Raw genomic sequence first — 144,179 nt, forward strand, 5'->3', positions numbered from 1 at the left:
CATTCACCCAATGGGGCAACAGAAGCCACACCATGTGACTTATCTGAGCAATCACAGCTAATGAAGACAACTCAGCTAGTGAATATCGAACACTAAATATTTACAGGGAACTGATCACCATCAATCCACATAGTTAAAAAGACTGACCCAACATTTTCCAATAATGAATAAATGCAGTGGGTATTCACCCATGAAAGCTTATGCTCCAATACATCTCTTAGTCTATAAGGTGCCACAGGACTCTCTGTCACTTTTTACAGATCCAGACTAACACAGCTACCTCTCTGATATTTGCCAGATTGTACGCTGTGTATTTTTCACTTAGCTTTACCAGTAATAAAGATTCTGCATGAGAACTTGGCAAAGGAGTCTATTGATAATGTGTGAATTTTGCTCGCTATCCTGTAGCTGTGCTGGCATTTCTGTGCTAACTGGATTCACAACTTGTTTTGGTCAGGATAATCAGCTAAATGGAAGTCACACATGCATGTGTAACTGGTTTATAAGAAAGTGTCACTCTTACATAATTATTCATCTGAACATAAACACCCTTTAAAATAACACAGGTGACCTTAGCTCCTGAATACTGTCCCAGCTGGTCTACTGCTTTTAAGTAGAGTTTGTGTCAGACACAAGCCGTAGATCTAGGTACATGTTTGGTTAGGATTTGCAGCACAGATCTGCCTTCACGCCCCAAGCTCAGATCTCAAGTCTGGAAGAGCCTGGAACCTGGGTTTTGAGTCATCCTCATCTTTTCATTCTGCTCTGCAATTTGTGGTATAGTAAGGGATCTGGAGAACATGAAAAATACACTGTGGAGCAACGTTCAGGATCTTTCACTGCCATCCTGGGCCCCCAGCTCTTACCTTTACATTTTGCTGTTTAAAAAAGCAGTGATTTTATTCAGGAACCCACCCTGGACTTTTTGGTTCTAGCCAGTTCCTGAGCAAGCTTTTGGACTAGCCAAAGCCAACTTCAAGCTCATCTAATTGAAACTAATATCCTAGACCCAGCAAAATGTGGATTCAGGCCAGGACATGGGGCTTAAAACTTTTTAGAGGATATTTTCAAATGAAAAAGAGTCCTATTCAATTACATCATGTAGTGGCAGACAGCTAAAAAGTGACCATTTTAAAGTGCTTATAAATCAATGCTATAAGCCTTGTAGCGAGGCTCCCTGGCTCCCAGCTCCACCTGAGAGGGCCAAGCCACTGCAGCTGCCAATGTGGGTGGAGCCACCGCCACCTGTTCCCGCCCCCCGGAAGTCAAGGGGTGGGACAGGAAGTATAAAAGGCCAGGCCTGGCGCTCACTTGGAGGCCGGTCGCCGAAGAGAACAGATGCCGGTGGCCAAGCTCCCCGTGCCCGGTATCCTGAGAAGCTGCCCGAGCTTCCCCATGCCCAGTATCCTGAGGAGTTGCCTGAGCTTCCCCGTGCCCGGTATCCTCAGGAGCTGCCTGAGCTTCCCCATGCCTGGTATCCTGAGGAACCCATGGTCTGGGACCCACTGGAAGACGCCAGTGAGACACAGGTACCCAGAGAGGGGGAGGTCGGATGTGGCCCGGGGGTAGCCAACCCTGGTTTGGCTCCAGAAGAGCCTGAACCAATGTCAGTGTGTTGCGGCCAGGATTCCCACTGACAGCACCGAGTCTTGGCCACTGCTAGGGCCCCGGGCTGGAAAGCAGTGGAGTGAGAGGGTCTGCGTTCCCCCTGCCACCCTTCCAAGGGTGGCAGACTCCCCCTCTCGCTGGCTTGAGGAGGCCTTTCTCCTGGGCTTATAGACTATTTGTTTGTTCAACCCCTGCTGAAGGGTCTGAACCCTGACCTATTTGCCATCGGTAGCAAGGCGCCCTGGCTCCCAGCTACACCTGAGAGGGCCGCGCCCCAACGCCAAACGTCTACAGTCTAAACAATAAGATGTGTGAACTAGAGTGCCTCGTATTAAATGGGGATATTGATATGACAGGCATCACAGAAACTTGGTGGAATGAGGCTAATCAGTGGGACACAGTAATACACAGGTACAAAATAAATCAGAAGGACAGAACAGGTGATGCTGGTGGGGGAGTGGCACTATATGTGAAAGAAAGCGTAGAGTCAAATTAATTAAAAATATTAAATGAACCAAACTGTACCATAGAACCTCTATGGATAGTAATTCCATGCTCTAATAATAAGAATATAGCGGTAGGGATATACTACCAACCACCTGACAGGATGGTGATGGTGACTGTGAAATTCTCAGGGAGATTGGAGAGGCTATAAAAATAAAAAAACTCAGTAATAATGGAGAATTTCAGATATCCCCATATTGACTGGGTACCAGTCACCTCGGGACAGGATGCAAAGATAAAGTTTCTTTGCACCTTAAATGACCGCTTTTTGGAGCAGTTAGTCTGGAACCCATAAGAGGAGAAGCAACTATTGATTTATTTCTAAGGGGAGCACAGGATCTGATCCAAGAGGTGAATATAGCTGGATTGTTTGGTAATAGTGACCATAATATAATTAAATTTAACATCCCTGTGGCAGGGAAAACACCACAACAGCCCAACGTGGTGGCATTTAATTTCAGAAAGGGGAACTACACAAAAATGAGGAAATTAGTTAAGCAGAAATTAAAAGGTACAGCACCAAAAGTGAAATCCCTGCAAGCTTCATGGAAACTTTCTAAAGACACCATAATAGTGCCTCAACTTAAATGCATCCCCCAAATTAAAAAACATAGAAAGAAAACCAAAAAAGTACCACTAAGCAACAAAGTAAAAGAAGCTGTGAGAGGCAAAAAGGCATCTTTTAAAAAGTGGAAGTTAAATTCTACCGAGGAAAATAGAAAGGAGCATAAACTCCGGCAAGTGAAATGCAAAAATATAATTAGGAGGGGCAAAAAAGAACTAGAAGAACTGCTAGCCAAAGACTCAAAAAGTAACAGCAAAAAAAAAAATGTTTTAAGTACGTGAGAAGCAGGAAGCCTGCTAAACAACCAGTGAGGCCACTGGACGATCGAGATGCTAAAGGAGCACTCATGGACAACAAGGCCGTTGTGAAGAAGCTAAATTAATTTTTTGCATCAGTCTTCACGGCTGAGCCATTCTTTTTAAGGGACAAATCTGAGGAATTGTCCCAGACTGAGGAGTCATTAGAAGAGGTTTTGGAACAAATTGATAAATTAAACAGTAATTTATTCACCCAAAAGTTCTGAAGGAACTCAGATGTGAAATTGCAGAACTATTAACTGTGGTTTGTAACCTATCATTTAAATCAGCTTCTGTACCAGATGACTGGAGGATAGCTAATATAACACCAATTTTTAAAAAGGGTTCCAGAGGTGATCCTGGCAATTACAAGTGAGTAAGCCTGATTTCAGTATGGGGGAAACTGGTTGAAACTATAGTAAAGAACAGAATTGTCAGAAACATAGATGAACATAATTTGTTCGAGAAGAATCAACATGGTTTTTGTAAAGGGAAATCATGCTTCACCAATCTACTAGAGTTCTTTGAAGGGGGAGTCAACAAGCATGTGGACAAGGGGGATCCAGTGGATATAGTGTACTTAGATTTTAAAAAAACCTTTGACAAGGTCCCTCACCAAAGGCTCTTAAGCAAAGGAAGCTGTCATGGGATAAGAGCGAAGGTCCTCTCCCGGAGTGGCAACTGGTTAAAAGATAGGAAACAAAGGGAAGGAATAAATGGTCAGTTTTCAGAACAGAGAGAGGTAAATAGTGGTGTCCCCCTGGGGTCAGTACTGGGACCAGTCCTATTCAACATATTCATAAATTATCTGGAAAAAGGGGTAAACTGTGAGGGGCAAAATTTGCAGATGATACAAAACTAATCAAATATCAGAGGGGTAGCTGTTAGTCTGGATCTGTAAAAAACAACAAAGAGTCCTGTGGCACCTTATAGACTAACAGATGTATTGGAGCATAAGCTTTCGTGGGTGAACACCCACTTAGTCAGATGCATGTAATGGAAATTTCCAGAGGCAGGTATATTCTTGCCTTCATATTTATACCTGCCTCTGGAAATGTCCATTACATGCATCTGATGAAGTGGGTATTCACCCGCAAAAGCTTATGCTCCGATACATCTGTTAAGTCTATAAGGTGCCACAAAACTAATTAAGATAGTTAAGTCCCAGGCAGACTGCAAAGAGCTACAAAGGGATCTCACAAAACTGAGTGACTGGGCAACAAAATGGCAGATGAAATTCAGTGTTGCTAAATGCAAAGTAATGCACATTGAAAACATAATCCCAACTGTTTATATAAAAGGCTGGGGTCTAAATTAGCTGTTCCCACTCAAGAAAGAGACCTTGGAGTCATTGTGAATAGTTCTCCATGAATGAAAACATCCACTCAATGTGCAGCGGCAGTCAAAAAAGCAAACAGAATGTTGGGAACATTAAGTAAGGGATAGATAATAAGACGGAAAATATATTGCTTCTATATAAATCCATGGTATGGCCACGTCTAGAATACTGTGTGCAGATGTGCTCACCCCATCTCAAAAAAGATATATTGGAATTGGAAAAGGTTCAGAAAAGGGCAACAAAAATGATTTAGAGGTATGGAACAGCTTCCGTATGAGGAGAGATTTAAAAAATTAGGACTTTTCAGCTTAGAAGAGAGATGACTAAGGGGGGATATGATAGAGGTCTATAAAATCATGACTGATGTTGAGAAAGTAAATAAGGAAGTGTTATTTACTCCTTCTCATAACATAAGATCTAGAGGTCATCAAATGAAATTAATAGGCACCAGATTTCAGACAAATAGAAAGAAGTATTTCTTCACACAATGCACGGTTAATCTGTGGAACTCCTTGCCAGAGGATGTTGTGAAGGCCAAAACTATGACAGGGTTCAAAAAAGAACTAGATAAGTTCATGGAGGATGGGTCCATTAATGGCTATTAGCCAAGATGGACAGGGATGGTGTCCCTAGCCTTTGTTTGCCAGAAGTTGGGAATGGGTGACGGGATGGATCAATCACTTGATGATTCCCTGTTCGGTTCATTCCTTTTGGGGCACCTGGCACTGGCCACTGTTGGTAGACAGGATACTGGGCTAGATGGACCTTTGGTCTGACCCAGTATGGCCATTCTTATGACCTGATGGGTGCTCTCTTGTGGTCAATGTGCAGAGGGCAGAAATTCATTCTTCTTTTCCTGGATCTTTCTGCAGTATTCAACGTCAGCCATGACATACTGCTGTCTTGCTTAAGAGAGGTAGCAGGGGTCCCAAAAATGCATTAAAAAGGTTTGAGTCCTCCTTGGATGGATGCACTCAAACAGTAGTGATGGGAAACTGTACCGCCATTGCTAAACCCCTCACTTGCGGAGTCCCACAAGAATGAACTCTCTTTCCAGTTCTATTCAACATCTACACACAGCCCTTAGGTGACATCGTCAGACAACTCAGACTCAAGTGCCAGCAATAAGTAGATAACACACAACTCTACCTATCCTTCACCACATAAAACCACACCACTAAAAACAGGATGGCTCTGTGCTTGGAGGAGATCAGGTCATGGATGAAAAACAGTTGGTTGAAGCTGAACCCAAGCAAGACGATGGTGGTGATGGCAGGCAGAGGAAAGCACTTTGAAGAGTCTGAAGCCATGGTGCTTTCTCCTTTGGTTGAAGTTTCACACACACAGTTGGTTAATTCAATCCATAACTAAGGAGTGTGCTTAGATTCTTCATCATCACTAAGTTCTCACATAGCAACATCCATGAGTAACACTTTCTATCATCTTTGCTTAGCTAAGAAACGATCTCATCCTGACAAATGATGGTCTCAGTAATCCATGCCCTCGTGGATGGACTAGAGCAATGCAAAATTCCTAGGCATGACATGTTCAGCACTTAGGAAACTTCAAGTGATATATAACGCTGCAGCACAGGCTACCATGAGTAAATCACACCTGTCCTCTACTCTGCACTCTATGGCTTCCCATAGAACTTTGAATCAAGTTCAAGGTGTTGATCCTTATCTTCAAAGGTCTGGGCCAAGGGTATCTATAGGGGATGAAGACCATGGTTGACAGGTTCCCTCCTCTGGGATTATGGAACACCATACTAAGGGAAAAGCTCATCTCTGCAGGTGACTGGGCTTGCTCGAAGGCCAGTCCAAGGCTGTGGAATGAAGTCCCCCAGTAACTAAAGACCACTGCACAGCTAACTTCCTTCCACTCCAAGTGCAAGGTGCATTTCAATGCTTCCCACACACACTTCTCCCTCGGGGATAGGGTGAAGGAACAAACACATGACAGACAAACAGGTAATCACATTACTTAAGGCACTACTAGATGGCAGTCAGATACTATGAGGTTAAGCATAGTCCAAGAATCTACATAGAATAGAACAGAATGGAATGAGATGAACAAGATAATTATTGCAAAACATCTAATGCTTGGTACAGCAAAATAAATGCCATGAAAAGCCACCATATCCTATGTGCACTCAGCCCAGAACATCAAAGAAACGAGACAAGGGCAAACTAAGTAATGATCAGAAAAACAACATCCGCAAACAAAAGAACCAAGCCCCTACAGCAGTGAACCAAAGGAAGAACTGATGCAAAATGTAAGGGTGGAAAAAGTAGATCCTTAGAAGTCATCAAATGGTCTTTGCTCAGTGGCATTTGGTGCAGGAAGGGGGAACCTCGGAAGCAAAGGGGGACTGAGGAGCTAGTGTTCGCATCTGGTTTTGGGGTCTAGAGGTTGGGTTTGAGGTGCTAAGACTGAGAGTTTCAGATCTGGGTTCAATGGCTAGAGATGGCCAGAAAAAAGATTTTTCTTCCCACAAAAAAATTCAAGATTTTGAAAAAAAAAGCATCACAAATCAGCCTGAAAAGCCAAAAATTAGAATGTTTTTGCAAAATGGAATTCAGAAAAAAATCATTTCCAGTCAAATCAAAACATTCCATTCAGATACATTCAAAATATTTTGTTTAAATTTTGACACTAATTTACATTTTTAAATTAAAAATTATATATTTATATATATAGCAGGGGTTCTCAAAACTAGGGATCGGGACCCATGAGGGGATCACAAGGTTATTACATAGGGGGTCACAAGCTGTCAGCATCCACCCCAAACCCCATTTTGCCTCCAGCATTTTTAATGGTGTTAAATATATTTGAGTGTTTCTAATTTATAAGGGAGGGGTCACACTCAGTGGCTTGCAATGTGAAAGGGGTCACCAGAACAAAAGTTTTGAGAACCACCGATATATAGGAAATCAAAAACCAACCTTGAAATGAAAAATGAAAACTTTTCATTCTGAAAATGTCAAAATGGGTCACTTTTACATTTTCAGATTTCCTCCCCTTCCCAATATTTTTCTAAACAAAATATCATTGAAATTGACACAATTTTGGTGAAAATGTTTTGGTTTCCTCAAAAGAGCATTTTTGGACACAAAAGCTATTTCAGCAAAAATTGTCCAACTAATTTTATTTATGACCCAGGTTTATGAGAGGCTCCTAAAACCATTTATTCTTGTGAGATTTCAACTACACATAAAGGCCCTGATCCAACAGGTTATTGGGCCTGGTCCCTCTTCACAAATGTCCTGTGAATAGACTGTGATTTTTACAGATATGTTCTCCGTTCAGGATTGAGGCACAGGCATTTTGTATGAATACATTTCAGTTCATGGCACACTTGCAACCTGCTTGCTGTGAGTATTGCCAGGGCCAGCGCTTCCATTTAGGTGGCCTAGGCAATCGCCTAGGGCACCAGGATTATTGGTGGGCGGCATTTTGCCGGAGGCGGTGGCAGGCGGCTCCGGTGGAGCTGCCGCAGTCGTGCCTGCAGATGGTCGGCTGCTCGCGCGGCTCCAGTGGACCTTCCGCAGGCACGACTGCAGCAGCTCCACCGGAGCTATGGGACCAGCGCGCGTGGCGGCAAAATTGCTGTGTGCCTAAGGCGCTAAAACCCCTAGAGCCTGTTCTGAGTATTGCATATTCATGATTTGATGTTCAAACGGTAAGATTAGTCCCTGAAGTTGAATGTTTGTGGTTCCCTTCTGTGAGAGCCTGTCCAGTGTGAATCTTTCTACAAATACTCAAAGGGGATTTGTGAAATTTTGCTTGTCGTAAAGATTTCAGATTACAGGGGAAAACCCATTGCTCCTGCGACAACTAGCACTGATTCTTCAGGGTTCTGAGGTTACCACTCTAGGTTCTCCTTCCCTAACTGAAAAATGCACCTCCACCTCTACTGCAGTCTTCTCATTCTCACCAAGGAGCACAGGAGGTTTAGCACTGGTGGACCTGCCCCCATTCACATCACTACACCAGTGCAAACTTCCCTAGCTCACCAAGGAACTTGGCCAGTGTAGTGGTTTGTTGTTTCAGCCCAACATCAGCGTGCACCGCACCTGAACACAGGGCAAGGCAGATTGGCAGGGCCAGCTAGGATCTCAGTAGCTGCAGTTCCTCTATGAGGCTGGGAAGCATGGCCCTGTGGGAATTGGCTGATACAAGCCGGAGAGCACTGAGCGACTGTGCATTTGAGAAAGAACAGGCTGTGTCTGATCCTGAAATGGGAAGTTCAACCAGATCAGATCTTGCAGTTTCAGATTGCCAGCTGGTGGCTCCAGGCGCGTACATAACCTGCAGCCTCCTGAAATAGCACCAGCGGCATGCCTGCGCTGAGCAGGCCTGGGTGGCATTTAGCAGCAGGGTTGCAGCGGAGCTGCCTCTAAGTGCCAAAAAGGGAAGAAAAAGGAGATGCCGCCAGATAAAGACATCGCAGTGCAGTCTGTCCCGCTTCTGCAGAGCTGAGCACCCCCTCCAAGCAGCTGCAGAGCGTATGTGAGAAGACGGAGAATCAATGACGAGGTTCAGTGCATCATGAGCCGAGTCAATTCCTGTGGTTAGCAGACTCTGCCCCCCCACGCGCACGACTGAACCTAAAGCCCTTATGCCATGAAGGAGCTTAAATACTTTGTCACCACCCTGATCGCTTACAAGAACACGATTATTGGCCTAATACTTTAATCTTCCCATTGTCTTTAAAAGCTTTTGTAGTTGCAAAAGATTGTCTGTCTCAAGGGCTTGTCTTCATTTGTGGCAGTGGGTGGGGATGGGTGTAGTGGAGGGGAGGGATGGCAAGCTGCTAGGTTTTCAAAGGCGGCAGAAGCTGTTTTACTGTGGCAGGGAGGCCATGAGTCAGCAAAGTCTCCCGAAGCCACAGAATGCGCCCCTGCTTGTCTAGAATTACAAAGGCAACATAATTAAAGCATAAGCTTAGCCCTCCGGACACTGCCCTTTTGTCTCTGTGGAATAACGATACATTGTTGAACTCTGTCCAGTTCTTATCTCTGTAATGTGCTTTTTAGTTCTGGCAGCGAGCTGACACTTGAGTAAGCTTCCCCCTGCCCCCACGTCCTTACCCGCAACATCCCCAACCCGTCACATCCTGGGCAACACTCACTCAATGTACCTATGTCTGACCTGCTGCACGTCCCCTGCTATTTCTGTCCTGGTCTCCAAACTCCCCTGTCTTGATCCGTAGCAGCCACCTGCTATTCCAGTCCTGGGCTGGTGTATGGCAAGGCACCCTAATCCTGACATGCAGCACTTTCTCCTGTTCCACTGCTCAGCCTCCAGCTCAGTGCTCCTAATCCACAGTACCATTGCTCTTCTGACACCGGGCCCTATAGGCGCTGACTCCATGGGTGCTTCGGGGCTCAAGCACCCACCAAAAAAAAAAAGAAGTTGCTCAGCACCCACAAGCCACCAGTAGGTGGCAGGAGCACATACATGGAGGACAGTGAAACTGGAAGGTGGAGAGCACCCACTGGGAAAAACAACGTCAGCAGCCAAGCTATTTCACAGTCCTGAGCTGCTAGAAGATTCTGCCAATACTGAGATAACTGACTCTGTGGATATGGGGAAAGCAGTGGACGTGATATATCTTGACTTTAGCAAAGCTTTGGATACTGTCTCCCACAGTATTGCCAGCAAGTTAAAGAAGTATGGGCTGGATGAATGGACTATAAGGTGGATAGAAAGCTGGCTAGATCATCGGGCTCAACGGGTAGTGATCAACGGCTTGATGTATAGTTGGCAGCTGGTATCAAGCGGAGTGCCCCAAGGGTTGGTCCTGGGGCTGGTTTTGTTCAACATATTCATTAATGATCTGGATGAAGGCATGGATACACCCTCACTAAGCTGGGGGAGAGGTAGATAAACTGAAGTGTAGGAATAGGGTCCAGAGTGACCCAGACAAATTGGAAGATTGGGCCAAAATAAATATGATGAGGTTCAACAAGGACAGGTGCAGAGTCCTGCACTTAGGACAGAAGAATCCCATGCACCACTACAGGCTGGGGACCGACTGACTAAGCAGCGGTTCTATAGAAAAGGATCTTTGGATTATAGTGGACAAGAAGCTGGATATGAGTCAACAATGTGCTCTTGTTGCCAAGAAGGCTAATGGCATATTGGGCTGCATTAGTAGGAGTGTTGCTGCAGATCGAGGGAAGTGATTATCCCTCTCTATTTGGCATTGGTGAGGCCACATCTGGAGTTTTATGTCCAGTTTTGGGGCCCTCCCACTACAGAAAGGATGTGGACAAATTGGAGAGTCCAGAGGAGGGCAACGAAGATGATTAGAGGGCTGGGGCACATGGCTTATGAGGAGAGGCTGAGGGAACTGGGATTATTTATTCTGCAGAAGAGAAGAGTGATGGGGCGGATTTGATAGCAGCCTTCAGCTACCTGAAGGGGGGGTTCCAAAGAGCATGGAGCTCGGCTGTTCTCAGTGGTGACAGATGACAGAACAAGGAGTAATGATCTCAAGTTGCAGTGGGGGAGGTCTCGCTTGGATATTACGAAATACTATTTCAGTATGGGGGTAGTGAAGCACTGGAATGGGTTTCCTTGGGATAGTGGTCCCCAACCTTTCTGTGGCCAGTAGCACATTCATGTTTTCAGTAGAATGTGGTGGGCGCCAACAATTTTTCAAGGCTTATATTGTATTTGTACATTAAATAATACAAAAAAATCATATTTACTATTACATAATATATGAATCCATAAGACAAAAAGGGTAATTTTACATGTAAAAAGATATTAATTAAATTATTTGGCAATTACTTTCACCTTACCATATGAATTTGCTTTTTTTTTTATCTACCTGTAAGAAAAATTAAGGAATTTTTACAAAATAAATATCATAAACAGTTTTCATCTTATTTATTTTGAAAAAGTAAAACATTGTTGAACTGCTGGTCCAAATATATTTATTATTCTTACTTTAACATAGAATGAAGCTGCAGCCCTGGAGTTCTCTGTCCCTGGCAGGCGCGGGGCCATGGCTTCTCTCCGGCTTAAGCTGTGGCCCCGCACCTGCCGGGGACTGAGAACACGGGCGCCTGCAGCCCTGGAGTTTGCTGTCCCCAGCAGGGGCGGAGCCACGGCTTTGCGCCGGAGAGAAGCCGTGGCCCAGCGCCTGCCAGAGACACGGACAGAGAATGCCGGTGCTCACAGCGTGCAGCCTCGGAGAAGCCAGAGAGAAACTGCAACCCTGCCCCTGCCAGGGACAGAGAACACCGGTGCCCGCAGTCTCCAGCCCCAGAGCTCTCTGTCCCCGGCAGGCGTGAGGCCACGGCTTCTCTCCCCTGCTGGGCACTAGACGGGTGCACATAAATGCCCCGGTGGGTGCCATGATGCCCGTGGGCACTGTGTTGGGGACAACTGCCTTGGGAGGTGGTGGAATCTCCATCCTTAGAGGTTTTTAAGGTCAGGCTTGACAAAGCCCTGGCTGGGATGATTTAGTTGGGGTTGGTCCTGCTTTGAGCAGGGTATTGGACTAATGACCTCCTAAAGTCTCTTCCAACCCTAATCTTCTGTGGTTCTATGGTTCTGACCAGGGCTGGCTCCAGGCCACAGTGCGCCAAGCGCGTGCTTGGGGTGGCATGCCGTGGGGGGCGCTTTGCCGGTTGCCAGAAGGGCGGCACGCAGCTCCGGTGGACCTCCCGCAGGCGTCTCTGCGGAGGGTCCGCTGGTCCAGCGGCTCTGGTGGAGCACGCCTGCGGATGCTCCACCGGAGCCGTGGGACCAGCGGACCCTCCGCAGAGACGCCTGCGGGAGGTCCACCGGAGCCATGGGACCGGCGAGCGGCAGAGCACCCGTCGTGCCACTGTGCTTGGGACGGCGAAATTGCTAGAGCCAGCCCTGGTTCTGATCTGTCACCCATCACCACCCTTCTGTTCGTCTTGTTCTCTATCATATCAGAGACCTGAAGGAGAGCCTTTTGTGGCACTGAAGCTTGTCTCTTTCTTGGTCCAGTAAAAGACCTCACCTCACCCATCTTGTCTTTCTCCTGTCAGATACTGTCCTACTGGATCTTAGTGTGGTTTTTTTTTCCTGAAAACAGAAAGTGGACTGCTGTATGATCCTAAACAATTTTCAGTTGCAAATGAGGACTGAGCACAGACAAAAGAAGGATCTGGAATTTCAGGAGATCAAGGTGGAGTTGCTTTGGCATAGCTCTGTAGCTGAAACTAGTACATCATATTGGTCGGTTTTGCTGGTATGGTCACTTCCCCATTTTCAGGCACTCTGAATTTACTTGCCAGGTTGTAGAAGAGAAAATAAAATCCGTTTTTGAATTGCTCCAGGGTGGGCCAGCAATAGACTCAAGGGGCTTATCTACACAGCAAAAAGAATAGCAGTGAAGCTGTTTGGGCTTGGGCTGGATTCTAGGCTTGGAGACCCTCCCCAGGTTTCAGAGCCAGGTCTGCAGTGCAAGCCTGAATGTCTACATTGCTGTATTTAGCCCTGCAGGGTGAACCCCACAAGCCCCAGGCAATTGACTGAGGTTCTGAGACTTGCTGTCACAAGTGTTTTTTTGCTGTGTGGACGTACCCTCAGGGGCTCACTTGAAGAGACAGCTCCCTTCAGACCAAAACAGAAAGTCATCAAAGCTTTAGAAAAGGTGAAAGAATAATAATAGGAGATGTACCTATCTCCTAGAGCTGGAAGGGACCTTGAAAGGTCATTGAGTCTAGCTCCCTGCCTTCACTAGCAGGACCAAGTACTGATTTTTGCCCCAGATCCCTAAGTGACCCCCTTGAGAATTGGGCTCACAACCCTGGATTGAGCAGCCCAATGCACAAACCACTGAGCTATCCCTCCCCCCATTAAGGAAGCCCTAGTATAGATGACAAGGAGGAAACTTGCCACATGGTTAAAGCAGAGAAGTGGAAATCAAGATTTCTGGGTTCTGTTCCTAATCTTGCCACTGACTTGGGCAAATCACAGCTGGGCTCATCTTCCTGATCTACCCAAATGAATAAGTGCTGCGCAATATAACAGAGGCAGAATCGGATCCTCTTTATCCCTGTGCTTCAGCTCCACACCTCTAAAGAAGGGACAATGGATCAAACTGTCAGCTGGTGTAAATGGACACAGAGACACTGACTTTGCTGGGATTTTGCCCATTCACCCTGGCCCAAATCTACTTGCCTATCAGTGCTGTGAGGCATCATCTTCGGCGAATGCAAAGCAGGGCTGCTCTCCTCATGGCAGGGTTGTCCTTTTTCCTGCTTCTGCCTTCCCAGCAACTCTGGTTATTCTTTACCTCTGTCTTTTCTGTTGTTGTACAAAGGGGCCTATAGGCAGCTCAGTGGCGGGGGGCTGGGATTGAGGCCTTGATTGTTAGCGCTGTCATAAGAACATAAGAATGGCCGTACCGGGTCAGACCTAAGGTCCATCTAGCCCAGTATCTGTCTACTGACAGTGGCCAATGCCACGTGCCCCAGAGGGAATGAACCTAACAGGCATAATGTATCAAAGTGAACTCTTTCCTGGCATCCATTCGCCATCTTCTGACAAACAGAGGCTAGGGACACCATTCCTTCCCATCTGGCTAATAGCATTTATGGACTTAACCCATGAATTAATTCCAGTTCTCTTTTAAACGCTATTATAGTCCTAGCCTTCACGACCTTCTCAGGCAAGGAGTTCACATAGTTGACAGTGCACTGTGTTGAGGAAAAACTTCGCTTTTGATTTGTTTTAAACCTGCTGCCATTTTTCATTTGGTGACCCCTAGTTCTTGTATTATGGGAATAAGTAAATAACTTTTCCTTACCCATTCTTCTCACATCACTCGTGATTTTATATACACTCTATATACTCCCCTTTGATCTCCTCTTTTCCAAAGCTGAAGAGGCCTAGCCTCTTTAATCTTTCCTCATATGGGACTATCATAAGCATTCCAATCTGGACCTTAGCGTCCAGAAATTCTGGGTGCCTGCATGAACCCCTCTAAGCTTAATTACCAGCTAGATTTGATCTCGCTGCCACCAGCCAAAAATTCCAGGGTTTTGGCTCCTCTGGTCTCCCCAAACCCTTCCCTGGGGAACCCCAAGACTCAGAATCCTGAGTCTTTACCACAAAGGGAAATAACCCACTTCCTTCCCCCTCTCTCTCTCTCTCACCCAGAATTTCCTGGTGCTGCAGAGCTTACCCTCTGTAGATCTAACACAAAGAGAATTCTCCTCCCTTCGTCCCTTAGCCTACCCAGAGAGCAAAAAACTCAAACAAGTCTTAAAAAGAAACTTTATATAAAAGAAAGGAAAAGAATAAGAGATATGATCTCTGCATTAAGTGGCAATACACAGGGCTATTTCTTAAAAGAAAAAATATTGCATAACAGCCTTATTCAAAAGAGAATACATTTAAACATTCCAGCACTACACCATGTAAATACAAAAACCAATAACATCAACGCCTATCGTTTTTTCTACCTTTGTACGGACCCTCTCCAAACCCTGATCATTTTTAGGTTGCCTCTTTTCTGAACTTTTTCTCAGTGCCAGTATATCTTTTTGAGATGAGGAGACCACATCTGTACACAGTATTCGAGATGTGGGCGTATCATGGATTTATATAAGGCCAATAATATATTCTCAGTCTTATTCTCTAACCCCTTTTAATGATTCCTAAACATTCTGTTTGCTTTTTGACTGCCATGCACACTGCGTGGATGTCTTCAGAGAACTGTCTACAATGACTCCAAGATCTTTTTCCTGATTAGTTGTAGCTAAATTAGCCCCAATCATATTGTATGTATAGTTGGGGTTATTTTTTCCAATGTGCATTACTTTACATTTATCCACATTAAATTTCATTTGCCATTTTGTTGCCCAATCACTTAGTCATCTGGCATGGAGTTTTGCTGCTCCTTGCCTTCTTTCAACATACATCCAAAGGAGAGGAAAAGGGACAAGGTGGCACTTATTTTAAAGGTGTATGAGACCGGAGAACAAGGGTATTTGCTTCAGCCTGGGTTTTAACTCACCACAGTAACACACTCCCAAGTGAGGAAGTAAAAGAATTTGTTGAACGATGAAAAGGAGAAATTCAATCAGCCTTGGCCAAAGGAATTTGGCCCACTGAGCACTTTCCTGGGGCTGCTCACTGCTCTTTCTGTAGTCGCTGAACACCATTGGCAGGGATCTCCTGACAGGCTCTCTCTTCCTCTTCCAGGAATTATTACCCCTTTCCTGATTTCATTAGAAATTATGGTGTTTATTTTGTCCAGACTGGGGCAGAGGAGGAGGGGAAGGAAAAGAATAAATGGTCTGATTTTACACACTAAGCAAAAGAGAAATATTTTCCCTTGCTCTCCTTTCCAAAGCTTTCTCTTAGCTTTAAGTTAACCCTTTGGGTTCCCCGCCCCCCAGCCTCCTCCAGTGAGGACAGGGGATGGGTGGTGGAACTCGGAGCTGTCACACTGATTGGACACGTACCCAGCTCACACTGCTGTGGGCCTATGTCAGAGCCCCCTCCGGCCAGCTGGTGTTTCGCAGATGATTAGACGGGTCTACCCTCGAGCTATATGATGGTTATATCGTGCAGTCTACACTCTTTTCTTTTTAGAAGGACATTGTTGTTGCTCGGGTCCATTTGGCCTCTGTCTGATGTCAGAAGAAAAACCTTAGAAAACTGCAGCATTTTGTCAACAGGCCAAAGTTTCATGTGCCCAGAGAGCTTCAGCTTAGACAGACCATCAGACCAGCCTGATTGGAAGGAGCGGTTTGCACATTTTCACATCGCAGCTAAATTCTACGAGGTGAGTAGAGAAGTGCAGATAAGTTCCCTAGTCTACACCTTGGGCAGGGAAGCTGAATATATCTTTAAAGCCTTTGCCTTTGGAGAGGACAGCCACAAAAATATTTACCCTGTGGTGCTGGCTAGTTTGGATGAGCGCCCTCCACCTCAGAGGAATATGGTTTAGGAGCAAGTGTGTTTCCACCAGCAGGTTCAAAAACCTGGGGGGTGTGTGGAATCTTTTATAAGAGGCTGATATGACATGGCAGAGAACTGTGATTTGGAGGACAAAAACGAAGAGCACATTACAGACAGAGACCGACTGGCAATTTGGACATGAGACCATCACACAAACTGCAAAATAAAGAGAGATTTAACCTTTCACACGGGGACAGAAATGGCAAGTCAATTGGAGACGATAAAAAAATCAAAATAGAAACCAGAAAGAAACCTACGGGAAGTGACTTCCAAACATAGTCACGATCGGAGATATGGCACAGCTTCTAAAAGCAATTGTAATAAATCACCAAAGCTGTTGCGGGATAAGCCCCAGGCAAAATCTAACACTTTTCAGACTAGATACATAAGACGTGGGAGGGATCACAGTCCAAGAGGTGATTGTTGAGCTAAAGGAACCAAATGCCGTAAATGCACAAAAACTGGACATTTTGCCACCGTCTGACACACAAAGGTAGTCTGGGAAGAGACCACGGAGAGTTAAGAGCCATTTTGGGGGGGGGGATCAATCACATGTAATGACGCAGAGTGGTGGGTGGAACTGAATATTTGTGGAAAGACTGTTAATTTAAAATAGATGCATGTGCAGACATTACAGTCATATCAGAAAAGAATTATCTCCATCAACCCCTCCTAGAGCTGAAACCAGCAGATTTTGTCCTAAATAGCCCTGGAGGTATTTTGAACTGCATCAGACAATTTTTCACAGAAACAACATACAAAGACGAAGGCTTTAATTTTAGTGTGCATGGGATCAAAGGATTGGAAACTGCCAATCTCCTCGATCGCAAATATGATGGCGTGATGGGTCTAGTGAGAAAGGTGGAAGACGTTGATTGAATATTTGGTGATATTGCACTTTTAAAAGGAAATCCAGTAGAAATAATATCAAGAGACAATTGTGAAGCATATAGTGTACATATGTCTCACAGAATTTCTATCCTGCACTTTCATAAAGTAGAAACTGAGTTCAAGAGAATGGAAAAAAATGCCATAATTAAAAAAAATCTCTGAGCCAACTTCACACCAGTGGTGTCTGTTATAAAGAAAAGATGGGAAAAAACAAATCTAAGTGTATCTTAAAGACTTAATGAAGCAGTAGTAATTAAATAAAATGCTCCCAACACCAGAAGACTTCCTCCTTCATGTGGAAGGAGCTACTGTATTCTTCATGCTCAATGTCTCAAGTACTTTCCAACAAATTCCTTTAGCCAAGGAGCGTACTAAACTGACTACACTCGTTGAACGGTTTGGGAGATTTTTCTGTCAAACACTACCTTTGGGATTGCCAACACCCCCAATTCTTTTCAAAGAAAGATGGCTGAGCTGCTAAAGAAGATAAAAGGGGGTTGTGTCATTTTATGGACAACATTTTAGTATACAGGTCATCAATGGAAAAAGATGACAAAACCCTCAGTAAAGCTGAATGCAGGGCTGCCCGGGGCGGGGGGGGGCCAAGTGGGGCAATTTTCCCCAGGCCCTGGGCTCCGCAGGGGCCTCCAAGAGAATGGGTGAGGCTCCTGCCCCAGCCCCGGCCCGACCCCACCTCCGCCCCTCTCCTGGAGCCTCAGTGCATCCAGCAACGTCCCTGCACAGCGGCGCAGTGTGACTCCGGTGGGGCCTCAGATCCGCGTGGGAAAGGGGCAAGCCTGCGAGCTCCAGGCCGAGCAGAGGGAGCTCAGGCCCCGCTGGAGGTCCCAGCCCTGCCCCATGATCACGCAGCTCTGAGCGGGGCGGAGCTCAGGCCCCGCCAAAGTCACGCTGCAGCTGTCGAGGGAAGGTTCTGGATACGAGGCACTGAGGCTTCGGGTGAGGGGGGAGCCGGGTATAAGGGGCTGGGGCCGGGGGGGGGTTGGATAAGGGGCAGGGAGTCCCAGGGACAGTCAGGGGACAGGGAGAGGGCAGAGGTTGGGGGGGGCGGTCAGGAGACAGGGAATGTGGGGGGTTGGCTTGTGAGCGTTCCAGGGGTCTGTCAGGAATTCAGTTCCAGGGGGTGGATGGGGTCGGGGCAGTCAGGGGACAGGGAGCAGGGATGGGGCCGGGGGTGGTGTGGGAGGGTCTCATGGGGGACGGTGGAGGGACAAGAGCAGGATGAGGTTGGGGATTCTGAGGGGGGCAGTCGGGGGGCAGGAAGTGGGGGGGTCAGATAGGGGGCAGGGCTGTTTGGGAGGCACAGGCCTTCCCCACCTACAGCTCATTCAGCGTTTGAGGCTTGCAGAAGTGCCAAGCTATAAGCTTTTCATTAGGGCTAACCATACTTTCACTCTCAATGCCAAATTATAGTCTTTATTAATTTCCAGTGCCACAGGGAGATTCATGTCAGGGAGGGTAGCTTCATTAACATTAGCCCTGGGGGAGGGATCTATCATGAGCAAGAGCATATCCTCCAACCTACAAGGAGACCCCATCCGATTCTTGAGACTTCAGAGGGGTTATTTAAGTAGTTCCTCAAACTTTGTCCTTTCACATAAGCAAACCCCTGAGTGCGATCCCCTCCCCGATATGAATTGAAAACACATTTTAATATTTAAAACTATTATAATGCTAGGGGCATGTGGGGTTTGAGGTGGAGGGCTGACAGCTCCGCGACCCCCAGTAATACTTGTGACCCTGAGGGGTCCACCCCAGTTTTTGAGAACCCCTGGGTTAATTTAATGTTAACACTCTGTGTCAATTCCATGCATGTGCTATATATTGCGCATTTTAGTTTTTCACCACATAGGCACATCCCAGATTCTGGGAACAAGCTGAATCTCAGTTCGTGGAGTATGTACATAGTCTTGACTAAAGACATCGAACCCACAGTAAACGTCTCCAGTCTGTGAAGGGATCTGGGAGCCAGTCTCTAGGCAAGCAGACACATGCTGAGGTTAAGTCATTAATGGCTGTAGCAGGATAGGTAATGAATGGTGTCCATAGCTCTGTTATGTCAGAGGTGGAGACGGATAGCAGGGAGAGAATCACTATGTCGTTTCTGTGTAGGAAACTTTCAGGCTTCTGGGGCACTTGGCATTGGCCATAATCTCGTCGGTAGACAAGGATACTTGGCTGGATGGACTTCATGGCTTCTAGACCACAGTTATCGGCTCGCTCTCTTAGTTATGATACTTACCCTACCATGCTGACTGGCTTCACTTGCCACAAACGTTTAGAGACAGCTGTGTCAAGGAAGCAGCAGAGTATCAGAAACCTGGAAAAATCTCTGAACTGATGGGGTCAGGCGTTTGTCAAAGCTGAGGTGGTTCAAAAGTTTTGGATTGTTTTTAAGCAGAATTGTTTTTGTTTCTTTAACAATCAAACACAGCAAGCAGCAAATATTTGTCCACACACTTCTGAAACCCCAAACCATATTCAGGTTTTGGCAGACTAATTTCAGTTTTTCAATTAAAAAAACCACAACAAATTTTGAAGGAAAGCAGACGTTGTCCATGATTTTTTTTCTGCTTTTTAAAAACCCCTCGTTTTTGATCCAAAAAAAGTTTTGACAGAAAATATTTGTCCAATCCTTTTAACCCTTATTAACAGAAAAGACCTGGAGCAAGACTCTGCTGTCTTTTGATTAGGCTAATGTGATTTAACCCAACCACTGAATATATTCCTAACAAAAAATTTCTAGCAGAAATCTGGGAATAGCATATATGCTGCCACAGAGTCCATTATCACTGCCAAGCACCTCTGGGCTAGAGGAAGTTGTAAAGACTTATGTTGATACTTACAGACCAGTGACAGGTAGGATATTACACCTGCTACAAAGAAGCAACTTTGGCAGATAAGTAACTTTGAGAAGTTTGATAGTTCCATTTGAGCAGGAAGGCCTAAAGATCTAAAGAACATGATGGCCGTGGCAAGAGACTGCTTTAGTGTATGCGAACAGTTAAGCAAGTCCAATGGACTAATGATTAAAGGTGGATTGCATTGTCAACACAACTGCTTTGAGAGGAGAAATTCTAGGCTTCATCTATGATGGACATCAAGGACTAATAACATGCCATGAATGGGCCAGTCAGTGTGTGTGTGGTGGCCTGGAATGAAGAAGGACATAAAGAATAAAGTATCCTCATGTGAACATTGTGGAACTAACTGATGGACACAAAGCAAAGAGGCTCTGATAACAACGCCTCCAACAAACAGACCCTGGAAAAGGCTAGCGGCAGTTTTATGTGAATTTAGAGGATGTCATTATCTAGTTGCAATGGATTATTTTTCTAGACATTTTGAAACCATATATTTGAAAGATACAACATGTTGCAGTGTTATTGAGAACTTAAAGAGCACATTTGCCCATTTTGGTATTCCAGAACAACTATTGATGGAAAATGGACCACAGTTCACTGCAGTTGAATCTAAGTCCTTCCAAACAAAATAGGATTTGGAACACATCACCAGCAACCCGCATTACCCACAAGGAAGTAGAGAAACCAAGAGGGCTGGACAGACAGCCAAGAAAATATTGAAGCAGAAAGATCTGTTTCATGCTCTTCCGAGCTACAGATCAACACTGTTCGCAGCTACCGGCTATAGCCAGGCCCACCTCCTGATGGGAAGGCAACTCACTACTGTTCCAAACCTGGAAAAGAATGGATCCTCAAAATGGCTAGACCTGAGAAGAGTAGCCAAATCTGATAAAAAGACAAAAGATGCTTATGAACGTGTTTATAACCAATGTCACTCAGTTAGAGGATTGCCTGATCTGGAACCTGGTGACTGTGTTTGTATCAAACTAGATGGAGAAAAAGGAGGGAGCATTCTAGCTGTTGTAAAGAAAAGCAATGCATTGCCCAGATCAGATGCCATTGGGCCTGATAGCGGGGAGTTCAACAGAAACCATCCACATCTTCTGAAGGTTCCACAGAATGAGCAATCAAACTGGGAAAACTGCAAACCAGCAGACGCTGAACAAGGAGAAGAAAATCCACCTGTTCCAAACCTGCCTGATGCAGCAGTTGCAAACCAAAGACAGCCTAGCCACCAAGTTGTTACGTGTTCTGGCCATATAGTTAAAAAAATTATGATTTAGGGATGAGTAACAGTTGGGTGCATATAAAGATTTAAAGTTAGTTTGAAAAAATAGTTTTAAAAGTGTTAAAATGGAGAAAAAGAACACATAAAAGGGGGAGATGTGATGGGAAGCTGAAACTGCATTAGAATCATAGAAGATTAGGGTTGGAAGAGACCTCAGGAGGTCATCTAGTCCGACCCCCTGCTGAAAGAAGGACCAACACCAACTAAATCATCCTAGCCAGGTTGTCAAGGTGGGTCTTAAAAACCGCTAAGGACTGAGATTCCGCCACCTCCCTAGGTAACCCATTCTGGTGTTTCATCACCCTCCTAGTAAAACAGTGTTTATGCTCACCAGGAGGTGTTGTGTGAAGATACTGCAGCACATCTTCACCCTGTTCTGGAGACAGGCTACATGATCTTTGGGTTTTTTCGAGTGTCCATCTTGCCTCTGTCTCTGCATGACTAACCTGGCTGTGCTCACAACAACCCCACCCACCCCTCCTCATACCAAGACAGTGGCTAGAGAGTCTGGCCAAACCTGGAACATTCTGGGAAGGAGGAGAAGACAGCCGAGTCCTCCAAGGGAGGCCTTGGTGTTAAAGGAAGCCTCTGCTGAGCATTTCCTCCCCCTTCACCATCAAGATGGAGGAACAGCACCCAGAAAGACAGTACAAAAACCAGCCAAGTGGCAGCTCTAGTCATGGATCAAGGTGCATTGTGCTAGGTGAACATACGTCTATCCAATATCCATAAAACTCAGATACCGAGCAATTCTGCCCTCCGCCAGTAATATTACCTCAAAATACTTCACCAAGGTTTATATGGTTAGCCTCTCATTCCGATAGTTGGGCCAACTGAGGCATAGAAAAGCCGAGTGACTTATCCAAAGTTTCACAGCAAAATCAGTAGCTCATTGGGATTAGCACCTGGAAGGGCCTGACTCACAGGCTGTTTCAGCTTAGAAGGATCAGATTTTTACAGGTAAATGTTGGTAAACATTGATTTCACCACACACACACTAACAGACAAAAAATATTTCTCTTAATAATAATCTACTTTTACAGATAGGCCAAGGAAGAAAAATGCTGCTTGAGAATTTAGAGATTGATTTAATGGTAAAATCTTGACATATGACGTTGGCTGTTTTTTAAAGGTTAGAAAGCGTTAACATTTTGAATCACCGTGTCTACAGTCATTAAATAATTATTGTCCAACGCCCCCACGTCATTTCCCATAAATGTGAAAATTTAAATTGATAAAAATAGAAGTGCTAAAACCCCATATTTTTGCCCAACTGTGACATTTTAAACAGATAAAAATAATTAAAAAAACCCACAAATAAACATGGATACTATCTGTCAAAATTATTACAAAATAAAGAGAGAATTCTGCCCAGCCTTCTGTTGTTCCTTCCTCTATAACATGCCATATGTGTCTCCAGCACAAACTTTGCATGATCAAACGTATTTCCTGTGATGAGTTTGCACTCATGAAACTCCCATAAGCTTCCTGCTCCTCCAATCTTAGATGTGTGCCCCCCATAAACCTTTCTCCCAACCCTCACTTTCCAGTTTCATGCATACCAAAGCTATTTAGCAATTGAGGGGTTAACAATCGTGCGGTTTCCCTGCTGGATTCACTGATTTACAGTTGTTATTATTTAATCCAAATACTGAAAGGGAGGGTAAAGAACAAAAAGTGTGTCAGCAAAGAAAGTCTAATCTCTAAGTGCAAGACGTGCTTTCTGTGCCTGGGTGACAGATACCACATTGAAGATCAGATGGTCTAAATATTTACCTAGCCGTTTACAATGTTCAACACAAGGTAGGTGACTCAGCCACAAACACCATTTGTGTGCGCAGGGAGAGTGATGAAATATACACAAAGTGCAATGTGGAAAGAGGCTGACATCATCTGTGTTTGTACAAGCCAGAAAGAAACAAAGGCTGAGCTTTGCCACCAGGAGGGACACCAGTGTCAGATGCACACAGAGCTATTGCACGGAGCTGCTCATCTAGTAATCCCAATGATTACTGTCTGCATTTGTTAGTAGCCTGCTTGGACAATAAGGGACAGATCCTCAGCTGGTATAAATAGGCATCGCTCTGTTAATGGAGGGTTACTGATTTGCATCAGATGAGGATCTGGCCCTCTGTAGCCAGTGAATGTGATCAGAATCCCAAAGGGAGTGTTCTGCACAGGGCATTTTGGTTGCAAATCATACACCTTGTAGCAGCTCGGATTTTGGTTGGTGACCGGTGCAGCTTTTGCCAACAATTCTCTCTTCCTTCCATTTTTTCACCCACTCCAAAATGAACGGAGTAGCGAATTTCAGTGTTTGTGAAATGGAAGGGGAACTGAAGTTAGAACAGGAGCCGGACAAATAGTTCCAAGTGAATCATTAACTGGACTAACCACACCTCTCTGCTCACCAAAGGCTGAATTTTAACCTTGCAATCTGCCCTGATTCATGGTTACCATGTAGTTGCATTTCCCTATGAGCAGATAATAATTGCCCCATGGGGGTAGTAAACTGCACCCAGCTTTTTCCTGCTTCTGCTGGCTTCCCTCCTCCTTACCAAGACAGTTTTAAATGCAATTTAAAGTGCCAATGCAATACAAGTGACATCAGTCCTTTATGTCCCAATGAAGATTCAACAACCTGAGCGCAAGGCTTCGGCCCATTTACAGTCAGACAATAGAACTGATTTAATTAATCTGCAACCTCTCTTAGTGCCATGGATGAATCTCAAACGAGGGTCTTCACGGTCAGTAAGGGACAATTCTACCAGCGTTGCCAAAAGGGAAGTCTCCATTTGTCTGGCTGAACTAGTAGGAATTTTGCCAACTTGGTTTCCACCTGAAACTGGTCTTTGCCAATCAGAATCCAAGTTCCGGGATGGCCAAAATGGATGGTATGGTGTAGTTACCTACGTAACTATTAGAACTTTGTTTTTTCTGTCTTGCACCTTTACATTTCTAAGTAGTCTACTTCTGTTGCTGGGAGAACTGGCATGTTTGTGAGTTAGAAATGCTGTAGCATGCTCCAGAGGAGATACACACACTGTGCTCTCTCCCATGGAGCCTTTACTTCTGTTTGTTCTTTTTGTTGTGGTGGTGGTAGTAATGTTACCCGTAGTGACTCAAGAGTGAGAGTATCAACATCAGGGCTGACTGTAAGGAACCAGGGCACAAACCTCCAATTGGTTGTGAGTTCTATACTTAGATTTCACCAACCAATTATTAAGTGTAAACTCCTCAGGCACCAAAACAGCCATAACACAGAGTCACAGACAATCCCCTTAGGTAATCTGATCTACCTCAGCACACAAGTGAGCCTGCCTTTGTGATAGATGGTCCCTTACACCAAGAAGGGTCTCCCAGACCCAAAGAATCAGTCACTTATCTAAGGGGATCTCACACCAAAGACAATGTTTGTAGACAATCCTATAATAACCTATATAAAGATTTAGTAAATAGGAAAAGGAACTATGTGTGTGTGTATATATATAAATATATATACTCACACATGCACACACAAATAAGTTACAATCTTGAGTTTCTGAAAGTAATAGAAGTTTTTCTCTAATAAGCAAGCTTTATATGTCCTTTAAGATGAACCCAGACAAAGCAACTGGGGATCTCTTGCTTATACCTAGAAACCTTCCCCTTACCCCGAGTCCAAATAGCATAGAGATAACCAGTTCCTGCTTGCTAGGGGTTCCTATGCTCTGAGGTGAAAACTCAGCTGATGGCTTTTGTCCTCTTTAATATCCCACAATTGCCCATCTGGTGCTAATGGACCTTCCCTGTTGGGAAGGTGTGACTAACTGGGAATGTTCTTAATGTTTGCTCTAAATACTGTGTTGGTGCCTCAGTGTCCCCTATGCAGTTCTTAATATCTAGATGGTGGAATAAGGGTGTGTGATTGCTACAGAGCAAAGGGCCAGTGCACCTAAATGCCTGACACTCTGTCTCCTAGCAACTGATGGCCTGGGCCCCTCCCCTGCAAAGGTGCCAGCTGAAGGTGTTGGAGACAAAGAGATCAGGTGACCTCCTGGCCCGGGAAAGGGGCTGAGCAGAGAGGAGGGGCTGGAGGGGGTTGTTAGTCTGGAGCTGGCTGGGGACGAGGAGTGAAGTGCAGACCTGGGGGTCTGGCTCACTGCCCCCCAGAATGGACCCGGCCGAGGGGTCTGGTTCGCTGTATCTACAAGCTCTGTTTTAGACCCTGTTCCTGTCATCGAATAAACCTCTGTTTTGCTGGCTGAGAGTCACGTCTGACTGCAAAGTGGGGGTGCAGGACCCTGTGGCTTCCCCAGGACCCCGCCTGGGTGGGCTCGCTGTGGCAAGCGCACGGAGGGGCAGAGGATGCTGAATGCTCCAAGGAGAGACCCAGGAGGTGAAGCCCTGTGAGCTTCTTGCCCTGAACAAGTCTGCTCCAAGGGAGAGGAGGCTCCCCAAAGTCCTGCCTGGCTTTGTGGGGAGCAGTTCCAGAGCATCGCCCAAGGGACTCCATGACAGAAGGACGTAACACTTTCTGTTGCAGATGAGTAGTTCACACTAATTAATGTCTCTCTCCTGTCTGGTGATTTACACAGTTTTTACAGATCCAGACTAACACGGCTACCCCTCTGATACAGACACAGAGGTTCCAATACAATCGCTCAAATATCACCTTACAATATGGGATACGTATGAGACTTATGCAGGCAGCCACTCACAAACATTCAGCAAAGTCTAAACACTAAACCCATTCTTATAATTCTTAATACCTATTTTAACAACGCTCAAACACAGGGGAGTCAAACTGATTCCAGCTACATATTTGTCAGCGACCAACTGAGACATGGGAACTTTGGCATAAGCTGACGTTCTAGCCTGCCAATGTCACAGTTTCTTCCTATAGTATAAAATAAAAGTCAATCAGACGTCCAGGGCATGGAAGGAACCAGGGGTGGCTCTAGGGATTTTGCCACCCCAAGCACGGCAGGCAGGCTGCTTTTTGTGGCTTGCCTGCGGAGGGTCCGCTTGCCTGCGGGAGGTCCAAAGCCGCAGGACCAGCAGACCCTCCGCAAGCAAGCCACTGAAGGTAGCCTGCCTGCCGCCCTCGCGGTGACTGGCAGAGCACCCCCCGTGGCTTGCCGCCCCAAGCACGCACTTGGCATGTTGGGGCCTGGAGCCGCCCCTGGGAGGACCACACTGGTCAGCGCGTGAGGGTACAGAAGAAGGAAGGAGATTTTGACCGATAAATAACTGTGAATGTTTGGAAGACGAGGCATCATTGGAGTAAAGCACCCTATACAAAGCATGCTGCTAAGTATTCTCAGACTCCTGTTATTAACACAATAATTGGACCGTACCATGTAAGGTTTGTCATGGTGTTGCTGACCACGCTGACCCAGACATAGGGATGAACACGTCAGGGACCAGGCCACATCTGATTATATTTGACCATATCTCCAGCACATTTTTGTTCTTCTAATCTCAAGTTATGTGACAGATGTGGCAGAAAGCCTTGTGTCGTTACACACAGTGTTGGTGTTATCGATACTCCCCGGGACACACAGGGTGGGAAATACAAACACGAAACAGACTTGTTTTCAGCAGTTGTTCCCAGAAGCTGAGGAAAGAGCAGAGGCAGGATTCTGCCTGAAGTTGGCACTCTTCCATTCTGGGGTAAGTGCAATGGTTTTTAGAGGGGTACTTTATGTATCAGAGAAAAGGGTAGGAGGGCATTGTGGATAAACTGACAAGGAGATGAAGAGACTGTTGCAACTAGGGTGCAGTTAGAGTAGCTCCTTCAATGAGGTTCACAAACTACAGCAAGTGGTTTATAGGTCTTGTACTGCCTGGGTATTGATTAGCACTGGGTAATCTCCCAAAGCTCTGTCCCAGCATGCATGAGACCCTGTGGAAGTCTTGAGATGGGTCTTCCAGGTGCTGGTCTCTACTCTGCTTGTTCTGATGTCCTATTGGGAGTTTGGAGGGGATGTCCCCAGGATATGGGTTAAATATTCTATGAGGGAGAGAGTAAGAGAGTTTTCCTTGTGAACTTGGGAGAGCTCAAATGCCAGACTCATTGAGGATACAGCGTGGCCTAGTGGATGGAGAACAACACAGGGACTCAGGAGACCTGGGTTATATTCCTGGCACTGCCACCAACCTCCTAGCAAGTCATTTCATCACTCAGTTTCCCTATCTGTAATATGAGGATAATGATACTGACCTCCTTCATAAAACATTTTGAGATCTGTTGATGAAAAGCAGTGGGTAGTATCATTATTGTGGACAAGGATCAGTTTAAATAAATAACCATCTATCTCAGCGGTTCTCAAACTGTGGGTCAGGACCCCATTTTAATGGGGTCACCAGGGCTGGTTTAGACTTGCTGGGACCTGGGGGCCGACGCCTGAGCCCCATCGCCTGGGGCTGAAGCCAAAGCCTGAGGGCTTCCGCCCTGGGCAGCAGAGCTCAGGTTACAGGCCCCCTGCCTGTGGCTGAAGCCCTTGGGCTTTAGCTTTGGCCTCCCTGCCCAGGACGGTCAGCTCGCGCTTCAGCTTTGGCCCTTCCACCAGGGGCAGAGGAGCTTGGGCAGGCTCAGGCTTCAGTCCCCCCTCCTGGGGTCATGTAGTAATATCGGTTGTCAGAAGGGGGTCACGGTGCAATGAAATTTGAGAACCCCTGAACTATCTGATCCAAGGCATGTTCTAACCAATCAGACCCTTTCTACACTCACTAATGCCCTACAGATTCCACCATCACATATGGAGCTAACTGTTTTTTTTATTGGTTTAGGAATGAAAAAAACATGGAGACTGAACTCCCCTGTCACCTTTAGAAGTGGCCTCTTCAAAGCCAAGTTGGAATCAACCTGTGAGGTGGAGAACCCTGGGCTGCCTTCAGTCTGAGAGCTTTCACTTGAGCACTGGGATCATTTTAGGAAACGCTTCCTTTGTGGTGCAACCAGTTGGTACCAATTTGGTTTTCTTTTTATTTGCATGGTAGACATAGCCACGTTTTCAGAGGGGGAGTGTGGATCCTGTGTGTAAATCCTCTGGGAAATAGTGCAAAGACTTCTTTCCAACGTCCTTCCAAAGGATGGTATACAGGGGAGGGAAATTGAAAACAAATGGCATGAAATGTGTCCCTGAGGAGCAGTGAATATTTCTGCGGTGTCCAACCAGGGAAAGACTTAGAAATGTTGACATTTTTATTGCCTTCTCTTTTATAGTATGGCACTTTTTGTTTCTCATTAGCTATTTCTTAAGGGTGGAAGACACACTCACTGAATGCCCAGGCATGGAGACTGTGTCCAACCGGGGCACTGTTGACTGGCAGGGCCTAAGGAATGTAGGGCCTGACCAGAACCTCTCTCAACAGAGGGCCAAGTTGCTTGGAAAATGGCCTCCACCAGAGACCAGGACCAAGACTGAAAATTTTCATGGTGCTTTCCATGAGTTATTTCTTTGTGCATGATTTTATAATGGATGAGCAGAACCCCACACGCTGCTTAGAGTCTCGTACTTCTAATATGAGGATATGAAGGAAAGGGTGGGCACGTATGTCCCCACTGAGAGAAAATAATGCCTCTTTCCATTGTCAGATGTGGCTATGCCTCAGTTTTCCTCTTGCTTTTGGGTAAACCCTCCAACTCACCACCTGCCTCCAACCTACTACTTTCTGGGGTACTTTACCCAGCAGTTTGACTCTCCCCTGAGGCCTAAAGGTGGTTTTGGGTCCTTTCCTTGAGGAGTTTCAACACTTGGTCCTATTCTCTTCAGGATTTTCCACACCTTGAGCAAAAAGGAACTCTTATATACAGCCTCTGTTCCCAGAATTCCTTGATGTCAAGGCTACAGATCCCATATTTGTTCTGGGCTGAACATGGAACAAGGCAGTGGTAGGCCTGTAGACTGTTTTAAAAGGACAAAGTGGGCTGATTCCAAAGCAGTGTTCATTGACTTTGGAGATGCCTAGAGATCTGTACAGAGAGAGGCAGGCAGACAGATAGGAAAGCTGTGTGTTAGAGCGCAAGGTATTTCGGTAATGGGCGCCTGGGGAATACATGTCACAATAATAATAATGCTGAGGTTTGGTAGGAGGCTGATACCTTTGCATACGCCAACAAAAATGCCAATTTAGTATTAAAGAAACTTTTGTCTCTGACCTGAAGAAGGGCTCTGTGGTGCTTGAAAGCTTCCCTCTCTCCCCAAAGGAAGTTGGTCCAGTGAAAGTTATTACCTCCCTTACCTTGTCTCCCTATGTCTCAGAAAGTGGGATGAAATCAGAGACCAGTATCAGAAAAGCTGAAATAATATTTACAGCCATAAAAGCGATTCAAGCTTTGTCCTTTACAAAAAAGATAACGTGACTCATTTATTTTGGTGTTCCTGATATTTTTCTGTACTTTGTACAAAGGGCAGCCAGGCAGTTTCCCAAAGTCTGGGACACACGGGACTAGTTGTGGGGGAAAGGGACAGACAGGCCTCTGAATTTTTCTCCAGCATCTCAGCCCCCAGGACACATTGGCCACTGATCGTCCATGAAACACCATCACAGGTTACACGGGGATACTCCCATTCCTGCTCATATTGTGGTCACCATCTATTCAACTACAGGTGTATGGAAGAGTGAGACACACGCCCCGCGCTGTGTGTGTATAATGAAGAGGACAGGTCATTGATACAAAGCGATGAGGATGGCTTGCTAAGCTGGGCCCAAGCAAACAATATGTGTTTCAATACCGCTAAATGGAAATGTATCCGTCTGGGAACAAAGAATGCAGGACACACTGACAGGATGGGCAACTACCTGGGATGCAGTGACTCTGAAAAAGATTTGGAGGTTGTGGTGGATAATCGGCTGAACATGAGCTCCCAGTGTACAGCTGTGATGAAAAGGTCTAATGCTGTCCTTGGCTGCATAAACAGGGGAATCTCAGGTAAGAGTTGAGAGGTTATATCACCTCTGCATTTGGCACTGGCGCGACCACTGCTGGAATCCTGTGTCCTGTTCTGTTGTCCACACCTTAAAAAGGATGTTGATAAATTGGAGGGAGTTCAGAGAAGAGTCACAGGAATGGTTATGGGATTAGAAAACATTCCTTATAGTGATAAAGTCAAGGTGTGCAACCTATTTAGTTTGACAAAGAGAAAGTCAGGGGATAATTTGATTACAGGCTATAAGTATCCAACTGGGGAACAAATATTTGATAATGGGTTCTTCAGTCTAGCACGATCCAATGGTTGAAAGATGAAGCTAGGAAACTTCAGACTGGAAATAAGATGTACATTTTTAACAGTGAGGGTAATCCACAGTTGGAACAATTTACCAACGGATGTGGTGGGCTCTCCATCACTGACATTTTTAAGTGGAGTTTGGATGCTTGTCTCTAACATATGCTCTAGTTCAAACACATTATTTCAGGGACGTTCTCTGGTCTATGTTAGACAGGAGGTTAGACTAGATGATCGCAATGGTCCCTTAAGGCCTTGGAATATATGAATCTATGTGAAAGGTGGCCTGGGTCGGGTGACATGAAGGAGCTCACTGCTGTGACAGGGCTCACCCGGGTGAGCATCTGCCTGCCATCAGTCACCCTGAAAGTCACTCCCAGGGCAGTCCTGTTCTGAAAGTTCATCGTGTCCTCTGAGTGCGAGCACATGTATAGTCGGGATATGAGCCAAGAACATCAGGATACATGTCTGGAAAACCTACTGAACCAGCTGCTTTCCCCAGCAGCCATGTGATGAGCCAGGGCCCCATAACCTCTCAGCGGATGCAGCGCCTGTATCTTGTCACAGGCTGGTTGGAGCATTTTGGAAATGTCAAAAAAAAAACTAAGGAGAAACAATTGTTAAAATATATGTTTCCGACCAGCTGTAAGCCTTAGGGGATGTTGCTTTGTTACCAAAGCAACTGAAAAGCTTCTGGGTCTCTCCACCAAGAGCTAGGAGCCTGCATTGATTCTATTTTATTGATATCATTTTCTATGTCTAAATGTGCATTTGTCTGTCATGGTCTTGACTGATCAAGAACATAAGAATGGCATTATTGGGTCAGACCAATGGTCCATCTAGCGCAATATCCTGTCTTCCAACAGTTCCAGTTGCTTCAGAGGGAATGAACAGAACAGGGCATTTATTAAATTATGCATCATCCCCTGTTGTCAAGTCCTAGTTTCTTCTTCTTAGAAGTTTAGGGACACTCAGAACATGGGGTTGCATCCCTGACCATCTTGCCTAATAGTCAGTGATGGATCTATTCTCCAGGAATTTATCTCATTCTTTTTTGAACCCAGTTATGCTTTTGGCCTTCACAACATCCCCTGGCAAGGAGTTCCACAGGTTGACTGGGCCTTGTGTGAAGAAATACTTCTTATGTTCGTTTTAAATCTGCTGCCTGTTAATTTCCTCGGGTGAGCCCTGGTTCTTGTATTATGTGAAGAGGTAAAAAACAATGCCCTGTCCTTACTATGCTTATGTTTTCTAACCCTTTCCCCACCCTGCATCTATCTTGTCTATCGAGATGGTAAGCTGTTCAAGGCAAGAACTCTCTCTCATTCTAGATGTGTCGTCCAGTGCTTAGCACAATGGCTGTCCATTGTCAGCTGTCCCTGAGACCCTGCTGTAATAAACATGACTAATAAAGAAATAATCATGAGTGTTGGGCTGTGCACACTGGTTGGTCATGGTAGGGCTCGGTCAGAAGCATGGGGAATGTACACTGTTTATCATGATAGGGTTGCTCAGAAGTTCAGATGATGCACACTGGTTTGTTACAGGAAGATCAGTCAGCAGCACCGGACTGCACAGTTTTCATTTATTTTTGCTGTCAGCACATTGGCTTTCTTACAGCCACTAACAAAGAACAACGTGAACTTTGCAAACAGAGACAGTCGTATTAAAACATACCCACAGGTCACAGTTTGCAGCTTTTCCATCTCAACAGCGTTCCCTTGCAAAGAAGCAACATGCCTGCCTGGTCTGAATGCAAGAGCCAGCCCCAGGCACCTAAATGAGCAGACCAAACCCTGACATTGCCCAACGTTTAACACTGAATTAGATAGCAATCAAAATGTTAAAAACACAGTGACAGAGGATATGTACCCTTAGTCCATTGAAAATAGCTTATTTGAAAATATTTTGTATTTTATTAAAGTAGGGCAGACAGGATATAAGTGCTATAAACTTTCCACTGGAAGCAAACATTGCTGGCATTCCATTAGCTTACATTATTGCTCTTTCAAGGGCTGACTAATTTTTGCCCCTTTTAGTTTACAGAGGAAAGGCATGTTAGTTGTTTCACTTGCACAGCCAGTGCAGAGGTGCATGCTTTAAAAAGTAGCCCACTCTTCCACAGTGTTTTCTAGGTTGGTAGCAGGGTTACCCCCACACATTGTAATGTTTCTTTGAGATGTCAGCATCTCTTGCTCCTTGAAGTCTCTTCTTCTGAAACCAGAGTGAAAGTTCTGTGAGACACATGTCAGAAGAGAGACCCATTGTGACCAAGTCCAGCAGAGAAAAGGGCTTTGATAGAACTGGGCAGAGACCTGATTTTTTAATGTGGTGGCAGTTTCAGAAACAAAACAAATTAAGGTCAGGTCAAACCAATCTGAAGCTGAACAAAATCTGAGCATTTTTTGGATTTGTCTGTGAATTGAAAAAGTCTATTTTGGATTGGTTCAAAAGCAGAGATTTGAACATAGGGGTCTCCTATCCCCAGGCACTATTCTACCCCTTAGGTTAAAGGCAGGGTATAACTAACCCACTACCACCACCACCTCTTTCTCCTTCTTCAGCTGTTTTTCAGCCTGGCCAAAACTATTTGTGTTAAATTTGCTGACTGAAACAGTGTTTTTCAGTGAATAAATTATGCATCTGAAAAGTGTCACCCAACTCTAGTCTTCAGTACAACAGACTGGAAGTGGCAGAATGGAATGGCATCTCAAAAGACAATGATGTAAGCACCAAAGTAGTTCAATTCCTGCGTGTCATGCTGCAGCATCACAAGTGGTTAAAAGGTCTCGTTTTCAAACAACGGTCCTTGTCAATCAACAGTCCAAGATAATGCCGGCATAAGACTCAGGGCCGAAGACAAAGCTGATGCGCTACTTCCAGAATTTAGCTTCCCCAATAAAATTATATTGCAAGTTTCTACAGCTAAAGATCCAGAACACGAGTTTACTGCTTATGAGGCACTGAAAGAAGGGATATTTAGATCCAAATCCTCTTCTATTATTTTGATTCTGGATTGGATCACTAAGCTGGAAAAGGCTTAGTTCCCAGTTTTGGTTCAGATGTGGCTGCAATCTCAGGACAGCTACAGGATTTTGATGCCAGTGAACAGAACTGGTTGAAATTTTTTCAACAGAACACTTTTCCATTGGAAAACACTGCTTCATTGAAATCAAAATGCTTCACTGTGACATTTCACTTTCAATTAGATTTCAATTAGAAATCGGACTGGAGTAATTTGACCTTTTAATTTCCTTTTATTCCAACATTCTCATTTCATTATGACTTTTAATGCTTTTAAACATCTTTGAACTGATGTTCATTTTATATATTATATTTAATATTACTTTATGTTTTGTTTTGATAATTTTGAAATATTTCACTACGGTCGTTTTGATGTTTCCAAATCAAAACGTTTTGGAATTTCTGTTATGCCAGATATTTTAAGATTTTTGACTTTTCATTCCAATTTGGGACAATTCCTTTTTTCCCCCCAAAAACATCAGAATTTCACTCAGGATGGAAATTCCATTTTCCAAACTACTCTTCCAGTATATCTGAACCCCAGCTCTGATCCTGATGCCAGCTCAAACCCAAGCCTGACTTGGATCCAGATTCAAAGTTGGCCAATCTCTTTGATCCACCAACATGTACAAAGAATTGCTTCAGGTACTTCTTTTACTGGCTCCAATAAATGCAAACTGAACTGGACCATTGCTCAATTAAAATCAACTTGTACTGAACTTTCCTCTGCTGCTTTGTGCTTTCAACTTTCATTCAAGCAGGGTTTTTCCTAGGTTTTTAATAAAAATTCTGCAGTTCTCATTCTACCCTTCAATACCTCTGTGCAACTCCATTGTTTTCAAATCCTACCCTTGATGACACCTGTGTTGCCCTCATACCTTCAAATCCTCCCCTCACGTACACCATTGACTGCCCCATGGACCCCAATGTGGTTGTACAGATGTAACTGAAGGCAGAATTTTGGCTCTAAAATTAAAAGTTACTGAATCTGCTTCTGATGCATGAGCCAGATGAGAATTGAGATCCCTTTCACAGAGCTGTGATGGGTCCGCAGGGCTAACAGAAATAAATAATAATAAATAATAATAATAATGATAATAAAGGCATGAGGACTTATTTTTTGTCACTCAAGTCAGCGGATATTACTTAAAATACATACAAGAAACAGATCAGTTTTAGGTACTTACATGGTCCCAATTACCGCAGTATCTGAGCTTTTCACAATATTTTAATGCACTTAGCTTCACAACCCCTCTGTGAGGCAGAGCAGTGCTGTTATCCCCATTGTACAGCAGGGGAACTAAGGCAGAGAGAGAGAGATCAAGTGACTTTCCCAGGGTCAGACAGGACACCTGTGGCGGAGTAGAGAACTGAATTCAGATTTCCCATGTCAAAGGCCAGCATCTTCTCTGCTAGGCCACCCTACTCACATCATTCAGATAGGAGAGCACCTCTTCGGGGCCCTGAATATTTTGGTGCCTCTTCCAGATTATGGCACAGCTCTCTATAGTACTTCTCAAGAAGAGCTGGGATAACACTGCACTCAGTTCTAACCCAAGGCTGTGTACACATGACTGTTGCATACGTAGTGGCTACCATATTTCTCAACACAGTTATCATAGCTTCAACCTTGGAGACTTAAAACATCCCACTGCCTTACAGGGTGAATTCCACTGCAATGCACTGTGTTCCTGAGTTCGAAAAGGCCCTTTTCCCTTCCTTTGGGACAGGTAGACACAGAAGGCTCTAAGGATGCAAATTACTGCTTGAGCAAGAATAGCATCACCTACAAACCCAAACACTCTTCTCTTCTGCTCGAGTAGTGCAGGACCTGATAGCCATCTTGTAAAAATAACTTGGAGCTTTCTTGATCGCTTGTTTATAAATTCAAGTGCACACGAAACAGACCTCAGTGAAGTGGGGCAGGAAGGGAAATGTCTATTGAAACGGGAGCCTGAGGGAGACTTCTGGAGACACTGGGGAGATTCAGGGAGTTAACATTCCTTTATTTTGTTAAACTGGAAACCCAGTTAAGGGAAATAAGGAATCCAGAACTCAGAAAGAGACTGAGAACTAAGGAAAGGCTTTGAGAGCCAAAAGAGAAGAGCAGTGCCAGTGGAAAAGAAGCTACCCAGAGCAGAGTTTACAGGCCACAGGGCTGCAGCTGCAGACTTCCTGACAGCACAATTACACTGTGTGCTGCTCAGTTATGTAGGAGTTCAGCAGTTCAGTCTTTCATGGGTCACTCAAGGATAATGTCCCAAGATATCTGACTCGATTTCCAACAAAAACGCTGCAGTGTTTCCCCCCTGGTAGCAAACACCTTCAGCATGTTCACAAAAGTGCCCCAAGTTTCATAGGGCTGCGTGTCACAGAGGCACCAGTCCCCCTTGCCCAGTTAACATACCAGAAGCTTTGACACAAATGGTTTCCTTTCTAGCAACTCCCCAATGTTATGTGTTTAACTGAGTTAACAAGGGATGCAAATAAGATGCTCAAAGCTTGGGAACATCCTGCAGCTTTTTTGCTGCTGTTTATATCTCACACACTGGAGAGAGAAAAAATACATGATGGAGCTACATAATGGTTTTATTGCCAAAGCATTGGGACGACCGCATTACTCATGCACGACAAAGCCACAAGTGAACTAAGCAGGTCTTTCCAAACAAGTGGCACTAAAACCTTACTCCACCCCATCCCCAGAGTCTGTTTATGCCACATCTTTGTTTTATTTTGTTAAGAGGTTCTGTGGGTTCTCTTCCCTTTCTTCCCCTTCTTTGATGTCGAACTTGGAGACAGTGATGTCACCAGGGTGGTCGGAAGTGAGTAACATCTGCTAGTGCAACATCAATTGAATGTTACTGTCATTTGGCCAACGCCAGTCGTGTGTTTGGCTGTGTGAATCTGAGCTGCAGCACCATGAGCCGTAGTGAATGTGCTGTTGAAGAAGAGAAACCTAATAATGATTTAGACATCTGCCAAAAGTTTATCGATTTCCTAGGCAGAAGGGACTGTTATGATCATCTGGTGATTCGCTCCATAACAAAGGCCAGAAACTTATTTACCTATGCCAGGGGTCGGCAACCTTTCAGAAGTGGTGTGCTGAGTCTTCATTTATTCACTTTGATTTAGGGTTTTGAGTGCCAGTAATACATTTTAATGTTTTTAGGTCTCTTTCTATAAGTCTATAATATATAACTAAACTATTGTTGTATGTAAAGTAAATAAAGTTTTTAAAATGCTTATGAAGCTTCATTTAAAATTAAATTAAAATGCAGACTCCCCCCAGAGTGGTGGCCAGGACCCACGCAGTGTGAATGCCACTGAAAATCAGCTCATGTGCTTCCTTCGGCACATGTGCTATAGGTTGCCTACCCCTGACCTATGCTGACTCTGCTGTACACAATATGTTGCAATTTGAAATAGAATACCAGGGTTGGAAGGGACCTCAGAAGGTATCTAGTCCAGCCCCCCTTCTCAAAGAAGGGCCAATCTCCAGATTCCTAAATGGCCCCTTCAAAGATTGAACTCATAACCTGTGGTTTAGAAGCTAATGCACACACCACTAAGCTATCCCTCTATAACAACTAGGTTAGTGTATCCAATATCATTCCATTGGGAAGCTAGATGTGTCTTCTTACCAATGGTTCAATACTCCCAATTCTAACCCCAGTGAGCTGAGAGATACAGGGAACTGAAACATGCCCTTAGTAACAGACCAGCTATTGACTGTCCAGGACATCTTATGTATATTTTTTGGGGGAAAACTCTGCTTTTGAGGGTAAAAGAAGAAAACATTTCTGCAGCAGAGCTGTTGGTGGTTGGATTTTAATGGCACTTATTAGAACCTGCTCTGAGGTTTGGTATATTGAAAGGCATCCCAGTGGAGATGGATTAGTGGGCGGAGTGTAGGTGAAGTACCCAAAGGAGTGTGATAAGCATAGTTTAGCAATGGTTTTGAAGTTTATCCTATTGGTGTCACCCCACTCTGCCTCACTGGAATAACCACTTTAGTCCTGGAATATGGTTCGAGTCACTACTCCAGTACCCGAGTATGGCTCTAGTACTGCAGTATGATTCAAGTCACCATTTCAGTACAAGAGTATGGGTCAGTACCAGAGTATGGTTTGAGTCACCACTCCAGTTCCAGAGTATGACTTCAGTACCTGAGGATGACTTTCTTAGATGCCATTTAAGGCCAATCATCAACTGAGCACCCAAATCAAAGTTGTTCCAGCTGTACCATGCTTGCAAGATTGGCACCTAAAGTTCATGGAGCCATAACTTTGCATCTGAGAATGTCATTTCTTCCGTTGACCAAGTTTATCCCAAACTTCTAGGTATATGTCTTGTGATTTAAGAAAATAAACACTGAAAACGCACAGAAGCTGGAGAAGATTGACACCGGGGAGTGTGATCTCTGGGGGCACTCTGAGAATGAAGTGAGTTTTCATCACATATGCAGGGCAGGACAATAGCTCAAATTCATTTCTTTTTCTCATTCCAATGCTTACCATTCCAATGGGATTCTGGAACATCCTTTTCAGTGGCTTGATCCCAAAGTTTGTCTGCCTCTTTTCCACCCCCTCATATTGCTGGGTCCCCCAAATGTTTATTCTGCTGTAGAGAATTGCAATGTTTTTTTTCATTGAGGATCTCCAACGCTAAATCTGGCCAGTGGTGAGAGTTAAAAAGAGTTAAACAGTCCGGCCTTGTTTACAAAGAGAAGGATCAGCTGTCACACTTAGAGTTTGTTTAAAAATACTTTTTTTTAACCATCCCACTTTGTGTTTGAGTTTGTTTCTTTTGTTAAATAAATAACCAGTAGTGTCTCCACTGATCACCGTGTGTGTGTGTGCGNAGAGAGAGAGAGAGAGAGAGAGAGAGAGAGAGAGAGAGAGAGAGAGAGAGAGAGAGAGAGAGAGAGAGAGAGAGAGAGAGAGAGTTCACTTTCTAGCCAAAGCCAGAGAATTTCTAGGAGTATATTACAAAGTGCATGAGGGTAGGAATGTTAAATGCCATCTAAAACCAGCTCACAGCCCAGCTCTGGGCAGGCCTCAAAAGTGATTGCCAAGACACAAAGCCCAGTATTTGGAAAGGATGAGTAAGAAACTTGTCAACATGACCAATATGGTTGGAAACCAAATGTACAGTGGGAATGGACAACCGGAACCAATGTCGGGTCCTATGTCCAATACCCTGTACAGGGAAATAATTTCTGCCCCTCCAGCCCCAGGATGGTTTGGGAGTCTGGGAATCTGTGGGGCCTGTTGGAGCAAATGCAATGGTGCAGAAGGGGCGTTAAAGTCACACTACATGGACTTCCCTTCCACATAGGCTCTTAACTGACTTGTGAGAGGCAGCAGGTGATGCCTGCAAGGGGTACAAAGGAGCAGCAGATTGGCTGGGAAGGTTGGCAACATCCCACCCTCCTCACAAAGTGACCCTGGGGAGGAGGGAGGCAGAGAAGTGGCCAGATTCTCCCACAAAGCTGCTCTCCTGCTCTGGGTTTTGCATGCTCCCATATTGTGGCTGATCGCAGGAGCAACACATAAGGGGATGCAGCTGCTTGCCATCCCACTTTGGCCTACACTTCACTACCACCATAAAGGAATGTTCTTAGCTTGAGTTACCTAACTCCAGTTAAAATCCTAATGAAGACAAGGCAGTCTGCAGTTTCCACATAAGTGAGTAGGTCAGGTTAAATCCAATAGGTTTTAACTCTACTTAATAACATGCTTTTTGTTCGTAGTGAAGACAAGGCCATGGGTGCGACTAGGTCTTTCTCAGGTCCGTCACCCCAGGATCCTCTTCTGTTTCCTGCTAGAACAGGAGAGGGGGTGAACCAAGGGAGGGGAGAAAGGGATTTAGAGGAACGGATGAGCCCCAGTCAGGGATGGAAATGTGGAAAGGCAAAGCCATAAGGCGAAGAGAGAGAGCTGTCATCAACAGATCTTATTAGCGATGGGAGCCATTGGCATGAGGGGAAAGGCTGGCATGGATTAGAATCAGACATGCCAAACCCGTGAGGGGAAAAATGCAGATATTGGGGTTGTTTTGGCTCAACTGGCTTGTGAGTTGCTTGTTGGCTAGTTTTTGGTTTGTAGCTTGTAGCTTTGTTGCTTATTGCTTCTTTTTGTTTTGATCGGCTCCCGGCAAGCAGGGGCAAGCGGGGGAGAGAGTCAGGGGTGCACAGTGGGCCCACTATAATCCCAGACTGCACACCGGGGGGATCTAGTCACATAGAGTGTTGGGGTTCTTGTTTTGAAATGGGACTAGCTTGATTTTGGGCTTATTGTGAAAGTCGAGGTGCTTATTTACCATGTGAATGTTGGCAGCTGTGATTAGGATAGGTATTTTGAATGGGTCAGGAGGGAGAGGCCCTGGAAAAGAGACTCTTCCAAATGACTATGTCCTGTGTAAAACTCAAAGTGGATAATTTGCCTATGGAAAATTTTTCTTAGGCCTTGTCTAGATGGGACATTTCTGCGCAGCAAGCTGTAGAGTCACACCCTGGCTTGTTACCATGCCATAACATCCCATGCAGACAAGTCCTTAGGCTTGGAAAAGGTGTGGTTAAAGCAATCACCGGCTGTTCTGGTACAACAACAAGGATAATGTATGGGCAGGGTAGCAATTAAAGGAAAGCCTTCATACAGTTTAATTTGGCAGAGTGCAGCTTGAAGTACAACATATGAAAATAATGAGCAATTTGTCCAAGACAAAGGAGAATATGTACTTAGCAACATAAGTGTCTGCAAACACACCAGCTGCCCTTATTAGAGTGGGTTCTGGATGAGCACAGAACCAGATTTCTAGGGCTCCGTCCAGATATTCTGAACCAGATTAGGGGTTGGCCCATAGCCCCGTGAGAGGACTGCATTTCCCTCCACAGCCATGGAAAAATGATATTTCTCCAAAACCAGCCGCCAGGGTGAGATACATGAGTGCAGATGACCGAATCTTCTCAGGAAAGGTGGAATTGGGTTCTGTAAGAGATTAGAATGACCAGACACCTCTCTACTTTCAGGGCTCAACTGTTTTGTAGCCATGTCGGTCCCAGAATATTAGAGAGAGAAGGTGGGTGAGGCATGATCTTTTATTGGACCAATTCCTGTTGGTGAGCGAGACAAACTTTCAAGCTACACAGAGCTCTTCTTCAAGTCTGGGAAAGGTACTAAGAGGGTCACAGCTAAAACAGGTTTCAGAGTAGCAGCTGTGTTAGTCTGTATCAGCAAAAAGAACAGGAGTACTTGTGGCACCTTAGAGACTAACAAATGTATCTGAGCATAAGCTTTCATGGGCTAAAGCCCACTTTATCGGATGCATGCTGTGGATTTTAGCTCATGAAAGCTTATGCTCAAAGTCTCTGAGGGTTTGGCTACACTTGCAGGTGTGCAGCGCTGAGAATTAAAGCTGTCTTTGTACAGCTGTCTAGGGAAAGTGCTGCAGTGTGGCCACATTTGCAGCATTTGCAGCGATGTTGGGAGTGGTGCATTATGGGCAGCTATCCCAGCGTTCAAGTGACTGCAACGTGCTTTTCAAAAGAAGGGGGTGGGGTGGAGTGTGACAGGGAGCGTGGGGGAGACAGAGAGAGTGGATTTTGGAAGCTGACACGTGTGTCATCTCCTCTTGCAAGTTCTAGACTGAAGATACACAGCACAACCTTCAATCCATTTTAAAAAGTTTTGACCCTCCCTACCCCTCTCTCATTCATTAAATGCAATAGCCTTCAGTTCAGATAGCAGCTGCTCCAAAAACTGGACCTCCCTCCCCCCGAACTTCCGGGCTGTTCTCTCCTCAGCAAGCACTAGCTGTCGACATTCATCCCTGCGGCTCATTCATGCAAACAGGAGCGTGTTTGTGTATAAGCAGCTCCTGGAGCCCTGAAGTTCACAACAAAACAAAGAGTGTTATCTATTACTTAAAAGCATTATGGGAAGGTTCCAGAGGTCAGTTACAGCGCAGTAAGATTAATCACTGTTTACTCTGGCACCCCAGCGCTGCAAGAGCAGTGCTATGGTCGTTATTCCCCAGGCCGTGGTGTAGTACAACCAGCACTGTAGCCAAGGAGATACAGCGCTGTATGTGCCTTGCCAGTGTGGACGAGGAGTAAGTTACAGCGCTGTAAAGCCACCACCAGTGCTGTAACTCTCAAGTGTAGCCAAGCTCTCAGGTGCCAAAAGTACTCCTGTTCTTATAGCTAAAACACAAGATCAAACAGATAATTTAGCATAAGTAGTTAGCACATATTCTAAGGGACCATTCAAGGCAAAGTGGCCCATTAACACTGTGCAGTCATAGGACAAAAATCGGGTTAGTGGATTACAGATTGTTGTAATATGCCATAAATCCAATGTCCTTTTTAAGACCATGAGTTTTAATGTCTAACGTTATAAATTTAAGCTCCCAGACTTGTCTTTTGAAACTGTTGTGAAGGTTTCTTTTGAGGATGAGGACAGGCCAGACGTAGAGTGATCACTTTGTGAAAAATGTTCACCCACAACACTTTTGGGAATTTCAAACTCCGATACTCAATTCCTAGGGATCCACCATGCTCCAAGAATTGGAGAATTTAAGGGAGAAAGCAAACCCTCCTATTTACAACAACACATCCCAAAGAAACTGCCTCACAAACCTCATGACAATGCAACATTCCTTCAACAATGCTGTACACTACTAACATGCTAAAGACAAGATCTTGTGGGAACACCCTCTGGGGCATCTTGCCATAACAATGGAATAGAATAGAACAGTACAGAACAGATTTAGGTTTTGTTACAAGATTGAACCTTCAGTGTGAATGCTTTGAAGAAAGGCTTTCTTAATTCTGAATAAATATTTTCTTCAATTCACAAATCATTAGATTATTAAACTGACAGTAACAAATTATATTTGTACCTGTAGTGTACATTTACACACAAGAAACAAATAAAATATTCACACTGAAAAGATCTTGCTATCTAGGTTCTGTGACAAAGTACCTCTACCTTGGTGTGTCCTGTGTTTACTGGCAGATTTGCTCACCTCAGTGATCTTCCCCTCTGGTGGAACCCACAGTCTGGGTCAATTCGTCCTGTGTCTGATCAGGACTTGGGAGGTTTGGATGGAACCCAGGCCCACACTCTACTCCGGGTTCCAGCCCAGGGCCCTGTGGATCGCAGTTGTCTATGGTGCCTCCTGTAACAGTTGCAGGACAACTACAACTCCCTGGGCTACTTCCCCATGTCCTCCTCCAAACACCTTCTTTATCCTCACCACAGGACCTTCCTCCTGGTGTCTGATAATGCTTGTACTCCTCAGCCCTCCAGCAGCACAGCCTCACCCACACCCACACCCACACCCTCTTCCTCTTCCTCTTCCTCTTCCTCTTCTTTGCGTCTCTTGCTCCCAGCTCCACATACATGCAGCTCACTGACTAACTGGGAGGCTTTTAACTAGTTCCAGCCAACCCTTGATTGGCTTCAGGTGTCCCAATCAATGTAGTTATCTCCACTGCCTCCTAGAACGACCTTAATTGGCCCCAGGTGTCTTGATTAACCTGGAGCAACTGCCATTTGGTTACCATGGTACCAGGGACTTGTTTAGCCTGGGCTAACATACCTGTTCCTCACTAAAAGCAGCAAAGAGTCCTACGGCACCCTACAGACTAACAGATATATTGGAGCAATACGTTTGTTAGTCTATAAGGTGCCACAGGACTCTTTGCTGCTTTTACAGATCCAGACTAACACGGCTCCCCTCTGATACCTGTTCCTCACTTTTTTACTGTAGCCATCTGGCCTTGCCCCATCACAGATCTTTGTAAACACTGAGGCCCAGCAGTACCAAAACACTGCTGGAAGGGCTGCTCTCAGATATATTGTATACACACATCCATGGTGCTATATAAATAATAATTCCTTTTTCCAAGAAAGACAGAGATCTTGAAATCTGCTGCTAACTATCCACCATGCTTTGGGAATTTCTTTTTCACTTTCCAAACTTCCTGCTCAGTATTGTGGGAAGTGTACCCTCGAAGCAATTTCTTGTATTAAGAATTACTGATATTAGAATTATCGCTGGAGAACATTCAAAACTCCATGTGTACATATTGCTACTTTGTGCTCATTCTATTTCAGGACCTTTCCAGTACTGAGCTACCCAGCACATTTTGCCAGGAACCCTATTCTCAAAGGACTGAAGTCCAGTTTCTTTCCCAGTCGCTTACATTGGTCTCCATGCTGGCAGGACCAATTTTTCCCTCTCAAGGCTTTAATGGAACTTAAGTTGTCTATTTCCCATGCACATATCCTCTAGACAAGGTGAATTTTCCAGATTTCTTTATTCACTGCCAGCATTGGCTCAATTAATGCTAAACATTCACTCATCATTAGGGACGCTGCATATTTTGCAGTGATCCTTTTGAGTACAATTAGAAACATGGTTTGCATGCCTCTTTTCTCCCCAGTCCTTTAGAATGAAATCAGGAGGAGGCAAGACTGATTGGAACATTTTCCAGTTTTTCCAGGCTGGAGAGCTCTAGGCATCCCCAGTGACACTGTAATGAAGCTGACAGACCTTTTAGGATTAATTCAGTGGTGGAATTAAGCATCTGGACGAAAATTGGATATGATGGATTTTCCCCATTAGGGGTTTTGGTCTAATCCCAAGATAAATGTCTATCAGGGTAATTGCAGAGCAATTATGCTGTCTTTATTAAATATGTGGAGCTTTATTTACAACATATTCTCTCCTCCAAAGATACGTAAAGCTTATTTTTCCCCATTAGCAACATATTTGCCTAACAGCCACAGGGGATATCGGATGCCAGTTACTCTCAAAGTGTTAAAATGATAAAGACTGATGTACTGGGATGAATATGTTGTCTCAGAAGCATGTAAAATGCCTTTACATTAATAGCTCAGGGCCAAATCTTCAGCTGGCGCAAATGGGCATCCTGACTTCAAGATCCATGTCAATCACCCTAGACTGCGACGAAGCTCCACTGACTGATACCGACTTTAACATACTTAAAAAGGAACCGCAACAAAAAAACAGAAGTAAAAACCTGGCATCTAGATATTTTGGCCAGAAATCATGTGCAAAGTAAATTAAAAGATGTCAGGGGGAGGGGAGGGAGAAAGATAATTGCTTGAGGATTGCAGGAATCACAAAAAAATTGCACAACAGAGCGATCTAATACAAGTAGGGCTGCATTTTTGTAGCTGAAAAGACAATAGATGGGGACTTCATTTCACATCTTCAGACTGCGTAGGGGTCTGAGAAAAGCATCCGGAATGTCAATGCTATTGTGACTTCAAGTGCTCAAAGACACACTGGCTTTTCTATGGCATGCAGGAATAACTTTGCCAATGTTACAGCTAGTTTCTGGATGGACATTTACAACTAGCCACAAAAGGTGGGATGAGATTGGAGGCTGGGATGGTGGAGATTCCACTATTCTTGTGCAGCATTGGTGCATGGGGCAGTGGGGTTTGGGCTTTGGCTTTGGCCCCATTCAGCCCCGCCCCCATCCTGAGCCATGGGGCTCGGGTGGGCTCAGGCTTCGGTCCCCACTCCTGGGGTCATGCAGTAATTGTTGTTGTCAGAAGGCGGTCACAGTGCAAGGACATTTGAGAATCCTTGGGATAGAAAAAGGAACTTGTCTCGGGATATCATTCCTTTCTGCTAATAACATAAGCGCCACTTGAACACAGCAATTTCCATCCCTGCTACCAAAAAGAAAAAGAAAAGAAACAAACCCAAAACATCTCATGCAATGGAGAACCTCAGTCCATAATATAAAAACAGTTAAATCCAAATCAGTACATTTTCTTAGCAGTGCCCAGGATTTGTCTGGATACATACTACTAATTAAACTCATTGTCTCTTCATGCTGCTACTCTGGTATCACAATGGTTCATAACTTCACCAACACATTAAGGGCAGTATCTCAGAGGCCTCTCATTTTCTCTGCAGTGAAATTAAGTGTGTTTATAAATGGTATAATTTAGACATCAACCTTATCTATAGGTCGAAATCAGCTAGAGCTGTCTATCTGCATTTCTTACTTACACTTCACAGCACTGTGTATTAACTTTTGTTGTAGTTCGGGATCTGGCGACCTGGTCCTTCCACTCAAGTGGAACTATATCCAATTAACTTTGGCATTTTCCTTTCCTCTTATTTATAGAAATGTAGGGCTGGAGGGGACCTCAAGATGTCATTGAGTCCAGCCTTCTGAACTGAGGCAGGACCAAGTAAACGTAGACCATCCCTGACAGGTGTTTGTCCCACTTGTTCTTAAAAACCTCTTTTAGAAGCCTGTTCCAGAGCTTCGCTATCCTTAAAGCTTTTCCTAATTGTAATGGGGTTGCACTCACCTCTCGTGAGCCCCCCATGGCCAAGTGCACATGCCTGCACTGTGTCTCACCAGGGCCGAGCAGAACGGGACAATGATCTCCCATGTCTTACATACGACACTCCTGTTAATACACCCCAGAATGGTATTAGCCTTTTTCGCAGCTGCATGACATTATTGACTCAGATTCAATTTGAGATACTCTAGAAACCCGAGATCCTTTTCAGCAGCACTCGCACCTCCCCAGTGATTCCACATTTTGTAGTTGGGCATTTGATTTTTAACTTGCTAAGTGAAGTACTTTGCATTTGTGCTGGCTCAAAGTGAGTCAACATCTGGCAGCAAGACGTGACAGTGGTAACGTGTCATGGAAGGCGTCACTTTCTTCTAACACTTGTAACCGCTTTGGGGTTTAGAGACCATGGCCCCTTTAAATCTTTGTCCAGAGGGGAAGAAGTGTTGATTGTTCCAGGAAAAGGAAGTGCTGTTTTTTTTATGGGGGGGGGGAAGAGCATGGAGAAGGGAGAGCACCAGGGTGTGTGTCTGGAGTTCCAGACAAGAGGGCTACAGCGAGCAGGTCCTCACAGAGTGAAGCAGCGGAGAACCAGCCCAAAGCCTGTGAGGGGACAGAGTGGCTGATTGGGGACACCCTAGGACAGGAGCCAGGAGGAGCCCTGTGCCAGGGAGGAATCACCTGAGGACAGAGCAGAGCTGGACCTCGTATCACGGCTGCCCAGAGCTGCATGGAGCTGTGAGTACTGGGCCTTGTGACTTTGCATTAGTAGGAAGGCTGTTAGCTAGTTAAGTGGGGATGTGGTTGCTTTGTGTGGCTTTGCAGAGAAAGGCAGAAGTGGGATCTGTTGGGAAAAGGTTACTGGCACTGAAAATGACCAGGAGCACCCAAGACTGACTGCCGAACTGGAACCTTGCCCAGGACCAGGGCCGGCTCCAGGGTTTTTGCCGCCCCAAGCGGCAGAAAAAAATAAAACACGATCGGCGGCAGCTCCACTGTGTCACTTTCTTCTTCGACGGCAATTCGGCAGCAGGTCCTTCCCTGCGAGAGGGACTGAGGGACCTGCTGCCAAATTGCTGCCGAAGAGCCCGACGTGCCACCTTTTCCCCTTGGCCGCCCCAAGCACCTGCTTGCTGAGCTGGTGCCTGGAGCCAGCCCTGCCCAGGACTCCTGAACTCTGTCTGCAGACACATTGCTCGGTGTCTGCCCTTTCAGACTGTGCGACCACTGGGCCTGTGGGGCCTTGTGTTGGATGCAATTCTGTTTTACCACTCTCCCTGTTTTTACCCCTGTTGTTTTCCTCCTTTCATCACACTGTGAATAAATCTTTTTCTTGTATTCACTGTGCTATTCTGGTATATGTGTGTTCACTCGGGGAGGGGGAACAGGTGCCTCTGGGATGCAAGGGACTTTCCCTGCTGTGTTTCTGTGTGCGCCTTTTCTTGGCCGGAGCCACCTGCAGAGCAGACTCCAGCTTGGCCACGAGGGCGCTAAAGTTACTCACCGAACAAGGAATTTATTAGAGACAGAGAAAGAGTTTAATCAGCCGCTCTGTCTCTAACTCTGCTTCACGCTGGAGAGCTTCTGCCTACAAAGTTTCCTGTTGTCAGGCTTCCTATGGGAGATTTAAAGGAATAATTGAGGCTCTTTGTTTTTCACAAATACAAAATGAGATAAAGTAGTACCAACCCCCTCCCATATAAAATGAAAAAATCCCCCTCTCCCCTTCTCTCTCTGGAGTAGTGTGTCCCCGTGATGGGGTGTCTACCCCAGACAGGACTGGAAAAGCTTAAGGTGGCCAGGTCAGCCTATTAACTCCACAGACTGCACCCGGGGGAAGAGCCAGGGAAAAGGGAGTTGATTGCAAGCAGGTTCAGCTGGGAAGGAACAGGCAGAGCCTAAAGAGCCAGGAAGCTGGCAACAGACAAGATCTGCTGCTGGCAAAGGGCAGTCACTTCTTGGGATGAGAGAGGCGGGTTTGCAGCTGGTACATCCAGAGAAAGGAGGGGAACTAAGGTGGTAGGTAGCAGTCCGGGGAAGGAGCAGTGAGGGCTGGAAGGTTAAAAGCCCAGAACTGCTGGGTTGAAGGTCCCTAGACTGGAATCCAGAGTAGAGGATGGGCCAGGTTTCCCCTACCAGCCGCTGCAGGAGTGGTGCCTGAGGCGGTGAATGGGAAGACGGCCAAGCACTGTGAAGGAAGAGGGAAAACACCGAGTGATCTAGCCAGAGGGCTGAGTCACCAAGAGGACGCTGCAGTTCCTGAGGCAAGACAGGAGCAGCAGACCTGAGAGCTAGACGGGGTGATGGCGTGTGACCACAGGAAGGAGCATCGCCCTCGAGAGCTAAGCCCCGAGAGTGACCAGGAGGAGGCGCCCGACCAGCGGTGTGTGGAGCGCCCCGTCCTGGTCCCCTCCAGGCCCTCGTTGGTAGGGACACATCCCGCGTGTGCAGTGGTGCGTCTGCAGGTCGGGCACGTGTGAGTGGTGGTGGTGACTCTGGTTCCAGTGGCTGGCTGGAGGAGGGGGAAGCAGGAGAACGAGCGAGCCAAGTAGACAGATGGGCGCAGACTCTATGGGGCTAATGGTGGAGATGCAAGAGGGGTCCCTGGGATTAATGGAGCGGCTGGGGCTCAAAGGCAGGGGTAGGGCAGGGGTCCCTGGAGAAAGCAAGAAAAGAACGTTTTTAATGGATAAAACAAAATAGCATACAATTCCTGAAAAAGAAAATTTCACGGGTCTCTAGGAACAATACCCATTGGCTTACACTCTGGCATCTTTTCCGAGGTGAGTGCTCAATGAATCATTGTTAATTAAACACCAGTATTGCCGACCCCGAGTGTTTAAATATCTCAAAAAAAGCAGGAGACTAACTTAAAAACTCTGAGCTGTTTTTATAAAGAATAATATATTTGGGCTTCATTTGATTTGCCTTCCTGTTCCAGAGCCTTTAGGTTGTAGATCTGTCTATCTTAGGTACTTATATGGCTCCTCTCATGACACCGCATGAGCGCCTCACAACCTCTAATGTATTTCTCCTCAGGACACCCCGATGTGTCCTGTTACATCCATTTTAGAGATGGGAAAACTGAGGCACAGAGAAGCTAAGTGACTTGTCCAAGGTGATACAGGATGTCTGTGGTAGAGCAGGGATTTAAAGCCTGCCAGTGCCCGAACCATTGGCCTGTCCTTCATCTCACTTGTGTCACCTTTTCAAACTTTTCTGCAACTGTGAGGTCTAGAAACGTATTACTTACTTTTTTTTTTTTAATAATAACAAAAGCTAACCTTTCTTCTATGACTTCAGGAGCTGGGGATTTTAAAAAAGTGCCAAATACTGTGAGACATAGGATAAAACTGGGAACACCAATGTTCTAATTTCCTGTGTCCACAGTGGAAAGCGTTTACCTTTCTATGGAGAGCCTTGGATACAGCAGGAATGGTGAATTTCTTCTGGCTGTAGTGGGGGATGGAGACAGGATTAATGGAGTCACATAGCGCTGGAGGGGCTTTCCCTCTTATATGCATGACAAAACAGCACCATCGAGGCTGCTGCATCTAAGCCATCAAGTGTTTGTAGGCAGGACTGATAGATATAGGACGCTGATCATCCACGAGACATCCATGGTAGCATGGACCCCATATAGGAAGCTGAGCCTAGAGTATCAGTGGAGTCTTCCCCTAGAACCAGTGGGAAGCTTCTGTCTATCTTGATTCTTATCAGGCACCCATCACTGCAGTATCTGAGTTCCTCCTAATCAGGCATTTATCTTCACAACACCTCTGGCAGACAGTGGAGTTCTATCATCTGCATTTTCCGGATGGGAAAGCGAAGCACAGAGGGACAAAGTAATAATTCCAAGGAAATCTGTCCCAAAACTGGGAACTGGAACCAAATCCCAGGCCAGTGTCTTAAGCACATGACTCTCCTTTCAACCTGCCCTCTTGTGGACTCTGTACCTATGCTGTAGTTCAAATAGGAAGTAACTCAGGGAAGTGCGATGGTCTATGATATACAGGTCAGATGGTTCCTGTAGTCTCATGATCTTTGAATATCTGGCTCACAATAACGGTGGATATAGTGCAACCAAAGTAGAAAATCCCATGTTTTTTTTCCCCAGTGTGTCCTAACATACCTATTGCAATTCTACTTAGGGTGAAACCTCCACTCACCCCGAAAACGTGCCACATTAATAGCAATTTGACCATAAGAGGGTTCCTCTGTTTCCATTTTTTTTCTTTCCTTGTTGCTGCAAGGAATCCAGAGCAACAGTAAAAAAACAGCACTAAGAAAGGAATCTTTGTGGCCAACTATTAAAAGAAGGTCCAGATTTTTTATGTTTTTTTCCTCGAAAAAAGAAGAGCATTTGGAGTGTAAAAGTTCACAGCTAACATGTCATTTCCCCCCTCCCCACCAAGACATTCCCAAACGCACAAGGACTCTTTTCAAAGTCATCTGGCCCATAAATCGCAATTTATGTTAATTTATGAAAACAAAATGACCAACTCCCACCTTCCACAATATTTTGAAAGGGGAGAATTAAGCAGCGCAATTAAAAAAAGAGGCCCATCCTTGCTCGGCAGGTGGGATCTCCTCCAAGCCGGCCTTCTAGCTTCACTGCTTCAGTGTGGAAAGTCTTCACAAAGTTAACTTTGTACAATTGCGGGATTTGAAATTAGCCCTTGCCAAACATTGGACAGCAGCCTCTGTGTTGGTGACGGCGGGGGAACGGATATTAAATATATCCTGGGGTTTCTGCATTTCTCACGTCTCTGCACCGACCCATGGGACCCTCTATATATAGCTGGAGATATATATAGACGTATAGATAGGTTTTTGGACTGGGAATGTTTGCCATTTTAAGGCTAAATTAACTTGTTTTCACCTCTGTACTGTACACTTCTTTCTTCATAGTGCCTTGAGCTCTGGACAGAGCAGTGGGGTATTTGGGGACTCAGCACTTGCTGTGTGAGGATATTGCTTGGGTTGTTAATTACAGGTGCATGTGTTCCCAGCTGGGAATATGGTTGACAAGCAATTTCATAGGGATCAGTCTGGTAGTTTAAGCCAAATATTTAGGTTGTGTGTGACAGTAGTGGAAACAACAGCAGGAAGGGTATATACTGTTTGCAATGTAATACTCACTCCTTGTGTGTATCTCAAGGTCCGATGCTCCTTTGCCATGGAAAGGGATAATGTGGTCTAGTGGGTGGCACCCAGAACTGCAACTCAAGTGACTGGGTTCCAGTCTGGTAATAAATCTGTTATTCAAAGGATAATAACAGTCCTGACCTTACCTTTGGCTCTTTGCTGTACAAAGCAAATACGATTGCTGTAGAAGGATGTGGTTGGAGAGAACAAAGGCCATTGTCCATCTTGGGAGGCTGGGCTCTGGGCTATACGTAGGCTTGAAATGGTGAGACTTTTAACAGTCAATGTTAGTAAAAGGCAGTTTCACTGTACACACACAAACCGATGAAAAAATATTTCCATTGATAATAATTGAAATGCACAGTAAGACAAATGCTGCTTGAGAAATTATTAGAGTTTGATTTAAGGATATTTCCTTTGTATATTTTGACATGCAAGGTAGACAATTTGTGTGCTAATGGTGATAAAGCTTTGACTTTCTGAATCTGAACATCTGTCATTAAGCAATTATTGCCTGACCCTCCCTATTATCTGACACCCCCCTCATAATTTCCCACATCTGTGGAAATGTACATGATTCAGACTGAAGAATAAATGCTTAAACCCCATAATTTTGCTAATTGTGAACAATGAAATTGATAAAAATGGGAGGGGGAGCTCACAAATTAACATATTATTTTTATTTTTTTGTCATTTCAACCAATACCAAGTTCTGCTAAACCTAGTTATAGGGAGCTACAGTTAACTAGGCTCTGGATTCTGCTGTTTTACAATTATATGATGGTTGAATAAACACAACTTGTGTTAATTCCAAGCTCTGTTCACCTTAATAAGGAGAACACCACAATTAGGTCACCCTGAACAAGGTGCCTTAAAAATCCTGAGAGTACTTTAAGATGTTTGGATGAGAGGCCTTATAAATGTTAGATAAGTTGACCTTAGGACTGGTTGAAAATTTCCCATCAAAACTTCCCTTGACAGAAAATTGGGTTTTCGACTAAACAAATTTTTTCAGTGAAAGTTTTTGCTTTTTGTGAAAAAATTTCAGCTTTTCTTCAGAAAACCAAATACTGAAAACCCTAAATGCCATTCTGGTGCCTCATAAAAGCTGTAGTTCAGGTACCACATGAACCCACTTTCCTCTATGGACTGGGCTTGCACCATGCACCATGGAAATGGGACTCCCATAAGGCACTGCAGCAGTTCAGAAAGAAGGGAGACCATGGAGCATCATGAGAAAAGTAGTCCAGCCAGGGTGTCTGGACCCGGGTACATAAGGCATACAACTACAACTCCCATGAGGCAACACAGGAGACATTCCAAACAGAAATGTTCTGTTTTCACCCAAAAGTTTTCATTTTCCAGTTTTCAGCTGAAAAAGTTGCCTTTCTTTTTTTCACCAAAAAGTGGAAACTTTCCATGCAGGAAAAAACATGCATTTTCTAACTAGCTCCAGTTTGCCTCCATTTTCTACACTGAGTATTGAGATTGGGTCCCTACAGTTTTGGATGCCCAACTCAGGACACCTTAATGGAGCTCAAGGACAGGTGTCCAAAACTTTTTGAAAATCAGGCCCTCCTTCTCAAGTTATCCTAACGTAGCTGGGCACTCAAATGACTAGTCACTTCGTTATATATTGAAGAAAGACAACAACCTATGCTTAGCCATGCCAATCCCAGGCTATTAGAGAGATAAAGTGGGTGAGGTAATACACCTCTACTCTTATATAATGTGACCCGATATAACATGAATACGGATATAACACAGTAAAGCAGCGCTCTGGGGGGGCATTGCTGCACACTTTGGTGGATCAAAGCACGTTTGATATAACGCAGTGTCCTCTAACGCAGGAATATTTTTTGGCTCCCGAGGACAGCTCTGTCTCGGGGTAGAGGTGTATCTTCCATTGGACCTCTCACCCGCCCCGCCTCCCCCCCCGTCTCTCTCAAAAAACGAGTCTCTCTTTAGAGAAAAGCATTCTGGGAGATGCCAGAATTCATGTTTGTTTCTTTGAAACTTTGGCTTTTCAGTAAGCAGCCCAGGGAGTGAACTTTCTAGTATTACATCAGTGAACAGATGGCATGCAGAGCCGTTGGCTGGGGGTTGGGAGAGCTGGCTATTTATAATGGAAAATGTCCTGATGAAAAGGAATGCATTTATTTTATTCTAGGCTAATGTTTATAAAATTCCTTTCCCGAGGCTTCTTCAAAGATTTTTTTTATTATTACAATTAAAAATAGAAAGCACATTGCAAATGGCATTCTGAATGCTTGATAGAAAAGTGGAAACGTTTTTAGCACTGGGACGGTTGACTGTTTCTCACCCTTCCTTGTATTGTGGTGACTTGCTGCAGGATTTACACTTACCGTAGATGCTTGTTTGGGTTCCCCCCCCCCCCCACAGAGGGTTTATTATATAATAATATCCAACAGCTTTCAGGCCTCAGACTTTCAAGGAAGGGCGTTGCAGAGCTAGAGCATGCTCTGATGCCGTGGGATTTCCGGACCTTGAAAAAAATTAATGCTGTTGTCTTTAAACTTTCAGAGCCTGATCCTCAGCTGGGGTAAATCATTGGGTTGCCACTGACTTAAACGGAGCTATGGTGTTTAACACCATCGGTGGACTTGGCCTGAAAGGTTGAAAATCGTCTTTTTCAGGAGTGCTGTCTTGGGGCAGTAATGAATAATAATACCTCACTTTTATACAGTAGGTTTTTAAACCCATCGATCTTAAAGCACTTTACAAAGGTGGGTATCAATAGCCTGCTTGCGCAGATGGGGGAAAGTGAAGCACAGAGGTGCCGTGATTTGCCTAAGGTCACCCAGCAGCAAAATGGGATAGAACCCAGGCATCCTGATTCTCAGTTTAGTGCTCTGTTCACTAGTCTTTGTATCTGGCATTAATGGTGGGCTGTAGCTTTGATTTGCAACCTTTTCCATTCTGGTATTTCCCCTCACCCAAAACCAGCAAAAATCTCGCCAGCAACGCTCCCCTTCCCATTTAGCAGCACAGTATGACTGTGACCCCACACAACCTCCATTCGGAGAACCCCTGGCCTCCATTAATATGACTAAATCAGTGTCTCATTCCAGTATCCACTGGGTCAGATTCGTTGGCTGGCCCAGCCTCTGATTTTGGCATTTCAATATGCTAGTCAGGAAAAGAGAATTCATTGTATTTGCCTGTTCATACAGCGGCTCATCATGATAGTACTTTGGATCCACAATACTGTGAGAAAGCAAATTCTCCTAAGAGTTCCAGCCTAGTTTTGTAGACCCAAAGGGCTCAGCAAATCTCTGCATTTGGGTGCTTAGTTCAGGACCTTTGAGGTTTGCATATGCCCAGAATGAACCCAGGCGCCATCCCTCCCTGGTTCCCCCTTCTCCCTATGTTTGAACTATTCTGGGTTTGCCAGCAGGAAGATACCTTATGGGAACTATTATCTTTTGGCTGAACCCCTAATTGGAAAAGCCTCAGCGCTATAAACTGCAATGAACGTCGGCAAATTCTCTTAAGCTCTCCAGGTAGCTGTGGTTTGACGCTGGGCCGGGCGTTCCAAAGTCTGCCTTCCAATTAATCTTCTGAAGGTTTTCCTCTGCAGCACCTTCTGTTCAGTCTCTGCTCTATGGCTCAGCTGCCTGCCTCATGACAATAATAATGGTGACAACAAAGATTAAAAGCAACAAGAGTTTGTTTAATTTCAGACGCCAGGACAGCCACATCCCTGCTGAGACAGCAGTAATACTTGGACACTGGACTGTGTATCTCTTATGCCTGAGACACAATATCCTGTCCTCAGCTCATGCCCTTCTCATCTGCCACTTCTTGCTGCCAAAACAGCATCATTTTAGAGGAGGGAGGGAGGAACAAAGGAGAGAGAGAAGAAGATTTGTAAATGGCAGCCAAGATCATTCTGCCCGAATGTTTTGATCCCCCTAAATAATTACTTCATGAAGAAACAGTGTTTTGGTGGCCCTCTATAGGAGACAGCCTATTGGAAAGAATTATTTCACAACAGGAAGGAAGTCGGTGCAAGAGAATATTGTTCTTCTCCGACTTCAGAGAGAGAAAGACTTTGTGGAGAAGAAAAAGCTACTTTACCAAGAAATTTGTCTTTTTTGATGTTTGTTTCAGTGTCGCACCCCCCACCTCTCTCTCTCACCCTCCTCCCCCCGCCACACTTTTCCTCTCACTTACATAAGCATACATGAGAGGCAATCGCACTGAAATTCACCTCCCTGCAAATGGGATTCAAACCACGCCTGCAAAGTTTAGTCGAACGACAGACTGCAACTCAGAGAAATTTACGGTTTCATCCTTCCCCTTATTTTATGCCAGTTTTATGCTGCTGTAACGCCACTGTGTTCAAAGGAGCTATTCCTGATTGATGCCATTCTGAGATCACCCTTGGCTGTGTCAAGCCTGGCTCAGAATTCATTCGCACCTGTTTGATGCCAGCATGACGTCACTGGTTCTGGTGGAGTTAATCCTGATTTACACCTACGTTAATGAGGTTTTTTTGTGTATTCCTGGTCACAGAGTTCAACACAGCTGCTGTCATACCAAAGCACAAACCCAAGGCTTCCTGTTTATGCTCACTCAATAAGCTGTGGACCTGCAGGGCCTTTAGGCTCAGACCTCTGCATTATGATGGTTTTTCCCCCCTTTCACAGAGTACATTACCAGGCAGTTATATCTGAGTTAACTAGTTACACTTTGTTTTCTAGTTTTTTACAGTCCTCTCTAGTTCTTGACAGAGAGGGGCCTACCACAACGTTCAGATTCAGTTTTGGAGCCAGACTTTCAACAAGCCCTCTCCAAAGGTTAGGTGTGTCTGGAACTGGGACTTTGGTTGAGCTCGGTAGACAGCCAGACCCTAATTGTAAAATTCAGACCTAGGATTTTTACTCCCTGCGGCGGTGGGGGAGGGAGCTTCAGACATGGAGTTCTGACTTTTAACCTCATCATCATCAAGAAGAGTTTGGCATGGTTCAATGTTAATGTCCCTCCCAACTTCACAACTGTGAACACTTCAAGCCAGTCACATCTCTTCTTCCCTCAAAAGTGATCAACTTCATTAATAGGGCTGGCCTGGGGCTCATTAGTAAAGAAAGACTGCAGTGGATCATGGGATTTGTAGTCCAGCAGTGGAGCAGAGTTCATACGGGAGAATGGGGGCATGAGGGACTCAAAACTATGGTTCTCATGAGGCACTGCACAAGCTCAAGCAGACACAGAGATTAATGTTGCTCTTCTCCAAATGAATATATTGTTTAGGGTCAATAGACTGAAGTGTCTTGATTTGGGAATGTACAAATATTTAATTTAGATGTAAACTATTAAAGCAACATGCTTTAGAATATCTGAAACAAATTTTTCTGAGCTTTTCATTGTGTGAAAAGTTTTGGCACTTTCACTTTTTGTCCTGATTCTGGATGAAAAATATTGGAAGGAAGCCGTGGTCAGGAAAACCATTTTTTGATCAGCTCTACTCATAGATTCATAGACTCTAGGACTGGAAGGCACTTCAAGAGGTCATCGAGTCCAGTCCCCTGCCCTCATGGCAGGACCAAATACTGTCTAGACCATCCCTGATAGACATTTATCTAACCTACTCTTAAATATCTCCAGAGATGGAGATTCCACAACCTCCCTAGGCAATTTATTCCAGTGTTTAACTACCCTGACAGTTAGGAACTTTTTCCTAATGTCCAACCTAAATCTCCCTTGCTGCAGTTTAAGCCCATTGCTTCTTGTTCTATCATTAGAGGCTAAGGTGAACAAGTTTTCTCCCTCCTTCTGATGACACCCTTTTAGATACCTGAAAACTGCTATCATGTCCCCTCTCAGTCTTCTCTTTTCCAAACTAAACAAACCCAATTCTTTCAGCCTTCCTTCATAGGTCATGTTCTCAAGACCTTTAATCATTCTTGTTGCTCTTCTCTGGACCCTCTCCAATTTCTCCACATCTTTCTTGAAATGCGGTGCCCAGAACTGGACACAATACTCCAGTTGAGGCCTAACCAGCGCAGAGTAGAGCGGAAGAATGACTTCTCGTGTCTTGTTTACAACACACCTGTTAATGCATCCCAGAATCACGTTTGCTTTTTTTGCAACAGTATCACACTGTTGACTCATATTTAGCTTGTGGTCCACTATGACCCCTAGATCTCTTTCTGCCATACTCCTTCCTAGACAGTCTCTTCCCATTCTGTATGTGTGAAACTGATTGTTCCTTCCTAAGTGGAGCACTTTGCATTTGTCTTTATTGAACTTCATCCAGTTTACCTCAGACCATTTCTCCAATTTGTCCAGATCATTTTGAATTTTGACCCTTTCCTCCAAAGCAGCTGCTATCCCGCCCAGTGTGGTATCGTCCGCAAACTTAAAAACAGTTTTATCATGAAAATTATGCTCCTTCTCTCTCTCTATAAGCCTTGTTAATTATTTATAGGAATGCACTGTACAAAGTGCTATAGTGCAACATATCAGTGGGCAGTCTAGTCTCGCCAACTGTATTCAGTTATGGCCAATGTTGGATATTTTACAGGAAGGCACAAACCCTCCATAATAAGCCCCTGTTAGGTGCTTAGACATCACAGTGATGAGCACAGTATAGAAACCTAGAACAACAGATAGATAATACACCTAAATGGACAGTAGAAATTCTTCCTTGCTCACAGCTTGATAATGTTATATGTTCTGGAGAACGAGGTCCCACAGCTCTTATCATTTTAATCCTGTCTAGTGTAACTGTAGATGTTCATATGCCTGCATAAGTCCTTTATCAAATCTTATACTATTTGCTTCAATAATATCATGTGGCAGTGAGTTCCACCAGTTGATTGTATGTTGCACAAAGAAGTATGTCATTTAGGACTCATGCCTTAAGTCAATTTCCCCCACAGCACTCACTCCAAACTTTAAGGTCCTGACACACAGCCATGTCTGAGCTTCACAACTCAGGTTTCCCTTTAAAACAGGCTAGAGTACAGGTCCAAATCCAAACACCCCAAATTTTGACTCCTCTGCTGAAGTCACAACTGTGGTAGCTAGGGCTCTGCTCTTTCTCTGCTGTAAGCATGTCACCTTAATTTCCTAATGGTGGTGATACCATATGACAGCATTATATGAATATTGAACACACAGGCACCAAGTGAAGTTGAACTTGCCAGATATGTTCCTGTGCCTAGGAACCACAGAACTGTATGGGCAGCTCAGGTGAGTTCATTCCAAATTAATAGTTTGCACGCGCTGTTATGTGATTTGCAATGCCACCCAAATATACTTTTTGGACACACAAGGAAGTGGGGGCAGGAGCATATTACGGGCACTTTCCCAAAATGATTCCTAGGACAGATCTTTTATTTTGAAATGAGGATGAAAAATGATTTGCAAATCTATAAAAATGTGACGTTAACCTCCCACCTTTGCCCATTTCCCTCCCACTGCTTTTCCCCAGAGGTAGTAATTTTTTGCTCCGCTCTAGTGATGAGATGACTTCATTAGACCTACGTTCTAGCCTTTGTATGATTCATCCAGGTGTTCTTCATATGTTTGCACCCAGCCGCACCCAGAGAGCAATCATATTACATTAAACAGTGAAATTTTGGTTTTCCCTGTTCTCCATTATTTGCTGTCTTAAAATTGGCTGTCACCTGCAAACTTGTGATACCTTAACCTTTAAAATGAGCAGCCGGTGCTGGGATTTTCAAAGGAGCCTATGGGAGTTCAATTTAGCACCTAACTCCCATAGCTCTGAAAATCCCAAGCCAAATGACTTAGGTATCCCAGGTCCAGCTCTGTGCTCACCTACCCCAGTGCAACTCAGAAGTAACTTCATCAAAGTCAATGTCATTGCACCATTGTGACAGGAAAATTACACTCGTAAACAAGATAGATCTCTCAGTTTTCCCTGGTGACCCTTTTCCAGATAAAGAATTCCATATTAGGTAAGTATCGATCTGTTACACTGATATGGCCATCATCACCCTAGAATCCGAGCACCTCATACATTTGTGGCACAGCAAGAATTGAACCCAGGATACCCAGAGCCCAAGCACTGGACAAACCTTCCTCTCTGTGGCAGATGGGAAAAAAACAGTTTTAATGTCTTTCAGTCCATTGTCTCATTCCCATACATTCCTATCAATACAAGAAGGTTCCCTACTGTATATTCAGGGCTTCCACCACTTCCTTATTTTCCTTTGCTCACCATCCTTCTCTCCCCCCCACCCCAACTTGCCATTGTGGCCAAAACCAGTCAGAACCCTGTGTAGTCAGCTCTCTCTCAGGCTTAGACGTGGGCTCTTTGTCAGAGGCTTGGTGTGCCTGAAACATAAATCCCTACATTTTTCCCCTGCTGAAGACAGAAACATCCTTGAAGGATCTGGCAAGGTAGCGGAAAGAAGATTCTTAGTGCGCCATGCTGGTTGTCTCCAACCAGACAGTGCTTTTCCAAATGATGATGACTCAACATGCATCACAAGGATTTGTTCTGAACAGCCCTTTTGCAACCAATGTCAAACGAACGCAGCTACCATTCACTTCTTGCGGAGTCTTGGTCTTGACATTAAGGTCCAACTTAAAAGAATCCACCTCACTCTTCTTGTTGAACATCAGCAAAACATTCTCTAAGACATCAATGATTTTCTAACCTCATTTCCTTTCAACTTCATTGATGTACATTATGTTGACCCAATTCTTGGCCAGCTTCAAAGTATCTAGACTTTTCATAATCACTTCTATAGTTATCTACACACTATCTGCCTCCTCTCCCTGCTACCTCGCCAGGAATATATTTCTTAAAGCAGTTGTGCGTTAACCTTTCCTACTTCTCTTTACAAGCAAAGAATGATCCCAGTTTCTAACCTTTTGTCCCTGATTCTTCCCTATTATTTTAATACTATGCCCTAACCAACTGGCAGAGACCATCACCTAGTACCTGGTCTGGCCGAGTCCAACCTCTGCATACTGCAGCTGAAATTCAGTTAGGACTTTTGTAGTCTGTAGGCAGCAGTTTGGCCAGCAAGGTGCATTAAAGCAGGAGGCTGATGAATCTGTGGATACAGGCTCTCAGGCTTGGTCCATGAGATTTACAAGGTTTAAAACCAAAGAAAGCTGAGTCTGCCACTGGGACTGTGCAGCAGTAAGGAGCAGAAAGCCAGGAGGACAGCTGGATCCTAAATTTGCACCTCATGAGCCAAAAGGAGATGCTTTGTTGTCTTAACATGTCCTTAATTTAGCACGCTGCATTCCACTAAGTACTGAGACGTCTGCCCCAAGCAAATGTATTTCATTTTCTTGAACAATGGTTTCAGGTCATATTCAACTGTGTCCTGAAGCCTGATTCTCTTCTCACACGCATTTTAATTTAAAAGGTGTTATTCCTGATTTGCATCAGCATAAATGAGAGACGAGTAAGACACCATTGTCTCAAAGGCCGTCTCAGTCGGAGAGCTTCCTGCTAGCTCTAAGCAGCATTTCATGGTCTCATTGGTTTAGGATCCTCATGCCTCTAGTCCACAGTATTTGTTCAATGTATCAAAAATGGGTGATTTAGAACCTCTGTATGAATGACATGTCCATTTATAGAAAGCAAAATAGCCTTCATGACCTCTAAGCCTTGCCCATTATTAGTTTTTTGAGGTAAATCCTGACTCAAGGCAACTTTTTTCCAACTGAATTATAATGAAATGGATATTCTGCTCCATTGTTCTTGTTAATATTTGAAATGTTCCCTCATCTCTCAGCTGGCATTTGGCACCATCTATCTTGGGTTGAAAGGAGAAGAGAAAGAATAGGGGTGGAAAATATTAAACTAAAGATGACTTAGCTGGAACGTCCCTAACAGTGCTGTTAAATTACTCACTACAATCAGCTTCTGGAGAACCTGGGAAACGTCTGGGCACAATTATATTGTCATGCATTCTAGACTGAGAAGATCTGGTTCAATTCCTGGCTCAGACAGATTTCTTGGATAACCTTGGGCAAGTCACTTAGTCTTTCTGTGCCTTGGTTCCCCCAGATCCTTCCTTTCCCTCACCATTGCCTGTGTTATCTATTTTGATTGTTAGCTCTTTGGGCCAGAAACTGCCTCTTACTCTAATACACAGGGGCTCTGATTTTGGTTGGTATGACTTTAATACAAATAATTAATGCTCAATATTAAATTTGCATATATTTTAAATACTCCATTACCTGTATTCCTAACATGGATTTAAATTACTGCCAGAAGTTGGGTGTGGATGAAAGGGGATGGATCACTTGATGATTACCTGTCCTGTTCATTCCCTCTGAAGCACCTGGCACTGGCCGCTGTTGGAAGACAGGATGCTGGGCTAGATGGACCATTGGTGTGACCCAGTTTGGCTGTTCTTATATAGGGCAAGCATCGCTCTTCTGAGGATGGGTAGTAAGAAAGCCACCTTCTGACAAGGACTGTCTGACCGACAACAATCAAGACAGCCTAGGTGTGGCTCTTCCTTCTGCTGATAAGGTGACAAAGCAAAAATAAAACCGTCCCTGTTACCACTGTAGCAATAATGATAGCTAGCTCTTCTATAACTAGGTTAAACTCAGAGTTTGGGGTCTTCCTGGTCATAGATAGGACCAGTACGTGTTGTATGGCCAAGTAGTAGATGGCTTAAGTGATAATGGGGGGAAGAGACCTTTTTACCTTTAATGATAACAATGATTATAAAGTACATTTACCCAGGCATTTCAAAGCACTTTACCTGTATTTTACCTGTCAGCCCTATGAATGGGCTGGATAATATCTCCATGGTGCAGAGGCACAGGCAGGGGGAGAAGCCAGGAATTGTCACCCCCAGGCTCCTGCTCTAATTACTGGACAGCACTTAATGTTTTCAATCGCTGTTTGAGGACCTAGAAAGGTCAAACCCATAGGAAGTTAGTATTCCTTTCTAGAGAGTAGTCTCACCATGCTATTTGCAAAATAAGTTGGTCTAAAAGGAATTAGGCTGCTCTGTAGCAAGAGCCTATGACAGATACATTGCTTCAGAAAGCAGATTTACAGACAAGGACACAAAACAGACCCAGACCTCTAAAGAGCCAACAAGCCTCACTCAAGCAGCAAGAGCTGGGCTTTTAAGCCCATGGGCCAGATTTCCCACAATCCCTAGTCCTTTTAAAAGACCACCAGCTTGCCCTAGCAGTCTGACTTCCATTGCTGGGCTTCCCCTGGCTCAGGAATCAAGACTGCAAGTGGTAGCATGTGTGGCTCATTAGCATTACCTTCTTATAAATCCTGATCACAAACCAGTTTGCTGCCTAATGCACATTTTATTGGGGCTGCTGCTTGTGCTAGGGGGCTCTTCTTGCTAGGGCAGGGAAAAGGTTTGGTATTCTTTTTCTGTAGCAGAGGAATCTATAGGGGATTTGTTAAAGGGAAGGGAAAATGGCTTGTCCTCTGCAGAAAAGGACCTAGGAGTTACAGTGGATGAGAAGCTAGATATGAGTCAACAGTATGCCCTTGTTGCCAAGAAGGCTAACAGCATTTTGGGCTATATAAGTAGGAGCATTGCTAGCAGCTTGAAGGGAGGGATAGCTTAGTGGTTTTAGGATTGGCCTGCTAAACCCAGGGTTGTGAGTTCAGTCTTTGAGGGGGCCATTTCAGGATCTGTAGCAAAAATCTGTCTGGAGATTAGTCCTGCTTTGAGCAGGGAGGTAGACTAGATGATGCCGGAGGTCCCTTCCAACCCTGATGTTCTATGATTCCACTCTAGTTGGCATTAGTGAGGCCTCATCTGGAGTACTGTGTCCAGTTTTGGGCCCCACACTACATGAAGGATGTGGAAAAATTGGAAAGAGCCCAGCAGAGGGCTACAAAAATAATTAGGGGGCTGGAGCACATGACTTATGAGGAGAAGCTGAGGGAGCTGGGATTTAGTCTGCAGAAGAGAAGAATGAGGGGGGATTTGATAGCTGCTTTCAACTACCTGATAGGGGTTTCCAAAGAGGATAGATCTAGACTGTTCTCAGTGGTAGCAAATGAGACCATTTGTCTTTGTTCTGTCAAGTTGCAGGTGGAGAGGTTTAAGATGGATATTAGGAAAATCTTTTTCACTAGGAGGGTGGTGAAATGCTGGAATGGGTTACCTAGGGAGAAGGTGGAATCTCTTTCCTTAGAGATTTTGAAAGCCTGGCTTGACAAAGCCCTGGCTGGGATGATTTAGTTTAGCATTGGTCCTGTGCTGAGCAGGAGGTTGGACTAGATGACCTCCTGAGGTTCCTTCCAACCCTATGATCCTATTATTCAATGAAAATAAGAGTAAATGCAATCCAGAGGAATAGTTAGAAAAAAATTCCTATGCATGTAAGTCACACTAGCTATTCTACTAAGTCAGTCTTTATTTTTGTATTAATCCAGAAGAGCTACCAGACATCCCATGTCAAGCAAGGGTGTAGTTAGAGCAAATTGATAGTTATATGCACAGTTGCTGATTTCTTTCTCCAACCAGCTGTGTTCCTGCACTCTTCTGGGGTAGAGCTGTCATTGAACAGAGCAGATCCAGTGAAGGGTCAGCTAAAGATGTTAGGCCATAAATACATAAAAAGGCTTCTGGAGGAGTGATGCTTTGTTGTCCCAGAAAATTAAAAATTGCACCAGAAAGCATACGTGGTAACCTTTTGGCTACATCTATGGTCTCTAGGGATGATCTTCCCCTCACATCACAAAAGCTATATTCACAATTGATGCTACTTAGCCCCCTCTCCTTGTGAGGAAGCCATGGAGACTGAACGCTCTTCTCATTGCTAGATGAGGTCTCTCCAGGAAAGCATTTTATCATGCTGGGAAATGCTTGCATTGTGGCTACCTCTGTTATGCTTTTTCTGTTGATAAATAGAGGACTTCAGTAACTTCCAAAAGCACTGATTCACAGCCTGTGACCTTGTGGTCCTCCTTGGATGCTACAGCTAAAGGCTCCACCCTTAACCACATCCTCCTCATGTTTCATGCTCTGGGTGTTTGTAGTTTTTCCCCTTTGGAGGTGGGGCAAGAAAAGGTGGATGTGGTGGGGGGGGGATAGAAAATGGGTCAGCCCATCCAGATGTCACACTGTTATAAAACTCTGAAATTGTAATAACACAAATTTGGGAGGATAGTGCTGGGAGTGTGGGGGTGAGAAGGTTGGAATGTAAGAAATTCAATCAAATGCGTAGGGAGATAATTCTGAGGGCAAAACATTGGATGGAATCTGAAAGCCTGGGGCGGCAGACATTGCAGAGGGAGATATAAACATCACTTTCTAAACCTCAGATGAGTTCTGATGACCTGATCTGAACTCTGGATACAAGCTGATGGGAGCAGCACATGGTGTGTGTTAGTTACCCATACACACACAAACACACCACTGCCTGTCCTTGTTTCCATTGTCCTCTCTCTCTTTCTATTTAGATTTCTTCTTTGAACTTTAGTTGTGATTATTTTTGGACCTATCACTTTGTTTGGAAGAATTTATTTCCCAGGTTCCTTCTGCTCTTTCCTTGCCTCTTCTCCTCTCTGGACACATTTGGCTGAGTACATCTTTTAAAAATGGTAAGCCTTTCCACGTGCTGTTTTGAAACAGTGGAATCTTTCTGAAGCAATATGATCCTGAATCTCTATGTGAGTAAGCTCCTTCCACCTCTGCTCTATTATAAAGGCCTTATTTATTTCTCATTTATTAAAAAAATGATTGTGCAAGGCTAAAAGGCCAGTCCATTGTCCCATTCTGATGTCGACGACAGTGAAGTGTTTGCACATGAAAGTTCAGACAAGTCCAATTTTAGAGGATAGAAAACCAGGTCAATATATAAAAATATTTTGATGATCTGAGACTTGACTGGCTGAAATAGCTTGTCCATTAATGATGCTGGGGTGAGCTTTTGTCACCTTATTGTACTCTGTGTAATGACTGCTCCAGGGTAGAGCTTGCCAAATAAAGAACATTTTTACTTGAAGAACTTAGCCTTCTCTTCTGTTTACAAATTGCCTACAAGTGGGCTGTGTTTCTTACATTTATACAATATACCCAATTATTTCACTGAGCAATTCTTGGCCTTTACATTTGTTTTGAGCAGTTCTTTGTGGATATTTGAAATCTGACATTCAAGCTGTGTTGGTTAGTTTTGATGGGGGACAAAGCCTAGATGATGTATTTCTGTTCTTTGCTCGGATGCTACAGGGTCAACTGGAAGACTCAGGTTTCTGTAGCAGAAACTTGTATTTCTGACTTCAAAATATTCACTAAAATTCAACTAAAACTCACTGTTTCCAACAACTTTTTTGCCAACAAACTTGTTTGCTGGAACAGTCTCTCCTGGGGCCCTCAGATAATTTGGTGTGGGGAAGCCATAGAAGTACCTAGAGATAGGCGCACAGTGACACAAACCCAGTCTGACTTCAGTTGTCTAAATAACTGATTAAACATTCATGGAACATTTCCTGCTGCACCAACCCAGCACTAAATAGAGGCAGATGAGGCATTAGACTTCTAATCATGATTCTGACACTGACTTGCTGTGTGACCTTGGCTAAGTCACTTAAGGCTGAATAGTCAAAAGAAGTTTGACACCCAAGTCCTTGTTTTATGTGGTTAAGTCTCAGTTTTGGGACCAATGCAATGCACAGAACTCTCATTTAAACCCTGTAGGCACCTAAACTCACTTGGTACCTAAGGTTTTGCAGTTAAAGGTCCTTCAGTGCCTGCATTTCTGCCTCTGGACATGCTCAGAGGTGGTCTACATGATCAGGCCACTGTAAGGGAGCTTACCAAAACAGGGGAAAGAAGAAGGAACTCCCTTATAACTAGTATTCCAGTGGTGAGGGTATTCACCTGAGAGGCAGGAGGCCACCAGTTGAATTCTTCCCTCCACCTAAGAGGGAGAAGGCTTTGCTACCTCTCACGTGAATGCTTGAGCTGTTGGGTAATGGGCTATTCTGATGTAGGGAACCCTTCAGTCTCTCCTATTGAAGTGTGGATAAATAATAAGACTCAGAAGAGAAGGGGGGGACTAGATCCTACATTTCCCACATCTGAGGGAGCATGCTAATCACTGAGCTATAGAGTCATCCTTGTGCATGTATGTTTTCTCTTTCTCTTGCTCCTAGAGCAGGGGTAGGCAACCTATGGCACTCTCACTGTCTGGGTCCTGGCCACCGGTCCGGGGGATGATCTGCATTTTAATTTAATTTTCAATGAAACTTCTTAAACATTTTAAAACCTTATTTACTTTACACACAACAATAGTTTAGTTATATATTATAGACATAGAAAGAGACCTTCTAAAAACGTTAAAATGTATTACTGGCATGCGAAAACTTAAATCAGAGTGACTAAATGAAGACTCGGCACAGCACTTCTGAAAGGTTGCCGACCCCTGTAGAGTCATTTGGGCTAGTGACCAAGCACAAGCATGAGAGTCACTGTATAGTTTAGTTTACCTGGGCTGTCATTTCTGCTAGGCAAGGACATTGTATTTTTTGTCGGTTAGCACTATGTGCATTTCCCTTGCTAGGTTATTATGAATATTACTAACTCCATGCAGTACGATGTAGAGGGATTTTAGAAACTGGAGAGAGGTGGTTTAGAATGCTGGGTGGGCCAGCGGACACTGTGAGCAGCAGAGAGTGCTCCTAGTCCCTTAGGAGAGTTACTTAATTTTTCTGTGCCTTGGTTTCCCCATCTGTAAAATGTTACTTAACCCTCTTTGTAAAGTGCTTTGAGTTCCATGGATGATACTCCTGCAAATCCGATTGCTCACTTGGTTCTCATGAGCAGTGAGGAGAGCACCCTTCCTTTGGTACATTGGCCCAGCTAATTCCATACCCACACTATTTCTTCCTGTTCTCATAAAGAACTTCCACATGGGTATGAGTTCATTGCTTGCTTCCCATGAGCACACTGCCACTCACAGCAAGCCAGCACCCAAGAGCAAAGGCAAAAAGTCTGAGCCATCAGAAGACTGCTCCCTGCGTGAGTATCACACATCATACCCAGACGAGTGTGGGGAAAGAAGCCAACGTAATTTCTGCTGAAATTCAGGGCAAAAGCTCCTGTATTTCCCCTCACTATCCAGCCATGGTACCCACTCTCATGCTTTTGGCTCTCCAGCCCCTGCCTTTGCGGGTGCAGACCCATGGTGTTCTCCCTTCCTACTAGCATATTTCCAGACTGCACAGTTCCCCACCTTCATTGTGTTCTTCCCAGCGGAGACCAGCTGCCCAGGGATGCCTGCTTGTTTTCTCTTCAGAGACTGTGGACAGGTGTAATTGCGAGAGTGACCACACACCACTTCCTATTTTATTCTGGAGGTAAAAGGATTACAGAGAAAACATATTAAAACAATAAAAGAATCTACACACTTACTAATAAACTTACCAGAATTCAACCCAACCCTACCACGGATTCTGGCAGGAGCAGTCCTTCAAATCCCAAACCAGGGAGGGAGATTCCTTGTGGTTATAAATTCACCACAGCGTCAGCTTGTAGCCAGTCCCCAGACTTATGAAGGCTTGGCAGGTCCAGTCCTCCAACCCTACTCAAGGATTGAGGCCTTCCATCGATCAAGGCTCCAGTCTGATTACTGGATCAGAAAGGAGGCCCTGAGCCAGTTTAAAACCAAACTATTTGTCCAAAAGCCCTTTCTTTGTCAGTCCCTGGAGGATCCACTTTGAATTAGTGTGTGTACCCCTCTCCAGGGGCTTGGGTTCAAAGGGCTGATAATGGAGGAAGTCCATTAGCATCCCCCCTTCCTACTAGAGACGGTACATACAAGGCCACAATAATGTATCCATTCGCATTCTAATACAATGCATCCCCGAAGTATTGACCCTAATCCAATGAGGTTTAGCTTAATTCATTCAAGTTGATCTTCATTCCATAAAGTTTGTCCTGGATATTGTTGGTCTGTCACAATTTCTTTGAAGGAAAAAGTCTTGTCAGAGAGGCACAGGTTTTGTTCACATATGATTTCAGGTACAGAATTCAGGTGCCATCCTCCAGCTGTTTACAGGGCTATACGTAGACTACATCTTTTCAAAAAAATTAGAACACAAGTTGCAAAGTCAAAAATTCAAAAGAGAATGATGCAGTCTTAGGATGCAGTCTTCAATTACATGATAATATACTGGTTTTCTGCATTTAAATACCTCATTATTGTTTTTATTATGTTTCATAAAATTATGACTGGTGTGGAGAAAGTAAATAAGGAAGTGTTATTTAATCCTTCTCATACCACAAAAACTAGGGGTTCACCAAATGAAATTAATAGACAGCAGGTTTAAAACAAACAAAAAGAAGTATTTCTTCACCCAATGCACAGTCAGCCTGTGGAAATCCTTACCAGTGGATGTTGTGAAGGCCAAGACTATAACAGGGTTCAAAAAAGAACTGGATAAATTCATGGAGGATAGATCCACCAATGGCTCTTAGCCAGGATGGGCAGAAGCCAGGAATGGTTGACAGGGGATGGATCACTTGATGATTCCCTGTTCTGTTCATTCCCTCTAGGGCACCTGGCATTGGCCACTGTGAGAAGACAGGATACTGGCCTAGATGGATCTTTGGTCTGACCCAGTACGGCTGTTCTTATTCTTTGTATTACCATAGAACTCCTTCCACCCTAGGCTGCCTGAGCACCAACAATGGGAACACTGAGCCTATAAAAGCAGACAGCTTCTCTGCTCTCAGTTCCTGTGTCCCATACCATAGCAGCCAGGAGATGCAATTGCAGGGAAAAATCCTGCTCCGCCCCTATAACCATGAGCTGGCACATGTTCAGTGGGCACCGGATCCTATGCGAATTTAGCTGCTAAACTCTAAATGAGTCTGTGCAGTACATAAAATGCTATATAGGCACAAAGTAACATAGACCCAAGTCAACAAAACCTCATGGTTCAACAGCTGCCCAAATATTTCTGTGGGGGTTTCTGCTGGAGCTGGAATGGGGAACTTCCACCAGAAAGTATGAAGTAACCAAGGGTTAGAGGAAAATGGAGATGAAGAATTTGGGTTTTTACTGCTTGTGACTGTTTGACTCAAACTCCTGGCCTGTCCCGCCCAGTATATTTATGTGAGTGCCAGTGCCACGACTCATTTATGACACAGGAAGCTTGGGAAGGTCACATGAACACAGCCCTACACTGATTGGGTCTCTGCAGTCAGAATCAAAGACCAGGCTGATAGCCATGATGTTCTTTGTCTTCATTCTCATGGAAACAGAAAGTGGATTTGAGGTGAAACATCTGTTTTGATTTGGGCAAATGTTATGTGTCTGTCTTTTTTCTTTTCCCTTGGCTTTTAACTATTTCCTGTAGCTCTTCTCCTTTCTGGAGGAAAGGCCATTGAATTGTTCCATTGACTTAATGAGCTTTGGAACAGGCCCTAAATGTGGATTGGAACTGTTCTCTACACACACTCTTCTCTCTCCTCATGAGTTCCCTCGAGTAGTTTACACCATGTGCACTGACATTGGCTAGACTGTAAGATCTTTGTTTAGTATGTGTAGGGAGAAACCAGAAAATCTTTCAGTCCCACCTCACTCAAAATGTGTTAAAACCCAAAATGTGCTGGGTGCCGTACAAATATATGGGAAAAGAAAGTCCCTTCTGGAATGACTTATAGTATAAAAAAGACAAGACCCTAGTGGATTGGGAGAAAAGGAAGACAACATGCAAGCAAAGATACCACTGCAATAACAAGGACACGTCAGCTCCATATATATAATACCTGTTTAAAGGATTCACTTTGTCAATAAAAGCTATACCCGGCCACCACCGCTTCAGAGTTCAGGCAGCTATATATTTCTATATATAAGCTATATAACTCTTGCCATTATGTCTGAGCTGGAGAACAAGAATAATTGGGCAACATTTTGGCCTTGGTTACCCACTGAAGTCAAGAGGACATCGGGGTGTAACAGAATTTGGCCTACAATGCATGACTCTTGTGTTTAGTTGGTGTACATTTTTCAGAAAGAGGAAGGGCAAGTTGACTTTAGTGGAAGTTGAGAGCATTCTGCACTTTAGAAGATTGGACCCCTGGAATATAGTTCATGCCTTTGAATGTTGTGTTTTTAATAGTCACTTCTTGTGGTGTATAAAGCTATGTAATTTCAAAGCTGCTGTCTAGGTACTCTCTCTTTATCTAAACAGTAAGACCCATGCCCATCTTCAGAGCACTCCATGAGAATTAGTTCAAGATGGATGATGATATAGAGTGACAAATGCAAATTCTGGACAATGAGGGTGATTAACCACTGGAACAGATTTCCAATGATGTGGTGGAGGTTTCATCACTTAGAACCTTTAAATCAAGACTGGAGTTTTTTCTAAATAATATGGTCTAGTTTGGACATGATGCAGGAATCCCTGGGTGGAATTCTCTGGGCCGTGTTCTGCGGGAGCTCAGACTAGGTGTTACCTCATAGCCTTAAAATCTATGAGTCTGAATTATTCCTTGCTTATTAACCTGATCCTACAAACATGAATGCACACATGAAGTCAATAAGATTATTCAGTGTTACTATTCCTTCCTGCCCCAACTCAAAAAGGATACAAAAGAAGGATGAGCTTGCCCAAAGCGAATTTAAAATTTTGAACATATATTTACACAATATTTTATCATCTTTTTGTGTGCCTGTCAGCATTTCTAAAGCACCCATGCCCAGAACAGTCACATCTATGCAGTACGATCAGTCCATTTTCCCACACTAAGCTTTCAATTAGTCACTGGCTTTTGTCCCAGGTAGTTTCCGTTGTCCCAGGTTTCTTGCAGAATGTTTTGGAGAAGGGACTGACCTGAAGATGAAAAGCGGTAAGGTTCCAGCTGATCTTGTTTGAGATGGGGTTGAGCTTCACCCTCAAGTTTATATGTGGCCCCTAAGTTCATGCCAGCTGATCATAGGTGCAGAAGGGGGCTGCTGAAGGAGAGAGGTGATCTTTGAGTTTTAGAGACAGATCTTCCCATTGTTTTGCCAGAACTATGAAGTGTTTCCAGCAAAGAACATGGGAAACCAGTATAAACTGGAGAAAATCAGCCTCATTATGCTCTTTTTCGATTGATCAGCTCAGGAGACAGGCTACTGCATTATACACTAGTTGCAATTTCCTTGTTTGTATAGACCCAGCTAGAGTGGATTTCAATAGTCCAGCCTGATGGTGAGGAAACATCCACATTTCTGAGGGCAAGTCCTTGTCTGAGAGCAATGGATGGAGTCATCTTGCTAGCTTTCAAGGTCCTTTATGAGATAGGTATATCTCCATATATTATTATACAAACAGCCTTTTTCCAGCATGTCCAGAGTCAGGAATGAGCCCAGCAATGACCCACAACGCTGCACATGCTCTAATAGCAATAAGCAAATAGTTTCAGTTGAAGGCACGGTGGTGGAAATTGCCTGGTCCCCAGAGTTTGATTAGCATCATTTCACAGTTTCTTGGGTTCAGCATGAGTCAGCTTTCTTCATTCTGGCCTGACTTTCCTCTAGGCCCAGAGATCTCTGGGAGACAGGCAAGTCATCCTCATACAGTTGGAAATCTCACCATGTCATCTCACCAGCTTGGTGCTTGTCCTTGAGACGCTCCAAAAGAAGCAGGAGGGGTTGGACATCTCCCAAAAGTGAGACTGAAATATACTTGTGCTGCCAAGGTTCAAGGGTGCAGATAATACCATGATCTGGAGTCGCACCAGAGCTTAGGATCTGTTGTCAAGTGGACGTTCCTCCACTGTTCCCCTGCAGAACCTGGATAGAGCATCTGGACAAGCATTTCTGCATCAAATGACTTCAAATCCATTATCTTGAAGTAAACATGATGACATTTGACTTTGGGTGACACATTTTGACGCCCTTTCAACACCAAGTGTCTCCAATGAGAATTTAATGTAGATTTAATATAATAGTTTTGGTATATTACTTAAGTCACTCACTCACTCATGCCCGTCACCCCAATCGGGGTATGGGCCGCCAACCACAGATCTCCAGAGTCCTCTATCCTGGGCCATTCGCTCTAGCTGGTTCCAGGTATAGCCCATTTTTTTGCTATCAGCCTGAAGGTCGCGTCGCCAGGTGTTTCTTGGACGGCCTCTTTTCCGCTTGCCTTGGGGGTTCCACCGCAGTGCCTGTCTGGTGATGTTAGTTGGCTGCTTGCGTAGTGTATGTCCTATCCAACCCCACCTTCTCCTTCTGATTTCTTCCTCTGCTGGGAGTTGACGGGTCCTCTCCAAGAGGTGGATGTTACTGATGGTGTCTGGCCAGCGGATCTGGAGAATCCTTCTGAGGCAGCTATTAATGAAGGTCTGGATCTTCCTGGTGGTTGTTTTGGTTGTCCTCCAGGTTTCAGCTCCATACAGTAGGACTGATTTCACATTGGAGTTGAACAGTCGAATTTTTATTGCCAAAGACAGCTCTCTGGAGCTCCAGATGTTCTTGAGCTGTAAGAAGGCTGCTCTTGCCTTACCAATCCTTACTTTGATGTCTGCGTCTGTGCCACCCTGCTGGTCGATGATGCTACCTAGGTAGGTGAAGGACTGCACTTCTTCCAAGGGGCTTCCATTCAGTGTGACTGGGTCGTTGCTGATGGAATTAATCCTAAGGATCTTGGTCTTGTCCTTGTGAATGTTGAGGCCAACCTGTGATGACGTGGCTGCCACAGTGTTGGTCTTCTCTTGCATCTGCTCTTTACTGTGCGAAAGGAGTGCAAGATCGTCAGCAAAGTCCAGGTCATCAAGCTGGGTCCACAACGTCCACTGGATTCCGTTCCTACGCTCGTAAGTGGATGTCTTCATAATCCAATCGATGACGAGGAGAAAGAGAAGTGGTGACAACAAGCATCCTTGTCTGACTCCAGTTCGCACCTGGAAGCTGTTAGTGAGCTGCCCTCCATGGATCACTCTACAGTGTATACCATCATATGAGTTCTTGATCAGGTTGACCACCTTTGCTGGAATGCCGTAGTGCCGAAGGAGCTTCCAGAGGGTCTCTCGATCCACGCTATCGAACGCTTTCTCATAGTCAACAAAGTTGATGTACAACGAGGAGTTCCACTCCACAGACTGCTCGACTATGATGCGAAGCGTTGCTATCTGGTCCGTGCATGATCTGTTCAGCCGGAAACCTGCCTGTTCATCTCGTAGCTGTGGATCGACGGCATCCTTCATTCTCTCTAAGAGAACTCGGTTGAAGACCTTCCCTGGCACCGACAGGAGTGTGATTCCTCTATAATTGGCACAGTTGCTAAGGTCTCCTTTCTTGGGGATTTTGATGAGACATCCCTCTTTCCAGTCTGCCAGAATCACTTCTTCTTCCCATATCTTCTCAAAGAGGGGGTACAGCATTTCCACTGAAGCATCCAGGTCTGCTTTCAGGGCCTCTGCTGGGATGTCATCAGGTCCAGCCGCCTTCCTGTTCTTCATCATGGTGATGGCTTTTCTGATCTCATCTCTGGTTGGTTTATCGCAATTAATTGGGAGGTCTTCGTTGGCTGGGTTAATGTCTGGTGGATTTGGTGGTGCTGGTCTGTTCAGGAGTTCCTCAAAGTGCTCCGCCCATCTGTTCATCTGTTGTTCTATTCCTGTTATAGACTTTCCCTGCTTGTCTTTAACGGGACGTTCTGGCTTGCTGAACTTTCCAGACAGTCGCTTGGTAGTATCATACAGCTGTTTCATGTTACCGCTGTATGCTGCCTGCTCCGCTTCTGCTGCCAGTTCATCCACATACTCTCTCTTGTCCTTCCTAATATTCCTCTTCACTGCTCTGTGGGCTTCAGCATACTCTTTTTGAGCTTTGGCCTTTGCAGCTCTAGTCCTGCTGTTGTTGACTGCTGCCTTCTTCTTCTTTCTGTCTTCTATCTTGGTCAAGGTCTCTGCTGTGATCCACTCTTTCTGCTGGTGTTTCTTAATTCCAAGCACTTCCTGGCATACTAACCTAAGTGTGTCTCTCACTTTCTGCCATCTGTTTAGTACACTGTCTTCCTCTTCCTCAGACCGATCCTGTAATACTGAAAACTTATTCTTCAGCATCAGTCCAAAATCTTCCTTGGTCTTACGGTCCTTCAGAAGGCTGACGTTGTACTTCACTCTTCTGTCTGACGTATCTATCCAGCTCTGCTTCAGCTTCAGCTTCAATCTAGCCACCACTAAGTGATGGTCGGACGCCGCGTCTGCTCCTCTTCTAACTCTAACGTCCTGCAAGGATCTTCTGAACTTCTTGCTAATGCAGACATGGTCGATCTGATTTTCTGTCGTGCCTGCTGGTGATACCCAGGTACTCTTGTGGATCCGCTTGTGAGGAAAGATGCTACCTCCTATGACCAGGTTGTTAAGTGCACACAGATCCACAAATCTCTCTCCATTCTCACTCATCTCTCCCAGAGCGTGGGTCCCCATGACTTGTTCGTATCCTGTGTTGTCAGGTCCAATTTTGGCATTAAAGTCTCCCATAAGGATGATGATGTCTTTGTCTGGGAGAATCTCTAATATTTTCTGGAGTCTGTTGTAAAAATAATCTTTGTCCTCCTCTTCGCTGTCATTAGTTGGAGCGTAGCACTGAACAACATTCATCTTAGTCCTCTTCATTTTAGTTCTGAAGGATGCTGTGATGATCCTGGGACCATGTGCCTCCCAACCAATCAGTGCTCTCTGTGCCTGCTTGGACAACATGAAGCCTACTCCCTGTGTGTGGGGTGCGTCGCTCTCTTCATGTCCTGAATACAGCAACAGCTCTCCTGTCAACAGTCGTCTCTGTCCAGCTTGCGTCCATCTTGTTTCGCTAATGCCTAATAGGGTCAGGTTGTTGCTCCTCATCTCTGCTGCAACCTGCGCCGTCTTTCCTGACTCGTACATGGTCCTCACGTTCCATGTGCCTATGGTAATCCTCCTGGTTGCAAGAAGGGTAATCAGCTTAGTGGCTTCCTCACGGCTTTCACCACCCAGCGTCATGCATCTTCGAGTTGAAGACCCTTCTTTTTCCAGGGTAAAAGTCTCTGTTGTTGGCGTTTCTGTAGCAGGTTGATTTTTTACGGGGTGGAGTTGCTAGCCCCACACCCAACCCTCCTCCTTTATCCTGACTTGGGACAGGCAGACGGCCCCAAAGGACTTCTCTGGTGGAGTTATATTACTTAGTACTATGTGCTAATTGAAATCCCATTTGCTGAGGCTGCTATGATTATGTAACGGCCTGGCTATGGCTCTATTACATAGTTGTAGAACCACAACAAATATGTTCTTAATGATTCTTTGGCATCATTCTATTAAATTCAAAGTAAAGAAGTTGACAAGTTTATTTAGTTTACAATTTTGTCCCAACTTGTATTTAGCTCACACACTCTGTTTCCTTCCCCAGCCCTGAAGAAGAGCTCTGCGTAGCTTGAAAGGTTGTACCTTCTGCCAACAGAAACTGGTCCAGTAAAAGATATTACACCTATTTTGTCTCATGTTTATTTAGGACACTCAATTTTCAAAGTTTTATCAAAACTTAGTTATTTTTAGCATGGTTTTGGTGCCAGGAACCTTAGCGACAGAATGTATCCTCTAAATAGGCATTGCATCATGGCAACAGCAACACAAGTTTTCGGCGTTGTTCTCCCAACCCTGACCTGTAGTGTGCAATTTTTCTCATTTGTATTATAGTAGCGTCTAGAGGCCCCAATCAAGATTGGGGCCTCATTTTGCTAGGCACTGTACATACATTTAATAATAGACAATGGCTGACACCATAGAATCTACAATCTAGACAGATGGACAGTTATCCCCATTTTACAGATGGGGAACTGAGGCACAGGGAGATGAAGCGGCTTCCTCAAGGTCACACAAGGAGTCTGTGACTTAGCTGAGAATTCATCACTGATCTCTTAAGTCACACTCTAGTGGAGAGACGATAGTGGGAAGGCAAAGGTGAGGCAACCAGTTTCAGCAGTGTCACTGAGCATGCTCAGTACAAATCAAGCAGCAAATCCGGGAGGGCACACGACCCCACATGCCCCTAGTGCCTTAACTATTTCATGTGCTGCATGCAGGATAATAATGTAATGGACTCCATGTTACAAAATCTACACTGGTTCTTTATTAAGACAACTATTTGCAGAGATGTTGCAACTGCCACTGGCATTTGAGCCATGTGCGAACAGACTGAGTTACTGATGCATCCACCAAATTCTTCTCTCCTGCAACCTATGCTCCTCCTTTCAAGTTCCAGGCAGGTTGCTACATCTTTCCTTTTAAGTATTGTGGCAGAGCTCCGACCTTGTCCCCATGAGTCCCGCACTTTCGGGCGGTTTATACTAGCCTCAGTGGCTCACTGCAACCCTTCATGTAGCCCTTCTCTCTCTAGGGCCAGAATTACAGTCTACTGAGCCATTTTCATCATAAGCCAGGAAGGAGGTTGGTGAGAGAAATCCCACACTCTCTTGTCCCTGGGGGCTTGTTTCAGAACAGTTTAGCCTCCTGTCCTAACAGGGGCCTGACTTCCCTTCCCAGGAGGTGTTTCTGTAGTGGCAGGGTTGGGGGGAACCCGGGCCTGCCCTCTACTCTGGGTTCCGGCCCAGGGACCCTAATGGTAGCAGCTGTTGGCAGCCAACCTTTCATTGCCAGAGTTGCTACATTTCCCTGGGCCACTTCCCCACAGCTCTCCTGCATCTCCCTTCTTCACTCTTACCTTAGGGCTCCCTTACCAATGGCTTGAGGATGGCTTAATTAACCAGCCCTTCAGATGCACTTCCTCTCCTCTGGCTCCCTGGCTCTCCTCAGCCTTAATTAGAGTCAGGTGTTCACATTGCCTTAATGGATTCACCTGACTCTTTGCAGGTTAATTGGAGCCAGGTGTTCTTATTAGTCTGGAGCAGCCCCTGCTTTGGTCAGTCAGGGAACAGAAAACTGCTAACCCAGTGGCTAGTATATCTGCCTTCTACTACTTTGTTATACTCAACTGACTTGGGTCTATCATACTATTTTTGTTGTCTTTTGTGTAAGCATTTTCTGACTTACTGGGCTTGAGTTACTAATACATAGCCCACCCTAGGGACATGGCAGCCCATTGAGGCCTGCTATGCCCCATAGTCCTTCCAGCATGCTGGCTTTTGAACCAGGCGCCCATTTTGTGGTGTTGCTGCTGATGGAAGACTTGCTTCTACTCTGTTGCAGCCTTCATTCTGTTGATTGGTGGTCTTCTGTATTGTTCATGTACCTTGTTTCTTCTGACCCTCCTACACCAGGCTGGCTGATGGCTGAGGCTCTTCCTAAGTTGTCCCAGTCCTGGATTTGTCCCCATCTAGCTGAGTGTGCCAGCTGTCTGCTACTATGCAGTTGTCTTCCATTTCATCTCCACCACTGCCCTGAGTCTGTAGCTACCTCATATGACCTGTCCTGCTGTAGCTTGACCTGTTCCTATTTTGCCACGGCTTTGTGCGGCTATTTGATTATTGGACCCAGACCTGCTCACCTGTACGCAGAGGGGCCTCAGTTCCTTTGTTATAGTGCCTATCTTGAGCCTCCCTTAATTGCTTCTCGGTCCTGGGTGTAATGATGCCTGTGTCTGTCCTTACTCCTCTGGGCTGCAGCAGATGCCTGCTCATGGGACGCAGAGTCTTGGTTCCTTGGCCCATCAGTCCTGTGCTGGGCTAGTATCAGTCTTTACTTCCACCTCTGTGAGTACCTGGGGGAAGACAGGCTGAGAAATGTTTGGCACAAGTTCACAGGAGGTGACATGAAAATGACTAAGTCACCTATGCCTCTCCCTGTTCTTGGGCCACAGTATTAAAGATTCTGCAGGTATTTCCTGTTCTAGTTATAAGGCTAAATAAACCAGTGTATCAGATACCACTGCAGGGTATCTTTTGACCAAGGCTGACTTTTTTTTACCGATGACCACTGTCAATTGGTATAGTACTTACCCAGAGCATCAGTGCACTTGTCTGTGTCTGGAATGCTTGAGTTAACAGCCCCTTCCCCTCTTCTGTTAAGTGATACACAATAGCAGTTGAATGTTTTTGATCTGTGGAGCTATGCATAATGCTTGTTATTTTACAAGTCGCTGAAGGCAGTTGTGAGGTCAACGTGGTTAGAAAGCTGGACCTGAAAGTGAAACACAGTATCTGTTGGTGAGGCCAGCTCTTAATTGGAAACTAAATTTAATTTTTAAGAGGAAGAGGGAAGATACCACACTCCTGCTGAGATCCAGGAAACTTCTGAGAGCAGCCTGCTAAGACAATTTAAATGTGTCTTGCTCAGAAGAAGCTGTTGTGAGCTGAATTCTTGATGTGTCATAAGTAAATAGAGACACTTAAGCTTGTACCTCTGCAGTCAAAAATCATAAAAATCTTCAGCGTACTCTTTATAGTAGGAATATCAGAGTAACTTTCATCTTGGTCCTAAGAAACCTGATTTTGGAACTGCTCAAAATATTTTCATCAAAGTGTGCCATAAAATGGCTTTTTGTCCAAAATGCTTTTCTTTGCGGAAAAATATTACTTTTGATGAAATTGTTGGGGGGGGGGAGTTATGCAAAAGAAAGTGGAATACAAAACTTTAGAGGGCTATATTTTTCAGTTTGGGAGGGTATTTTTCTGAAAGATGACATTTTTTCCTCAAAGTGTTTTTCAAAAACTGGGATTTTTTTTCAGTTTGAAAAAAATTTGCGGGAAATTTTGTTGAAAATGAAAAAAAATGATGATTTCCTGCTTTAAAATAGTGATTATTTTTCGAGCCGCTCTACTGATTGTACTGAAGTATTCTGGTCAGATTGTTGTGGGCAGATAGACTGCTGAGGCAAACGACAGTGGTAGTGGTCCGTTGCCCGGAGTGCTTCAGCTCCAATAAACACACCGAGTGGGAGAAAGCAGCAAGGTTTATTTGAGATTTCAAAGTGGTGCTGGGAGACTTGTCCTGCCTCAAATCCAGCACGAGTTAATACAAGCAGGTTACCTTTTTTATACTTTACCTTTAGCTAAGCCTTCCCTTCTCCCCTATAGCGCAACATTAAATCAGCAATTCTGGCGACTACATGTATGTTATTCAGCCTACTTCTTTGAATACTTCTGTCTGTCCAGAGTTTGTTTTATTGCATTCCTGTGCAGAAGTATACAGCTTCTATTTCTGCTCCAGTATGCATAGGCGTATAGCGGCCACGTGGTCTTTGTTTGTTTATTGGCCTGCTAGAGTCAATTTGAGATGTGGTTTACTATGGAAGAGCTTTTGCTATGTTGCTCATGAGAGGCCTAAGGGAAAACTCCATATTCTTATAGCCTTTACCTTTTAGAATTACTTAGAATAATGCTTAGTGACACTTAGTGGCCTCAACAAGATGGCTGAGGTGGCTGAAGCAAAATGAAGGGCCGGATCATGGAATGGCCCTAAATGAGTCAAATGCAAGGCCATAGGGGCAAATAAGGCTCTTCCATGCCACCACACACACACACAAAGTATGCAGGTGATGGGTGGAGAGAAGCAAGGGATAGCTGACCCTTGGATCCACCCACCCTAATGTGCCAGGCAACTGAGCCGATTCTAGGGGGTGGGGATGGAGGGCTTGCAGTAATCTGCTACCTATCGGAGTCAGTAGCCAATTGCTACCCCCCGATAGCAAGAAGGGAGTATGAAGATGCAGGATTCCTCCCCAGCACAGCTATGCATGACCCTTTCCACAGGCCTTGGGAGCAAACGCTCAGTCATCTAGGGTTGGAGTAGCTGGGACTGACTCAAATGGTCCATTGTATTCAAACTGAAAGGCAGAATGACTAGACTGGTTTTATGACCTTTAAGCCATTCCAGTGGTTTCCACAGAATCTGTATGTGTCTCAGGGTAGAGAAAACTGAATGCAGCTGTAACCCATCTCTCTGCAGTGGCTCAAGCAGTGCGCCAGCAGAAAGGACATCTGAGTCCCCTTCCTGGTTCTTCCACTGACACATCCTTGGGCCAAGTCACTTCAGCAATCTCTCTCTCATTGTCCTGAACTGCCCTATGGGGTAGTACCATTCAGGGCCGCCCAGAGGATTCAGGGGGCCTGGGGCAAAGCAATTTCGGGGGCCCCTTCCATAAAAAAATTGCAATACTATATTCTTGTGGGGGCCCCACTTGCCCCACTTGCTCCCCCCACACAGGCAGACCTGGGAAAAATAAACCTTCCACATCTCAGCACAAACCCAGTTTTGAGAAAACTTCTTTACAAGGTATCACTGATTCTCAGCATCAGCTAGCACTAAAAGGCACTAAAGCTCATTGAAAGAGTTGGACAAATATTTTCCATCAAAACTTTTTTTGGATCGAAAACTAGGCGTTTTTAAAAAGCAGAAAAAAAATCATGGACAATGTCTGCTTTCCATCAAAATTTTGTTGTGGTTTTTTTAATTGAAAAAGCTGAAATTCGTCTGCTCAAACCTGAACAGACCATGGGTTTGAGATTCAGGAAACTGTGTGGCCAAATTTTTGCTTGCTTGCAGTGTTTGATTGTTTAAAGAAACAATAAAAATATTCTGTTTAAAAAAATTCCAAAACTTTTGAACTTACCTCAGCTGTGACCAATATGCCTGAAGCCCATCCATCAGAGATTTTTTGCCGGTTTCTGATACACTGGCTGGCTTCCTTGACATCATATCCATAATCTTTGGGCTTCGTTTAGGTTAGAACATAAAGAACAGCTATATTGGGTCAAACCTAAGGTCCCTCCAGCCAGTAATCCTGTCTATCTGACAATGGCCAATCCAAGTGCCCCCAGAGGAGTGAACCTAACAGGTAAATGATCAAGTGATCTCTCTCCTGCATCCATCATTAAGCCTCTTGACAAAAGAGCTAGTAGGGACACCATTCCTTACCATCCTGGCTAATAGGCCATTAATGGGACTTAACCTCCATAGCATTTATCTGTTTCCTAGAGATTGGCTCACAATGGGGTCCCTCAACAAATGGAGATGGTTAACTGTGGGTTTGTTCCTTTAGCATAGCTTAATGCACATACTCCACAGAACTGAGGCATTTAAGCTTGTTCCATGAATCGGGATGAGCCTATGTTGTGAAACTGAAATGCTCAATAGCACATGCAAATGTAAATGGAATCACATGGTGCTAAAATTAAGTTACTCCAGGGGTTCTCAAACTGGAGGTTGGGACCCCCTCAGGGGATGGAGGTTATTACTGGGGGAACGCAGCCTGTCAGCCTCCACCTCAAACCCCGCTTTGCCTCCAGCAATTTAATAATAGTGGTAAATATATAAAAAAGTGTTTTTCATTTATAAAGGGAGGAGGGGATCGCACTCAGATTTTGCTATGTGAAAGGGGTTCACCAGAAAAAGTCTGTGAACCACTGAATTAACCCCTCTGGAGCCTCAGGAAATGTAGGGGGGCGGGGCTCCCTTGGTAGGGTTGGGAAGGAGGTAGGTGGTGTAGGATATTGCTCTTCTCATGCGATCCCTCCCCCAGTGGCTAATTTTAAATGAAGCTACCTTCCCCTGACATGAATCTCCCTATGGCACCGAAATTAAAAATAGACTATAATTTGGCATTTGAGAAGTGAAGGGGGTGGTAGCCCTAATGGAAAAGCTAACAGCTTGGCTCTTCTGCAAGCCTCAAACTGCTGAATGAGCTTTAGGGCAGGGAAGGCTGTGCCTCCCAAACAGCCTGGCCCTGCCCCCATCTTACCCCCACCCACTTCCTGCCCCCCGACTGCCCTCCTCAGAATCCCTGACCCATCCTGCTCCTTGTCCCCTCACTGTCCCCCAGAAACCCCACCCAATCACCACCCCGGGATCCCACCCCTGCTCCCTGTCCCCTGACTGCCCTGACCTCTATCCACCCCCCTGCTGAGTCCTGACAAATCCCCCGAACGCCCACAATCCAACTCTCCCGTTCCCTGACTGCCCCCCCCTGCCTGGCCCCAAGACTCCCTGCCCCCGGCTCACTCAGAGCTGAGCGCGCCCCCTGCCGGCCTCCTGAGCTCCTTCCGCTCAGCTCGCAGCCCCGCCCCCTGACCACGCGGCTCTGAGCGGGGCGGAGCCCAGGAGGCCCGCCGGATGGACGCTGCAGCGCCGTGCGCGAGCGCTGCTTGTTGCGCTGAGGCTCCAGGAGAGGGGCGGAGGTGGGAGCCTCGGTCGTTTTCTTGGGGGCTCCTGCGGGGCCTGGGGCAAATTGCCCCACTTGCCTCCCCCTCTGGGCGGCCCTGGTACCATTTACCTTTACAAGGGTGTGAGGAAGCTGAATTCAGTTAATGAAATTCACCTCTCTTCAGGGGGCCAGCACCAGGTTGATGAACCACTTAAGCCTTCCATTTCATTTAATGTTTGTAAAGACATGTGAGCTCCTGAAATGGGAGGTCCTAGAGAATTTCAAAGTGTTCCTCCTCTTTGGATAGGATCTGAGTCTCAAGGGCAGTCCATTTGGATCCCTGAAACCTTTCCACTCCAAGATCTTTCATGGGCATTACAGCAACATAATTTAAAACATAGGAATTGCCACTCTGGATCAGCTGTGTATAATCTGGTGTCCTGCCTCTGACAGTGGCCACCTTCAGAGAAAGCTGCAAGAGACACCCCACAGGTGGCAAATGTAGGATAATCTACCCCCATGAAGGCCACTTCCTAATCCCAAAGGGTTAAAGATATGCTTCAGAATCTGAGCCAGCAGTTTAATATTCTTTTCAAAATTTTCATGACAACTACACTAACTGTGGCTGTTCTTTTTATCAGTCTAAATGTCGAATCAGACCATCCTTGAATCTTGTTAAGCTTTTGGCTTCAATGATGTAAAAAACTGCCTCCTTCCCAGTCCCAATTTGTGACATGTGTCTAAGGTCCAAATTCAGTGCTGGCAATAGGAGAGGGTGTAATGAAGTGTGTTACTATCATAAGCATTCCCAAATCTGGACCTTAGCGTCCAGAAATCTGGGTGCCTGCATGAACCCCTCTAAGCTTAATTACCAGCTTAGATTTGATCTCGCTGCCACCATCCAAAAATTCCAGGGTTTTGGCTCACTCTGGTCTCCCCAAAACCTTCCCTGGGGAACCCCAAAGACTCAAGATGCCTTGAGTCTACAACAAGGGCATAACCCACTTCCTTTCCCCTACTCTTTCCCACCCATGAAACTTTCCTCTCTGGCTAACTGAGAGTTACTAGAATGCACCTCTTTACATCAAATAACCAAGAAGCATGTCTCCTCTATTCCACAAAGAGACAAACCCAAGACAACGGAAACAGAAAAGATGCTACTCTCTTTCCCCATAGCTCTCTCCCGCCTGGGACACTAGGAGAGTTAAACACAGGAGAGCAGTTTCCCCCCCCCCGTCCTTTCCTTGTCTTCGTTCCCACAAATCCCGGTGCGGCAGAGCTCACCCTCCGTAGATCTGAACACAAGAGAATTCCCTCCCCTTGCCCTTAGCCTACCCAGAAGAAAAAACTCAATACAAGTCTTAAAAGAAACTTATATAAAAAGAAAGAAAAAGACATAACAATATGAGCTACTGGCATCAGTTGACAATACACAGGGCTATTGCTAAAAGAAAAATATGAATAAACAGCCTATTCAAAAAAGAGATTACAATTAAACATTACAGCAACTAACACACAATGTAAACAGAAAAAACAATAACAGCCTGCGTTTTTTCCGACTTTGTACTTACAACGTTGAAACTGAAGATTAGAAAGCTACAAGATGGAAAAAGACCTCTCAGTACTGAGAGCTGGACAAAGACACAGACCCAAACATTTCCTCCTCATGAACTTTTAAAAATCCGGTTTCCTGATTGGTCCTCTGGTCAGGTGTTTGGTTCCCTTGGTTAACCCTTTACAGGTGAAAGAAACATTAACCCTTAGCTATCTATTTATGACAGTTACATTATTCTGTTTCTGTTCTGTTGAGAGTCTAGCATGCTCACAACTGTGGTATCCCCCAGTGCCTTTGCTTCTTGCTGCTGGTGGCTGCAAAACAGAAGCCTCAGTGTTTTTAGTGCATCATTGTGATTTCCTCTTATTTATTTAGCAGCATCCCAAACAGTTCACTATAACTACCAAAGTCCTGAGAGAGAAGATGGATGAGGTAATACCTTTTATTGGACTAACACTGCATACAAAGTCTTGAGAGGTCAAAAATCTCAGTGGAGATTCCTGGGAATGGTATGGCATACCCAAGGCGATTCAGAAATGGCAATCCCCTGCACTCAACACACTAGTCCATCCAGCCTCTGAGTGTAATACCAGCAAATGGCACTGCAAGATGTCTCATGGTGAACTTCAACCATCATCTGGAGAAACCACCTCTAGGGAGAGAGGGAAACTGAGTCTTCACGTCCATTATGGCAGTAGCTTTTATAAAGGGGATACAGTCCACTGGGAAATGGGCTAATTCCATCCACTTATTTCATTTAGACCAGTGGCCATTCAACAAATTCTTCATCACTGCATCTGATTTGGATTCGAACTGCTACCTCTATATGAGAAGCAGTAGGGCCACCACCCATCACCTGAGCCAACCCACCAAGAAAGGAGATTTCTGAGGCCCAATCTAAATGACAACATTAGGCCAACGTAAGCAGCCTTGAGTCAACCTACTTGGGGATGAGTTTATGCTCAAATTTGTCTCTGGCCACCATCAGTGCCCTGTTACAGCAACAAAGTAAAACCACGTCCCCAGACAGCTCTGAGCCAGAGTCAACCTACAGAGGTCAATGCAGTGCAAGCACAGGCATTGCATGACCTATGTTGACCTTACCAGTCCTCCAGCAGCTGTCCCGCAACGCCCTGTTCCCTGCAACAGTGACTGCTCTTCTCACAATTGTGAATTCCACTGCTCAGGTGTCCTGGAGACCAGAAGCCACCTCCTCTAAAACTCCCATGTGTTTCTGAAATGTTTTTTTCCCCTGACTGCCCACCTTTGCCGAGCACTTCTGACAGCTCTCCCTTGCTTTGTACAACAGTCCAACCAACCATGCCAGCTCCATGTGTACGGGGAGATTTTGGCAAACCAGTAACGTGCCTGTAACCACTATGCTTATTGCTAAAAGCAACCTATACAGCAGACTTAGCTTGACCAAGGCAGGAGGGGATGGGGTTTGGGGTGCCATAGAAAGGGCAGCTTGACCCCGCATCCTTCCTGATAAGAATTGTGTTGAAGTTGCTGAAACGTGCATTTTGAAAGAGCAGGATGTCCCCCGGGAATGTCTATTGGGGTCTCAAGGCTGCAAACTCTGGAAAAACCCACACCTGGTTAATCAGTAATCAGAAGGAACCTCTTGCTTGACCATTGAAACTGCTTATTTAACAAGTTTTCCTTAAGGGACATGTCATTCTATTACTAATGTACAAATAAGGGGGAAAAGTTTGAGGTAGTTGGACTCATTTGGGGACTCTTTTTGGACTCTCCCTCTGGATACATCTTGCGGTCCCCACCGTCAGACAGAAGGTTTGGCCACTGGAAGCCTGCTGCTGTGTCACCTGAGAGCCACACTCAGCTTTGGTAATTATCAAAGGTTGGGAGTGTTTTACTAATCTGTTGTGGATGGGTGTAAGTGCTTGAGACTAAGTAAAGTTTAGCGTGAAGTGAAAGCACTCTTGTGTTGTCCTGTCTGTGCCAGCCATCTATCGGTCAGATGGCCGTGCCTCCCCTGATTTATTCCTGGCACCACCTTGCACAGAGTAAAAGTTACCAAGAGCTTTGGGTTGAAAGAACCCTGGGTAACACATGCGCTATATGCACTCCTATCTGTGGAAGACAGGAAGTCCTTGATCTCCTGGGCCTGGGGAGAAGAAGATGTTGTCCACACACAGCTACGGACCAGCTGTAGAAACATAAACATCTATGAAAAGACTGTACATGTGATGCAGGCAAAGGAGTATGCTACGTGCTATTTTCATGACAATAGTGTAGAGCTCTGAAGGTTCCATGCTTCTGTCAGAGATGGCAGACAGAGAGAAGTGCCATGTGGGTTTGTGGAATTTAAAGAAAAAAAGTGTGGAAATTATGGGATATGGATGACATTATGGGATAGATTAAGCTATGTGATGATGATTTGACCCCTTGATCCCATTATCACTGTGTGATTCATTTCTACCCCACAGTGCTCTGCAAAAAAATTCCCAAAAGGCCTTGCAGGATGATGACGAGTGGCACATTGGGATATCTACTGTGCATCAACACAAGCAATCCTGGTGAGTACATGCAGCACTTATGCAAGCAGTCAAGTACGCACGTACGTAAATGATATACTAACTCTGGAGACTATATGCCAATGTCACTAGTGTTGACCACAGTTTGCAGAGCAGACATGGCCTGAGTTGCATCTATCCCAAGTGTGAGAATTCTGTGCCCAGTCCATAGAATTATAAAACAGGTGTTGCAGATGAGGCTCAATATAGACGAAGAGAGAAATAAATGACACATGGAAAAAGAAACATTTTTTGCCCCTTTTATGATGCATCAGAAGATAATGCAATTTCTCAAGAGATTAGATGCCCCATTGGGTGGAAAATCTGAAGCACTTATATCACAAAACCTCAGTCATGTAAACCCCACCAAGCAGGGAAATCAAAATGCTAGCCAAAAATGAAAAAAAACAACAACCCTATGTTTCAAAACTGGTCTCAAAAATGGGGAGAAAAAAAACCAGAATGGAAACAGTTCTGCAAATAATTAAGGGAAGGGGAGGAATGTGAGGATGGGACTGCTATGAAGGATAAATATAGAGTTTATAAAATAGTAGGAACTGCTGGGTGGGTTTTAATTGAAACTGCATTGCTGTCCCTAGCTGTTTATCCTAAACGGTGCAGCCTGAGAAAGAGGGAATGACTGATGTTTGCTACTGAAGGAAGCAGTATTGGCAGTTTCTCTTTGGGAGCAGTCAGGGTGCAGTAAAGAGGGGAGAAGAAATGTGAGTGTTGTCAGGATCTAACTCCTCTAGAAAAGCAAAGAATGATCAAGAAACAGGATTTTTTACTTCAGTGATTTAAAGGGGGAAAGAGTGAAATATGGGTGAAATCTGGATCTTACTGAAGTCAGTGGGACTTCTGCTATTGACTTCAGTTGGGCCAGGATCCCACTCTCAGTTTCAAGGTTAGGGGTCCATCTGCCAATAACCTCCTCCTATCCTTTCCTACTACTGCATCTCCAAAACACGGCTTAGACAAGGCTCCTCTTGGCTTAGCCACCAATACAGAGAATGGAATTCCCAGCCTGAAGGATTGCCTTTATAGGGATGTTGTGCTGAGTGAGAGGATGGCTGAGGGGAGATCACAGTTAAGAGATGAAGGAAAGATAATGTAAGAGCATGCTCCACAGCTAGGGATGAGTCTGAGCTGCAGAGGCCACATCAGATCCCAACTTTCCAAAAGTCCAGAATCCAGGGGTTTGGCTTCGCCTGTTAGGAAGAGATGGAGGCAGCTGCAAATTCAGATTCCAGATTCAAAATTTAGATCCAGACTTTGGTCTAAAGCCATCTTTCTCTGTAACAACTTTATAAGGAACTTTTTTCCCTTTTAAAATAGATTAGAAATGCATTTAAAATCTCTTTTTCATCTCAGGAGGGGAAAAAAGGGAATAAATACTTAGCATGTTGGTGGCATGCGGTCATGGGAAAAAATATTACAGTAGGTTGGTCCAAGGCACGTGCAGACCCTGAAACATCCACCTATCACATGTCTAATTGCTTTGCTTGCCTTTCTGCACTCCTTATCATTTTTGGCAAGGGAGCCTTCTTGCACTGGGAGTCCACCCAACCTTCCCATATGGTTTTGGAAACCTCTGTACTTTTGGTGTCTCAGCACCTTTGCTTCTGTTACTGGCAAATCTCCCCCTCCTTGCATCCCTCGCACTTCAGAGCATCTCATTGCATTTCGCAGCCCAGTGTTTCAAGAGGACAAAGAAAACTTGTGGCCAGCCAGCGCTTATATGGCACTGTGATTTGATCCCCTTCTTTAGCCCTAGACCTAAGGTGCAAGTGGTATTATAGGCTTTATGCTGCCTGCAGCGTGGGATGAAATTCACCTCTCTGCATTCTTCTGTCACTCTCAGCTTCTCTATCCAAACCCCCCACACTCTCTCTCTGGTCTATCTCTCAGTTCACATGCTACTCCATTAAACTACTCAGAGCACCACAACTCCAATGGCTTTATCCTTAAACCCCCTAGCCCCCGTGCTGTAGCTTAACTAATTACTGAGAGGAATCATCAAGGGTAGGGGGTTGTGAGCCAGGACTCCTGGCTCCTAGTTCTAGCTCTGCCACTGATGATTGGAAATCACTCAGCCGCTCCACGCCTACAATACACGTCGGGGGTGTTGTGAAAATCGAGGGGCCTTTACTCTCCCCTGTCACTATTTTCATACTAGTTTGATTTCATTGGAGTTACTCAGGGTTTACACAAGTGTAAGATAGGGTGTAATGGCTTTGTAGTCCTTTGACATTCTCAGAGGAAAAGATGATATAAAAGCACGTCTTCGTCCATTGTTGATACCATCTCCGTTACTACAGTTTCTAAAATTTCCAGCAGAATGCTCTGAAAGTAGCATCACCTCATTACCTCCTCGCTCATTCATACAGCTCTGGGTGAGATATGAATATTGTGACTTGAGCTTTTCTCTACCTCAAACTGAACCTGCATTTTTATTTTTATTTTTTGAGGTCTGAAAATGTCTCTATCCCGGATTATGCAATAGGTCAGAGTGGGTCATCGTAATGTTTCCTTCTAGCCTTAAAATAATCTATGCATCCATGGCATAGTTTCAGCTGGAAGTGAGAAATCTGAAAATATTGCAAGAAAACTGTCTTCATTTCTTTCAGTCTTGCTGTGAAACAGATCAGCACTGGGAATCTTGGACAAAAGCCCTCCTGCAATTATTTGCTTTGTGCATGTAGACAAAGGGGTTCACAGAATGGGTCAAACTCTTTGTTACACCAGTCACCTCGCTGACTTCAGTGGAGCCACACCATCATAACTGAGAGTAACATTTTTTGACACATAAATTTCAAATAGGCCTTTGAATGTTCAGATACCAGTCCAAATCGAACACATGTGCTGCACCTTGTGAGAATCCACCATCATTAATACTGGGGCTATGAATTCTTAAGTAAAGGTCTTTTACAAACTGCGCTCAGAGCCTTTGTACAACTCCAAGGACAAAACATAAAAGCACAAAACTTTTGGATCTAAGCACTATTCGCATAGCAAACTCTCTATTACGACAATGAGAAGCATGATCTAAAGACATCGGTTAAACAGCATATGCAGGATTAAAGGGGCCAGGGAAAGACCTTACATAGGTAACTTCTAACTTTCCAGTGAAATATTTGAGACTGCCGGTTTGCAAGATCTACATTTAATCAAGGTGTCCCCCACCTGGCACGTGTTAGGCACTTTGAGCCTGATGCTCTTCTTGTTTACACTGATGCAAATCAGGAGTGGCTCCACTGAAGTTAATGAAGACACTCTGGTGTAAGATAGGTATGTTGGATCTGATTCTTCTTTCATAGAATCATAAAATCATAGGGTTAGAAGGGATCTCAGGAGGTCATCTAGTCCAACCCCCTGCTCAAAGCAGGACCAATCCCCAACTAAATCATCCCAGACAGGGTTTTGTCAAGCCTGACCTTAAAAACCTCTAAGGAAGGAGATTCCACCACCTCCCTAGGGAACCCATTCCAGTGCTTCACCAACCTCCTAGTGAAAAAGTTTTTCCTAATATCCAACCTAAACCTCCCCCACTGCAACTTGAGATCATTACTCCTTGTTCTGTCATCTGCTACCACTGAGAAAAGTCTAGATCCATCCTCTTTGGAACTCCCTTTCAGGTAGTTGAAAGCAGCTATCAAATCCCCCCTCACTCTTCTCTTCTGCAGACTAAACAATCCCAGTTCCCTCAGCCTCTCTTCATAAGCCATGTGCTCCAGCTCCCTAATCATTTTTGTTGCCCTCTGCTGGACTCTTTCCAATTTTACCGAATCCTGCTTATAGTGTGGGGCTCAAAACTGGACACAGTACTCCAGATGAGGCCTCACCAATGTTGAATAGAGGGGAATGATCACGTCCCTCGATCTGCTGGCAATGCTCCTACTTATACAGCTCAAAATGCCATTAGCCTTCTTGACAACAAGGGCACATTGTTGACTCATATCTAGCTTCTCGTCCACTGTAACCCCTAGGTCCTTTTCTGCAGAACTTCTGCCTAGCCATTCAGTCCCTCCTCTGCAGCAGTGCATGGGATTCTTCCCTCCTAAGTGGAGGACTTTCAGAGGGTGAAATGAATTTCTCCTCTTCCTTGTGCATTTGGTCTACTGATGAGAACACCATCAGGTCATAGGGGCTCCAAACCAACCGGTAGCTTTCAGATACTGAAAATCATTTGTTTTACTCATTATTTAGGTCTCCTAGTAGCCTGTAAAAGTGCTGTCCCTTGGGCCAGATTCTCAGATTCTCAGCTGATGTAAATCAGCATAGCTCCACTGCTTTGTACCAATTGAAACCAGCTGTGACTCCGGCCCCATCTTTTCATTGTACACGTGAGTATATGTGTGTGTGATGTGCCCACAAAGCATTTGAAGTAGTTCTTTATCACTATCTTCAACTCTTCATGACCAAAGAGGTAAATAAATTGCACAAAAGCAAAGTTACTGGAGCAAGAAATAGTAAATGTTTATGAGAGTTTCAATTTTCACTTCTTTCTGGCACTCCTAGTTTTATACACTTCAGTGGAACAGAACTGGGCTGCATGTTGCATACTCGTTAAACACAGAGAAAAAGACTTCCCTTGTGCTTAGTCACAATGTGAGCTGTAAATTTCTGAACAGCTCTGCAATAATCTTTTACAGTTTGCAATCCCACCCTTAAACCTTAATAATATGAGATGGGACAAATGCTCTCTAGATGCTTCGCTGCTGACAGTTACCCAAAGGCTCGCTTCAGCTGTAACAATAAAGCTAATTTATTGTCTTCTTTCTTCTCCTCTCTTCAACAATTTCATGACTAACTGTGTGTAAAATGGAAGGAATTTGAGTAGTGTTTCTTCATCCAGTTGGACGTGAACTAGACTGGCTCCTTTAGCTCACTTGTGTCTGGCAAGGAGTTGCTTTCTGTTTTCTTTTAAATGTCAGAAAAGGTTAAATAGACTATTCAAATCTGCAGTAGATTTCCAAGACCTCTGGGGGCAAATACCTCACAATAGAGATCTTGGTGGAACAGTGGTTATATTAGTTCAGACAACTAACTTGGCTTTAAAATCCTCAGGACGATGGCTAGAGATCACCCTAGCAACGTGAGAATTTGAAAAACGGTTCTGATGGTTGATTTAGATAAGCGCCCTTCCCTCCCAAAAGAATTTCAAGTGTAACCCACACTTACTCAATGTGGTTCTGTCCTTCTCTAGTGGCTGGACCATACAGAAGCTCATGGGTGCATATAGTCTTTGAGTTTCTGGGGCTTGCTCTTTCAAGCTCATGCTATAGAGATTCATGCTCTTAGATCCAAGGGTTCCAGGTTCCACCCATTCTACTGACAACCTACCTGGAGGCCACTATAGAAACTCATCCAAACTGTCCAAAATTCTTCAGTCACAAAACTGGGCTTGGAGATCTTGTAAGAACAAACTTTCCCATGAGACTCCTAACAGTGCTTTCTTCTGGGCCTGCACATATAAACTTCCCCAGAGAGGTTCAGCGCTCAGGATCTCATTGAACCAGGAAGTGCAAAGGCCCATGGGAAATCGACAAAGCTGTCTGAGTCTCAACAAAATTTCAGTTTAGTTTCTGAGCAAAGTTAGGGGTTGGTTTTGTTATCCAAACCGTATTTTTTTACAATATTGTTATATAAGGCTTTGGGTCAAATTTTGTGCTGGTATAATTCAGTAGAATTCTGCCAGGAAAGAATTTGGCTTACTTTTAAAAGCTTGATACAAAGAACCACAGAAGCTTATGTCTTATGGTAACTCTATTCTTTATTCCACTCCTCTGCCAGTGCTGTCAACTCGTGATTTTTGTCAAGTCTCACGTTTGGTGTTTACCTTTAAGCCCCAGCTTCTGGGGTCATGGGACCATGTGAGTGTTAATCTTTTATTTTGAAAAAAGTTTCTAGGCTTCATGGTTAGAGAATCTTGAAAGCATGACCCTAACGTGGAAGGGGGAAAGGCAACTCCAAAACAGCATAAAATCATGAGATTTTAAACACAGTTGTGATTCCGGGGGCGCTGACTCACTTTTGAACATTTGGGGTTGGTAAGATATGTAACATAAACTGACCAGCATGTTAGACAACAGCAACTGATTCCCACTTTATTCCTGTTTTCTCTCGATCTCACCGTGCAATGACCCGTACTAACCGAAACTTTCAGAGAGACTCAAAACCCCAGCTACTCTCACACGTCTTTCCTTATTGAAAGGCAAAAGCCAAACAAAAATGCAAACACTTGTTTGACAGATCTGAAATGAACATTGGCTGGAACTGCAGTATGTTGTGAAAGCCAAATCCAGTGTTCTTTACTCTGGCTAAGCTACCTTTGAGCTTAATGGGACATTGGCCCGCATGAGGCCTGCAAGATTGGATCCTAAGTGAGAAACTGGTATTTAAACATGATATTGCCCTCGTGATGCATGTTGATAAAATAACCCCAAACTACCTCTTGTTTGGGGACTTGGGTGAGATCTTGCAGGACACTGAGCAGACTATGAAGAGGTTTCGCCGGGCTGAGCAACATACGCCTTCTGAGCCATGGTTCGATATTGCGGACACTTGGTGTCTTGCAGGATTGAACCCCACACAAGCCTAAAACTAAACTGAATCTAAGCACGCTCATTCTAAAATAGGTCCTAGACTTGGTTCCCTACAAAAACAATCTCTGGCAACTTGCTGCCACTGCCTGCAAAACCTCAGGGAGTGGAAAGGTTGTAACATTCAGGTGCAAATATTGACTTCCTCAGTGCTATTGCAAATAACTAGTCCTTTTTAATCTGCTAGGTAAACGGACAGCACATAGAATGAATACTTAATCTCTAAAAGATAAGGCCAATGATCCAACACGCAAGTGTTCCTGCGGACCAAGGGGGTAAGGGGGTGGGGAGGGGGCAATCTACTTTGAGGAGATAAAAAAAAGCCAACTCATTTTATGAGATCCAGACAGTGCCTAAGAAACGAGTCACCATACAAACATTAATACTGACTGATAGTGCTCATTTATCATCTTAAAGAAATTATCACTAGAAGTGACCGATGAATTAGAAGCTTTGGGAAGACCAGTCAGAATCACAACCAGAACACTCTCAGTCCAGAGACTGTCTGAAAACTGGAGTTTTATTAAACTTAATAACCACATGCCCAAACATATAGCTTTGCACAAGCCTCACTTCTGCTGAGTTTCCCTGGAGCACACCAGACTCAACAGGGACCATATCTTACTCAAGGTTTCCATTGACATCCTTCAGCAGAGGGACAGGGACAGGTTGCAGGAAAATAATCCTGACATTCCAACCAGATCTTAAACAAAAAATTCTCATTCATATTAAAATACTCACCAATACATATTAATTTATGAGTGCTATACTCCCCCACATAAATTTAATGTCACCCTGAGATTTCTATTAACAAAATATACCATTAGGATCATTTGACTTATCTCAGAGGGTCTATGGTGCAACCATATCACTTACTTACTGGGAATATGACAAGTTATTTAGAAAAAATCATCTATTAAATAATGAAATAAATAATGAAAATAAATCCAAAACTATAACACTTGTATTTAGAAAAATATGCATATCATACTAAGGCAATATCATTTCTTTTACCGATGATACATCAGTCATGGATAGAATGCAAGAGACAGTTCAGAAATAGATGCTTGGTATGCCATGTGACAAACATGAGGACACTCCCATTTGGTTTTCACCAGACCAGACACTGATAAGGAGGTGTCCCAAAACATTCATACGTCAGTGTCTTTGAGGCTTTTCTCTCTCTCGCTGGACAACCTCCAGTGTCAGTGGATTGTGCTGGTGCTCTTTGTACACTACTGGTTTCATGGTCTCATTTCGGTATTCATGTCTTTCCATGATTGATCAGCAGTTTCCAAGTTGTAGGATCAACAACATCTTCATTCCCCAGACGTAGATAAAAATGATTCTGACAGTGGTCTCAGGGTTTCTCATACCTAGCATAGTGTAGTTGATCTTCACTCTAACTGTCAGCGTGAATGGAGTGAAAGCCATGCTTGTTGAAGGCCAAGTCAAGTGAATGGCCATTTTGATGAGTGGAAGAGGTGAACCAAAGCTTCAGGTCAAAAATAGACATGAGGGTGGGGAAACATGGAGCTAAAGAGTCAGATGGGTCAGCAACAAAGAGTTGAAGTCACCTAGGATGAGCGTGGGACATTGTGAGGAGAGGAAGAGAGAGCCATGGCCGGGTTTTGGACGGCCATACCTAGTAGTCAGGCCCAGAGTTGTGGTCACAAGACAGGAGTCAGCAGGATCAGGATACCAGAAGGTCAGAGTCAGGAGACAAACTGGAGTTCAGAACCACAACTCAGAGTATCCACTAGAATTTCCGATTTAATCTGCTGTAAAATTTCCAGCACAGCTCGTCTCTTCAAAATTATGCCCTGTTTTGATTTATTAATGAAAGGATTATTTATCTGGCAAGATGTTACTTTTGGTAATTTAACTAGTTGATTTTATGTCCAAATCTTCAGGCACAAACTTTGCTGTTCAACTTGCAGTTTCCATGCCTGCATATGCCCATTGTATTACATTAGCCATTTTTCTGTTGAGGCTAATTACATCCTTTCTCCCCACTATAAGCAAGCACAAGCTTTCTGAATTTGTTTCTGATGAAGTTCACACAGAGCTTTGACACCTGCCATACCCACAAGAGGAAATACACATTCTATATGGCCAGTGAGGCTAGGTGCTGGTGCTTCATCAGCTGATCCACAGTAGGGTGTTTGACTAGCTCCTTACTCATGATGTAGCCAGTGAACAAGTTCTCTAATCTGAGTGGATTGACGAGCACAGGAACAGTCAAGAGGCTACCATCTTTACCTAATTGGATCTAGTCTTCAATCCATTCTTGGTAAGAGATTTCAGTTCCATTAGCAGCTTCCAGATCAAGCTCATCTTCTGTTTCTAGTAACTCTTCAAGCTTTCTAGAGTTTGTTCCGGGGAGATGATCATAGACTCATAGAACCGTAGGGTTGGAAGGGACTGCAAGAGTTATCTCTTCTAACCCCCTGCCAAAATGCAAGATTTCTTGGGTCTAACCCATCCAAGACACGTGACTATCCAGCATCCTTTGGAAAACCTCCAGTGATGGAGCTTCTATGACCTCCCTAGACATCTGTTCCATTGTCCCACTGTTCTTACAATTAGGAAGTTTTTTCCTGAGATTTAATCTTAATCTGCTGTGCTGTAATTTGATCCCTTTGCCTCTTGTCCTGCCCTCTGTGGTAAGAAAGAACAACTTTTCTCCATCTTTTTTATGGCAGCCTTTCAAGTATTAGAAGATTGCTATCATGTCCCCTCTTACTCTTCTCTTTTCCAAACTAAATATACCAAGTTCCTTCAGCCTTTGCCCCTATGGCTTGCATTCCATCCCTGTGATCATCTTCGTCGCTCGCCTCTGGGTTCTTTCCAGTTTCTCCACATCCTTTCTATACATTGGTGAGCTTATCTATCTGACCTTACCTGATCATTATCTTGAGAGCCCTGTAAAATTCTCTGTATTTTTTATATTTTTCCTTTTGATTTGGGGGAATTTCATTTTGTTTCATTTTATCCTGGGAGGCCTTGAAGCGGGGGTTGGGTCTTGCTGGGGCCAGGGGGACCCTGGAATGGCAGAGGGTTGCAGAGCAAGCCTGCCTCATATTCATTTCATAGCATGTCTCCTGTTCCACAGAACTGGACCCAGCTCCCTGCTCCAGGTGCTGCAACCTGGTGCGTGAGATCACAGCACCATGCAGGTTTGGCCTGTCCATCCCCCATTATCACAGAAGGGATGGCCAGGGCAAACTTCACTGAGTGGTGCTGTGACCTCGTGTGCTAGGCTGCAATGCCACTCACTCAGGTTTGGCCTTTCAAATCCCGCTTTCAATCTGATAAACCAAACTGCTTTGTCTTAACCTGTCCTTTTGGTCAGGGCAGCAAATCTGGTCTGTTTCTTTAAAGGCCTTTTTTGAAACTGTTTCTGTTTTTCTGAAACGGAGATGAGAATTTTTTTATTGGGGTTTGGCTCATGCTTTCCTAAATCTTTTTCAAACATGTTTAATTTTTCAGCGTACTCTTTCTGAATTATATCTCTACTTTAGTTGTTTTGTTTCCTCCTCCTTTGCTCTAACACTGAGGGGTCAAATCTGATCTTTTAACTCCAGGAATGTATACAATCCCTTATCTTCTAACTCTTTTATCTCTTTGCTATTTCAATGGGTTGTCATATATTTAATTACAGCAAAAAGTGTTTCTGTTGCAATTTTATGGCAATCTGTCCCAGAAATGCGCAAAGAATCACAGACTTCTTTTAAATGCCCATACCTGAATTTATATAATAATCTTCCTATTATTATTAAAATGAGGTACCTCCCTATAAAGATCCTCCAACTCTCTACCAGCCACTGTATTTGCAAATAATTAAATGTTCCCTGCTACTCTTCCTCAGAGGTTTGGAAGGCTAGATACTGAAAATTTTTGGTGTTACTGAACCAAACTTGATTTTAATAATTCATTGGTCTGTTGGTTAAATAAAGATTGGCATATACATGATACGCTCTCTAAACATCAGTAAGGCAGTTTTTATTTTGTGGAGATCATAGAATCATAGAAGATTAGGGTTGGAAGAGAGCTCAGGAGGTCATCTAGTCCAATCCCCTGCTCAAAACAGGACCAGCCTCAGCGAAATCATCCCAGCCAGGGTTTTGTCAAGCCTGATTTTAAAAACCTCTACGGAGGGAGATTCCACCACCTCCTTAAGTAACCCATTCCAGTGATTCACCACCCTCCTAGTGAAAAAGTTTTTCCTAATATCCAACCTAAACCTCCCCCACTGCAACTTGAGACCATTACTTTGTTCTGTCATCTGCTACCACTGAGAACAGTCTAGAACCATCCTCTTTGGAACCCCCTTTCAGGGTAGTTGAAAGCAGCTATCAAATCTCCCCTCACTCTTTTCTTCTTCAGACTAAATAATCCCAGTTCCCTCAGCCTCTCCTCGTAAACCATGTGTCCCAGCCCCCTAATCATTTTTGTTGCCCTCTGCTGGACTCTCTCCAATTTGTCCACATCCTTTCTGCAGTGGGGCAGGGGGAGATGCAGTACTCCAGATGTGACTTCAGCAGTGCTGAATAGAGGGAAATAATCACTTCCCTCGATCTGCTGGCAATGCTTTTACTAATGCAGCCCAATATGCCATTAGCCTTCTTAGCAACAAGGGCACGCTGTTGACTCATATCCAGATTTTCATCCACTGCAATCCCTAGGTCCTTTTCTGCAGAATTGCCACTTAGCCAGTCGGTCCCCAGCCTGTAGCAGTGCCTGGGATTCTTACTTCCTAAGTGAAGGACTCTGCAAGTGTCCTTGTTTAACCTCATCGATTTCTTTTGGCCCAGTCCTCCAATTTGTCTAGGTCACTCTGGACCCTATCCCTATTCTCCAGTGTATCTACCTCTCCCTACATCTTAGTGTCATCCGAGAATTTGCTGAGGGTGTAATCCATCCCATCATCCAGATCATTAATGAAGATGTTGAACAAAACCAGCCCCAGGACCAACCCCGGGGCACTCTGCTGCCATCTAGACATCAAGCTGTTGATCGCTACCTGTTGAGCCCGACAATCTAGCCAGCTTTCTATCCACCTTACAGTCCATTCATCCATACATGCTTCTTTAACTTGCTGGCAAGAATACTGTGGGAGACCATGTCAAAAGCTTTGCTAAAATCAAGATATATCATGTCCACCACTTACCCCATAGCCACAGAGCCAGTTGTCTCATCATAGAAAGCAATCAAATTGGTCAGGCATGACTTGCCCTTGGTGAATCCATGTTCACTGTTCCTGATCACCTTCCTCTAGCATTGTGATTTAGATTTAGCCCTGTGAATATTTGCCATCTAATACAAAAGAAAAAAAAAAGATTGGCTGACAATTCATGTGCTTTCTCAGTGAGGACATTACAATACCTGGAATTGATGCAAACAATTCTGCATAGTTTGGATGGAATAGAGCCATGAGAGTTTGTCTGAACTAGTCTCATCCTTCTCTACTTTTTTGAGTTTATAATTTTTTTTATTACTGAGTACAGTATATTCTACAGCTTTCTCCACTCCATTTATACAATAATCGATTGATGGCATCTTCCACTGCTTCAACTGAGACACTATTCCATAGTTTAACATAATTCCCTATTTGGAATTATTTTCTGATAGTCTCATACTAAATTTTCCTTTCTTCACTTACATTCTGGTATATAATATACATCCTAAATACATTGTGTCTCTCTTGAGCATATTGGATAAATATCACATCCTTTTTTGCAGCTATTTTGGTCTCTAAAATATCCAAAGAGTTATAGTTTCAAAGCATTGCATTACGATTTTTAGCCATAATTCTCCATTGTGGTCAATGGGTTAAGGTATAATCAAAGGAGTTGTTCTGTGGTGTAAATGAGGGAATTTAGTTCAGGGAGAGATTAAGCAGGACCAAAAACTCCATAGATGTTCAGTTCGAAGCTTTGACAAATATGAACGTTCATTTGTTTTAGAGAAGAATTCAATGCCATGCTTTAGAAGGCAAAATCAAAGAATTCTGCATGCCATATAAAGTTGAAAGAGCAGCAAAATCCAAAAAGGGTTGGGTGACCGGTTTGAAATGCTGTTTGAATAAGATGGATGGATGGACCTTGCCGTTCTTGATTCAAGGCCAGGAATAATGTGTTCAAAGCAGAGAGACTCTTTTGATCTCTGCCTACTCCTCAGCACTTTGAACCTCCAGGGATGCACAGCCATTCAATGCAATATGAGGAAAAGAAAATGCTTCTCACAGAAGACAGAGAGAGAGGAAAAAGGCAATGGAAGCCAATGAAATGGAATCTGAGCAAAACACAAGTGGTCATAATGAGATTGACCACACAGTGCCAATGGAAGAGTTTTGTAATATTTTTACAGGACTGTTTGTTCTTTTGGTCCTAGTATATAGAAGGGGCCTGCAGGCTCTCCAACTTCAGCAGCATGGAGTATGGCTTTCAATGCCTTTGACCTGGACAGGATCCCAAAGTGCTTTACAAACTACAGGCCCCATCAGGCAAAACTCCCCTCTGACGTCCAATTGACTTCAAAGGGATTTTTTCCCCTAAGCAAGGGATTTTCAGGATCTGGCTCTGTATCTAGGAATCTGTGCTAAACATGCAGTTGTCTCTGGGGTGGAATATGCCTCTGTTTATTATTAGTCCACAGCAACATAACACCAATATTTTAGCACACAAAATGAAGAGGGATGCCCCTTCCAAATGGAATGAGAGGAGGAGCTCAGCAAGGTACAATGGAATTTGTTTAGAATACTTGGGTTTACACCTCTTCTGTTTTGCATTCCCTCTGGCTGACACCAGATCAGCGCCCCTCTTCCATTTCCAAATTGTGACATTGATTCAGTATTAATGCAGGGAGAACAGCTCCATCTACTGAATTTACCACTATCATCTCCTTGCAGCACCGGCGTTTTTTGTTGGAGATATCCCATCCTGGCACCATCTGCAATGGAAAACAGATGAGTTGGCTGGAGTTGCACCACCATTCCTGGAACTGTGCCTTTGTATCTGCAGCTCAGATGCCATTAAAGCAGGGATGTCAGCGTACAGCCTCGTGCTGGGTGGCATATCTTACTGTGCATATGAGAGTTTAATAAGCTTGTTGTGAGTAATCTTTGGGGGCTGTGGATAAAGACACAATCCGTGGACTCTTGGGTCTGCGATGATTTAGTTGGGGATTGGTCCTGCTTGGAGCAGGGGGTTGGACTAGATACCTCCTGAGGTCCCTTCCAACCCTGATATTCTGATTCTATAACAATGTTTGGATCAAACCCCTACTCCTGTCTTGCTGCGGGTAGGCTGGTCATTTGCCCGGTTTTAAGCTAGTCAGTTCTGTTATATTTAAGGTTTGTCCCTGTCCGGTACTGATATAAAACTGGACGTGATTTTGTCCGATATCACCACGGGTGTACAGGGGGTGACATTTTGCACCGTGCTTGCGAGGGCCACACTGAAGGGGGCTGGGTCACGCAGCAGAAACAGGGACAGCCCTGTTTTCTGGGAATGAGTCAGTGGCCTGCCTAACTGCCGGCAGTGCAGTGAGCAGTTAGTCAGAAACTTCCCATTGGAATCAGTCTTTCTGGTTTAAAGGACCTGTCGTGATGGGACCTAATGCAGACTGCACAAAGAATGCCATTCTGAAAGATCAGGGCAACTGTGGACAGTGACATATGATGTTGTTATGATTGGTATTGGGTCATGGATCATGACCCGCTGTGCCAGGGATGTACAACAACAGAACAAAAAGACTGACACCTCAGTAACACAAATTCAAAACTGGGCATGGCAAGACAGCCTCCCTATTTCCAACTTGCAGCCCACTCATATAAAAACTGTTCTACTGCATAAGACTCACTGTTGATCACTCACTTAGAGAAAGAGGGATCATACACACACACACACACACTTAGTAACGTGTAACCCTTGCAACGCTGCAGGGAATTGTGGCTAGTGTAGAGCTCCCGCCATCTTTACACATCTCCCCAGCACTACCACAATTTGGCCCTGACTTGGTTGGTTTAGAGTCCTGTTTATTTGTTACAACCTTTGTAACCTTCCAGGGGGCAAGAGTGGATTTCTTATGTCTGTGTCATGTAGCAGGAATATCTCTTTGTGCTTAGAACAAGTTAACCTGTCTTGTTGCAAAAAGAATAAGATCAAGTTCTAGAAAAGGGGCGAGAGATGAAAGCACAATCTTGTCTTTTGCACTAGAAAGCTTTTATTCACCAGGTTTTTGATTCGTTTAGCTGACAACACGTTTACTTTGCAGTCATCTCCATCACACCACCCACGATCTCCCAGCCATCTCCTCAGCCAAGTTTTGAACAAATTAAATACTAGGGAATACTCACAGCATACGCAGTGAGATTCTAAAACTGCAGCTTGTTGAAGTCTTTAATACAGTTGTGTTTGGAACTAAAGCTCAACATCAAAGAACAACTCGCCTCCTGTCAGTCTCCTCTCCAGCCCTCCCTCCTCACTCCCACCTCGACCCCGCAACAGCTTTTTGTGATCCTTTGGCACAACTCGTGACGTGGCATGTACACAGTAAACTTATGCCATTAATATAACTGCCCAGCTGCAGTGTAAGTCTGATGTCGATTGGCATGAATGTTTGGCTGCAGCATATGGAAACACGATTTACCAGCTGGATGGTACCACGCGTCACCAGCTGCAATCCCTGATACAAAGTGAGATTTTACTGTTGCGTGTTTGTGGCAGTGTAGAAGGAGAGGCAAAGTAGTGACATAGAGCTGCAATGATCTTTAAGCATGGGCTCTTGCCTAATGTCGGTGAACTATAGAGACTTCCTTTGAGAATGACCCCTCGGCCTGCTCTTCGTATGGACTAATGAAGCTCACGGGCTTGCATCACAGCTGTGCGGTGACTCCCACCACTTGAAGTCCACATTGCCTGGTTATCTATGTCTCGTGTGCTTTCGGCCACTTTGCCTGCCCACCAAGCAAGCAGTGATGAAGCATCTAAGGGAGCATGTCCTAGGAAAATAAGGACGAGAAGAAAGAACTCACAGTGCTTGAGTTATAATCGTTACCGAAAATCAGGGACCCAAGCAGGCTACAGGTGCTGAGCATCGTCCTGAAGCACAAGGGTGACTCAGCACAGAACAAAAGAAACTCTCACAAGGGTCCTGCTGAGGTACATGATTTTGTGCTAGTTCAGTGTGTTTTCAAGAATTCACGTCTCAAACATATATAGTAACTAGGTGTGGTCATGCTAGCGCATGGAAACACGCATATTACCTGCAAACCAAAGAGGGGCCCTCCTGGAGGAACTCTGGAGGCCACCACACACAAGCGCAGAAGCACCCAAAAGCCAGGATCAAGCCAATTTAAGAAATCTTGCCCCTGCTTCTCCCTCTGTGGCAGGGGGCAGCAAACAGCCTCTGTTGGATCCTCGACCTGTTTGACTGCAAATGGGAGGTGCCGTGATTAATCTGTTGACTATGTGACTCACCCATATTATGCCTTGTTGAATTGAATTTATTGAAGCATGAATCACCCTGCCCAAAGTTGGAACCTAATTGCTCCAGCACTGTGGCAAGTTCGTTCGAGTTTCCAGGAGAGGTCATTATGCCGAGTGAGGCCCAGACTTTAGTTCAAGCAAAGAAAAAGGTTTTGTCATCCGTTGAATTTCCAAGAGAGGGGCCACGGTGCATGCTCAAAAAAAATAATAATACTCCCTTCCATCCCATCATTGATCAGGAAATATGCAGCCAGTCCTGATATCAATAAGCACTCTGGGCTGGAAGCCTTATTTATGTTGCTTTTCCTTGGACAAGCATGCAGTCTCCGTCCTTGCATGTTTCTTCCTCTGCTCAAACCCAGACCTCCCATGCTAAACGTGTTATTTTAGGGAATACGCCACCAGAGTTACGCATGCCTGTAGCAAACCTATCATTTATATCACATATGGGCAGGGTAAGAAAAAAAGCAAGCACGAGCCATAGGCAGCTTTTCAAAGTGGCTGCCTTGTGTGAAGGCTTTAGATGTTTTGCACCAGAGTTGGGGTATTGTGCGGCTCAGAGCTATATGGACAATGCATCGGATGGCTTTGTAGGTGTTCGTGGGCAGTAGAGTAGGCTTAGGTGGCTCAGAGACAGAGCTGGGCAAAATAAACTGGCACCAAATTACATTTTAGGTCCTGATTCAGCCACAAACGTTTTGCTTTTTAGCACGGCTTAAGTGCTTTGCTGAATTAAGCCTCAGCCTTGTTTTGAGCAATGTCCTTATAGGACGAAGGATAGCCTGTGGTTAAGCCACCTGACTAAGGGCAAACTTGTCACTGGGCAAAATTACACATGCTGGCAGTTACAGCGGCTGCTCAGAGAGCTCAAGAAGGAAAACCGCTGTTGTGTGTTCACAACTGACAGCTGCCAGCGCAAATAGCGTGTTCAACTTGCGGCACTGCGGTGCTATTTGGAGCTGTGCAACCTGGGCAGCAACTCCACCGAGCAACTCTTCTCCTTCGCTGCTAAGACTGTGGCAGGAGGAGGGGTCGCGGAACATCCTGGTCCATTCCCCAAATGCCCATTGAAAGAACATAAAAATGGTCCCTACTAGGTCAGATCAAGGGTCGCTATCTAGCCCAGTAATCCTGTCTCCTGCAAGTGGCCAATGCAGGTGCCTCAGAGGAAATGAACAGAAACAAGGAATCAATCAAGTAATCATCCTGGTCCGCTTATTCCCAGTATCTGGAAAAACAGAGCTAGCGGACACACCCACTGGCCACTCCTGGCTAAAAGCGCATTTGATGGGCCAGTTACTCTACATCGAATTTAATCTTCATGTTATTTTTGAACCCTGTTATGGTCTTGGCCTTCACAACATCCTCTGGCAAGGAGTTCCATGGGTTGACTGTGCGTTGTGTAAAGAAATACTTCCTTTTATTTGTTTTAAACCTGCTGCCTATTCATTTCATTTGGTGAGCCCTAGTTCTTGCGTTATGAGAAGTAGTAAACATTACTTCCTTTTCTACTTTCTCCACACCAGTCATGGTTTTATAGACCTCAATTATATCTCCCTTTAGTGACGCATTGCTTTGTATCGCAGCAATCCCTGTGCTCCCGTCCACATTTGGCGCCATCTTTCAATGGTTTGTATACTCCGTGCCCTGTCTCTTTCAGACTGCAGGAATGGATCCCGAACTGCTGACCGGTATGCTGCTCGCTCTGACCAGCCCATCATGAGTGGCAGTGGAGTTATTCCTTAAACTACAAAGGCAAGAGGAATTCAACATTGATCTCGCTGTGTGAAATAGCTATGACACAAGATTGCTTGTGGCATTCACTGAGGTGCTGACCACAATGTAACACCACTTTTGGGCTCAGGAAACAAGCAATGAGCAGGGGGATCACATTGTGATGCATATCTGGGTTGACGAGCAGAGGCTGCAGAACTTTTGCATGAGGGAAGCCACATTCATGGGACTGTGTGATGAGCTCGCTCCAGCCCAGAGAGCTGCTTTGTTGCTGGAGAAGCACAAGGCAATTGCACTGTGAAAGCTGGCTATTCCAGACTGCTACCGATAGGTCATTAACTAGTTCGGAATGGGAAAGTTGACCACTGGAGTCGTGTTGATGGAAGTGTGCAGGGCCATTAATCTCATCCTGCTCTGAAAGATCATGACTCTGGGCAACGTGTGTGATATTGTGGATGGCACACAGATTGCAATTCTGGCACCAGACCACCTGGCCACTGAGTACATTAATCTCAAGGAGTATTTCTCAGTGGTTCTCCAGGCATTTGTGAATCACTGTGGGTGTTTCATGGACATTAATACAGGCTGGTCTGGAAAGGTTCATGATGCATGCATCTCTCAGAACACTGACCTGTTCAAGAAGCTGCAAGCAGGGGCCTTCTTCCTGGACCAGAAGATCACCATAGGGGAAACTGAAATGCCCACTGTGATCCTGGGAGACCCTGCCTATCCTTTAATGCTGTGGCTTATGAAACCATGCACGGGGCAACTTGACAGCAGCAAGGAGTGGTTGAACAACAGGCTGAGCAAGTGCAGAATGACCGTTGAGTGTGCATTTGGCCTTTAAAAGCCCGCTGGCGATGCCTGTATGGGAAGCTGGACATGGTCAATGACAATATTCCTATGCTTATAGCTGCGTGCTGTACACTCCATAATATTTGTGAAAGGAAAGGTGAAAGCTTCACTCAAGGCTGGATGGCAGAGGCTCATCACCTGGAGGCTGAGTTTGAACAGCCAGAGACCAGGGCTATTAGAGGAGCAAAGCACGGGGACATGAAGATTAGGGATACCTTGAGGCAGCAATTTGGAACTGAAAGCCACTAATATTTGGTGCTATGCTTGGGATTGCAGTGCTTGTAATGCTAGGAGGTGACTGGTGTACATATGCAGTAAGGAGGTTTAACATAATTGCATGTTGCTTTTCACGGCTCTTTTTGCTTTCACTTAATAGAATAAAGATTGCTTTCAAACCAACACAATTCTTTTCTTAAAAGACAACAACTGGAGGAGAGAGTCAAACAACAAAAATACATCAGCAGGGATGGGGATGGGGGAAGGGAAGGTCTCCAGAGAAGGAGGTGTCCCGGGACGGCTACAGATTTGTAGGGGTCCCAGGATGGCTAGAGGGATCGTACACAACCTTCTCCTTTGGAGTACAATGCAACAGCCAAACTACAGATGGATGGGTGTTGAGTGCAGTGGGCAGTGGGAGAACACACTGCTGGATTGTGAGGGGGAGGAGTGGAATGCCTTGGGTACAGATTGGAGCCAGAAGGTTGATAAGTATGTATTGGCAGTGTCTGGGGAGTGCATGGGAAAGAGTTTTGTGACAGCGGCTGCAGGGGAGGGCAGGCATGGAGCTGCTCGGTTTGAAGAGCTAGTATCGCCTGAAGCGTGTCCACTTGGTACTCCATAATGTTTAAGAGCCGGTCCGTGGCTTCATTCTGGCGTGCCACATTCTCTTTTCAGTCCCTCTTCTCGCTGACCTGCCACTCCTTCAAATCCTGTTTCTCAGCGGCGGAGTGCATCATAACCTCACAGAGAAAGTCCTCCTTAGGTCTTCGTGGCCTCTTTCTAATTCCATGTAGCCGTTCTGCCACCAATAAGGGGAGGCTGGGCTCCCAAAGTCATCTTTGTGAAGATTAAATGCAACATTTTACAGAAGCAGTATTGTTTGCAACCCAGACAACACTCAAGTATCAGAGGGGTAGCCATGTTAGTCTGGATCTGTAAAACGCAACGAAGAGTCCTGTGGCGCCTTATAGACTTACAGATATATTGGAGCATGAGCTTTCGTGAGTGAGTACCCACTTCACCAGACAACACTGATTCAGTGCTTTAAAACACAGCCAGTACTCACATACCTGTCACTAACTGGCTGACCCCAGACAAGCACACATGAATCACGAGACCCCCAGAATGGTGAGTAGCCGCAGGGGCAGAGTGAATCACTCTTCCTGGACCCTGCTGTACCCTGGGCACATGGCTCTTGGGGAGAGCCAGTACTGTGGAGGGAGAGGCTGATGATCATTCCTGTCCCCACACTTTCCACAGGATGTGATTTTATGGAAGATATCTCGCTGCTGAGGGTGAGCAGGAAATCAAAGGAGCATCTTTGGCCCTTATGCAGCTTGCCTGTGAGCAGCAATGGGTCCGTCCCTCCCCCTGCCCCGTGACAGCAAAGTGATGCAGGAAAATTACCGTTAATGGGGCAAGAAACAAAGCAGCTCTGCCGAGGAACCTGCAGCAGTGGATTGCCCAGTATCTGGGAGAAGGGATAGCTCAGTGGTTTGAGCATTGGCCTGCTAAACCCAGTGTTGTGAGTTCAATCCTTGAGGGGATCATTTAGGGTTCAGGGGCAAAAATCTGTCTGAGGATTGGCCCTGCTTTGAGCAGGGGGTTGGACTAGATGACCTCCGGAGGTCCCTTTCAGCCCTGGTATTCTTTGATTCTATCTCCATGAGAGTTTCCTGGAGATCTCTGAGGGAGATTCCCGTGAAGTGAGGGAGTCTATCAACAGCTTGTTCTGCTGCTCAGACTAGGCATGTGGTGGGAGACAAGCCTGCTTCCTGCAACCCTCCTGCCCCCAACAGCTCACTTCAGCAATTCCCAATCTTAGATCCATTTACCAGGGGCCTCCTCTCCTGTTTGAGTTTCACCAAGTTCTGCCTGCTGTGACTAGCTAGACTTCTCTGGGGTAGAAAAGAGCTCCTGACTGCATGCATCTCTGGCCTCTGAGTCCCATTCCATCTCTTCATCCAAGATTTCCTCCTCCTGGCTCAGTCCACTTTCGATTGGCACATGAGCCAATGGAGTATCCACGGGGGCCTTTCGCAGTGGAGGTGGGGTCACCACCAAATATTGCATCCAACTCTTTGTAGAACTGGCAGCTCGTGGGCGCAGCACTGGAGTGGCAATTTGCCTCCCATGCTTTCTGGTAGGCGTTCCGTAGCTCCTTCACTTTGACCCTGCACTGCAATGTGCCCCGGTCATGGCCCCTTTCTATCATGCATTGTGAAATCTGTCCGTAGGTATCATAATTCCTATGGTTGGAACGCAGCTGGAACTAGACAGCCTCCACTCCCCAAATACTGATGAGGTCCAGTGGCTCGGTGCTGCTCCAAGCGGGGGATCACCTGGTGCATGGAGCAGGCATGGCCACTGGAAAGATGCACTGAGACCACTGCACACATCACCGAGCAAACAGGAAGGGGACTTTCAAATTTGCAAAGGAATGTATGGGGTGGGGCTGATGGTTGGTCACCTGAGGGCAGAACAGTAGAGTTCAAACTGATGACCAGAGACGCAAGAACAGGCATTGTGGGACACCTCCCGGAGGCCAGTCGCAGTGTGTAATGGACCACAGTGTCTACACTGGCACTGCAGCGCTGTAGCACCGGTGCAGAAAGCTCTATGCCTCTCGTCGGGGCAGTTTTTTTAGAATGCTACAACTGCGCAGTTTCTGCTCACTAAGTGGCTTGGCAGTGTGAACACCTTGGGAGTTACAGCACAGAGAGCTGCTTTATTGTGCAGAAACTTGCTAGTGTAGACCGGACCTTAGACTTTACTGTGGCTTTAATGCTTGACTCAGTCACAGGTGACTGTAACCATGTCACATCATCTCTCTGCAGCTCAGTTCCCATCCGGATAACGGTGTGGTACCTTGACTCTCAGAGCTGTTGACTGGATTTATCCATAGGTATTGGAGAGGTTTTCACATGCTGAGGTGCACAGGGGGGTCCTGTAACCAGACAGATGGTGATTTTCTCAAGGTAGCTTTGGTTTCAATAAGAATTTCATGTAATACGGGAATGTGGATATTCAGGATTCAGAGAATCATGTTTTATCTGTAACGAGGACACTAAAACATACTTACAGCTTATACTGGAAATCATTTTACATCTTCAAAGCACTGCACAAGCCTTAACTAGTTTTTTAAAAAACGTTTTCTTGTAGTTGGAGACTACAGTATATTTAACCGCTGGCTTGGGACAGCTGAGATCAGTTGTCAATAGCAATTTCCTGCACTGAATCGTTAGCTGACATAATACACCACCATGCATGTGGATCATGAGAAGAGCTTGCCTTTATTTATTTATTTATTTATTTTGACAGTCAGGACCTGGGCTGCATTGAAGATCAAAATGTGTGTGAGAGACATAGCCCAGATCAGTCCAACACAGAGAGAGATTCCCGCTTGGTTATCTACTATATTTACGGGGAGTTTTGAAACATCAGATGAACAGCCTGATTTCTGAAGCTTTTATGCCTTCCAGAGAAGGGTGAAGGTGATGTGTTCAGTGTGGGTGGGGGAAGAATAAGAAATTCCCCCAGATGGTTTAGATACTATCTATCAGCGGAGCTGGGGGAGAGCAGCAAAGCCGAGAAGGCCGGATGGTTACAATTAAGGGCCTGATCCTGCAGTCATTCACATAGGCAGCCCCATTGGATTTGCATAAATACATTTTGCCAAGAACTGGCAGAAGATCAGTGGAAGGAGGTACCCTCAGTAGATGTAGCTTGTTTAAGCTACTTAGCTAAAAATCAGATCAAATTTCAAGGTAAAGGTTGCCCCCTCCCATCCATGCCCGTCATAGCCCTCTCTCCCCTCCCCCACCATGCTGCTCAAGAAAGGGGAAGTGAATGAAGAAGACAAGAGTAGCTAAGATGGAAAAGTCTCTCTTCTTTCAAATTAGGTGGAAGTGCAGGAGCTGGGAGGGCTCAGTGGAGAGGCAGCTGGAGGTGTTGAACTGTTTGTCTCTAGGTTGGGAATCTCAACCCCATGTCTAATGCACATCTGTCTATCCATCCATCCACCTAGGGATATTCTGCTTCATTCAGGTCAGCTGATCACTAGAAAGCTATTGACTACACTAGGATTCAGAAGAGATGATCAAAAAATTGCAAAAAGGTGAGGAGGGATTGATTCACATGGAAAAAGCAAATTTCTAAATATACATCAGTGTATCCTGGGAGGTGTTCCAAAATTTCCCATTGAAATATTGTTTTTGATGGAACATACCTTTTCAACTGAACATACTCATGAGAAAATGTGTGTTCCTTTCAAAAACTTGAAGCTTTGATGAGAAAGAGAAGAATCTTGTGTTCCGTATGGGGAGTTATTTCTGGTCAAAAATTATTTTTCTTTTTGCAGGAAATTAAAAAAAAGTTTTAAAATCCTCCTTCTCCTGACAAAAAATAATGACATTTATCGACCAGCCATCCTTATAATATTGCTAAAATATATATGCATCTGGATGAGCAATGACTGACTGAGGATGAGAACTGCTTGGGGAATGAGAAGTGGCTTAGATGTCAAAAAAAGGTTCCCCCATTTAAAAAAAAATAAATATTGTAAATATTACAAGAATATACATAGAATACTTTCTGCCCCATCCCACCCCCCCATAACAGATACGCCTCTAAGGTCAACGTTCAAAATGTTGATAAAATATTCATTAAACAAAAATCCACATTTGGGAAATGTTGTCCAGATGCACTCTGGACTTAGGTCTACACTGGAGACCTTACAGTGGCACATCTGTATTGATGCAGCTGTGCCGTTGTAAGGTCTCCCGTATAACTGTTCTATGCTGACAGGACTGACCTCTCTCATCACCATAATTAAACCACCTCCAATGAGTTGCAGTTAGCTGTGTTGGCCGGAGAGCATCTCCCACTAACATAGTGCTGTCCATACCAGTGCTTCTGTTGTGTAACTTATGTCACTCAGGGAGGTGGTTCTCCCCGCCCCCCCCCCCCGAGTGACATAAATTATACTGACAAAAGGGCTCGGGTAAACTTAGCTTTAGTAGTCCATAAATACTTGTAAATGCCAGAATGGAAGAGGGATTCTTGAGGGTGAATTACGAGGAAGCTACTGCCTTGCCCAGGAAAGATCCCCTATAGATTCTTCACACAATGCACAGTCAACCTGTGGAACTGCTTGCCAGAGGATGTTGTGAAGGCCACATCTATAACAGTGTTCAAAAAAGAACTAAATAAGTTTCTGGAGGATAGGTCCATCAATGGCTATTAGCCAGGATGAGCGGGGATTGTGTCCCTAGCTTCTGTTTGCAGAAGCTGGGAATTGGTGACAGGGGATAGATCACTTGATGATTCCCTGTTCTGTTCATTCCCTCAGGGGCACTTGGCAGTAGGCACTGTTGGCAGACGGGATACTGGGCTAGATGGACCTTTGGTCTGACCCATTATGGCTGTTCTTATGTTATGTTCTTATGCTCCTAACCGGGATTTTGGAACAAAGGAAATAGACCCTCTCCTGATCACGACATCCCCCGTTCACTCTACGATGACAGTTTTCACTCAGCCCTCCAACTCAGCTGGGTGTATGCAATAAAGTTGTGGCATTGTCCCTTAGTATATTAATACTAAACTCTTAGCAGCTGGACACATAACACCATCAGGATCTTGTCTGTTTTATATTCAGATGGACACCTGGAGTATAGACACATGGTCAATTATTCTACATGCCCGTTACAAGCTCATAAATCACTTCCACAATGGAAGCAAATATTAAACATACAAGAATTGTGCTTAATGATTCAACTAGAGGAAAGAAACATCTCTCTTTTGGGTACCACAAAAAAGTATCACTGACTGGAATGCAGCCAGCTACCAAACTGAGCATTCCACCCCGAAAGGAAGTTGCTTAGTTGTCATTAATACCAATCACTTTGCCTAAAGACACAGAGAAGTCCACCGAGGACTTCATTTGTCCTCTGTAGAAGACTCAGTCAAACCAATGATACTGTCAGATGTGGATCCATAATGCCATGAGACCACGTAGACACATGGTGCCATAATAACTGTTGTAGTTTGCTGGAGCATTCATTCTGCTTTACCTCTGTAGTCTGGAAAATTAATTCTTGATGTAATAAAACAGCCCATTTCCATTAACACCTCTCCTCCAGTTCTATCAAACCACCGTATTGGAATTACAGGTGTGTGGAAAAAGTTTATATAAAGAAAGGAGAAACCTGCAGGATGTGATATATGTAGCTTGAAACTCTGCTGTCTTTTGCATTTTGTGTGTGTGTGTCGCACTACCCCTTTACAGTTCAAAGAGCCCTTTCTGTTTGCAGATATGGTGGCCATTTTGTTCTCACAGTTGCTGCAACAGAGGAGATGCACAAACTGGGCTCTCCTATGGAGACTTGTCCATTCCTGTTGTTTTCCTTAATTAAAAAAGTCTTTTCAGACTGACTTTTTTTTCTTTCTGTGCATGGTGTAACAAAAATATTTGCCCCAAATGCCCAAACCTTCTTTGTGGTTCAAAAATTACATGTGGTCAAAACTCCCACTGATATACCAACGTGGCTTTGGCCCATGATTTTCATTTTCATGCATCTCTGCAATGGTTGGCTCCAGCAGTGAGAGTCTATTCCTGGACAATTCCTACTCAACTGGAAGCAGGAAGTACTGCTCACTCCTTTGCAGACAAAAGAGCCAAGATATTCCATCGGAAAACACCATCTACATTTTCCGAGGTTCGCCCATTACAAAGTAGCATCATATGGGGCGCTCTCTGGAAATTGATGATCACATGAAACAATGCTAGATCTAGGGGCAAAGCAGCCGAGGATGGGTTGGCAAAGAAAATTCAAGCCACCTAAATGCTCATTCATGATCAGATTATGCAGTTGTGCGTGGTCAGTACACAAGAAACCTCACCTCCAGGACTGGTCACAATGGGAGTGTAGTGGGGCGGCTGCCCCACTCCTGAAGAACAGGGGTTAAAACCAGCCCTGGACAGGGCTGCGGCTGTGAAAGGCTATGCTGACTGGGGAAGCAGCCACAACTGCGGCCAAGCCCCATCAGGCCACAGCTGGCCCTAGGAAAGGGCTGTGGGTCAGGAGCTCAGGCAGTCTCTCTCTAGCTGTGGAGAGAGACAGACCTGGCTGCCTGGGAGCTGAGCAGGGTACCTAGAGTGCAGCAGGGCTGGAGGAAGGCCAGAGGAGCTGGGAAGCTCCAGCCTGAAAGCCCCCAAGGCTGCTGGCCTTGCTAAAATCCAGGAAAGGTACTGTGGCTACAGAAGTGTAGCCTGGGAATAGGCAGAGGCAGCTGATCCCCCTTGCCGATGATTAGTGGTTTACAGACTGAAGTCTGCCCCAGGAAGCGAGGGCTAGATGGTGACTGGCAGTAGCCACTGAGGCAAGGTGGGGATCTGATAGAGGATTGGGGGTTCCCCTGAGTGGGGAAACCCAGATTGTGGATTACTGCTGGGGGCAGAACCCTGACATAGAGGGGCATCGGGGTCCGGGAGGGACACAGGGGCCAGCGGCAGGTGAAACATCAGCCTGCAGAGGGCGCTTCGGGCTGGACTCTCCCTGGACGACCAGCGGGAGGCGCCGCCCCGGTGAGTCTTTGCTTCGCTATAGGGAGTTCCTGCACTTGAGGGTGTGAAGAGATTGTTCCCAACAGGGGAATGTGCAGAAGAGGCAAGAGTCTGTGGGCCCCAGGCCTAGGGCCATTTGATCTACTGCAATACCATCAATGCAGATAGAATTAGTGTCTTTACAGCATTGTCGTGAGACTTTGGCTAAGGTAATAGTCAAAGGAGTCGCCCTGCTATAGGCAGTTAATACCACACCTTCCGGGCAAAGCCTGAGCTGATCTGAAGAGACTGTTTCTCTCAAATATGTGGATCGCGCCAGCCGTAAGTCAGTGGCTGTGAATCATCTTTAACGCCTCCAGCCAGTCTTCCGACACATCCTGCTTTGGTTACTGCCGCCTGATTCATGCTCACAAGAGCTGTCGCTTTCAGATGAGAAATGAGTTCCCTCTGCCAGCTTCCTAACTCTTCCAAACAAGGGGATTTAGCACAGGATATTCTACACTGTGTGTAAAGCTGTGTACGCAAGCAGTGGGCAAGGTGGCTGGGCAGCGGCAAGAAATGTATGACCTCAATATTTGGGAGTTTTAAAAGTATGTTGCAACTTGGTACGGGAATATAATTCCACGATTCCCCACCCTTTTTATTCACAACAATTGCCACAGAGGCACAGACTGGCTTGCCACTGAGACTGCCTTCCTTGTTGGCTGGGCTGGAGGGATGCACCCAGACCATGTAGCCAGGACCTCATTTGACATGCCAGGGTGACCAACAGCAGGTCCCAAAGAGCCTGCTGAGGGCTGGCTCTTGTGTGCCAAGTCTGAGAGGCTGAGTGCCCAGAAAGCGAGCCAGAGGAGAAAGGCTGGTGAATGCTCTCCACAGCAGTAGAAGAGGTGGCCATTTTGACACCCAGTCTGAGCCCCAAAGCCCTCTGCTCCACAGCGGAGAGTCAGAGCCCCAAGAAACTGCAGTAACTGTTCAAACCCACCAGAGTTCAAAGCCCCTGACACACACTGGGAACTAGGGGCTGCCAGCCAGGGCTTGATTCTGCCTGGGATACCAATCCCATAGCCTCCCGGAATGGACAGCCAGGGGCCAACAAGAGCTCAACCTTTTCAGTACGATCTTAGGATTTTTTTTTTAAAATACACATATTGTTCTGTGTTTGCTATAGATGACAAGGTCAAAAACTTTGCCTTGCACTTGGAGAGGAAGGTGTGGGTTTGTGATGGTTAGTTGCTGAAGGAGTTCATTCCACCATCACGGACGGGCCCCCGAAAAAGTCCTGTCTCCTGCATAGACAATCTTGCCCCTTATTATAGAGTTCCAATGGACCAAAGGAGCAAAGCTGTCAACCACAGTCTTCATCCTAGAGCTTTAAGCACTTTGTTAGATACCCTGGGCCTAGGCAAAGGAGCACCTTGAAAATAAGAACCAAGACTGTGTGCTGGATTCAATGTGCTATGGGAAGCCAGAGTAGTGAGCAGAGAACATGCTCCTGTTAACCCATGTGGCTGATGAAACACACTGCAGTATCCTGTACTAGTTGGAATCTCCTACATGCTGAAGGCTTCATGCCAAGATATATCGTACTGCTGCAGTACATCTGAGAGGTGACAAAAGTGGGCACAGCTGAGGCCAGGTCATCATCTAACAGGATGAGACAGACTCTTAGCCAACCAGACCTCATAGAAACTGTTACTCAGGGATGCTGCTAATTCAGAGCTTAGTGTCAGTAGGGAATCCAAGAACACTCCTAAACTACAAAATGATTTGACCCAATTGTGTGTGTGAACCTTCAACCAAATGAGTCTCCAGTGTGGCCTCAGTCTCTTCAAAATACTTTCCTCTGCCCACCAGCATCCCCTCTGGCTTGTTTGGATTCAGCTTCAACCAGCTATTCTTCATCTAGATGCTGATCTTGTCCAATCTCTGCGACATCTTGGTGGTAGCATTGTATATGGTGAAGGAAAGGTACAGTTGTGTGTCATGGTTGTTTTGTTTAGTAAAGAAATGCACCAGGGAACCCTTAAAAACTTAGACATCCTTAAAAATTGTTCAGTTTTTGAAAGACTTTAACATCTCTAGCAAAACTTCCTATTGAATGGTTATAGCCTATTTCAGAACCGTGGAATTTAATAAGTGTGCCCACAATGTAGGTTGGTTGTATATAAATAGATCTGTCCAGTGAAAGACCTCTGGGTGGAGAGAGGGTGTCATTTTTTGAGTTGTATAGATGTTTGAAAACATTTGAATATTCCTGTTTTAACCTCAGAAGGGACACAGTCCACAGATGCTTCTCTGAACTTTCTGGCTCTCGTGGGCCTATTGAGCTTTCTAATGAGGGCTGGCTGTCCCAAGAGACTTCTGGCATGCCTTGCTCTCGGCTGGACTGGAAATGCCACAAGAAAGTTGTGAACATTTTTTTAAATGTTCATTTCTGCGGGTTCTGAAAAGTACCATTTTCAGTTTTAAAAAATTTTCTGAAACTTTTTTTTTTACCAAAAATTACCAAAACCATCCAAGCAAACAAACAACATGCCTCAAAACCAGAAAGTGTTAAAAAACTGGAAATTTGGGGAAAAGGAATTTATTTTGTTTTCAAACACTTGCCATTTTTGTCATAGTATTTTGATTGCAAAATTTTGACGAGTCCTTCAATGAATTTTTCAATCAAACCAAAGTCTACAACTTCCCAGGATATTTTACATTTCTAGTACTTCTCTTCCCCTCCCTTCCCGCCGCCCCCACCCCATCACCTCCCTCTTTACTGGGCTGCATAATTTATCCAACTAGAGTGCACATGGCTTTTGAATCCAAGACCTTCCAGTTCACCTTGGGACTGCTACCAACAACTGTGTGTCTTTCTGGGCAGCTCAAGAGCAAACAGGAAAAGAAATTCACTGAGAGTTCATGTTCAGCTGATTATCCACCGGGATCCACAAATCTTTTTCAGAGTCGCTGCTTCCTAAGATAGAGTCCCCCGTCTAGTCAGTATGGCCTACGTTTGTTGTGCCTAGATGTACACATTTGCAGTTAGCCGCCCTGAGTATGTGCCCATCCGAGAGCCTAGGCATGTCCTTGTGGCAGCTAGCCCATTCCTGCACTATTTTGAGCCCACTAGCTGGAAGGGGCCTAGTGTAAGTGTTTCTCCTCCAGCTGGGAATCACACTCCCAGCTTGAAGCGTACAAACACTGACTGAGTGCCTGCAGTTGTGTTCTTAGTACCTCATTATCCTATTCCGCCCTGAAGAGCTCTCTCTTTCACCAACAGAACAAGGGATTTACTGAAGTCTTCTCTCCTTTAAACTGCCTCCCACAGTCCCCAGAGCTGGCAGACTAGCTGCCCTTGTGTAGATGACCACTGAGCCACGCAGTGAGCAGTGCAGGGCCGGCGCTTCCATTAGGTGACCCTAGGCAGTCACCTAGGGCGCCAGGATTCGGGGGGCGGCATTTTGTGCGCTCCCCACGGGAGCTTCCGGTTCCGCTCCTGTCGCGCCGCTGAAGAAGGACCTTCTGCCGACGTGGCGCGGAAAACAGCGGCAGGCAATTGAGCAGCTCAATGACTGCCACTGTCGCCTGCGGCATTTCAGTAGAGGGTCCCTTTTCGGCGGCGCAATGGGAGCGTAATCGCAAGCTCCCGCACGCCCCGTGGGGAGCGCACAAAATGCTGCCCCTTGAATTCTGCCTAGGGCGCCAGAAACCCTGACGCCGCCCCGGGAGCAGTGGCACTCTGAAACTTGGGATCCACACTCAGGGAGCTGTATTGCTTCTCAGTCAGACACAACAGCAGAGCAGACCCAGGGAGGGACAGCACAGTACGTGGGGTTGCATTGTCACAAGTCAGGCTGACGCTGGTAAGTAACCTGCAGTTGCTTACTCCATGGCTAGCAGGCATTAAAGACAAAGCCAGAGGGGCTTTGTTTTCTCTACAGGTGGTATGTCAGCACTCCAAAAGAAGCGTGTTCTAAACTCATGTTAGCTACCTAGGGTTAAAATAGCAGTGAAGACCTAGCTGCTCTGCTTTTAACTCAGGTTAACAACTCAAGTTAACCCCAGATTACCCTATAGGCTTTAATGGAGCTGCTAACCCAAGTTAAAAGCAGAGCTGCCATGTCTTTACTGCTATTTTCACCAGAGGTGAAAGTAAGCGGGTACGGTCCTGTACGGTGTACCAGCAAGAGCCGGTATACAACAGCTGGAACCCCAGGCCCTTTAAATTGCCGCCCGACCCCGGCTGCTGGAGCCCCAGGGTAGCGGCGACAGAGCTCCGTCAGCAATTTAAAGGGCCCGGCACGCCACTGCGGTAGCAGCGGCCAGAGCCCTGGACCTTTAAATCGACCCTGAGCCCCAGAGCTCCCAACCCTTCCACAGCTGGCAGCTCCGGGGGTGATTTAAAGACCCTGGGGCTCCCAGCTGCAGCCCTGGGGCCTTTAAATCTTGACTTAAAGGCCCCGCCTCTTCCGGTTCAGGCCACGTCCCTGCTCAGAACTCCGGCATACCAGTAAATCCTTTAACTTACTTTCACCCCTGATTTTAACCCAGGTTAGCTAACTTGAGTTGAGAACATACCTTTTTTTTGCAGTGTTGACGTATCCAGAGTTAACCCGAGTCACCCACACTCAAGTTAACTCCATTTGAGTTAGCCTAGCTTGCATGAGAGCAGCAACACTGGGCCGCCCAGCATGCTTGGATTAGTAGTGCAGAGTAGCTGAATCCCGATTGGGTTACTCAAACTTCAGCACCACCTGATGGGCCAGCTAACTTGAGTCTGAATTACAACCTAACTCAAACTAGAGGTGTGTGTGTGTGTGTGTGTGGATGGGAGTCAGGTTAGCAGCAACACTGGAGTTATAGATCGAGTTAATGCTCAGTGAAGACAAGCCCTTAGTGACTTTCCCAACCTTAGTCTATAAGTATCTGTATAGTCTATAAGTACTTACACGGTGAACAAATATTTAATAACAGGGGCTTCCGTCTACCAGAGAATGATATAACACGATCCAATGGCTGGAAGTTGAAGCTGGACCAATTCAGAGGGGAAATAAAGCGTAAATTTTTAATGGTGAAAGCAATTAGCCACTGGGACAATTTACCAAGGATCATGGTGAATTCTCCATCATTGACAATTTTTAAACCAAGATTGGATGTTTTTCTCAAAGCTCTGTGTACAGGTCTGTCGCATCTTACACGCATTTAACATGCGCGATTTCAGCTTTGCGCGGTCGAAAGAAAAAAAAAAAACAGGCAATTCCACCAGCGTGAGACGCGAATCTGCTGTTCCCACTAAAAAATTTTTTGCAGGGACTTGACAGCATGTCTTTAGGCCTGTGATAAGGGTCTCCCCTATAATAACCCTGAAGGGTTGGCAAAAAAAAAAAAAAAAAAGTTTAAAGTGTGTCTGCCCCGGAGTGAGTGTGAGATGGGAGAAGCGAATCTGCTGTTCCCACTACAGTACTCAGTCCCCCTGTGCCTCTCATACTGTGTGCATTTCACCGTGGTGAGTGAGATTCTGCTGTGCCTGTACTGTTTAAAAAGACTATATATATTTTTTGTTCTGTATAACATGGCCCCTAAATGCAATGCACCTACTTCATCTGGTGCTCAACCGAGAAACAGCGATTTGTTCCAACGCTGGAGGAAAAACTGGTCATGTTGGACTTATTAAGAGACGGTATGTCCGTCGCCAACGTGGCGTGTAAATACGGCCACAATGAATCTAGCATCTGTGCCATCAAGGTTCGAGAGACAGAAATTCGTCAAGCCGTGGCATCAAGTGCTCCAGTAACTGCTAAGGTGAGGAGCCAAGTGAGTGACATGACTTTAGTGAAGACTGAAAAGGCATTAAACTTATGTCTGGAAGACATGAACCATGAAAGTGTGCCTATCAATGGCAACATGTTGCGAGAAAAGGCTCTTAGCATCTATGCGTTGTTCAAACGTCCTGGCGAAGAGGGACAGCCTTCTGATAAGAAGGAATTCAAAGCCAGCCAAGGATGGCTTAACAATTTTAGAAACCGCTTCAACCTCAAAAACGTGCAGGCTACTGGTGAAGCTGCATCTGCATCACCAATGATGCAGCAAAAGCCTAACCCGAACAATTAAAGTAAATCATAGAGGAAAGGGACTATCTTCCAGAACAAGTTTTTAATGCTGACGAGACTGGGCTCTTCTGGAAAAAAATGCCCACCCACACTTACATTTCGAAATCAAAAAGACAAGCCCCTGGCTTCAAAGCAGCTAAAGACTGTGTGACTGCGTTGCTTTGTGGCAATCTGGCTGGACATTTAATAAAGCCGGGCTTGCTCTACAGGGCTGAAAATCCCCGTGCACTAAAAGGCAAGAACAAAAATCTCCTGCCTGTGTTCTGGCAATCAAATAAAAAGACTTGGGTGATGGCAGCATTATTTCTGGATTGGTTCCACAAGTGTTTCATTCTGGAGGTCAAGCAGTACCTTGAAGAAAAAGGATTTGACTTTAAAGTGTTGCTGATCGTAGACAATGCTCCTGGCCAGCCTGCGGCACTCCAGTTTCCGCATAATGATGTTGAAGTCGTCTTTCTCCCCCGCAATACCACCTCCAACATCTCGACCAAGGCATCATTAGCTGTTTCAAGGCCACGTACACGAGGCTTGCATTCTCACGGATCCTTACCGCTATGGATGCTGATCCCAATGTTAATGTGATGGAGTGTTGGAAGGCCTTCAAAATTGCTGATTGCATCACTTATATTAAATAGGCAATGGATGCAATCAAGCCTGAAACAGTCAATGCATGTTGGCGAAACCTATGGGAAGACTGTGTGAGTGATTTTAAGGGTTTCCCAACCATTGATAAAGAAGTGCAACTCATCATTCAGGTGGTCAGGCAAGTGGGTGGTGATGGCTTCGTCGACATCCTCGAGGAAGAAATTGAGGAATTAATTGAGGGCCATAGAGAAACATTGACTAACGAAGAGTTAGAGGAGCTGATAAAATTGTCTACAGAAGACGAAGATGATGACGAACAGGAAGAGCCAGCAACTTGGAATCTTCATAAATTTTCTGAAGTATTCCAAGCAGCGAAACACTTGAATGATTTAATTTTTGAATATGATCCCTCTATGGAACGAAGCCTCAAAATCACACGTAGTATTATGGATGATTTGAGACTGAACCAAGAAATGTTTGAGGAGCTCAAGAGACAACAGCGACAGTTGCCAATCACCAAGTTTTTAAAGAAAAAACAACCAGCAGCAGCAGAGCCTACACAATCAACTTCTCGAGCTGAACCAGAGCCAACCACTTCGTGTACAACTCGCTCTCTGTCATCCAAGCTTGGCCCATCATCTCCTGGATCGACATCAAGCCCTGACGACTCAATAATCGTGTTGTCAGGGGAAGAGGAAGACTAATCATTGGAATGTGTACAGTACAAAACTGGTGACTGTTCAGGTTTACAGTCCTGCAGTGCACTGTACTGTTTTCATTTTTTATTCTTTCATTCTTCTGTCTCTGTTATGTTATTAAAAATACTGTAAAATTATATTTTGCCTATGTAGTCTTTATTATATACTGTACTGTACATTGCTGTATACAATACATAGTACTTTATGGGTGATTTAAGGGATTTTCAAGGGTCATTTTGACTATACCCAGTTTTCACTTTACGCACTGACCGCGGAACGTAACCCCAGCATAAGATGCGACAGACCTGTAGCGGGTTGGTCACCCGGCTCCTGCCCTAAGGAGGTTAAAGCAGCCCTGGAGAGGGCTCTGGTGGAGAAATGCTAGGCTGATTGGGGAAGCAGCCACAGGTGGGGCCACGCCCCAGTCAGGCCACGGCTGGCCTTATAAGAGGGCTGAGGGCCAGAGACTGAGACACACTCTCTCTCTAGGTTTGTGAGAGAGAAGGACCTGGCTGCCTGGGAAGCTGAGGAGGGTAGCTGAGGTGGAGCAGTGCTGGGGAAGGACAGAGGGAGCTGGGAAGCTCCAGCCTAGCAAAGCCCCAGGCTGCAGGCCAAGTTAAGGGCCCACAAAGGTACTTGGGCTGCAGAGAGGCAGCCTGGAGATAGGCAGAGGCCGCTGGTCCAACCCACCCTTGCCAATGATGAGTGGTTTATAGACTGCAGTCTGCCCCAGGGAGCGGGGGCTAAATGGTGACTGGCAGTAGCCGCTGATGCAAGGTGGGGATAGAAGGTTGGGGGTTCCCCTAGGTGGGGAGACCCAGACTGTGGGTTACTGCGGGGACAGATCCCTAACCTAGAGGGGCACCGGGGTCCGGGATGGACACGGGTGCCAGCGGCAGGTGAGACGCCAGCCTGCAGAGGGCGCTCTGGGATGGAAGAGCTAATTCCCTGGACAACCAGCAGGAGGCGCCACGCCGGTGAGTCATCACCTTGCTACACTCTAATCTAGGAATTATTATGGGGACGTTCTGTGTCCTGTGTTACGCAGGAGGTCAGACTAGATGAACATAATGATCCCTTCTGGCCTTGCACAGAGAGACTTTAAAGACCTCCTACATGATCTCCTGAGGTCCCTTCCAACCCTAATAATCTATGACCTCCACGAATGATAAATCTGCCCCCTCTTACCAGCATTCATGGGTGCCACGTGGTCTGAATGGCTGCTTTAGCCTGAGGACCCCTGAATTTCAGTCATTTCCCCATTTCCTTCCCATTTCCTTTCCTTCCCTACTCCTCTGCCCCTCACGTGTGTCCTCCAATTCCCTTATGCTCATCTGAACAAAGAGATTTTGAGTTTCAGCAACCAGCACCTCTTTACTTGCTAAGCTCCCTTTGGGGGCCCATTACCTCCCTCCTCCATAACCTCTTCCTTATGGAGCTGCCAAGAGTTTTATGACTTGCATGTTTTTGGGGCTGGCTGGGGGTGGGAATGTGTGTGTCATGACTTTAGTGGAGCTGCAAAATTAACCCTTCATGTGCCATGCTTCTCGAGGCACATTCCATACTCGCTCCAACCCGTCTTATCAGCACTCGATTTGCAGAGGTTGTGTTGCACTGCCTAAGACTTGTAGCAATGAGGTCCAGGCACTGGTTCGGGCATTCAGAAGTTAACTCTTTTACTGTTCTGTAAAGTAGCCCTTAGCATCCTTAGGCACTATGCTGAGCTGCTCTGTGGTGTGTTAGGAGTGGTGCCCTGGCTTATTCTGCTATAAGGGGGCAAGCCCTGAGCCTCTCCCAGCTGTGTAGGATGAAATAAATCTCCCACAAGGCAATGCACTGATTTCCTACTGCCCATGCTGCAGGGTGCAGTATGGGAGATGTAGTCCAGCCAGGAAGCCTGGCCCATCGGAGAGGATGAGTGCCAGAATGACACCTGCCATAAGGCAATGCACCATGGGGAACTGCAGTTTAATGTTGAATTGACTCCAACTGAAGTGTTTTATGTCATTGCTATGAATCAAAATGAAACGTTTGGGTTTGGGAATGGCAAAATGGTTCAGGTCAATGGAAAAAGTCAAAACTAAGTGGTTCAGTGCTTCCATATGGAAATGTTATGGAATTTCCATTCTGCAGAAAATTTCAACTTTGCATCCTGTTTTGGAACAAAAGCAGATGTTGAAATGCCAGCAGATCCTGCAGGACCCTGGGGATGCTCAACCGTAATTGCAGTGCACAGAGCTCTCTCTGGTGGTTCATGGCGGTTCTGCACTCCGAACAATGCAACAAGGCAATGGATGGTGGATCGTGGCGGGAGCAGGTCCACTCACCCTTCCCCCGGGGGTGCTGTATTTTGACATTACACTTCTTTTTAAATCAAACTTGTTTCATCTTCTCTTGCAATATCTTCAGTTTATGAAGTAGCTGATACCCCTTTTCTGTGGTCTTTCCGAGATGACTTGGAGGGTGTGGTCAGTATTAGGTATCATCGTGACTGGCACCTTTCAACCAGATCAGGTAATGTCATTTGGGGTGGGGGAGAGTATCTATTACCCCATCCCGGACCAGTACCCCATTGTGGTAGGGGCAGTACAAACACAGAACAAAAGGACACTCCCTGCCCCAGAGAGCTTCCAAACTAGGTAATCAGCACACAAAGATCCCATGAAATCCTGCTGACAGGTATCCAAAAAAAGCCAGCAAGTATATTTTTTCTGGATGTCCTACATCAATAATAAATGAATACCCCCATTGAAAACAGGAACCTGGCTTATATCCTTAGGCTTTGCTGGCTCAGCAGAAATTTGTATTACTATGAAAAGAGAAAAGACAAACCACTCCACTCCCCAAAATATCACCCAGAAGCAAAGGAAGGAGAGGCATGTGCTATTCCCCAAGGGATCGTTAGCACATTCCTGTGCTAAATCCTGATTAGATGGGATTCAGGTTTGATACCACCAGCCCAAAAGAGCCCCCCTCTTTCTAAAGGCCCCACCGCTTTTCAAGGAGGGGGGGCTATGGTGGTGACTTGTAAAGGGTGCTCTCTTTCCAGATGTGGGAGGGGGTTCATTGGACCACCAAAGAATGTTCTGTCCAAATCGAGATGTCATGCTGAGCCTCTTGGGATTAAGCAGTGCAAGAAGGTCTGGTCATCTGTGATTTGTGATCCATACCCTGAGGCGTACGATACAAGTTCACTCTTGTGCCTGTATGAATTGGCTGTTGGAGGAGGTGCATTGCTTAGTGATAGAATGCCAGAGTAGATCAGACCAGCAGTCCATCTAGTCGAGCGACCTATCACTGGCATTGGCTAGTACCAGTTGCTTCAGAGAAAGTGCCAAAAACCCCATAGGCAGCCGTATGGGGAAAACCTCTCCCTTGTTTTCCTTCTGACCCACAATAGTTAGACCCTGAAGTCAGAGAGTTTATATCCTTTCCAAAATCCTTGGGTTTGGGTTCTTGTTTTTAATATTCAGTGCTGTAATTCTGAATGTTCTCATTATCCATATACATGTCCAGTTTCCTCTGGAATGCTGCTCAGCTGTGGGCCTCAACAATATCTTGTGACAATGAGTTCCACAGGCAAATTATATATGTGTTGAAAAAGCACCCTAGGAAAGAACTACCTATCCTCTTATCGATCTCCCAAGAGAACAACAGTAACTATACTTTGCTTTTATAGAGAACCTTTCATCCCTAGATCTCAAAGCCCCTGACAAAGGTGTTGTGGCAAATTGCCGGAACTATTATGATGGGTCTTGTGCTTTCTCTTCTTTGGGGCAGGTTCAGGGCACCATTTCTTGCCCCTAAATTGGAATATTAATTGCCCCACTAGTGTCCTAGAGGAGGGGAGTGGAGAGGGAGGGACCTGGGCCCGCCCTCTACTCCAGTTCCCAGCCCAGGGATAGTGGTGAACCACTTGAACTGACGGTTCCTTCCCCTGGTCTACTTCCCTGTCCTATCCTTCAGCTTGTAGGGTGCTTCCTGCCGTCCCTCTGCACAAGCCAGGTGCCCCTTACCTAGGGTCTAGGACTTCTTAGCCCACCGCAACACTTCTCCAAACTGTCCTCTGCTCCAACACCAATTCTTTCTGCTCCAGCTCCTCCAAGCTGTTCTCTGCTCCAACACCAATCCTTTCTGCTCCTACTCCCACACTGTCTGATTGAAGGAGGGGTTTTTATCATGTGACTGACCGCAGGTGCTCTAATGGGCGCCAAGTGCTCTAGTTAATCTATAGCAAACTTTCTTCCCCTTACAGGGAATAAGGCTCCCTTCTAACCCTCTCCTGCTGCCCTCTGGTCATGCTGTATCACAGTGTGTAAATACTAATGTAATTTTACATATGGGGTAAGAAGTAAGGAAAATACACTGTCATTGCCGCATAAGCTCACACTACTTTGCTCCTGCTGCAAGTTTACTGAGGTTGAGTTTGCTCATTGACATGCTGTGCCTGGGATCTTGAGAACTGAAGGCTTCTACTAGTGGAGGTAAAGGAGTAACTCTGCCAGGGGTCAGTTAATAGAAGACTCTTATTTTCATTAGAACCAGACACTGTGGGAAGATGCTCATTCACATTAAATCAATGTGTTTTATATATGCTGAGACCCCTATGGGGGTGGGGGTAGAATCCATCCGTGGGTTGTGCTGCTGTGGGCAAGGAGATCATGAAGGTGAGTGGGACTTCCCCAGTTTGGGGTGTTGACTGGAAAAACTTCCTTGCAGATTTGCAGCCACTTCTGCTTCTCCCAGCCTTGCTGTTTGTTTGCACCACAGTCCCCCCACCTCCCTGTCTCCCAATCCTATGTTATAACATCCAAAATTCCCCCTACGATTTCATTTGGAGAAGACATTCCCATGCTAAGCTGCTGGCACAGTGCTCCCGGGCAGGGTGACCAGACAGGAAATGTGAAAAATCGGGATAAGGGTGTGGGGGGGTAATAGGAACCTATATAAGAAAAAGACCCCAAAATCGAGACTGTCCCTATAAAATTGGGACATCTGGTCACCCTACTCCTGGGCAGTGCTCAACAGCTGTTGTGTTCCACTGAATGCCTCTGCTGCCCAGTCTGGAATGGAGAATCTACACAGGAGAGAGGCCTGGCCCTCGTATCAGCTGGGAGGGCTAGTGAGCAGAGGAACAGAGCAGGTGGTGGGGAATGTAGTACATGCCAGAGGACCCTAGAAGGAGCTGAAGGGGAGGTGTCAGGAGGTGGGAGTGGAGAAGCGAGTGAGGGGATGGGAACTCTTGGACTTCTTGGGAGTTTGCTGGGGGGAAAAAAGAGAATCCAGCGTAACTGTGGTGCTAAGCGCTCGCTTTCTGGCGTCAGCACCCAAGCTGGGTGCTGACCACATTCCAAGCCAGCACGAGCAGTGAACTCTTGGGCTCCCATCTATCTAGCAAATACCCTGGTGGAGAAGGTGATGCTGACAGGACTGGAATTCCCCAAGTGGCCGCTACTGGGGGTAGGGATGTACAATTCTCATCTCCCTGCACTGGTGGGGAGGGCGTTGCTCTTGAATCACTCCTTGGAGGCTCCTGAGAGCAGCTGTTGAGTTTCTGGTGGTGCGATCAATACATGTTGCTGCTGGCTAGCCCTAGGGTCACCTTTACATGTCAGCTTTGCCTGTCCATCCACAGTTGTCATCAGCCCTAGAAAATCGCAGCGACAGAGGCTCTGGCAGGAGCCCCATCCCAGCTTGGTCATGGTGACACCAGCCCCGCAGCTCTTTGAGCAACATGATCTACAGGGGAGGAAATGGGCAAAGGCCTAGGAGTGCCTTCCCCAAGACCTGGCCTTGATCGCTAGTGTGTGGTGAGTCTCCATGCAGACTAATTGCGTATTCAGAGTTGTCTGAGGTCTAGTCTCTTCCTCCTCCCTTAGAACAATATAACATCCCCCCTCTCCTTGCTGGGATGCCTGGCTGATCCCTTCCAGCAGCTCCCAGGTGCCCTGAGCAGCACTCAGCCTGAGCACGTGGGTTCCTTAATGAGCCATTGTGCAAGTTACCTAATGCCGCTGCTTGAACAGATTCCAGCTGCGAGTCTCCACCTGCAGAGTGTAGCGTTGTGCCGGGCCGCCCAGCGCACTTGGAGAGAAGGGCTTTGTCCCTGAGGGATGGAGTCATTCCTGTTTCCTGCTCTTCATGAGGAGCTGGAATCCAGGTCTGAAAAGATAGAGAAGGGAAATGAGATGACTCCAAAATGCAGAGGTGCATGAATGCACAAGGATGTGCGTAAACATGCACGCATGCACGCACACGTATGTACCCAAGTCCACATGTCCAACATGCAATTGCACACACATGCACAACATGCAGACACACATGATGCACAGACCCATGGGAACAGATTCACCTGAGATCCTCCACTGGAGGAGAGATCTCTGGCTGTGGAAAATGCATTAGGGACAGCAACTGCCACCTGTGTCCATCAGGGGCTCCCACAAGCTGCCAGTCCAGTGCCACAGGTGAGCGGCACTGGTTGGGAAGGAAGCGTTGCTATGACAGTTGCTGATTCAGCATATTAATTGGCAGAGTTCCTGTCAGGCTCTGAAAATCAAGTAAACACCCTTGGGGAGCCGTGGTGCAAACAGGAGTGGACCCTGCCCCGCAGCATGCAGTCCCCACTGTTGCAGGGGAAGTAACATTTCCAGCTCTGGGCAGGGTATGAAGGCACAGGACAATAAAGGCAAAGGAAGGTTAGCAAATTAACAGCACAGATTTTTTTGTTAAAGGAACAGATGGAGCTGACATTTCAACAGCGCACCTAGAGAATTCGCCTTGCGATTCCCCATAATGGGAGCCCTGAGACTGTCCCTCAACACGCCCACTTTCCTCCTCTTGCCCCCCATCTGCGCTGGAAACCTACCTCCCCTGCCGCTAAGAGGAAGCATTTGACTGCAGCAAGGAAAAAATCATAATTAACCAGGCAATGAATGTCCTTTCCTTCCCTGTCCCATAAAACATGAGCAATCTACCTAAGAGCAAATGCAGACAGCCCAGGGACCCATATAAAGCACTGACAAGCACTTTGTGCATTGCACACTGGAGCTTGGGAACACAAAACGTGCCTGGCCTAGCAAACTCCCAGCCCCCAAGCCTAGGGAGAGGCAGAGCTGGTTAATTAAAGAGAATAGAAAGAAATGGGGGGTGGGGGAGGCAGGATTTGAAGCACTTAAAGGCAACTGATGCCTCCCAGCAAACCTTGAAACACTCACTCTTCAGGAGCAAATCTACTCTCCTGTGAAGTGCTGATGTCTTTAATTCTCCCTTCCCTGGTTCTTTACTGCTACGGACATTTGCAGAATGAGATCCTTTGTTTCTTCATTGGCTTATACCCCACTTGACACTTGGGGATGAGACACAAACCAGCACCCAACGCATTGTGCTAAGCTGTTGTAGCTGAGAATGGAGAGAAAAGAAACACTCTGAACCCAAGAGCAGAAATAGTTCATTTAGTGTCCAATTATGAGATGGACTTTAATGGGTCTCTTTATTCCTGTGAGTGCAAAATTTTGCCCCCAGAGTTTATTTGCATCTCAAACCTTGGTGATGACTTATCAGAGGGGTAGCCATGTTAGTCTGTATCGACAAAAACAACAAGGAGTCCGGTGGCACCTTAAAGACTAACAGATTTATTTGGGCATAAGCTTTTGTGGGTAAAAACTCCACTTCTTCAGATGCATGGAGTGAAAATTACAGTACAGGGATAAATATACTGACACATGAAGAGAAGGGAGTTACCGCACAAGGGGAGAACCAGTGTTGACAGGGCCAATTCGATCAGGGTGGATGTGGTCCACTCCCAATAATTGATGAGGAGGTGTCAATTCCAGGAGAGGAAAAGTTGCTTCTGTAATGAGTCAGCCACTCCCAGGCCCTGTTCAAGCCCAAATTAATGGTGTTAAATTTGCAAATGAATTTTAGTTCTGCAGTTTCTCTTTGAAGTCTGTTTTTGAAGTTTTTTTGTTCAAGTATACCTACTTTTAAATCTGTTATAAACATCCAGGGAGATTGAAGTGTTCTCCTACTGACTTTTGTGTGGTACCATTCCTGATGTCTGATCTGTGTCCATTTATTCTTTTACATAGAGACTGTCTGGTTTGGCCAATGTACATGGCAGAGGGGCATTGCTGGCACATGATGGCGTATATCACATTAGTAGATGTGCAGGTGAATGAGTTCATGATGGTGTGGCTGATGTGGTTAGTTCCTATGATGGTGTCACTAGAGTAGATATGGGAACAGCGTATTCAATGGGGTTTGTTACAGGGATTAGTTCCTAGGTTAGTGTTTCTGTGGTGTGGTGTATAGTTGCTGGTGAGTATTTGCTTCAGGTTGAGGGGCTGTTTGTAAGCGAGGACTGGCCTTTCTCTCAAGGTCTGTGAGAGTGAGGGATCATTTTCCAGGATAGGTTGTAGATTGTTGGTGATGTGCGGGAGAGGATGATCACTTAGATATCCAGGTTCTTGTCTGCATCCACAGACCAGGGACATAGGCATGAGTGACCTTAGATTGTGGTCCCAAAATTTATCCCCCTGCAATCTGAGTCCATAGAAATGGAACCCATTGTCTGAGAATCTGATCTGTAAAGATCAACTGATACTCCATGGGACTTGTTTGTGCAAAGCCCTCAGCTGGCAAGGGGGGATTCAGATCCAAATTTATCTGAATTTGGGAGGGGACAGCATTGGATCCAGGGTTTTAGAATAATAATTAGCAATTATACGGGGACCTTCTTATTTTAGGCTCTCAAAGCTACTGCCATCATATAATATCTTAGCTTTCATCTGCCCACTACAAAGATGGAGAATAGAGAGATTCTCCCTAGAGCACCTAAAATGCCTCAGTTTTGTCATTAGTCCTACAAATAAGACACTCATAACAAGCCATTTCTGCTGTGTCAACATAAGGCTTTTCAAAATGGGACATAAGAGTTTCCCCACTTTTGGAGACTGTCCCTTTGTACAACCAAGAGCCAGCTACAGTCCTGTCTTTGACTTTTTGTTGTGTTTTAGTGAATTTGTTTTGCCAGAAGTTGGGAATGGGCAACAGGGGATGGATTACTTGATGATTACCTGTTCTCTTCAGGGACACCTGGCATTGGCCACTGTCGGAAGACAGGACACTGGGCTAGATGGACCATTGGTCTGACCCAGTATGGCCGTTATTATGTCCAGTCTTGGAGTCTTTAAATCCCACCTTCCCTCCAGCATGGATTTCATGCAACAAGAAGTTCCTGCAGTGCTGATGTTAGTCTGTATCCACAAAAACAACGAGGAGTCCAGTGGCACCTTAAAGATTTATTTGGGCATAAGCTTCCGTGGGTAAAAAAAACACTTCTTCAGATGCATGGAGTGAAAATTACAGATACAAGCATAAATATACTTTATATATTTATAATTATAATTATATTATATAAATATAAAGAACATAAGAATGGCCATCCTGGGTCGGACCAATGGTCAATCTAGCCCAGTATCCTGTCTCCAACAGTGGCCATATCAGAGCTTCAAGGGGAGTGTACAGAACAGGGCAATTTATTGAGTGATCCACCCCTGTCTTCTCCTGGCTTCTGGCAGTCAGAGGTTTAGGCTTGCCTCAAGTATGGGGTTGTATCCTTGCCCATCTTGGCTAATAGCCATTGATGGATGTAACCTTCATTAACGTACCTAGTTCTTTTTTTAATCTGGTTATACTTTTGGCCATCACAACATCCCATAGCAATGAGTTCCACTGATTGACTGCACATTGCGAGAAAAAGTACTTCCTCTTTCAACACTGAGTAATATTTTCTAGTAACCTTTCTCTACTAGAAAATCATCACGATATATTTTTAAAGAAGGAAACAGACGAGACAACCAAGAATTGAACCTTGTCACATTTTTCAGTGGAGGAATTACCACCAGGAACCAAAAAAAGAAGCTGGAGGGATTGGAGAGGAACTGTCAGAAGAGAGAACCAAGTATACACTGGCATCTCTATGGATGTGATCTTGGCAAATGGAGCGCTCCACAATTTTGAAGGCTGCAGTGAGGTCAGGAAAGGTAGAAAGCCTTTGTCGGCAGAAAGGGAGTGGACATTAATGGCTTGGAAGATCATGGCTTCCAAACAATGACCAGAGAAGGAACTCAGGTTGAAAATAGTCTGTGGTAGTCAGAAAGATCAGAGAAGGCTCTATTCTCCAGTGCTTACAAAGGGAAGATTATAGATGGGCCAAAGATTACAGATATGTGTCCATGTAGGATGTCAGCAAAGTACTGGTCTAGGGGTCAGCCCTAGAGTTGGTTGAGAATTTTTCAGTGAAAACCACCTGTCCAGTGAAATCCAAATGTTTTATCAGGAAGGTTTCTCAGGTCCAGGAACTTGAATTTCAGATGAGTGGCCCCACTACCCCAAAAGGCAGTAACCTGGTCATCAGGGCATTCAACTAGGATATGAAGGACTCAGGTTCAAGTCCATATTGTGCCTGATTAGAAACAGGGACTTGATAGTATGTTTCCCACATCCCAGAGGAATACCCTCACTACCTGGCTATTCTTCAGTGGGTTTCTCTCTCCTTTTGAAAGGTCTCAGTTTCAACCTGAAGCAGAACAGAAAAGCGTCTTGACATCTCAAAAACTTTCACAGGTCAAGAAAATCATTTTCCACCCAGCTCTGGCTAACATTCTGAAACCAGAAAACACAGGTTAGATTCCTGATCCAGGAGCCATTCTTCAATGAGCTGCTAATCTTGAAATGTAATCCTTTCTGGCCCAGAATCAGAGACTTTACAAATAAATATGGTTCCCCAAACACACCTGGTTTTCATGGTACCATATCATACGGTTTTATAGCAGCTGAGTCTGAACCATTTCCAAATTAGACTCCAAAGTCAATGTTAGCTTAAGAGGGGGAAAACAACAAAAGTTTATTTTTAGCCTTTGGGAAAAAAAATCTAGCTCTTTCAGCGTATAAATCAAGCGCTCTTTTTGGAAAACAAATCTATGGCTGGAACTTGGTTCAAAAGGACATGCAAAAAATATCTTGGTATGTTTTATCTTTAAATAGCTAAAACATTTTAATTGATCACCTAGCAGCACGAAGTATCCTCTCCACTGGAGTTGAAATAATGTTGGAGAAAGGGGAAATACTTAGGCTCGCACATAATTTGCAGTTTATGAACTGCAAGGGATTAGTACAAAGAATTTGGGTTCACTTGAGATACAACCCAGCTTTACTGGTATGGATCCATAAGATATAAACCATTCAGGTGAATGACTCTGAAAGCTGTTTCATTGGCAGCCAATTGCCCATGGCTCAACCATAATCAACGAAGTGGACCAGGACTGCTGGAAAGTAGGAAATAGATGGCTTCCATGATGGCTAAGGAAGTATAGGCTAGCTTGTTTTCTTTTCCTGTTTTGTTACTTCCCTTGAGCAACCAAGGGATGGGGGAGGGATAGCTCAGTGGTTTGAGCATTGGTCCCCTAAACCCAGGGTTGTGAACTCAATCCTTAAGGGGGCCATTTAAGGATCCAGGGCAAAAATCTGCCTACAGATTGGTTCTGCTTTGAGCACAGGGTTTCACTAGATGACCTCCTGAGGTCCCTTCCAACCCTCATATTCTGTGATTCTTTTAAATTAATAGAACAATTAAAAACATATTTAAAGATGAGCTGATCTAGTATGGTTTTGGTCATTAAGAATTTTGTCAGTCGGGTTTGGGTGGTGCAATCTCTCTACAGCTGTCACCGTGCTGAGATCTGTGAAAGTTCCTTTGCTGGAGACTCTGAAGGTACAATTTTCAGTTCTCACTCAAGCCCATCGAGAAATGTATTTTATTGGTTTTGGTCAAAAAATTTGGTGGAATTTTGTATTGTTTTATCTAAAAATTGAAAACCTGAAAACTAACTTTTTTTTCCAGTTTTTGGCAACCAAATCCCCCAAAGTGTCCAGGTTTGTGGTTTTTTGCTGAAAACAGAACAAATATTGATGAACACAGAGAATTTCTCGCAAAGCCTATTTTGTCCAAAAGAATTTTTTGTTGTTGTTGTTGTTGTTGTTTTTCTTTTTTGTAAAAAAAGATGTTCGGCAGAAAATTTCCAACTAGCTCCAGATCTCATCATTGACTTAACTCTCCTCCCTTTGCCTTCAGCTGGAATGGAGTTAGATCAGTGTGGAGTGCTTTTGAAAATGCCTTCCTAAAACTGAAGAAAGCCAGTATGCTGCGGGGAAAGAACCTTTCACAGGACAAGTAGTGATGTGCGAAATAACATAGCATAACAAGTCTTTAATCTTTAATTTCTGTGGCCTATCTATCACAGCCCAGTTCTGCTGAGCAGATGTTCAGGCTGTATTCTGTCGTCAGGAAAATCCAAGAAAAATAATAAGCTATAGCAAAAGGAAAACAGCTCCGAGTAAGTCCATGCAGTTGCCTTTTCATCCTGATCTTGCACTGTATCAGTTTTGTTACATGGACGTAGCATAGCACCATGACTATAAACTGAGCTATAGCCTCATTGCAAACATTGTAAAGCAAGCTAGTTGGGATATCCTGGAGGGATTAGGAAGGCTGCACAGCTAATAAATTAATGTGACGTTCAAAGGAAATTTGCAGCCCTTCTTTTTTTCTTCTTTAAACCTATCTGCTGGCGATTTCCAGACGTGCTTTGTTCAAACAGCCGTACACAGAACCCAACAGGGTGGGGGGGGCAGGGGGAAAGTTGGAGACCAGCAATGAATCCACCCTGCAAAAATTTTTTATTGTGAATAAAAGTTCAACTGCGTGGGAGTAAGGATGCTGTGCAATGCAAACACTGCCTTTAGTTTACCTTAAAATAGCAACTATGTTACTTGGGCCTTTTCTAGTCAGTCAAAATTGAAGATCACAAATCACTTTCAGCCTCACCACACTCTGGGGCTTAAGTAGTATCATCCCAATTTTGCAGTTTCCCTGGCACCCAAAACTCCATGCAGTCAAGTCCAGGGCACAGCTTGGACCCTGGGACACACAACCCACTGCTGCAACTACTAGAACATAGAATCATAGAATATCAGGGTTGGAAGGGACCTCAGAAGGTATCTAGTCCAACCCCCTGCTCAAAGCAGGACCAATTCCCAACTAAATCATCCCACCCATGGCTTTGTCAAGCCGGTCCTTAAAAACCTCTAAGGAAGAGATTCCACCACCTCCCTAGGGAACCCGTTCCAGTGCTTCACCACCCTCCAAGTGAAATAGTGTTTCCTAACATCCAAACTAAACCTCCTCTACTACAACTTGAGACCATTACTCCTTCTTGTGTCATCTGCTACCACTGAGAACAGTCTAGATCCATCCTCTTTGGAACCCCCTTTCAGATAATTGAAAGCAGCTATCAAATCTCCCCTCATTCTTCTCTTCTGCAGACTAAACTATCCCAGTTCCCTCAGCCTCTCCTCGTAAGTCATGTGCTCCAGCCCCCTAATCATTTTTGTTGCCCTCCGCTGGACTGTTTCCAATTTTTCCACATCCTTCTTGTAGCGTGGGCCCAAAAATGGACACACTACTCCAGATGAGGCCTCACCATTGCCAAATAGAGGGGAATGATCATGTCCCTTGATCTGCTGGCAATGTCCCTACTTATACAGCCCAAAATGCCGTTGGCCTTCTTGACAACAAGGGCACACTGTTGACTCATATTTAAGTTCTCGTCCACTGTAACCCCTAGGTCCTTTTCCTGCTGCCTAGCCACTCGTTCCCTAGTCTGTAGCAGTGCATGGGATTCTTCCGTCCTAAGTGCAGGACTCTGCACTTGTCCTTGTTGAATCTCATAAGGTTTCTTTTGGCCCAATCCTCTAATTTGTCTAGGTCCCTCTGTATCCTATCCCTACCCTCCAGCCTATCTACCACTTCTCCCAGTTTAGTCTCATCTGCAAACTTGCTGAGGGTGCAGTCCACACCTGCATCATAATTGCCTCCTTTCCTCTGTACAGTGCCAAGAGAACACGAGGGTTTCACGCAGCACTAATTTCTGATGATCACTGAAACATGGACCTGAGTTTTAGAGGGTGGCTAGAGACACCACTCCTAGTGAAGATGATCTACACAAGCTCGAGCATGTCAGCTCCTGAACTTCATTGCTTCACGTGGTGATGGTTAGAACAGACTCCCCAGCAAGATGAGCGCCCCAGCAGGGGTGCAGCATGGCCTACTGGGTAGAGTGCTGGATGGGGTTTGTGGCATGCTGGAAGCTAACCCTAGCTCTCCTTAGGCAACTCACCTTCCTCCCCATGCCTCATTTATAAAGGAGAAGGTGGGTAATGATACTGACGTCTTTTGTAAAGTGTTTTGCGATCTATGAATGAAAAATGCTATACAAGAGCTAAGGGGGTATTATTGTTGTTAGTGACTGTCCATACATAGTAAGAGACACTTCCTATCCTGAAGTGCATACAATCTAGGTAGACAAGACAGATGATGGGTGGGGAAAAGGAACTATTATCTCTGTTTTACAGATGGGAAAACTGAGGCCCAGAGACCAAATGACTGGTCCAAGGGGCCTGTGAAAGAGTCAGGAACTGAACTTAAAGTCCCCATTCACTGTCTTAACCACAAGACCAGCTTCCTGAGTAAGATTTACAGCTGTCAGCTTGCCTCCTGAGGGAAGAGAAACCCTAGAGTGAAATCCTGAAGCCCATTGGAGTCAGTGGTGTTTTGCCATTGGCTTAAGTGAAGCCAGGATTTCACCCCTAAAATCTTCTCTTCGCTGATTGTTGATGGCCTGTGTCACTGCATATGATGTCCACCTGGCTCAAGTAAGAATTCTGCTCAGCTGGCACCCTCAGGAGCTGTTGGGTGGGCATGGAGCGATCCTCTCCCCTTCACTGCCCATCCGTTTTTTGCTCTTCCTTTTGACGTGGCCTGTAAGAGCCCAGAGTGATGCCAGTTGTGGTGAGGGTATTTTACAGAAATGCAAAATGGACTGAAAGCATCATTTTGCATTGGTCACCAACCAACCAACAACATCAGAGAGATTAGAAATGGTCCAGGCTTCTTTTTGGGTATCAACACAAAGAACCAGCACATGTGCAAAATTATCTCTTTCTTTTTCAGCTTTTACTGTAAAGCTGCCAGGGTACAGAGGGGCCATTCGTTCCTTTCCGTAGCCTGAGTTAATGTCAAGCCAACATTTTATGGTTCCTATCTGCGCAGCTTTCCAGTAAAACCATCATCATCAGTGTGCAAATTGCGTGAGAAAGCTTTAGCACAGACAAAAACACCTTACATTCAACAGTATCCATTGCATTGAGAAAACAAAGGTTTAAAATAGAATTTACAGGCATAACTTTTCAATCCACTTGAATGCTGATGTTGCAAGACAGTTTTAAGGTCAGCAAAATAATGCTTAACATCTCCTGGAACCATTACCTCTTCTGAAGTTCCGGAGGAGCAAAAACAGGCAACCACAATGTTGTATCATAATGACAATTTATTGCAGCCTAGCATCTTTCATATAAAGTCATCACAGATGATCCCTGGCCAATTACAGTCTAAACAGCAAGGGAGAAGCACTTAAACCTGTGATATTGAGTCTGTCTATTGTAATTGTGTATGTCTGTGCTTATGAATTATTAGCAGTGAGATAGAAGCACATCAAGCACCCCAGCTGCAATCAGGGTATCATTGTGTAGGCACTGTACGTGCATATACGAGAGACATTCCCTGCTCCAAGGAGCTGATGATTGGTGGGGTTGGTAGCACCACCTATTATTAAGGTTGCTTGACACATCCCATTATAACAGCCTGTTTTCAGTTGCTTATCACTTTAACCATTGGGGCCTGAATTTTTCCCTGGGTGTCTGCCCTGGCTGATTTATTTTAAAATTTCGTAATTAAACAGGCAGAGTGTGGGAGAATGTCAGCTTTGTTGTTATCTCCATTTTACAGAATGGGAATGGAGCAAGACATTGCAGCTGGGGATAACAGCCACAGCTCCATAGACCACCAAAGGTCACACGGGGACCATAAACTGGTCCCACATTTCCTGCGTCCCAGACCAGTGGGTTAACTACAGGTCCATCACCTTCCATTCACTGACAATAGGAATCAAGAAGTGAACAGTGGCCAAGATTGGGACAAGTGGGGATATTGGGAGTCTCCGGCCAAGGTTGGTTTGTTGGATAGTTTTATTCTGCATAAGATTTTGCATAATACCTCACACATTGTTTGTAGCTGAGAGAAACAACTCATGACTAGCTTGGATGACTTATGCATGCTGGTTGGTCAGTAAGTTGGAATGGTTTGCCAGCAAGAGTGGAAAGAAACTCAAAAAGGGCTTGATCCAATAGGAGTATTTCCATTGATTTCATTGACCTTTAAATTAGGTGCATAGACCCCAGTTCATCAAAGTACTGAAGCATATGCTTAACTTTTGGTATGTAAGCAAGCCCATTGAAGCCAACGGGGACTACTCATAGTTAAGCACGTGTTGCAGTACTTTGCTGACGTAAGGCCTTTCCCGAGCAGAGATTTTTCTGGCACTGACCCAACACTGAATTTGGCACATCCCAGACTGCAAAACCAACGTCGCTCTGCCTCTTGTGACTGGCTAAAGAAAGAGATCATGACAGAGACAAGGTAATGAGATGGCTTTTATTGCCCCAACTTCTGTTGCTGAAAGAGACCAGCTTTTGAACTCCATCGAGCTGTTCTTCAGGTCCAGGAAAGGTAATTAGGGTGTCTCTCTCATATCCTGGGACCAATGCAGCTACAACACCACATAAACAGATCATCTCATCCTGGTAGGTAAAAATCTCTGTGTCCAGGTGCTCACCAAAGGACTTAGCCACCCTCAAGTGGAGGAAGGACAGACGTTCCAGAACTTTTGTCACGCTTAGGCCACAAGCCTATTGTTGTTTAAAGTTTTTTGTGTGAGAACAATAGATTATTAGAGACATCAGGGCAGCTTTTTTTTTTCTCCTTGTAACAGCTAAGAGGCTATTCCTGCATGGAGGAGATTACAAAATCTTTATTTCCCCAGTCAATGACAAACACAAGCTGGGACTTCTCTCTCTAATCAATGGCATAAGAGCAGAATTTGTTCTGAGCTAAAAGCAGGGAGTACATAGGAAAGGAAGCATAACATAACTAGACCTCCTCCAGTATCCTTCTTCCCTGGGTAAGCCCCAATCATTTAGAGTGATGACGAGGGGACAGGGTGGGGCTGCAGGGAGCAGGGGACAGCCAAAAGTTGGGTGTGCTTCATTCACTGCAAACATCTTACAAAACAAAACAAATCCCGGATGTCAATTTGAGCGTCTCATGCTGCTGGGTCTGTTAAACAGACTGAGATGCCGTGGGACATGGTGTCTGGCCTGCACAGATGATACATCAGCTTATGCTGCAGTCACAGCATTATTAGAGATGGAAAAGGCCCCTGGAGCTGCCTCGCTCCCCCAAGTCAGCACAGGCTTGTTGCAAGCAGAGGTTTTTCCCTGTCATATTTTTGAAATCTATTATTGTTGCTGCTGTTTGGGAACCTTCTCTGCCTGCCCTGTAGCACCGCAGCTGAATTAGTGGGGTGCTGCACAGACTCTCTGCCTCAGTTTCCGTTCTCAGGAACTTCACTTTGGGCATCCGTGAGGCTTGACTCAGTAATACCCTCCTGAGGACTTGCTTATTACAAAACCCCCTACAAAAGGGGCCATAACAAAGAGTGAGTCCCAAATAAACAAAAGTTGCTCCTGTCTGTCAAGGTTCCTCCGGAGCCTGTCCTCCAAGCAATGTTCTCAGTCCCCTCAGGCATGCCTCTCAGCCGTTGTCTCATCTCACAGTAGGAGCTCCAGCCTTCCTCCTGTAACCCTAGTAGTTCAAGCAATTATTGTTCCTCTCCTTAGCAGGAGCACCCAGCTCCCCTCCTAAAGCCAAGTTTCTATTTATCTCCTTCAGCTGGCCCCACTTAGTCGTCAGATTGAGAGGGTTTGGCAACCTTCTTCTGCTGGTGTCTGCACCACGCTAATTCAGGGCCCTGCAGGAGCCATCTTTCTCCCTTCAGTGTCTGCTATGAGGAAGGAGGCAGGATTTATACGGTCCCCTTCTCCTAGCTCATCTCTGATTGGTTGAGTGAGATGAGAGCCTGGCCCCACCCTCTCTCTGGCCTTGGACTCTTAAAGAAACAGCAGCAGGATTTCCTCCCAAACATTCTTTCCTCCCAGAACTGCTTCCCCTCTCCCAGTATCTTCCAGGTCCTTGTATCTATAATCAGACCTTTCAACTCTTAAAGAGCCAAGCCAGATGGCTAGGTGGACTGACCACTAGGGAGTACTTCCCTGAAGCGGCAGAGTTCCCCATCACAAACCCCTAGGGGCCCTGACTGAGATCAGAGCTCCATTGTTCTAGGCAATGTACAAACACATAATATGAGAGAGGCCCTGCTCCCAAGAGCTTACAAGAGAGACAAACGGTGAAAGAAGAAACAGAGGCATGAAGAAGGGAAATGAATTACCCTACATAACACAGCATGTCAGGGGCAGAACTGGGAATAGGAAGCAGGGGTTCTGCCTCCTGATGCAGGGCTCCACCCACCAGACCACATAGTCTCACATCACTTTTCTAATTACTCAGTTACTTGGCTTGCTATTCAATAACCCCACTGATTGCACAATTAGTCAACTCAGCCAGAGTGGAGTAGCAGAGGTGCTAATGCAGTTGAGGTAGGATGACCAGATAGCAAGTGTGATGGAGTAGGGGCTGTCGGTGTGGGGAATGGGAGAGCAGGGGATGTCTTTAGGTGAGGGACAGGATCTTTAAGCCTGTAACCAGAGCCAGGCAGGGGGGAGGGGGTGAGCACCTTTGCTGAGGAAATGGGACAAAGGAATCGGCCGGCGGGAGGAGGGGGAGGTCAGTTTGGGTTTGGGGCTGTGGGCGGAATTCAGGGTATCCTAAGCTGGGATCCAAGCACCCTGAAAGCCCAGAAGGACTGGATGGAGGAGTCCTGACTGTGCCTGCAAGCTCTGCTGTAACCTGCGTTCCTGTTGTCCAATAAACCTTCTGTTTTACTGGCTGGATAAAAGTCACTGTGGGGACCAGGAAGAGGGATGCAGAGCCGGACTCCCCCACACTCTGTGACAGCAAGTATGAAAAATCAGGACAGGGGGTGGGAGGTAATAGAAGCCTATATAAGAAAAAGACCCAAGAATCGGGACTGTCATAAAATTGGGACATCTGGTCACCCTAAGTTGAGGGGAAACAGTGCTGAGTCTTCAGTGAGGTGGTTGCTAGGCCCAAGCTTCTGCAATGCAACAGACAGGCATAATTTCTACAGCATTTCATTTAGTCAACAGTGTTCCAACCAGCTTGAAATTACCCCAAAGTGTAAATCACAGCATATTTTGGGCTCAAAACATAATGCGTTACCAAAAGAATAAGACATTGATTAATCTGCCCTGGCTGTAATAAAATGATATACCCAATGTCAACCTTACGTTGTTAGCTGTCCTGACATAAACGTTCCCAAATTGTGATCCACAGACCGCTGGAGTCCTGTGAAGATCGGGCTCCCCCTATGATGTTAGTTCTTCCATTTACTGCCAGCTGCTAAATTTATTTGAAGAAGCAAACCCTCTGTCGAATGAAACTTCATCTCATAATCTGACCGGTTCTGAGGGTGATGTGAAAGACTCAGTGTTTGGGTTTTCTTTTGTTTTTTAAAGTCTGCTAGAAGGATTATACAGCTGCATCTTCCTGGCTTCCAGCAGCACTCAGTAAACTTTGGAAAGAAATATGAATGTGGGGAATTGACACTCGGAAGATCCAATGACAGGTTAATGTTGCACTGTTAAATGATTGCCATAAAATAGCCAACCCCCATAAAAGTTTATTGCAAGATGGCCTTTGCTCCAAAGGAAACTGAAAGAAGTGCTTCCCGAAAAAGTGGAATTCCTGCTGTAAATACATCAATTTCAGAAGCACAATCTATAGAGGGGTCTCTGTGGTTTTGTGTCTTGGCTTGCTACAGTCCCCTCTTCCTGTTTTTAGAATCTATTCTTCTCCTCTGACTCCTCCCCAGAGCCAAGCCTCTCTTCCATTGTGCTGCTTGTTGTACAACTGCCACACATTGTTGTCTTTGCATGTGCTCCTGCCTCCTTTATATAGCCAGAGCCAGACCTGCCTTGGCTTCTCTGCTGCGTGATTTCAGCCTCCAGTGAGTTACATTAGACGTTGCCAATACAACTGCCATCAGCCCTAGGGCTAGTTCCTTTTTGAGATTGCCTTTACTCTTCATCATGCAGAAGAGGGCCTTGAGTCCCTGGACTAACTCCAGGCCTACAAAGGAAAGGCTTCACCAGAGGTATAAAAATTAAAGAGGTGCAATTAGTTGCATTCGTCACCTCCAGGATTGTTCTCCTTAACCTCCTTAATCTCTGAGGACAGGACAAGAAGCAATGGGCTTAAATTGCAGCAAGGATTGGACATTAGGAAAAACTTCCTAACTGTCAGGGTGGTTAAGCACTGGAATAAATTGCCTAAGGAGGTTGTGGAATCTCCATTACTGGAGATTTTTAAGAGCAGGTTGGGCAAACACCTGTCAGGGATGGTCTAGATTATACTTAGTCCTGCCTTGAGTGCAGGGGACTGGACTAGATGACCTCTTGGGGTCCCTGCTGGTCCTATAATTTTATGATTCATCCAGGTTTCCTCTAGCACTAGGCTCTGGCTATCCCCTGGTATTTACTAACCGCTAATTGCCATCTCTGTTTCCTTTAAGAAAGTCCAGCTGGCCGCTGATGAAGGCTGTGCAGTGTGTTCTCCTGACAGCGTTTGGTTCCATCACGACTGATGGAAAGCCTAGATTCCCCAGTGTTGGGCACCTTATCTTATATGAAACTGTCATGGAGGAGAGGTCCATCAATGGCTATTAGCCAAGATGGTCAGGGATGCAACCCCATGCTGTGGGTATCTCTAAGCCTCTGACTGAAGATGCTGGGAATGGGCCACAGGGGATGGGTCACTCGATGATTCCCTGTTCTGTTCATTCCCTTTGGAGCACCTGGCACTGGCCACTGTCGGAAGACAGGACACTGGGCTAGATGGATCATTGGTCTGACCCAATATGGCCGTTCTTATGTCCTGGCCAAAGCAAACAGAACTTTTTGTTCATGATACTCAGTGAAGAAGGCTCAGGTACCAGCGGTCCCTTTTATTAAGAACTAATGCTCTAACAATGACAAGGGTGATCCCCCACCTCCTTTTCATTTCGGCTGGTATCCCTACCTGGCTTGCTCATTTGCTGGTCATTATTTGAATTCTATTAAGGTAGCACAGGAACCCCAATCAAAGATGAGAGCCCATTGTGTTGGGTGCTGGTACAGACAATTAATGGAGCAGAAAACCCCAGAGAGCTCACAACAGGGATGCAACAGGGAGATGAAATTGACAAAAGAAATAGAGGTTGAAAATACAATGTAATGAACAGAGTTTAGCAGAACAGCAGAAATGTTAAGTCCCCACCTTCAGCCCCTGCCCGGGTCAGAAACGCCATGGTGAGTTTTCTCTTCTCATAGGCAATGCCAGGGCCGCCCAGAGGATTCAGGGGGCCTGAGGACCCAGCACTTCAGCGGCAGGTCCTGGGGCAGAAGGACCCTCTGGCGTGGGTCTTCGGGACACTTTGGTGGTGGGTCATGAAGTGGAAGGACCCCCGCCACCAAATTGCCGCCGAAGACCCGGAGCAGAAGAAGCTCCGGGGGCCCAGGCCCTGCAAGAGTTTTTTCCGGGGCCCCTGGAGCGAGTGAAGGACCCTGCTCCAGGGGCCCCGAAAAACTCTTGTGGAGGCCCCTGCGGGCCTGGGGCAAATTGTTCCACTTCCTCCCCCACCTCCACCCCCCTGGGTGGCCTTGGGCAATGCTGTCTAATTTCTTTCTCTATCTAGGTACATATGTGGTTCTCACCACAGTAGTATCTGAGTCCTCACAATCATGAATGAATTTCATCTTCACAACACCACGCCTGTGAGGTAGGGAAGTATTTATCCCCATGGTACATAAATGTACAGATGAGGAGATAAGGCATAGAGTAAAAGGCTATAGACAAGAGACAAGGTATAGAGTGAACGACTTGCCCAAGGCCACACAGCAAGTCTGACGCTAAACCAGGAACTGAAGCCAGTATCTTAGGAAGATGATCTCCTCTGCCATGTAATACCTCACCCAGAACATCTGCTATTCGCTTACATATAGAGTTCCTTCTTCCATGCTGGTGGTCAACAAGGTTTGACCCTACTGTGTCCAGTTCTGGTGTCACAATTCATGCAGGATGTTGATAAATTGGAGAGGGTTCAGAGAAGAGCCACGAGAATGATTAAAGGATTAGCAAACATGGCTTATAATGATAGACTCCAGGAGCTCATATTTAGCTTAACAAAGAGAAGATTAAGGTGGGGACATGATCACAGTCTATAAGTAGCTACATAGGGAACAAATCTTTAATAATGGCCTCTTTGGTCAAGAAGCGAAAGATATAATAGGTCCAATAGGTGGATGCTGAAGCTAAACAAATTCAGATTAGAAATGAAGCATAAATTTTTGACAGTGGGAGTAATTCATCTTTGGGACAATTTACCAAGGATTGTTGTGGATTCGCCATCACTGAATATCTTAAAATCAAGATTGGATAGTTTTCTAAAAGATCTGCTCTAGGAATTATTTTGGGGAAATTCTCTGTCCTGTGCTGTACAGGAGATCAGACTAGATGATCACAATGGTCCCTTCTGCTCTTAGAATCTTTGAATCTATAAAACATGCAAGAACCAAAAAAAGAGAGAGAGACAAATCAGATTGCTCCCTAGGGCAGAGAAACAACCCAAGCAACCCTGCTGTACGCTGGCTCTTAGAACACTAACTGCATAAGATCCAGATCCTAAGCTTCCATCCAGAATCCCTTACCCTGCAATCAGTTGCCAGGAACCCTCTTACCACTTAAAGTGATACCTTGAAATTTTGACACAGTTTTCAATATATCACAGGAGAGAGAGTTAGAACCTTGTCAAACATCCAACTGGTAGTTGAGGAGCTGGCTTGTGTGATGAATAAAGCCCCAAGCCAGCTAAAAAGACTCAGGGTATGTCTACCCTGCAATTAGACACCTGCAGCTGGCCTGTGCCAGCTGACGCAGGCTCATGGAGTTTGGCTGAGGGGCTGTTACACTGCAGTGTAAACGCTCGGGCTGGAGCCCAGGATCTAGGATCTTGTGAGCGTCCCACAGTTTGGGTTCCAGCCCGAGCTTGGACATCTACACTGTCATTAAACAGCCCCTTAGCCCGAGCCAGCTGGCATGGACCAGTCGTGGGCATCTAATTGCAGTGGAGATGTACCCTAAGGGGAAAATTTTGCCCTGGCTGTACAAATAGGCATCACTGAAACCAAGTGCCAGTACACTGTTGTCTTTGCCCAAGTGAATCAGTCCCCGCCCCCATTGTTAACCCCTAGTGGGATGGCAAAAATCTGCTAAGCCTCCAAAGGATCCCATAAATACGGCATGTTCTGTTACCACCAGCAGGAGCTGCAGGCATAACCCCTCTGGCTGATCCAGCCCAGGAAGGCTGCTGGCTCTGCAGTGGCTGTCAGTTTACAGCTTCCAACTGGTGAAGCACCACTTAAAAACATCCTCTGATTTACAGCCCAGCACTTATGCAACCTCCGTAAATCCTGGGAAGCGTCCGTCTGAGACTAGTATTATGATACCTTAAGAATAACACAGCATTATGAAACACTCTTGACAGGTCTGACCCCATCTGCCTTAAATCACCTTTAATGGCCCTGGCCCCATCTGAGTCCCCAACTAAAATTCAGCCCACTGTCATGCTTCTTTTCAGACGCATATGCTGCACCTGAGCCTGAGAGCAGGGAGGGCTGGGGCTCAAAGAACCAATGAATGTTATCGCAGCGGGACCTTTAATAGCTTTTCCATCCTGGTCATAAAGTGAACGAACCAGGAACTTTTATGATTATCTCCCTATGGCCTCCCGGAGGATGGAAAATAAAACACATTTTTATTATGCCTCTTGAAAGACATCACCACTCGTTTTTCACTGAAGAAACCCCACAGATGGGGGACTTAACAAATACTTTGCTTTCCAAGTAGTAAGGAAACCTTTTGGGTGGTCGAAACTG

The sequence above is a fragment of the Chelonoidis abingdonii genome, chromosome 10 (assembly GCF_003597395.2).
Source record: "Chelonoidis abingdonii isolate Lonesome George chromosome 10, CheloAbing_2.0, whole genome shotgun sequence".
In the NCBI taxonomy this organism is placed as follows: domain Eukaryota; kingdom Metazoa; phylum Chordata; order Testudines; family Testudinidae; genus Chelonoidis; species Chelonoidis abingdonii.